General features: G+C 40.0%; 5 protein-coding genes and 2 pseudogenes across 5 annotated transcripts; 3 read left to right on the forward strand and 4 right to left on the reverse strand.

Annotated features, from left to right (window-relative positions):
* The first annotated feature begins 5,704 nt into the window (after nucleotides 1-5,704).
* LOC140239918 (conserved oligomeric Golgi complex subunit 5-like) lies at nucleotides 5,705-34,094 on the forward strand. Its single transcript, XM_072319737.1, has 20 exons — nucleotides 5,705-5,828; nucleotides 14,510-14,649; nucleotides 15,427-15,539; nucleotides 16,128-16,197; nucleotides 17,261-17,381; nucleotides 18,668-18,798; nucleotides 19,626-19,791; nucleotides 20,244-20,353; nucleotides 21,330-21,407; nucleotides 21,971-22,052; nucleotides 22,460-22,649; nucleotides 23,442-23,603; nucleotides 26,318-26,417; nucleotides 27,071-27,244; nucleotides 29,131-29,234; nucleotides 29,802-29,930; nucleotides 30,968-31,076; nucleotides 31,796-31,999; nucleotides 32,611-32,690; nucleotides 33,853-34,094. The coding sequence occupies exons 1-20, from the start codon at nucleotides 5,792-5,794 to the stop codon at nucleotides 33,974-33,976; spliced, it is 2,424 nt and encodes an 807-aa protein (XP_072175838.1). The 5' UTR covers nucleotides 5,705-5,791; the 3' UTR covers nucleotides 33,977-34,094.
* Nucleotides 34,095-37,556: 3,462 nt separating this feature from the next.
* LOC140238411 (uncharacterized metal-dependent hydrolase HI_0454-like) lies at nucleotides 37,557-38,676 on the reverse strand. The gene is made up of 2 exons (XM_072318320.1): nucleotides 37,917-38,676; nucleotides 37,557-37,657 (listed from the first exon to the last, which is right to left on the reverse strand). Exons 1-2 carry the CDS (start codon nucleotides 38,674-38,676, stop codon nucleotides 37,557-37,559), a joined length of 861 nt encoding a protein of 286 aa, XP_072174421.1.
* Nucleotides 38,677-41,739: 3,063 nt separating this feature from the next.
* Nucleotides 41,740-42,345, reverse strand: LOC140238421 (uncharacterized; annotated as a pseudogene).
* Nucleotides 42,346-43,101: 756 nt separating this feature from the next.
* Nucleotides 43,102-44,143, reverse strand: LOC140238431 (uncharacterized; annotated as a pseudogene).
* Nucleotides 44,144-49,981: 5,838 nt separating this feature from the next.
* Nucleotides 49,982-86,280, reverse strand: LOC140238444 (RNA helicase Mov10l1-like). Its single transcript, XM_072318350.1, has 19 exons — nucleotides 85,385-86,280; nucleotides 84,544-84,687; nucleotides 83,515-83,700; nucleotides 80,488-80,694; nucleotides 79,822-79,942; nucleotides 76,960-77,058; nucleotides 76,298-76,447; nucleotides 63,767-63,858; nucleotides 62,783-62,841; nucleotides 60,666-61,103; nucleotides 60,272-60,381; nucleotides 58,820-58,897; nucleotides 56,350-56,571; nucleotides 55,608-55,772; nucleotides 54,878-55,054; nucleotides 54,232-54,381; nucleotides 53,673-53,780; nucleotides 53,070-53,210; nucleotides 49,982-52,327 (listed from the first exon to the last, which is right to left on the reverse strand). Exons 1-19 carry the CDS (start codon nucleotides 86,278-86,280, stop codon nucleotides 49,982-49,984), a joined length of 5,889 nt encoding a protein of 1,962 aa, XP_072174451.1.
* Nucleotides 64,578-66,329, forward strand: LOC140246325 (uncharacterized). The gene is made up of 2 exons (XM_072325798.1): nucleotides 64,578-64,661; nucleotides 65,154-66,329. Exons 1-2 carry the CDS (start codon nucleotides 64,578-64,580, stop codon nucleotides 66,327-66,329), a joined length of 1,260 nt encoding a protein of 419 aa, XP_072181899.1.
* A 17,835-nt stretch (nucleotides 86,281-104,115) lies between the features above and the next one.
* LOC140238455 (origin recognition complex subunit 5-like) lies at nucleotides 104,116-110,746 on the forward strand. The gene is made up of 9 exons (XM_072318360.1): nucleotides 104,116-104,230; nucleotides 104,530-104,823; nucleotides 105,344-105,530; nucleotides 106,380-106,510; nucleotides 107,555-107,694; nucleotides 108,217-108,433; nucleotides 109,608-109,718; nucleotides 110,314-110,426; nucleotides 110,701-110,746. The coding sequence occupies exons 1-9, from the start codon at nucleotides 104,207-104,209 to the stop codon at nucleotides 110,744-110,746; spliced, it is 1,263 nt and encodes a 420-aa protein (XP_072174461.1). The 5' UTR covers nucleotides 104,116-104,206.
* Nucleotides 110,747-144,179: the final 33,433 nt, after the last annotated feature.

Raw genomic sequence — 144,179 nt, forward strand, 5'->3', positions numbered from 1 at the left:
AGTTGCGACGGAACGAAATGTCTCTGCACATCAATGGAAGGTGCGACGGGACGGAATTTTGACATAATGGGCTATAGAAGTAGGGCTTTCCTAACTTGGGACAGAATAAAAATCATGTAAGGCTGTTTTGCTCACTTGTGAAAAGAGTATTAATTTTGGAAGTGGTCAAGGGGTATAATAGATTTTTCATCCTCCCTTCAGTTCTCCTTCCACCCCCATCAATTTTCAAATTACCAATATGATACTATGAACTTGGTTTAATTATAACATTGTATATGAAACTGCCTTCTATACTGCATAATTGACTGCTAAATTAATAGAATAAAGTCTGTCTGATTAATAACAAGACTTTAAATGTTACTCGATGTTTGTTGAGTGCAAACACACTACATCATAAGTCTGCACATTATAATGTCTCATATAATTTCTTGAAGTAATGGGACTTTTATGGTGAATAAAGGCATTATTTTGCCTTATACATTATAATCTAACATCTAAAAGATGACATATGACTAAGAATTCACATATGTTTGATTCTTGTGATGCATTTCATCGAATGTACATGGATTGAATTCATGTATTTTGACACAACGTGCACAGGGGCCGTCATTACTTGCAGTTCATCTGCTCAAAACAAAATAATATTTATGTATATCAGAAATGTGAAATTGTTGATGTTTCACTTGAGTTTCCGATTCAGTCTTAAAGGGCTATAAGAATTGAAATTACACTTTGACGTTCTGCCGATTTGTACTTGCATTCATTTTACTTTATAAGCTTTCATTGTTTGGAGTAATGGTACGTACTATAATGTTATCAACAGTTTACTATTTGTTTCCGATTTGTGCAAACTGTAAGTCACCAACTAGTTGAAAGCAAGGCAATTTCCATTTGTATCTTATTGCAAATTATAGATACAATCTACTCTTATGATTGCATAAATGGATTGGAGACATCATAATACTGCAATTATATCTTGTTCATGTATTTCAATTGTAATTTTTAAATTGAAATTGGTATTTATCAGTATGCAGATTCTAATCCATGTCTGAGGAGTATGAAAGGAAAAGTAAAAAAAAAATGAAAATTTTATTTTTGAGAAAAGAGGGTATCAAAAATTCGTGGAAATTGTTTTCATTTCAATATTGTATTACTTTTGAACATCCCACGTATGCTGGACTGAACAAAGAATTATAAATGTGAAATCTTTCACATGATCTAAAAAAGGGTAATATTTCATTTTTCATATAATTCCTATAAAATATGCAAATCTAAAAACACAAATTATCAAAAAATGTCAATAATATGATTGAAATTCAGTAAAGATGTGAAGTTTTAATGCTGAAACACTACCAAAAAAAAAAATGGTTTTGAAAAATTTGCGATTGTTAAGCCTATGCGTGATGCCCAAATTTTGGCTTGAAATCGAAAAAACAAATCCACATCTGCAAAGATTATCACAGAAAAAAATATTCCACACCTGATATTCCACATTTGATCGCAAATGTTCACCTTATTTAATATACACTCCATAACAACCCCATCATAATTCAAACAGCCGAGTATATGACCCAGCGTCTGTGCAAGTAATGTTCCCGGCGGGGTGACCGGCGTCTGATTCTGCGAGCGCCGTTTTGCAACTTAAAGCAACTTTCTTGTCGCCGAAAAATATTTTGTATACATAACTTAACATGGACATACACCCATTCTGAAATCTTGGAGGCAGGATTCAACCCATGGGCAAATGACATGCAGTTTATGAGTTTCATAAAAAACGTACCAGGGTAATTATACCCTCCGAGGACAATATTACCCCCTGCATAATACTGGTAAGTGATAAGGTTAGAATAAAGATTAGGGTATGGGTTAAGTGTAGGGTTTGAGTTTGGGTCAGAGGGTTATAGGATTAGCGTTAGGGTAAGGGGAAGGGGTGTGGGGTAATTGCCCATGTGGGTAATTGCCCTAGACCCATAAAGATTAGCGTTCCTGGAAAATAAGGAATTGTACGACACCAAAAGTGAAAGGATTCTTGTATGATGAAAATTTTTAGCGTATATCATGTATATATAGGCCTAAAGATAAAGGCGTAGTTATTGGTGAAATTTTCATCATTTCTTAGTGATCTGTAGGCCTATAAATCTTTGTATGAAAACTGGTTCCCATGATAACTCTATACAATCAAAATGTTATCAAATTGTGCTTGCCGCTGAGGTTTAAACACATTTTGATGAGAACTAGTTTTGTTTAGCTCAGAATTCCTCATTTGTTTTGTGGGCCTATAGTTCATATTGTTCCGTCCCGTCGCGCGACTAGACGGAATTCAACAGCTTTTGAGGAAATTGTCTAAAAAATAAAATATATCATCGATCTATAGGTCTGTTTGTGTATAAGTGATGTAGGAAACAGTTACAACAAACATCACAATGACATGGTTAGTCTTGCTTGGAACTTTGATTTAAATCTCCTTTGAATAGTCTTCTCAAAAACCACTTTTTCTTTTTCTTTTATTCCGTCCCGTCGCGAAGAGAAGATTTGTTGGGAACAACAACAACAACAACAACAACAACAACAACAACAACAACAACAACAACAACAACAACAACAACAACAACAACAACAACAACAACAACAACAACAACAACAACAACAACAACAACAACAACAAAAAGTCTGCCTCGTTTATATTGCAGTTTCATGTTTCCACGTTAAGCCTGGTACTTAACCGAAAAATCGGTCTGTACTATTATACTGTTTAAAGTATCTGCATGTCTTCGGGGATATTATGTTCAACGGAGCCCCCAAAAGAACCCAAAACAACAACAACAACAACAACAAATAAAAAAAAGACTCCTCGGAACAAACGGATTTTTCTGTCTGGCTTGGCACAGGCGTCTTTGTAAGGATATAGCCTATGGCTGCTAACTCAGTGTATATCATTTTTTTTTTTTTGAGCCAAAACCCTATCAAATTCCGTCCTGTCGCAGTCCCGTGTGTTTTTATGCCTCCGCCACGAAGTGGTGCCGGAGGCATTATGTTTTCGGGTTGTCCGTCCGTCCGTCCGTCCGTCCGTCCGTCCGTCCGTAATGAATTTTGTGGACAGGGTAACTACCAAAACCTTTTGAGGTATCCTAATGAAACTTGGCATGTATGTGTATTAGGGGATGAAGTTGTGCCTATCTACTTTTGGGTGCACATGCTCAAGATCAAAGGTCAAGCGAAGGTCAAGGTCAAATGCTTAAAATTTTACTATTTCCCCCATATCTATGCCATGCCTGAAGATATTTTCTTGAAACTTAGTGTATACATGTATTACTCAATCAAGATTCTCTAGTGAAAGTTTGGGATCATGCGGTCAAAGGTCAAAGGTCAAAAGGTTAAGTAAAAAATGTGAAATTTAACTTTTTTCTCCGTATCTTGGAAATAGTTCAAGGTATCTTCATGGAACATAGTATATATGCATGTACTGACTGGCAGTGATTAGCTAGGGAATTTGGGGTTCATGGGGTCAAAGGTCAGGGGTCAAAGGTCAAGGGCAACACTTCAAAATTTTACTATTTCCCTCATATTTGTGCAATGCCAGCAGGATTTGTTTTTTTTTTCAAACTTGGTGTATGCATTTTTAACCTGATAGTGATTCTCTAGAAAGTTTTGTTTTTGTTTTTGTTTTTTGTTTTTTGCCAAAAAGGTCAAAAGGTCAAAGATCAAGTGAAAGTGCTGAACTTACTTCTTCCTCCATATCTCGGAAGTGGCTCAAGTTATCATGAAACTTAGTACATATTTATGCATGTTCTGCCTGACAGTAATTCTCTTATGAGTTTTAGGGTCAATGGCCAGATGAAAATGGTAACAATTTACTATTCAATACAGAAATTGCATTTTTTCTCCATACCTTGAAACTTACTCAAGGCATAAACTTATGAGAGGGTCAAAGTCAAGTTAAAGTCCTTCAATCCCCAAATACGTGCTCTCCTATTCGTCCAATTAAACCTATGTCAAGGAAGGTGAACATTCAACACTTTTGTGACAACACTTGCTGTCGGGCGATAGCTCGGTGGTCTAGTGGAGATGACGCCTGTCCAGTGATCAGGAGGTCGTAGGTTCGAATCCTGCTCGAGTATGTACGCCCATGATTTTTTATCATGGCTACTACTAAAACACTGATCAATTTAGTGCTTATTTACGTCGATGTGGGGCAATTTGTCAATCAGTTGCAATGAAAACATCTCGACGGAAGAATTTCATGAATTTGAATAACAAAGCAGTACCCGCTGCATGCTATAAGGATTAGAACCAACACTTGCTGTCGGGCGATAGCTCGGTGGTCTAGTGGAGATGACGCCTGTCCGGTGATCAGGAGGTCGTAGGTTCGAATCCTGCTCGAGTATGTACGCCCATGATTTTTTATCATGGCTACTACTAAAACACTGATCAATTTAGTGCTTATTTACGTCGATGTGGGGCAATTTGTCAATCAGTTGCAATGAAAACATCTCGACGGAAGAATTTCATGAATTTGAATAACAAAGCAGTACCCGCTGCATGCTATAAGGATTAGAACCAACACTTGCTGTCGGGCGATAGCTCGGTGGTCTAGTGGAGATGACGCCTGTCCGGTGATCAGGAGGTCGTAGGTTCGAATCCTGCTCGAGTATGTACGCCCATGATTTTTTATCATGGCTACTACTAAAACACTGATCAATTTAGTGCTTATTTACGTCGATGTGGGGCAATTTGTCAATCAGTTGCGACAAACATGTCATTTTGATATTTTGCCAGTTTTGTGAAAATGTAATCACACATTGTCCACATGTACTATAGACCTATTAGGAGAATCATGCATTATGGCGGAGGCATACCAGTCGCCATAGCGACATTTCTAGTTTGTTTTTGTTTTTGTTGTTGTTGTTGTTGTTTTTTTAAACCAGACCCATGTTTCCTTTTATATATTTGATTTTCTTGCGGTATTTTATCCACTGTATTTCTGCTACTCTCCTCGACATGGGAGATACGGAATCAAATAAATTGTTTTCACAAATTCTATCGCAGATCTCTCTCTCTCTCTGTTCGAAATTAATTCTGTTCGAGTGTCTTCGTTCTTCGAACTCTATTGAAACTCTTCAAATAGCGACTGGTGATACTGAATAACTTAGGCAGGGCTCCGCATCCTCCATCTGATGATTTCCTGTTTATAACTTTGATGTAAAAATGACTGATTAAGCCTAATGCCAATTTCACGGCAACCTGAAATTCTAGAATTTCATTGAGTTGGGGTGGGGGTGGGGGGGGGGGGGACTTACGACGGAACTTTTACCAAAGGTCCGTTTCATGATGCGATCATCACATAAAAGTCTTTATAAAAATCTTAGAATGGCCAAAGTCGCTCTTTTCTTGTACCTCCATGCTCATGTACTGTAGTTGTGTGAAACTTTCAAAGAGAAGTAAAATCAATTTCATGAAGTCTCTCATAAGTCAGTCAGATGAGCGAAAAGTCTCTCATAAAACTTTCATGAAACGGACCCCAGCAGAGCATCTCTGTGTGCTAGATGGTAGCTGGCGCTATGGCCCAGCAGCCCTCTTGCCTTGAGCCTGAGGCTTGATTTTCTGCACGGGGCCTCGACGACGCTTCTTGGGGATCCTCCCGTATGCATTCTTTGCACGTACGCAGCGCGCTAGGTCTCGCTAGCGCTCTATGCACACGTAAAATTAAACGCCTTTTACGTGGCACGATCTCGGCTACGACTTTGATAACTCGCAATTCTAGCTTAAGATCAGCAAGGGTGTCATCTTCAACATGGAGGAAATTTTGCTAAAGCAGCTCACGAATGATGGTAGGTTGGCTAGACTGATGTTGGCACGCGTTTTTCATTTACCAACGTGATATATCAGAGTCGAGTTTTCAGCAATTTAATCAGTCTTGTAGTCCCACACGTAAACATTCATGTCTCGCCCACCGCTGCCGCTAAACCTCAGCTCACTCAGAATCAAAACGTTAAATTTACAGTAGGCCCTAGGCCTAGGCCTAGCGTCAGGCCTATTTTGTAGGCCTAGACTGTTCTAGGTTCTATATATTTCATATTAGACTTACCTACGAAGAACCCTAAAAAGAAATGAACTGAGAATGATGTAATGAAGTAGGTAATGTCTAACGCCATTAACGGTGGCGGTTAGTCTAGCGCCAGTGTGTTATTCTGCCCTCTTACGGGCAGTGTTTGAGATGTATGTTATATTGTTGTTGTACAACCTTCGCCCCTTTCGGCCGGCAGTTTGTGTTGCGTGAGCATAATAAAGATTGCTTAAACCTTAACTATTGTGACTGGTTATCCATCCCCGAACGATGTTCTCTTAATGGCGTGGTGGCAGCTACATGGGATCTAGCCCGACCAGACACTGTTACGCTATGCGAAAACAGCGTCTGACACGCACGGCATGCAGCCTCGAAGTGAGGAACCTCAACACAACTACAAAACTTAGGAACATGTATACTTTTCTCCTTTAAACAGAATACTTTACTCACGTTAAATGCTACAGAAGAATAGTTCGCCACACTGGGTCCATGGAGACCACTTGCGATAAGTCCGTGGAACAAATAAATGACACTTTCTGGCGCAATTCCTGACCGCCGGGCTTCGTCGTTGCAGGATTCAAAATGGCGCCTTGACTTATGCGCATGCGTGACCGGATGTGCTCCAGAGCGAGCGCGTGTGCGTTGAAAGTGTCGAACAAACCTTGGCGTCTGCGACACAATAACCCAGTACAGTTTATAGCTGTATACCTTATACTAGTAACCGTGCGTACGCTGCTTGAAAGGGCATTCACATCACGTGACCACCCGATATCTGAGCTTGGCCTGGCGTGAAAGATTGTGTACGGTGTGGACATGCTGGATATGATGATCAATTTCGGTAAGTTTCATTACGTACATTTGAATATATATAGCATCAGATGTAGAGTAAATATTGAAGAGTATACTCGATGAGTTTGAGGTGACAAAAATGATCGTAAGTATCAAAAGTCAAAGCTATCGTGTACGATTACGTCGCCTCTCCTAGTGATTGGTGGTCGCGCGCGTACAGCCCTGTCGCGACGTACCATGTACAGCGACTGGGCTGTGTATAGTTACATGGGATCAAGTACCCTGCTCTTCCCTCATTACCGATGGATTTTATGCATGATATGGCAGCCAGTCGGTCGGCAAAACGTGTCGTGATAGGTACGTAGTTATGGTTTGCTCGCATCTGCTGTAGTCCCATACATAGCCCTTGAATGGCTGTTCCCTGTCCCCTCTTGAGGCAACGACCTCGCACCCAGGCCCGAGAGAGAGGCCGCCCCTACCAGTACCAGTATTCTAACCAGAAGTACAATGTACCAGGTACCTTACAGTGTTTGCGATTCTGAGCCAATTCAAATCAAAAGAAATGAAAGCAATGAATGGATGACTGAGGATGATTATGTCGGTCTTGATTATGATGATTTCTGTGACGATTATGATGATGAAAGTTATGACAGTTGTGATGAGCCCTTCGGGAACCGTAACCAACCTCGTCCCCATGAGGATCTAGTATTGCATGCTACTCGGTGTGATGGCGTCAATCCAAGTTCATGTAGCATTACTCCTCGTCCTGTCCCTATGTGTATGAGTAGTCTTGGTGAGTCCAGTCGTTCTAATGTTAGACATACAGTTCACAGTTGCCCAATCTGTCTCGTGGCCAATCGCCCGAACCAGCATCACATCAGTGATTGCTCATTCCTACCAGAGCATGAAAGAGATATCATTACATGTGCTCGCCAAGCGGCGTCCGTCCTTGGCTACTCTGATTCCCTGTGTCCATATGACAATTATCTGGATGATTATGATGAGCTAGATTCAGAATGTGATTTCTCAGAAGTTGATGAATGTTTTGATGATCTTCATGACAGTTTTTTGTCTACAGATATCGTCTGCTTGTTTGCTAGGGTATGTGTTGCTGATTCAGACTGTACTAGTCTTGGAGATGCAAAGGATATGTCAGATTTAGACAGGTCAATAGGGTTTCAAGACAATTCTTACTGCTATAATCGTGGCTCATCGGAGTCGGATGAGTTCCACTTCCGGGTTGATCAGTCGCCACAGTCTCCAGTAGCTAGTCCCTCAGTGTTGCCTGAAAAGGCCTGTATGTCTCCCTACATTGATCTTGACCATGGCCAACAGAGTGTCCGGGTTACTCTTGTCAGCGGTTCTCCACAGAACTTGATTGGCTATTCAGTGTTTAAGAGTCTTGGAGGTGTTTTAATGGACTCTTCTGAGGCTTATTCAGTTGACCGTTCTTCACCGTATGCAATCATTGGAGGGACGTGCCTTACACTCACAAGAGATGGGAAGGCATTTCTCTTTGAAGGGTTAGTTGTTGACTCTCCGAATGTTTTAGTTGAGGCAGGCATTCCGTTCATAGTGTTACACGACATTACCATCCGTCCCGCGAAGCGCCGCATCACAATTGGTGATGGACCTTCGTACACCTATGGTCCTGATCCTACACCAGAGGCAGATATTCGGCTGTCCCGTACGCCTTCAATGTCTCTCAGCCTTCCCCGGTACAACCCACCTTCATCCATCCCTGATGATGTGACCGAACCTTCACCAGCCAGCAACTGTCACCACCAAGGCATAGGCCTACGCCCCTGTTCCCAGGACGCTGAACCTGCACGTCAGTGTCTAGCCCAGTCTGAGCTAGCCATCATTCGCACCCCTGAGATGAATGGCACCATCCCTGATGTCACTGATGATGATTCCTGTGATGCCCTAGCCACACCTCGTCATCTCTGTGGCTGGCCAGCATGTCAGCCATCTTCAGATGTCAACCAGTGTTCCTTGGACACCTCACCCCCTGATGAGCTTCCTGTGGATGTTCTAAACATCAGTGTTGGTGGCACTACCACTCCTCATCGACACAGTGGGCCCCCCGACCATCCTCGCATTATCAAGATCAATGACCCTCCTGGGCGCCCCCAGATGCATCCAGTGAACCCCGTGCCTTCACCAATGCCTCCACTCCTGGAGGTACATCTCGCTTTCCACGGGGCGAGAAGATTACTGCCCGTCGTCTTCATCTTACCACACCTGTGATGTCTCCAACCCCAGACATTGTTCCTCACCCTCAACCAGGTCACTACACGTGCTTGCATGTAGGACCCCCTCCTGGTCGTCCTCCAGACATTGACTGTATATTCAGAAGCTCCCTGATAATTGATAACCCCCATTTTTGACCTCAGCTACCAGATGTTCCTGGACTCTGACTTGTGAATTGAATTGTGTGCCACATGCCTGCTTCATTTTTATAAGTTTGTTAAGCCACTATATTTGTGTAAACAGGTAATAGGATAAATGGATTGTTGTTGATTAAATAATGCAGGATTTTTAAGGTTATCGGTTATTTTTTATCATTATGTATAATGTACATGTGAAATTAGTGTTTAGAAGTGAGACAAAAAAAGTGTGCTGTATAAGTTTGTGATCTGTTATGTTTTATTTGCAAGGTAATATTGTAAACTTTAGTTGATAATTATGTTAGTTATATTGGAATTTTTGTTTATAATGGGTGAAGTTTGTGTGAATTGTGTGTAGTTTTGTAACTTTTGATATTTTGGTACCCTGAGATTTAAAACTGGCACTCTGAGATTTAAAATTCAGGTTCATTTTTTGTTTGTTTGTTTTTGTGATTGTATGAAATCTATGCACAGCATGCATTTTCCTTATTGAGCATCTTATATTACAAAGTTGCTAATATTTTTGTTCTGGTCTAAAGTGTTTTGTATTGATTCTGATTCATGTCATGTACGAAGACAGTGCATGTACAGCTGTATATTGTTATTGGATGCAAGTACATGTTGTAGTACATACATCATGTAAGCAGAAAGTTGACTTGCACATAGCAACTTGCGCAAATCTGAATAACATGTACTGTATACCGTTTTATGTGTGCAGCATACACATGATGGTTTTGACAGCAACTCAAGTATAAGTCAGCATTTTTATGTTTGTGTTTTTGCCTTTCAGTTTGCCCAGTGTGTATGATTCTTTGAGTCATTTCCTATGTCTTATGTCAAATACATGTTGCACACATTTAGGAGAGGTGAGATTTTTACATACGTATGTATGATGTTCGTTTGATTTTTTTGTTGTTGTTGCACACGCAAGGGAAGAATATCAGTAACAGGTTTATTGTCCCCGCCGAACGAGTTCGAGCAGGGGACTATGAAACGGGCTCCGTACGTGTGTGTGTCCGTGTGTCCGTCCGTGTGTCCGTCCGTCCGTCCGTGTGTCCGTGTGTGCATCCGTGTGTGATCAAAATCTTCAATTTGCTACTTCTCTGTCATTTATGAGCCAATTTTGATTCTGTTTGCTTTATATGATAGCACTACATGGGAGCTTTGAAACTTCTACACAGAATTTCAGTCGTGACCTTTGACCTTGACCTTTGACCTATATTGTACATTTTGCTACAAAATGCTACTCCTTCGCCATTTCTAACCCGATTTCGATTCCGTTTGCTTTATGTGATGGCACTAGGTGAGGGCTTCAAAACTTCTACACAGAATTTTGACCTTTGACTTCTTTGACCTTTGACCTTGATTTTTTGACCTATATTGTACATTTTGCTACAAAATGCTACTCCTTCGCCATTTCTAACCCGATTTCGATTCCGTTTGCTTTATGTGATGGCACTAGGTGAGGGCTTCAAAACTTCTACACAGAATTTTGACCTTTGACTTCTTTGACCTTTGACCTTGATTTCTGACCTATATTGTACATTTTGCTACGAAATGCTACTCCTTCGCCATTTTTAACCCGATTTCAATTCCGTTTGCTTTATATGATGGCACTAGTTGAGGGCTTCAAAACTTCTACACAGAATTTTGACCTTTGACTTCTTTGACCTTTGACCTTGATTTTTGACCTATATTGTGCATTTTGCTACAGAATGCTACTCCTTCGCCATTTCTAACCCGATTTCGATTCCGTTTGCTTTATGTGATAGCACTAGGTGAGGGCTTCAAAACTTCTACACAGAATTTTGACCTTTGTCTTCTTTGACCTTTGACCTTAATTTTTGACCTATATTGTACATTGGCTACAAAATGCTACTCCTTTGCCATTTCTAACCCAATTTCGATTCCATTTGCTTTATGTGATGGCACTAGGTGAGGGCTTCAAAACTTCTACACAGAATTTTGACCTTTGACTTCTTTGACCTTTGACCTTGATTTTTTACCTATATTGCACATTTTGTTACAAAATGCTACTTCCGGCGGGGACATATGTTACGCACCGCGTAATTTCTACTTTTCCTTGTTGATAAAGAAAAGATAAATGTACGTATGATGATAATTTGTCATTATATGAAGTTTATATGATATGCATGGTAACACATTGTACATGGCATATACAATGTAGTTTTGATGGACCTTATGTAGCTCATTCTCCCCCTTTTGATATGTAAGAATCATGTGTCAGGTCATATTGTATGGAGTGACGTCAATGTTGGAGTCCGTTTTTGATACATTTGAAGGAGAAAATATGTTTCGGAAGTTTGAGTATGTTTTTAAAAGTGTAATACACCGTACAGGTGTATTTGATCTCTGCGTTTTTCTGATACCAATGTATATTGTAATTTGTTTTTATATACATGTACAGTACATCTTTTACTGGATGTATCATCGTCAGTTGTTTCGTTTGGTATATGCCAAAGGGTTGTAGTAATAACTCACATCATAAGTTAATGATGACATTAAGGTTTTGATATTGCTTCATCAGATGGGTGGCTATTTTCAGCGGCTTTCATTCACATGCGTGTCTTATTCATACCGATTTGAATACATGTATCAGGCATTATTATGAACACACCACATTGTTGTTTTCAATGCCATGTTGCTTTCATTTGATTTATCTAGGGATTTTTGTCTTTACGCTTTTACAGCCTATGTTGATGTTTATTTGGTTCTAATGTAACAACATTGTGTGTGGTGTGTATGTGCTTTAAGACTGTAGAGGAAAGACAGCTATAGTGTAGTGTTTATGTACACTCGTTCCAAATCCCAGCATATGTTAGAAGATAATTGATTACAGCTGTATGTGCTGTGTTTATCAGTGTTGTAACAAAAGAGTGAATGAGAGTGGGGAGACCATGGTACTTACATGGTACGTAGGCCTACAGTAGTAGTGTTTCATATTGTGAGAAAAGGTAGAAAGTGAGGTAGCTACATGTGTTTGTATGATATTTGATAGTTGACATTGTGAAATATTTTCTGTTTCATTTACACCGTAAAGTAGTTTGTTTTATTAAGTGTTGTTTTATGATTGGTAGAAGATGTTTGTACAGGGTATGTATGAGGTTGTGCATGTATAGCATAGGTTATTGGTATTTTTGTATGGGCATGATTCTGATTGTTGATCCAGTGAGTAAGTATTGTATGATAGCAGTGCTTATCATAGTGTAATGTTGGTGTTTCATATTAGTTGGGTGTCAGTCAGTTCATACAAGTTTCTAGAGACCGTGTCTATATGGGGATAATGTTTGTATTAATGTTATCAAATCATTGAGTGTTCGTAATGTGGTCTAGCTATCCACATCATTAGTCAGAAGTTTGATTGGTTTAATTCCACACACATTCTTGGCATATTGAATGTGCATGATTATTCCATAGCCAAGGGTTTCCCATTGTGTTATATAGAAGAAGACAGAAAGAAGAAAGTGATCGCGCCAGTGTGTTATTCTGCCCTCTTACGGGCAGTGTTTGAGATGTATGTTATATTGTTGTTGTACAACCTTCGCCCCTTTCGGCCGGCAGTTTGTGTTGCGTGAGCATAATAAAGATTGCTTAAACCTTAACTATTGTGACTGGTTATCCATCCCCGAACGATGTTCTCTTAATGGCGTAGAATCTATTCATAACTTTTCAGTTTAGACAGAAATATCCGTCTGTTCGGAGGAGTCTTTATTTTTTATTTTGTTAATTTTTTAATTTTTTGACGTTATCGCTCTCCTCGTAAAGGAGGGGATCCGTGAAGCCAGACGCATTCTCAGCTCCGCGGAACATATCCCCGACAACCATATACATACAGACCTATCTTTTGGTCAAGTCTAATAGTACAGTACAGACCTTTCAGCTCAGGGTGATTTTAGCACACTGTTTTTGAGTGTTTTAATTTTGAGTCTAAAGTAGAATCTAAGGAAAGAGTTCCTTTTGGGACAGCCACACCCAACAGTGGGTCAGTGCAGATCTATACAACTCTACCTAGCCTAACCTTACTTGCGATATGCACAGATGCACGCACACACTTTTGGGTGGCTGTCCCAAAAGGAACTCTTGCCGAATCGAATAAATTCAGATGAGACCCGTCAAGTGGGAATGAAAATCTAATAATAGAATCTATTCAAATCTGAATCTATTCAAATATTCCATTAGGAAATGGACAAGAAGCTCTTGGTCTAGATTCTATAGATTTAGACCTTCTATCCTGTTTAGTGGACCTTGGCTGTAGCCTGTAGCCTAATCTATACTCTGCCTGTAAAATTAGTCTTTATCCTGAACTGAAGCCAAGGAATTAACAGTAAACTTAACACATTGTATTAACATCCGTGACATGGCACAGCACAGTGTAACCATACACAAGGTAGACGCCGTAGACCTAGATTCTGTAAATTATGTTAGTCTAGAGTGCATACTGCAACTAGTGTAAGTAGACCCTAGTAGAAATCTAGTGAGAGTGCGTAGACAGCATGGTTTGTTTAACGTCGATTTAATAATTTACCATTAAGTCGCGTCGCCACTACCTAAAGTCGCCAGATATTCACATCGCATGTAACGTGCGCCGCGATTGGAGATCAGCTGGAGCAACGGATTTTCATCGCTCTCAAAAGACATTCCTAATTCACCTTTTTCCTACGTAAAACACAAATAATTGTAATTCAAATGTATTTTACCATATTTAACAGGTGACAAAACCATTTTTGATGAGACAATGTTTTTGATTTAGAGTGGATTTCAGGTGGCAGATTAACAAAGTTTTTCAAACGTGATGATGCACAAATGCATCCTACATTGAAGTGTGTGTATAACACATGCGCTAATAATACGTGGCGCGCTATGGGCGGCGAACTAATTCAGTGCCTGTTGTTAGTTTGCCAAAACGGGAGTGCATAGGAAATACACGCAAGTGACGACTATACAGTAAATGACGCTAGAAACCCTATGCCTGTTTTCTATCTGTGTTACAAATAGAACAAGAAGTGCACTAGTTATAAGGAATGCTTTTAAATGTTTTTGATACCTCTTGATATGTGTGCAGAATTTTGAAATACAAATATTGCATCTCGGTCATAAGGAATATAGATATCTAGGCCCCAATTAAAAGAAAGTTTAATCCATTTATTCCATGTCTCATCATACCTGACATTTATTTATTTCTTTTGAATGATTAGCTCCAAACTTGACTATTAAAGCCCTTGTTTCCTCCCCCCCCCCCCCACAGAAACATTTAATGAATTTGTTTCGGAGGACTTTGATGTGCGTGACCACACCAACCGGGTAATGCAGACAATGGCCATCTCAGACCAACTGGCCAAACTCGTGGAGGGTATCAGCTTGCTGGACAAGGAGCTTCACGCACAGGTGAGCTTAATATCAGTTAACCTGCAAAATTTCATCTATGCGAATGTAGCTAATTGCTCATGAAAGCATTGCTGTTGGCTATGAATGGGTTAAACCCAAAACTGTTGGAATAGTGCTGGAACCCAGTGTTGCATGTTGTGGCTACTCCTGAAATTGGTGCATTGTCAAATGCAAAGATCCACAATGTAGTACATAAGAAGAAAATATAATTGAATAATATACAATCACTTTTTTAATCCTATTATCAATCATATAGTTACATGACTTTCAGGAAAAATATGATGCCCTATATAATCGATAGCCAGTGTTTTTTTTTTCTTCTTTTTTTAAGTAACATCACAGAAATCAAATCTACCTCGATACCAGGAAATGATTTTCAGCTTAAATTTTATTAACAATTTCAGCTGATGAATGATGTTTTAAATGGTATACCAATCACTTCTATGAAAGAAAACCTATACACAGTTTGTGTAGCAGTGGTATGAGAAAAGCACTGCAAATTGTGATGCAATACCAGGAAAATTGTTCCCAGCTCCCTCTTCTGCATAAATACACCTTATATCTTGAATGCATGAAAAAAAGAAAAAAAAAGAAGAGTTTTACTTGTAAGTTTATATGGTCAAAGATTCATGCCATAATTTGCTTGTTGTAGAAGGTAATTGGGAAGAAATGGGGATTATGGTATACATGTTTGTATTAAATATAATTGTGACAGCAATACACTGTATGTCACAAGTCTAGATGAAGTATTCTTGCATCTTTACAACTTCATGGCAGGTGGCTGCCCACCACGAGGACTTACTCTCACAGGCGACTGGTATCGAGACTCTAGATGGCGTCCTGCAGATGATGCAGACACGTATACAGTCACTACAAGCAGCTGTCGAAAGGTACTGAAAATATTGGAAAAATAGCATTGCATGTGTCAGTGACCCAAAGATAAAGGCATTAGAATTAATACATCCCATGGTAATTTTTTTTTTTTTTTTTTGCTTAATTTTTTGGGGATATTGAATCAATGTTCTACAGAATATCAGCAGCTTTGTAACATAATGACTAAGAAAGGATTATTCATGATGGTTGAAATGCATTTGATACCATAAAGAATAGGTGACTTCTAAATGTGGACTTGTACTTTTTTCAGATGATAGACTTCAAATTCAATTGGAATTGATTCAAGATAAATTCTGTTTTGCTCAAAACATTTCATCAGAAGAGTGGGTCATGAATAAATGCCAATTGTTGTGTATGATAGAGGAAAGAATTCACAAGTGATTTAGTTTGTTTGGTAGAAGGTGTCTAATCCTGCACTTATATGCTGCATTGGAATATTCATAGAATTATTTAGCACATGTTGTTTTGCAGACAGTGAAGAGTTTTAATTGCATATGCAACATCTTTAGACTAGGATGATAGTGTTGACACAAAATCATTGACAAAGGGTGATTATACATTTGTAATTATTGATGTTTTGACAGAATTCGGACAAAGATTGTGGACCCCTACAACAAAATTGTTGCAAGAACTGCACAGCTCAGAAGGCTTCAGGTATGTTACCATCAATGTTGTCCTCGCTTGTCTTTTATCTAAATGTATTTGTCATTGTTTGTATAGCATATCTATTGGTACAAGAATTAATCTGTGGCAGTATCAATTTTTGTCCCCGCCGAACGAGTTCGAGCAGGGGACTATGAAATGGGCTCCGTACGTGTGTGTGTCTGTGCGTCCTTCTGTCCGTGCGTCCGTCCGTGTGTGCGTCCGTGTGTGATCAAAATGTTAAATTTGCTACTTCTCTGTCATTTATGAGCCAATTTTGATTCTGTTTGCTTTATATGATAGCACTACATGGGAGCTTTGAAACATCTACACAGAATTTCAGTTGTGACCTTTGACCTTGACATTTGACCTATATTGTACATTTTGCTACAAAATGCTACTCCTTCGCCATTTCTAACCCGATTTCGATTTCGTTTGCTTTATGTGATGGCACTAGGTGAGGGCTTCAAAACTTTACACAGAATTTTGACCTTTGCCTTCTTTGACCTTTGACCGTGATTTTTGACCTGTATTGTACATTGGCTACAAAATGCTATTCCTTCGCCATTTCTAACCCGATTTCGATTCCGTTTGCTTTATGTGATGGCACTTGGTGAGGGCTTCAAAACTTTTACACAGAATTTTGACCTTTGACTTCTCTGACCTTTGACCTTGATTTTTTACCTGTATTGCACATTTTGCTACAAAATGCTACATCCGGCGGGGACATATATTACGCACCGCGTAATTTCTACTTTTCCTTGTTCTGTCTTAAAGTTGATAAAGAATAGGTCATGTTGTATTTGTCAATCCGTCAGAAGTGGATTAAATTCTTGACTTGTAGATGATCACCTAATAAAGCAAGCTTTCTTACACTTATGAATATATGCTGATTTGGAGAGGAAGGAGCAGAACTTGATGTCCATTTTTTGGCTACTGTGGAAACAGTAAAGTTGTTGTGATCATGTTTTGCTTTTCAGTCTTTGTGTATGATGTTTAGCACTAACAAATCAATACTGTGTTCTCTTCTTTTCCTGCTGCTTTCACCAATCTCCTGGTCATGTGCCCCACCCAGGAGGCCTGCGATCTGTTGAGACGCATCATCCGCATCCTTTACCTCAGCAAGAGGCTCCACGGTCAGCTCCAAGGCGGAGCCAGGGAAATCACCAAGGCTGCCCAGAGTCTTAACGAGCTTGGTGAGTCATGGGAGATGAGGAGTCATCTTGGTCATGTGATAGTGATGATGATAATGTTAATTACCTCCGCCAAGGGAGGAGGTTATGTTTTCGTTACCGTTGGTTTGTTTGTTAGTTAGTTAGTTAGTTTGTCCATGTGCAAAATAACTCAAAAAGTAGTCAGCGGATTTGAATGAAACTTGCAGGAAAGGTTTAGAATAATACAAGTAACAGTTGATTAAATTTTGGTAGTGATCCGAGAATTTTTTGGGAATTTATGAAGGATTTTTGATATTTCGGCAGGTAGGGTCAATGAACTTGAGAGTTCAGGCTGCATGTGTTTGAGGTTTGCATGCGTGCACTAAAGTGCGTACTCTAGTTTCTACTAGGGCGAGGCGCGCTGTGCAGCTTAGGGTTTATGACGTAACAAAGGCTTCTATATTGGGAAATTGGGGGACTTTCAGCACACAATGCGATAAGTACGTATGGGTGGAAATCACTGATATCTCTATGGAAAAACAAGATTAATGGTGGAAATGAGCTGCATGCTTGGCGGAGGTCTGCGCTCTCAGAGTGCTTTTCTAGTTCATGTTGTGCTGATCAATGATGATGATGATCATAATTATGATGAATGTTCAGAGTCAGCGCTATTCTATCAGCAGAACCCCGTTATTATTGTAACGGCAGAATGCCTTTAACCCATTTTTACGTATGGATCAATAGGAATGTTATAGATTAAGTATCCAGTCCTAGGATGCACGTACCAGTCTGGAATTGAAGTCTGGAGCTTTTTTTTTTCTTCTTAGAGTCGTAAGCCATGTCCACTAAACCACTTTGCTAATATTTGCCAAAGGTGTCTACATGTACATCAGATTGTTGTTGTGATACATTGAATGGAGCAAGATAGAGTACATCAGGTAGCATGACTGTTGTGATGAAAGAATGCTACCATATTTATAACCCATGGTGTAATGTGAACTAATATATTTTTGCTGCTATCAGCAGTCACCTCCAACTGTGTCAGGCCGGGTACACACACATGGATGGCCACATTAGAGAACTCAGGAACATCTTTCGAGCAGTTTTCCTTACCAGATTGCCACCACTTGGTCATCTTTCTCGAGCCTTACTCTCCACTCCTACTCACTCCAAAGGGCTTCCCTGTCATAGCTCTTCACACGACTCCCCAACTTCACTCACCTATCATTCGATTTCTATAGTCGAGTCACAAGATATGACAGCCCCTGTGTAAACCTGCATGATAATGATATTTCTTACATGTATGTTGATATGATGTGGCATCCTAGACTACCTCTACCATGGAGTTGATCTGGCCGGGATTGAGGTGATCGAGCAGGACACCATCTTCATCCGGAAGGCTCGCAAAGATGTGGAGAAGCAGGCACAGAAGATGCTGCAGCAGGGGATGGAGACACAGGTGAGTGCTTGAAAGTTGTGAGTCTGGGTCTGTCTGAATTGTGCTGTTCCGTGGCTTGGTATTGGTGGATCTCAGATCATCCACAGTAAAACAACCATATACAAATGATGTACAGGACAGAGTGGATCGGTGAGAGTTGGGTGTGCGAGTTTAACTTTGAGAGTGTTTAAACCCACAAGCGCAGCGATTTGGTTTTAGGCTGTTCCAAAGTTAAATGAGAGCATCCAATTCTCACTGATCCAGGAAATAGGCCTGCACATCATTTGTGTTATAAAATGGGCCTGTAAATTCATGAAATACACGTGTACAACTGTTTTCGCCATCATGTGTCTGGTACACCTACTAAACCATACAAGGCTTGAGCCATGTGTTCACATTTAACTGGACGCATAGCCGTGCATTCATATTTTATCAGACGCATAGCTCAGTGTGGATCAGTGAAAATCAATGCATGATAATTGACCAGTCAGATTACAGAGATTCTAAAGTCCATTTTATAAGAACAATATAAACAAGAAAACAGTGAAAATGCAGTGAATTGACTTTCAAGTTCACCAATATTCAATTTAGCAGATAACATTCATGTGTATTCAATACAATCCAGTTCTATTTGACAGTAGTTAGTGTTTACATTTTGATCTCTTTCTATATTTTCTACACTTTCAGGTTGGGACTTGAAATGATGAATTTCATTCTGACTGGAATATGCCCAGTCACGCTGTTTTAATTGCTTTACAGCAAAAAAAGAAAGAAAGAAAGGAGAAAAAGCTGTACATGATTTCATGCATCTCACAAATAGGTAATCTTAAATGTCTATTAATTTGCAGAACCAAACTCAAGTGGCCACCTCACTTCAAGTATTCCACAACCTAGGAGGGCTGAAGGACACTGTTCAGGCTGTCGTCAATCAGTATGAGAACGTCCTCAGGCAAAACATAAAGGACGCCCTCGATGTGCAGGTCCTGTCGCAGACTGCTTCGTATGCCAGCAGGGGTGAGCATGGATGTAGAGAGTATGAATTGAGTTTTCAATACTACAACAGAAAGATGCATACAAGATTTCTAGTGTGTTATTTCAACTTTCCCTGTGATAGAAAAAATGGCAACATAAGTCCAAGCTTTGCTTTGCTTGAACTGATTTCCTTCCAGTTTTCATAATTCATATTCAACCTCGTCAGCGGTGTTGGTATCCATGCTGCTTGCTCCATCCGAGCTCCAACATCACTAACTTACCTTCTTTGACTCCAGAACACAAGGGAATATTTTTTCTTGTTCCTGCAGTCCAATCTTGTCTCTTAGCACTCAGCCTTCTGGTATATATAATCTTCCCACATGATAAGTGTGATGTGCTCTGCTTCTATAGAATGTTATGCTATTAAATAATCTCGTAGATGGCATAGGCCCTTTTGAATAATCCAAGTGCATCCTGGGATTATATTCACACAGGTCCTGGAAAGGCAGCGATGCCTGCTCCTGGAAACACGGCTGCCTTTCGAGCGACGCTGTGGACAAACCTGGAGAAGCTCATGGACCAGATCTATGCAGCTTGTGGACAGGTGAGTCTCTGGTGGAAGCATTGAGACAAAGGAGGACGAGCCCCAGGGCTTCCAAGTCTTTATGATGCTGCAAGAAGCTTCCCTCTCTGTGTGGTTTGAGTGCTGATTGGTACAGAAAACCCCATAGCATTTTACACACTCTCCATAGTCAATGGCACAGAAATGGTGAAAGAACTAGCTACATTGTATTTCCCTGCATCCTGGTGAAAGAATATGAAGCCCTTTGCTGATTTGGGAATCATTATCACCTGTTGTGATGTACTGTACGATGTGTGTGTGAATCACAAATATATATCTGACAGCGTCTTGGAACAACCTTTTCGAGTTCAATGTGTGAATGTTACAGCAATGTAGCTTCATTACCTGTTGTTGTGTTTTCAAGGAAGAAGAAAGAGAGAAAAAATAGGGCCCTATACAACAAATAATTTGCCCCATAATTACCTGACATGTGATGCATAATACTGTTTTTACAAGTTTTGAATAGAATTATGTGGTTTTATATGTCTGAATATTGAGGATTTCACTTGTAGAGCCACTGTAATGAGCCACTGCAATGAACTATCTGTATTGCATCTACTATTTGCAAATGCAGGTGGCTATCAGTGTGTTCAGTTCAGCAGATGGGGTGGTGACTTAGGGTGAAATAGCCTAGCGAAGTATTGATTAAGCGATATGCTCACAGAAGGTTCAGTGTGTTCATAGTTACAATGTAGTTGATGATTGTCATTTTTACAATTTTCATAGCTTCTCTCTGTAATGAAACTGCACTGGAGTAAAGTTGAGGTACAAAGAGCTATTTGAATGATACAAAAATGTAGAACTTCTACATTTTTTTATCATTCAAATAGCTCTAAAAAGTGTAATGACTCTCTAATGATGTCATGGAGTAGTTGACTCCATAGTTATTGAAAACTCTGTGTGATGCCTGAAAGTCTGTTGATACTTAAGTTGCAGTTGTCTTCATTCTGTATTTAAGGTCAATCATCTCCAGAAAGTTCTGGCTAAGAAGCGGGATCCAGTAACACATGTCTGTTTCATGGAAGAACTTCAAAAGGTAATCGACATTGTCTGTTCCTTCTCCGGTCCATGCAAGACTGATATGAAAACATTGCTCCATACATTTTGCTTCTTGTCAGTTGCTTTTGTTTTCTCAGGTTGAAATTTGTTGAAGAAGGTGATATGTATGTGCTGGTTATGAAATATCATTATAAAGTTAATCATTTGATCTTCATGCAATGCATTGCACACACCTGCATATTGCAGTTTCTATGAAATACTGATTGTTGTTTTTTTTTGTTGTTGTTGTAAAGAAACTGAAATGTGATGTGATTATGAAATCATACCAAGGAAGGTAAACATTTCTATACCACTCTTCCGGTCTGAATGTGTAATTTGAAAACAGACTCTTTCATGCTGAGATAAATGCAAATGTTTGTGGTGCGTCATACATGTATAACTAGTGGGAAGGGAAAGGTAAGCGGACGTACCACTTCAAAGTGTATCAACAAGTACACAATCTTGTAAGTGTGGATAGTGTCGGGAGCGGCATATCATTTGCCTGAGCTGTTACACTGTACATCATGTCCATTCCTCTTCTCTGATCCAAACTGACCACAGGATGGACATGGCAACATCATGCTCTCCTTCTGGATGTCCGTCACAAGATTGATGAAGGAAGAGTTTGGAGAAACTGCCAATGGTAAGAAAAAAAAAAAATCACCCTCAACATTGTGTGTGCATTCCACATTCTGCAGGTGGTTGCCAGATCTTTCTTTCTTTCTTTTTTTTTTTTCAAAGAATTGTTATGGTATTGTTATGGTATCATTTTATAACAGTGCCATACTCTTTGCCATCATGCAAATCTTTATAATGGCACATTAAATTTGTGCATAAATTCAGCACGTGTTAGTTGCAATACACACATTTCTCAGTCCATCAGGACTGTCTATTAACAGAGGAAGAAGACTTAAAAGATATTTACATTTATAGTTTGATTCCTTTTATGTTTCTGTTGTAAGAAAAGACCCTTGTCTTACAACAAAAGTAATGAGGAAAACAGCAAATACAGATTCTTTTTAATCTCTGTTCCCCTTCTGTAATGTTTAGCATCCACCTTCATCAAGCAAGCCTTTGAAGGGGAATACCCCAAACTCTTGCGGCTCTACAATGACCTGTGGAAGCGGTTGGAGCAGTATAATGTGGTTTCCATGGCAACCGCATCATTGGATGCCCATGGTGTACCCCAGTCTCCCGTGGTTGATGACTATGTTGGCTTCAAATTGGGCGAGGATTACAGGTAAGGAATTTTAAGCTCACACTGTCAATAACATACTTTATGACTACATCGTAAATCTGTGGGCTCAGTGGTATTTAATGAAAAGGACTTCAAGGTCCTGTTTACCTTTTGGTAGCAGTGATTTCAAAAATATTCAAGATATCACATTTGATGCATATGTGTAGGTCTGTTGTGTCACTAAACATCCTACCATATAAATTTTTCACAATTAAGCCTAAAATATAAGGAGATATCAGTGTTTTTTCAATAGACTGTAACTGTAGACGGTTTAGTCTGGAAATATTCTTATTATAACTATTGTTAACATTTTGTGTATTTAAGAACACTTAACATCGATTGTACGAATTCAATTTTTTTTTACAGTGGTTGTTTCTATCCCTGACTCACATTTTAGAACTGATGATGGGTTTTTGTTTCATCTGCAAATGGCAAATTATGACTTTAAGGCTCACAAAATATGCAGGAAAAACAATCGCAGATATGATTATTTGTTTATTTTGTTGTTAAGATGTAGTCTCAGGGAAATTTGAACAAATGTGAAGTTCACTATCGTTCCTCTGTTTTGGAAAGAAGCCCTTGTGCATTACAGTCAAACCTAATTTAATGAACCTTTACAGGAGCAATTTTCACACCATAATCTAGGTCCACTGATTTAGGTCTGTTTTGTTCCGACCTGTACCAAAATGGAATCTTGAGTGTATTATGAACCATTAAAAAAAAAATTTCATTGTAGTGTGTAACTCTTGGTCAAAAAGTTCATTCAAACTTTCCTCTTGCCCTCTCTTTGTCCAGTCCGGAAAAGGCCCTGAAGGAGTCCCTGACCCTGTTTGAGACTGCGTACCTCTCGCGGTCACTCTCGCGCCTCTTTGACCCCATCAACCTGGTCTTTCCCAGTGGAGCGGCCTACCCTCCCTCGGACAGTGAGGTAGAGAACATTGCCAAGACTGTCCAGAGGTAAGTACCACCTCCTGTCGTCCAGTCATGCCTGGAATTAACCCTTTATTTGCCAGGGACTTTGAACAGTGTGTACAATTCAAATTCATGAAATTCTTCCGTCGAGATGTTTTCATTGCAACTGATTGACAAATTGCCCTACATCGACGTAAATAAGCACTGAATTGATCAGTGTTTTAGTAGTAGCCATGATAAAAAATCATGGGCGTACATACTCGAGCAGGATTCGAACCTACAACCTCCTGATCACCGGACAGGCGTCACCTCCACTAGACCACCGAGCTTTCGCCCGACAGCAAGTGTTGGTTCTAATCCTTATAACATGCAGTGGGTACTGCTTTGTTATTCAAATTCATGAAATTCTTCCGTCGAGATGTTTGCATTGCAACTGATTGACAAATTGCCCTACATCGACGTAAATAAGCACTGAATTGATCAGTGTTTTAGTAGTAGCCATGATAAAAAATCATGGGTGTACATACTCGAGCAGGATTCGAACCTACGACCTCCTGATCACCGGACAGGTGTCACCTCCACTAGACCACCGAGCTTTCGCCCGACAGCAAGTGTTGGTTCTAATCCTTATAACATGCAGCGGGTACTGCTTTGTTATTCAAATTCATGAAATTCTTCCGTCGAGATGTTTTCATTGCAACTGATTGACAAATTGCCCTACATCGACGTAAATAAGCACTGAATTGATCAGTGTTTTATTTACGTCGATGTAGGGCAATTTGTCAATCCGTTGCAATGTGTACAATGCTTTTTATGCCTTCGCAACGAAGTGGCCGGAGGCATTATGTTTTCGGGTCGTTCGTCCGTCCGTACGTCCGTACGTCCGTACGTCTGTACGTCCGTCCGTCCCGTTTTGTTTTTGTCGATATCTCAAGAACCGTGTGGTGGTTTTACATCAAACTTGGTATGAGGGTATATCCTTGGGGGATGATACTTTGTGTGGATTTTAGGGTCACAGGGTCAAAGGTCAAAGGTCACAGGTTATTTTGTGAAAAAAACATTGAAATTTCATGTTTTTCTCCATATCTTGCAAATGGTTCAAAGTATTCTCATGGAACTTAGTATATATGCTTGTACCGATGGGCAGTGATTATCTAGGGAAGTTGGGGGTCATGGGTCAAAGGTCAGGGGGTCAAAGGTCAAGGTCAACTCCTCAAAATATCACTACTTTCCTTAAAATGCAATATGCCTGAAGGTTTTTTTTTTTTTTTTTTTAACTTGATGTATGGCATGTATTACCCAATATATATTTTTGGGGAAGTTTCTTGCCAAAAGGTCAAAAGGTAAAAGGTCAAGTGAAAGTGCTAAATTGCACTTTTTCCTCCATATCTCGAAAGTAACTCAAGGTATCATCATGAAACTTACATATTTATGCATGTTTAACCTAACAGTGATTCTCTTTGGAACTGTGAGGTCAAAGGTCAAAGGCCAGGTTTAGATAATGCTATTTTCCCATTTGATACTGAAATTATACTTTTTCTCAATACCTTGAAAATTACTCAATGCATAAACTTATAAAAGGGTCAATAGTCAAGTAAAAATCATCAGTTCCCCAAAAATCTGCACTCTGACATTTTAATCATTCATCCAATTGAACCTAGTTCTAGGAAAGTGAACATTCAGCACATTTGTGTCAAACCTGTCATTTTATTATTTTGCCACTTATGTTAAACTGTTATCACACATTGTCAAGACATTGTACTATAGACCTATTAAAGGAGAACCATGCATTATGGCGGAGGCATATCAGTAGCCGTAGCGATATATCTAGTTTTTTTTTTTGGTACCAATCAACACTCAGAGCACAGAAAGGATTCCAGTGTGACAAGTTCAATTTTTTTATTAGTGAAAATGAGCAAAGAAAATGGGATTGCATCGGGATTTGAACCCGAGACCTCCGGTTTGCTAGCCCGGTGCTCTACCGACTGAGCTTTAGAAAGCCCTAGTTCAGTGTTCGTTCTAGAAACCCTAAATTCTCAATACTCAGGTTGTCAGAAGCTTTAGTAGTGTGTCTGTGTGTAACAAACACGCACACACTTAAACCTGGCATAAACCTGAAGGATAATTCAACTTGGGGAAAATGGAGGAATCACCGAAGTGATGCAGCTTTTTAGAGCAAGTAACAAATGCAAACAGAAGAAAACTGACCAGAAAATAATATGATCTATTAGTGGAAAAATGAGCAAAGAAAATGGATTCCATCGGGATTCAATTTTTGTCATCCCCTTTGCCTTTATGTTGTTCCTGATCTTGTTTGCTGACACCTTCCTATTCATCTTTATCCTTCACAGGTTGCCCATTTATGATCCTTGTGATAATCACTGATCCTGCCTTTCCCTTTTGTTTGCTCACCCCTTTGCTATAATCCTCTCACCTTCACGCCTGTTTGACTCCCTGCCTTTGACACCCAACCTACCCCGTTTTTTTCTTTGTTCTGTATCCCTAGCCCCTCCTTGACAATGCACGTTGTGTGTAGTCTATATAATCTGCTTGCCCTGTAAGTTTGTCATTTTGCCTTTGACATTGATTCTGCTAGGATCAAAAGCTCAGGCCCCTTTTGACTTCATATTTACTCTGCTGGCTCACAGCTTTTGGATAAGTTGTTTTCAGCAGCTTTTTGCTGTTGTTATTACATTTTTATAAGGACTGCTCATTGCATTAACTTGAACTGTATTTCTGTGACCCTCTAAAACCGCCAGTGAGCTGAGTGTTGCCAGCGTGGGGGCTGGTCTGTCTGTGCTTGTCGCCAAGAATGTCTCCAAGACGGTCACTCTGTACGTCAACAAGTGTGAGCAACTGGTGAGTGAAGTTTCCTTCTGTGATTGGCGGTTTGTGATTGCTGATTGACTCTAACTATTTCGTGTGATATCAATAATTGATATGATGTGATTTTAGTTTGTTTTGCTTTCATTTCATATAACATATATTAAGATCAAATATCAAATATCAGTTGTATCAAACACACATTTTCAAGCTATCCATTTACCTGGTGGTTTTCCAGCATGCCAGCACATATTGATATCTAGTTTGTCCCTTTTATCCTGGCCACAAGCCGGGCATCATATTGCTCATAGAAATAAAAGACCAATTGCAGTTAAGGTCTGCAAGAAGAAAAGCTATATCATCATCAAGCTTTGCATCAATACCTGTGTTACAAAGTATACTCCAAATTGTAATCAAAGTGGAGGTCTCTGTCATAGAGTACAGCTTAAAGTTTGGACACTAGAAATTCCATCCAGGCTCATCATCCCCTGTAAATTTGATAGTGTTACTTATCAGCCACATTCTGTTGTTATATGTAGATTAATTGTATACTATATTTCATGTATCATGTATCCAGAGTGTTTCCTACTTTGGCAAAGAAAAGGACTTTACAGAAATCACTTGAATGTTGAATGTGAGTAATGGGTGTTGCAAAAATGTCTTGATGATAATTTACATCTGCCCTTCAGCTGTGCACGGATGGTGAAGCCAGCCAGGTGATAGCGCCCCCTACAGCTGGACAGACCAAGAATGCGGCTGTGGTCAACTCTCTGTACCAATTTCATCAGGCCATTAGCAGAGTCACCCAGGCTCTTGGTAGCTACCCAGAAAATGCCATCAGTGTCATTGAGACTTCTTTGCAGGTGAGAGTTTGTTTAACCATTTATTTGTCCAGATACTTAGCTTATCTTGCCAAGCATTTCCATCAGCATTCAGTACTCCGTCCAAACTTGACCCAGCTGTAGTATGGCAAGCCCACTTAGGTGTAGAGTTTTATGGTGACACAATCAACATTAGGGAGATAGGGTAATCTCTATACATTGACAATTAGTTTCTGGATGTCTGTGCCATTCGGTGAAGAAAACATTTCAGCAGTTGTGCCAATCGATGAACAAAGTACAGTAATGTTTAATACCATTCTTGCCATGCTTAAGTTAAGTTAGCTCAATCAAAGTTCCACAGCATCCCTAGTGTGTGATACTTCTGGGGTTAGTTTTGATTATGTGATTCATTTCGTGTGTACAGCTAGATTAAAGCCAGTGGGAACAGTGGCCACAAATCCCTCAGTGTCTGGTTTAAGACTACGAGCAGACCTGGGAGACATGGGTCGGAATGTTCATATCTGGCCTCGCCCTGGTTCATATCACTGACCAGGCAACCTGGAGAAAGGGCATAAAAGCAAGTGAAATGCCCAACCCCAAAGAGAGGGAAACATTTGCTGTTTTGTGATGATCATTATAATGACCATGAAAAAAAAAAGAAGACTGTTATTGTCTTAAAGGTAGGGAATCCCATTTGCATGCCTTAAATGAAGAGTTGTATAAATACAGTGGTATGTTGAAGAGAGTATCATTTTAGAAACTCCCATAAAGTATTGAAAGTGGAAGGTAACATTTAGTACATTTTTATTGACCGTTAGATTTTGAATTGAATTTTTTTCGGGGCTCACCGTAAATTCCAGTACATTACTAGGCTACCTTTGCAGACCCATGCACTGCATGTGTGTCCATCATGTATATTTTGTAAAGAAAGTTCATCAAAACTTACAAACATTTCTATATACATTCTTGCCACGCACTCTATATGTTATTACATCAGCTTTTATACTTTTAGACTTGTGTTTATAGATAAAAAATGTAGAAGACTACAACAAAAAGGCTTAAGTGTGGCTGACACACAGAACTACTGAGTAGTTGAGTTTTGTGCATTATTCAAATTGTAGATAACTGTTGACTTCCAAATTTCTCAGCAGTGGCCTAAACAAGTCCCCTGAGGTTCATATTTAATGTTTTGCTGCCTTTTGGAAGGTCTGTAAAAGGTATCCCCTACCTTTAAGAAATCATTCATTTTCTTTGGTTGTGTGTTGTTTGTTTACTGTTATGTTCCAGTTAGTACCATGTTCTCCTATCAAGAAAATATGTTTGTTACTGGATTGCAGAATCACATAACAGTTACATAGTACATGTATGTGAATGATGTTAAACAATTCCAACTGTGTTCTGCAAGCATTGGCATACTTGAATACAGTGAGTTTTACATTGTTTGTTTGTTTTGTTTGGTTTTTTTTTGCCCATCAGAGATCTCAAGGGCATGTTAATGCTTCCCGAGTGAAAAAAAAAAAAAAAAGAAAAAAGGAAAAGGGGGGGGGGGGGAGAGGTTTATAACATTACTGAAGAGAATGGAATCGGTTTTTGGACCTGTTAAAGTCAAGTTCATCACATCTCATATCAATTCACTGAAATGAATTGTGTAGTAGTACATTATAAACATGTAAATCATCAAAGTATGTGTATAAAGATTCACTCTGAAGTGACTGGACTGTAAAGTTCATCGATGGTTTCAAATGAGGCACCAGCAGAATTTTGATTGATTTTTTTTTAAATATACTATTATATATACTATTTCCTTTGAGTAAGTTTGAGATTGTTGTATAGGAGTTAGGAGGAGTGATAGGAAAGTGAGCATTCATGGCTTGTGTTGTCATTTACATGTGCTCTCATGATGTGTGATTTTGTTTCCATGACTACAGAATGTGGTTGCCATGATGAGTGCTGCCATCCAGCCTCTCTTGACCTCGATCGGAGACTCTGTGGAGGCCATCATTCTCACCATGCATAACGAGGACTTCAAGACGTGAGTTTTGAGATGGCTTCTGCGTTGGACCTCACACTGACCATCAAATTTTGAATGTAAAACTGCCTGTTTAAAATCAGGAATATACTGCAGCAAACCGATTCATACAATTTTCTGGACTTGATAAGATTTGCATCCCTAGTTTCCTCTACCTTTTCAAAAAATCTGGAATTTTCTGCTTTCTGTCTATCAAATTGTGTATGCATCCTACCACTAGTAGTCTCCTTTGCAATTCACAAACATCGCAAAAGATTTTGCCTGGAGGTGCTAATAGGCATATTCTATACAAAGTCTATACCTAAAAATGCCTGGAAGTTGAGTATAAAAGTACATGTAGCATTGTTCTTAAAACTGTATGTTATCAACTCACAGTTTATGTTTTAATCACCTTAAGGTAGGATCTTACAGATCTTTCAATGACAATGAGTGGATTATTATTTATTCCATGTACCAATATTGTCATCACTTGCATTACTGTGCACCACTAAGCAGACAGCCTTTCCCCTGCAATGGCGGGACAATTTACCCACAGGAGTAATGAATTTCTGTTTGGTTTTTCTCCCTCAGAGCACCTGTTCCAAAGGATTCCCCGGACGCCCCGTGCTCCCTGTACATGAGGGAGTTGCAAGGCTTTTTGGCAAGGGTCCAGGCCTCCTACCTCTCCCAGTTTAACTGCACAGACTTCATCATCGACAGGTGGGTGTAGCTCTGCCTCCTCCTCCTCCTTCCTCCTCCTTTACCACTACCACCACCTCCTCCTCCTTCTCCTCCATCATAAGATGATTTTGATGGAACTTGTTGGCATCAAGCATGCTAAACAAATCTGTTTTAGTAGTCAGAATTGTGTTGTCTTATGTTGAGCAATGTATACTGTTTAGCAGTCATATTTCTTTCACTTACCATGTAGTTCCAGTTCGGATGTAATGTGAAGATGCTTCTGTGCTGTCAGTCTAAGTGGAGGGTAGCCTTGTCAAGGCCCTCTCACTGTGGTCATTGAAAGAGAAATATGCACAGGGTCATGATGGGAACTTCAAACTTTGAACTTTATTTTATGTATCTGAAAACAGTATATTGTAAAAAGCAGAAAGAACACCAAAAACAAATGTACAAACATGTGATGCATAACATATGACAAGGCTTGACATTAGCAGGGACCGGGTGGCCCGGGCCCACTAAAAATTGATGTCGGGCCACCAAATTTCCTATAAGGTTATCTTTTTGTGGCCTGATCGGGCAGCTGAAATTCATGTATTATTAAATTTTGTGTTCTTTTTTATTTTGGGCAGCTACATTTGTCAAATTCAAAGATTTTAGTGGCCCAAATGGACCACCAGAGAAGATGTTAATGTCGAGCCCTGCATATGGTAGGTACTGAAACAGAGAAACTACAAAAGAGCAGAGGTTACAAATCGTGTATGTCAGGGTGGTTTTTCAACAAAGTGAAAGTCAAATGATATTGTTTGACAGTTACAACATAAAACAGAGACAAATACAGTACAAAAATAAAAACAAAGGAATGATGAGGAAGCCTCTGAGTCTTGCATGAGGGACTATGATATAAACCCATAGGAAACAGAGTCATGCCACCAAAAAGAGGTACGTGTATGCCCAGGGTGAGGGCCTTTGGACTTTAAAGAGGTTTTCCTACTAAATCTGTAACTGTAACTAGTATTGGCATATGAGGACCCTACTGTTCACACTTGCTACTCTACTTTCATTTCTGTTGCATACAGTGTGCATGGCATTGGCTGTGAGGCCATAGAGCTGTTTGTCCGACATGCCAGCCTTCTTCGACCCTTAGGGGAAGGGGGCAAGATGAGGCTAGCTGCAGACTTCGCTCAGGTGAGAGGGTTTTCGTCAAACCTTTGGAAAAGAGGGTGACATCTTACATGGTAAATTGAAAAAGCAATGAAGATAGGCTTTCCATCCGGGCTATCTAAAGAACATTTGTGATTTTTGGGCCGTCTTGATGAGTTCTTGGAAAGGCAGAAGGATAGTGCATTAACTCGGGTGCTGCAAATTCTTCTTGTGCTTCCTTTCCTATTAAAAGGAACAAGGTGCAACTTCAGTTCTAGAATCTTTGGAAACTCAAAATCCAATTGTAGCTCACATCCTCATAGCTTTGGCTTCAAAGCTGTGATGCTTTGTACTGCATAACCCTTATTTCTGTAATAAGAGGATAAAACATCAAGAGACTTATAGTGCAAGTCAATAAGAGTGAGATTAATTTCTGCTTCACACAAAAATGCATGCATATCAGCATGAATGTAATGAAATAAGTAATATTTGTCAATTAATTACAACAGTCTATGCTGCATTCATTGAATATCTCTGTTAATTCAAAAACAAACAAAATATTAATCACTGAGTTTAAGGCATGAAGATGCTAAAGAGATGCAGTAAGTAAATGTCATGGACATACTTGAAGAATACTGAGTGAAAGGCATTGCATGCACTTTTCCTTTTCTGACCAGTCAAAAGTGTATCTATGTCGTGATGCTTTACCTGTGGTACCGAAGAATTTCACTATCTCACATACTCTTTACTGTTTCCATCACCAGATGGAGCTAGCAATCACACCGTTGTGCAGGCGACCGTCGGACCTGGGCCGACCCTACAAGCTGCTGAGAGCCTTCCGGCCGATGCTCTTCCAGACACCAGAACACATCTCCAGCAGCTCCGCCCTGGGAGACATCATCCCGTACTCCACCATCCTGCAGTTCCTGTTTGCCAGGGCGCCCTCAGAGCTGATGTCTCCACATGAAGTGAGAATTTGCAACTTGCACTTGTATCTTGGTTGTCTGGCATTGAATAGAGAAGAGGATCATGGTGGATATGCTTACTGAAGAAATGAAAAAGACGAAGCAGCCCCAGTTCATATTTCCTTCATTACCCCTTTGAGGACGGGCTGATTTTGCTACAACACGTATTTCCCATAGACACCTGCCCGAGTATACTCGGGACTCGTCTTTAACGGGTTAAAGCTATTTGAAGAGAGTCTTGATACTTTCCCTATGTTTATCTGTGATGTCTGTTGCATTTACAAGTTTAAAGTAAACAAATGCTGTCAAGTGTCATTCAGATGTTGGCATCAACACAAATGCAATGAAAATGAGCAATTTGAAGGCTTCGGCACATTAAATTGTTGTGTATGACTTCTGTGCGATGTGTAGTTGATTTCATCTCATTAAGTTTCATTACGTGTTTAGTGTTATATACCATCGTCAGATTCATGTGTCAGTATATGTATGCCTATTTTGGGAGAATATGTACATGGCTCTCATATCATTCGTATGTTATGTCGATAATTAAGGCAGATGGGCTTTCTCCATGTCAAAGTCGGTTATTGAGGTTGTGCTTTCTCTGATTTTTGTAGGTTGCTGGTTGGTCCATCTCCCGGTACTCTCAATGGCTAAGTGAGCACAGGGCTGAGAAAGAGAGGCTTGTGTTGATCAAGTAAGTATCACCAGTCATGAATAGGCTATCAATGGCTGTGATGAAGTTACCCTTTATTTATTTTCTGCAGACAAGATTAGAAGGATTCAACTATTTTAAACATCTGTTGCATTATAACCCTCTTGCTACTCATTTGACAATTTTTTTTTTTTTCCATATGCTATGGATGCACTGTGGGGTGTGTGTTTATTTTGTGAAATGGAGGAAAGGCAGGGCATGCAGTTCTACGATATCTTCTTGAATTTAAGCCTGTACAGTATGTCCAAAAAAAAAATTACAATGGGACCCTCTGCAATGATAACTTTAAAAATAATAAATCGATCCAAATACAAATTCAGGGTATGAAACTATAACTCATTGCCCACATCTTACAGAAAACCCCCATTCGATTTGCTTCAGTGGTCAAAGAGAAATGAGGAATTTTGTAGAGCATGTCGGGAATCTCTTCCCTCCAAGTTCTGTCTATTGTGTTCACACACAAGAGCATTCAAGTGCTAAACTTGGAAGAATCAGAGTCCTGACATGCTTTACAGCAATCCACATTTCTCTGTGACCACTTAACCAAATTGAATTTGGTTTTCTGCAAAATAAAGCTAAGATGTTATATTTTAAGACCCTCAAGTAGGATTTCGACAGTTTAATCACGTTGGGTGTTATCAATGTGAAAATCTGATTGTAATTTTTTTTGGGGACATACTGTATTATGTTTCATCAAATTGCTGAGATGTTTTTGTGTATAGACCACTGTTCCAAGTGCTATAGAACCGTCCGAGAGTTGTGTTCTGTACTGGGTGATGGTTTGGGTCACCGTTAAGTATTTACCTGTACTTAATTGATAGCATAAAACCTTCCTGACTTTCAGGAGATAAATAACTTTGTCCAGTCTTTAACCACCCTCAAAGCGGATTTACAGTGTGTCAGAAAGTTAAAAAGTACATTGTATGCTGGATAGCTGCACAGTGTCTGTAGTATTGACAATCTTCTGCTTTCAAGTGACAAAACTTCTTTTTTCCATTCTCCTTTGTGTAAAGTGAAGGTACATGTACACTTGATCCCAGTGCTTGGTATGCTAGTCAGTGAGAAAGGTTGCGGATGTTATGCCCTTCTGCTTCTGAAATAATGTAACGTTTTTGTCCAATTTCATTTTGTTGCTGATTTGCAGAGGTACTCTGGAGGCATATGTGCAGTCCGTGAGGCAGCGCCAGGGGAAGGAGTTTGCCAGCATCTACCCCATCATGGTAGACCTACTGCAGGCCGGACTACAGGCAGTGGACAGCCGCAGTTGATGCTCCAGAGATATGCCGAGGGATTCTTCCTAAAGTGTTGGTCTCTTTTTTTTCTTTTTTTTTTTGTGTGTAGAAGACACCTTGTTCCTGTCGTTGGGAATCTTGGGATGTTCTCAGAACTTTGTGACAGAAATCATTGACTGTTTGCATGTGTAGTTGACATCATGATTGACAATTTCATCAGAAACAAGGAAGCTTGATCTAGTCATACATGTTGTACAGACAACACTGTATAATTCGTATTTATTTATTTAGACTGGAGAATAATCTTACACATATGATAGCATACGACTTGACATGCTTTAATGTACACAATTTTCATTTCTTGTTCTGAAAATTTGTATCTTTTGGTAGATATTAAACTTGGGCGACTTTCACTTGTGTGCACAGTTGACTGTAATTCAAGTTTCAAGTTTCAAGTTTTATTTAACCAATTCATTAAACATTTGACATTTTACAAAAGGATACAGCATTAAGAATAATGAATGGTTTTGGACCCCAAAAGAAGCAGAGCTTGTAAAAAAGGGGTCCCGGATAAACATATAAAACAAAACATACTAAAGTTTTGAGCATATTAACAAGAAGTATAATAGTAACATATTTACATAGGACAGATGCAACACAAGCACACATACACACGCAAACACACACACACACACACACACACACATTCAATCACACAAACACGTGTCACAAAAACGCTCATGCACATACATGTAGTTCACATGAAATTGCAGAAAGATACTTTCTATTTTACTATACTTTTTCATAAGCTTATTCCATTTGCTACCTGCCCAAGTTGAAATCAAGACATTGTTGGGTAGTTTGACAATACCCTTTTTCAATTCCTGCAGGTTTTTATATCGGCAAGGTTGACTGTACATTATGATTCTGTAATAGTACTGGTGTAGTTCTGGTGTAGTACTGGGAAAAAGAGGTAAACTGTGCAGCTTGTTATTAAAGTCGCTAAAACACAAAGTCCAAATCACACCAAATTTGATTTTTACTCACTAAAAGTATAATGTAGTGGACTCCTGTGGATTACATCCACACCACACTGTCATGAAGGGAGTGAAACGGTCCATCCACTGTGCTATTACTGTATAAACTGTAAGATTTTTGCATTATTGTCCATTGTACAGCTGGTACCCCTTCATGTTAAGCCACCTACAGCTGGTAAACATTACCAGCTGTCTCTGTAGTTTGGCTCAATTCCACATACTGATCGTTCAAAATATTTTGTCTTGTATTTTTTGGTTAAACCTGTTTTACAATAATCAAAGGAATGGCAGTGGAGACAGATGTAGTTTGGCTCAATTACACATACTGATCATTAAAAAATTTGTCCTATATTTTTTTTGCTGAACCCGTTTAGTCAAAGACAGATGTAGTTTGGCTCAATTACACATACTGGTCATTAAAAAATTTGTCCTGTATTTTTTTTTGCTGAACCCGTTTAGTCAAAGGAAGAGCAGTGGAGACATTTGTGGCCGGGGGAGGGGCCACAGCACTACTATTTTTCCTTCACTGTTGAGGAAAGAATGCTGATTGTTCCATTTCTTCTTCACATCTTGCACCATTCTCTTCATGGCTGGATTTGCAGCGTTTATCTTTGCAGTGATGTCACTACATGCATTCTCTCTGTCTTTCCATGATATGGAAGAGCCAAGCCGCGGCCTGAGAATATTTTGATGGAGACTAAACTCCTCGATCAGAATTATTTTTCCCCTCTCAGAGAAATTTGCTTTCCTCTTTAACTCCACATTATTATAGAGGTTAACAAAGTATGTGACTGGCTGTTACTTTATTTAGCTGACACACTGAAGGTTGTCATAGAAGTTTTCTTCCTGAATTTATATGATGAACCACAACTACTCCATGTATTTTAAAAGATTTCCTGGGGAAAAAAAACAACAACACAAAACATTTGTGATCTTCCTGATTTAAGCAAAGTATGTAACATTTCTTGTAACAGAGTGTTAGTACATAGTAAGTACAATAATTACATAAAACATGGTTTCCTTATAATCTTTTTTAATTTTCCAATTTATCGCATGTTATGAGATTTTCTACAGGGGTTCATTCTAGTAGTAATTCTAGTCATTACTACAGATTATACAATGTATATCCTTCACAAATTGCTTCTTGTCCCCTGAGTAGTCCAGAGCAGTGAAAATGACAAAACAGAGTGATCCATCAAAACGATGTTGACAATAATGTAGATAGATCTAGGCCTGCTTACTATTTCTAGTGCAGATCTAGGCCTATTTCAACCTGTGTAACTGGTGTTGGATCCTTGCGAATCATACTATGGCACTCAATGCTAATTGTTACTAATGCTAATGCCTAATATAACGTTAGACTTGCCGTTAACGAATTTAGACCAGTCTACCCAAATTTACGATGTACAACACTCACATTTTTAACAGTGAAGGATAGTCCATATTCATGTGTAGACAGCTAGAAGACGCTAGAAAGACAACAGAAAACAATGAAGCGTGAAGAGCATTGCAAGTTTGCAGATGCCGCGCATGTTTACCATTTTACAGAGCAGTGTATGTTAGCGGCTGAGTGCGCAGTTGTCTCTTCATAATTCGCGTATGCACTGCCCTCCAGCTGTTTTTCCCCAAGCATGATTGACCGGTGAATCTTCTCGAAAAGAGTGAAGCAAGGATGCCCTACAAAGGGTAAATTACAGAATACCAGCAATCAGTTAATCTTAAATTCATTGGGAGGGATATAAAACAAATATACTGGGCCATTGTTCCAGGTACCAGTTGAAACCATGTGACTTCAATAGCACTATTTTCTTCGGGCTGCGCCTCTCAGAAAATACAAAAATACAAAAAGTCGCCTCATGCACATAGTTTCAACCAGAGCCTCTCAGGCCTGGTATATTTGTATACTATTCACTGGGCACAATTGCTTATGACTACTTCATGTCTATACTTCAATAAAAGTGACAAACAAATGTATTTTACTTTTACTACATATGGCAGTCTTGTGTCCTTAGCCATAGGATGCATCGATGCACATCCTGCTTCTACAAGGAGTTTTGTTTCTTTGCTCAAACTGTACTGTTCTTGAGGTTAGTCATGAACCAGTCCACCCAACATGAACTCCATCTTTCGCTGGCTGGTTGTAGGCAAACCACTAAGTGACCGTTGCTTTATGAATGGCATCATGAGACCTTTACTGAGCGGCCATCCAAATTCAAGTACTCAAACTTCACGAGGATCCTTCCTCTCATTCCTTGCCAGAATGGTTGATGAGTTTATGCAGTATGTGTTGAGGAGGAAGGCTAATGCTGCCATTGTCCACCCATTGGAATTGGCCTGTAGACGTGGCCAACTCGCTCACAAGTTGGAGAAAGAATATGGCAATAATACATGTACTTACCTGACTAGGAATGCTGTTATTTCCTGGCTCAGGTAGAAATAAGTGTTGCCTAAGGCCCAAAGAATGTATGGTTGTTGACTCTTTGGGCGCATAGTTCTCTCTCTCCGATGAAGAGCATGTGCGCGCCCTCGGAGACCGAAGGCAGTCCATCGGTCATCGAGTCGGTCCGAGTCAGTCCGAGTTAGTCCGATGTTGCTCCCCCACTGCACTCTTCCCCGTCGCATTGTAGCTTCCTGGTGGGGACGTGAATCCCAAAGGTAGGCTCCACCCCCGTAAATGAGACTAAATTGGAAAGAAATAGGGGATAGAAAGTCATGAGGGATATCATCTATATCCCTCAGTCGGAGAGCCTATGATTACCAGACTGAATAAATCTTCAAAAAATATAAATCTTCAAAATATAAATGGGATAACTGACCCCCTGTGATCAACTGCCCAAATGAAATAATCACATCCTCGATGGGGATATAAAGTAACCCAAAATAAATTTGCAAAAATTGATAAATGCATAATAAATGCACTCTATTTTCCCCCACCTCACTCCCCTCCACGATGCGAAGGGAGTACAGCCTAGCAGCATTCTGAGCTGTGGCTGTGCACACCTCCTTCACGGTCTGGCCGCGGATCTTTGCAACCAGATCAGCCGTCTCACCTAAATAGGCAGACGTGCTTGGCTTTCCCTTTGCCAAAGGGGGTGGCATGTATGGGGCATCCGTTTCCAGCAGAAGGCGGTTCAAGGGAACTTCCTGCAGTCCCCGCTTCTGCAGTTCCCCGAAGACTTCTACCATGGCTGTAAAGCCAAAGTAGGTCTGGGGAAAGTGGCGCAACCAGTCCTTCACCACATTTGGACTGGTGGTGGTGCAGTGCAGATGGATCCGCTGCGCCTTCCCACAATGATGCTGGAGGTAGTCCCGGCACAAACTGTGGACAGTCATCCCCATGGGATCATTTCGACTCCCCTGCAAATGTACCGCCAACACCGTCTGAGAGATGTGGGGCAGGGAGAGGATGTTCTGGAGGAGCTCAGTCTGATCCTTGTAGCGGATTGCAGGGACCGAATGATCTAGTCCGACCTCGCTCACTCCGACAACTGCTGGATCTTTTAGCAGTTCCCCGAGTTGACGGACAGTGTTCGGGGACACCTCCGAGGCATGCTTGGGATGGATGCCCTCTGCCACCCGCCAATTTGGATAATCGGGAAAGGCGATGGACTCGAACCGTGAGGGATCACAGTAATTGATGACCCCCCGGCCACCTCCACACTCACCTGGGGTTTCTACCCTGTGATTGTTGTAAGGCATTGTAACCCCCTCTGGCCTAGACTACGCTCAAGGCGGTCAAGATGACCATGAACAGGGGCTTTTCCGGCCAGCCTAGCCCATCTGTGCAAACACAGCTTGAAACTCCGCCGCCAGCTCCTCTGAGACCGATCCGCCTTCTGATCGCCACATCCTGTTGACGAAACGGACCAGCCCATTGATGGTGCCACCCCAATGCTTTCCCAGAACCTGGGCCAAATACTGCAATCCCTCGACCCACCTGTTGGCCAAGTTTTGAGCCAGTCCGTAGGTTGTCGAGTCGGTGCGAGTCAGTCAGAAGTCGCTCCTCACTACAGGCCTTACAGGTTAACGACTGCTCGTTGGTCCACAATGTCCGTTCCACCTTTTGTGAAGTCATACAGCTTATCGATGCCTGGTCTTTTCTTTCCGTCGTCCTTTGTCATCCTGAGCACTGGCTTCATTGTAGCCAACATGATAATGTGTTGGTGATGGTGGGTTTCGTCAGGTGTGTTAGTAAGTTTGAGAGTGCTTAGGTCATCCTTTAGTCAGTCAATTTTGTTCAGTGTGGCAAAGTTTAAGTCCTTAGTGATGGTTTGCTGAGTGTCAAGGAAGAGTTGTGCTTCGGCACCGATGTCGTCGAAGTCTTGTGTTGTGGTCGATGCAAATATAAGAATGGAGGAACGACAATCAGGGTCAATGATACAAGCAGTCTGTCCTTAATTTGAGTTTCCCCCATAGTCGATGTGGGAAGTGGCTTGTCAAAGTCTTTGGAGAAAGGTTTGCACACTTTCCCCCGTGGTCACTGTCATGGTATTAAAGTCAGTTACGCGTGCGTGGGAAAATTTAGTGGAGCTAAAACGTCAAATAAATGTTGTTTTGAGGTCAGTGTCTGTTGTCGGAGTCGTGCTGTTGATCCAAAGTTGTGCCCGTTTGCCGTTAGACTCCTGTCTATAACCTCTGTTACTCTATGGATAGTTGTCGATCTGAGCTTTGGGATTTGAAGACAAGATGATTGTACTAGTCGGAATTAATTAAACATGCTGGACAAGAAAGACTGGAATGATCTCGTTTTGTAAAAATCTATTTAATATTTAGCTATCTAAATACCAACTTATTTCATTTCCTCCATCCCTGTCCATGTTAACTAATTTCATCTCCATGTTAAATTTTTCATCACATCTCTCAATGCCACAAACACCATGCCATCACACACAAACAAATGAGCAAGCACACAACATGCTAAACAGTCTTCTCACTAACATTGTGAGAAAAACACAAATTATTCCTGAACAAACCTTACCTTAGCTTTCCCTGACATGGAGACCCCTCGCTTTGCAACATCATCAATGCCCCGAAACATACTGAAGTTATTGCTGGCCACCTTTCTCATTAAACCATCGATGATATCCCTATTGCTCAAGTCATTCACTTACAGCTCGAAGACATGACTAAAACCCTTCAATCACACAATTCCTTTCAAGAATACAAGCACAAAAAACTGTGATGTAGGCTACCAGCGCTTGCTTGTCTTCCCTTCCTCTTTGTATTATCTGAAGAGACCACATTCTCTGGGAGTAACAGAAGAGTAGAACTCCCACAGCTGTCATTATCCCTCTCTTTGCTGTGTCCTTGGTCTTTTGCCTGTTTCTTTCTAAATTTTTGACATTTGGTCCAAAGGAAGTTATAACTTTTGAAGTTTCTCCCCTTCCTTTTCGTATAACCATTTAAACAAATTTTCTTTTGGTTTCCCTGCAAATGGAGATGTGTCAGATCCATGAGGTTTGCTGTATAATGTCTCTCCCTCTGGAGACAAAATCTTGCAGAGTTCATCGACAACAGCATCCAGAATCTCTTTTGTTGAAACCGATGCATGGGCAACATCTGCAGGTTTGCCCTTCTTAAGTGAAGTGTTGACTTGGCCTGAAAATGGGGATGTAGTAAATACACACACATATTAGAGGAATCTGCCAGTATGGACTTCTTGTGTTTTTTTTTTTCTTTTTTTGTAAACAAACGCTTCACTTGTATAGGTCATTGACAGCTTGCTTTTCACAATGTCAGGTTTTGCAACATTTTCTTCTTCTGGTCATTCAGCCACTTATCCGGTGTGCTTTTTCCTGGCAGAGAAGAAAATGGATTCCTCTTGAATCCCTTAAGTCATTATACTGGCGTTTGGACATAATTTCAAAGACATCTGCACTCTTGAGTTCATGAATTACAATGTCTTCATCCTTGTAGGCATTGATCTCTATGCCTTTGCCCCTTGTTTACTTGGTTTGGATTTTCCTTCACAAGTGATCTGGCCAAATCACAATGAGCAGGATCAATTGATGTGTTTGGTTTTACCAGATCCTGTGGTAACTGTAACAGCAACCTGTCAGAGTTGAAGGAAAACTTCAGAGTAACGTGGTGCCACAAGCATACTAGTACTCTCCTTTCAATTCCAACACATTGTTAACATACTAGTGATACCTCATGGAGGAATTGTCCTTTTTTGTCTGGGTGTTTTCTGAATTTGCCGAGCATCTATCATTCATCAGTTGAATGCGTGGGTCACTGTCTGTGTGATTCTGAGTTTGTGTCCTGTGTGCGTGACATAACTTCTGATAAGTCTGCACTTCTTGGGATTCTCCTTGGCAGCTAGCTGCTGGAGGTCTTCACTATGGTCCATCTCTGAGCTGTTACTCTGAGCCAGATCGGGTTTGAGAGGTTTGAAACTCAGCCTCCTTGAGAAAAACAGGTTTCTTCTTGTTGGTCCAGGGTGACGTGAGAGAAGTCTCTAAAGCTGGCAAGCAGAAAATCTCATGTTTTGTTTTTGATTTTTCTTCTGAGTACTCCCTCATGACTGCAAAGAGATGTTTGCAGGGAAGCTGTGTCCATCTCCAATTCCAGCATGTGCAGCTGGGAGGGCCACAGGTAAATACATTGTACATGTAGCTCTACAACATAAGTTAGATCCAGAACCAGGTCAGGTTGAGACGTTTGATCATTAGCCTCCTGGATGAAATAGGCTTCTTCTTCTTGGTCGAGGGTAACTTGAGGGGACTCTCTGAAGCTGGTAGGCAGAGAATCCCATGTTTTCTCTTAGTATTCCCTCATGACTGCAAATAGATGCTTGCAGGGATTCTAGCTCCATCTCCAATCCCAGCATGTGCACTTTGGAGGGTCCTTAGCCGATAGCTGGACAACATGTATCACTTGGTAGTCTATGGTACTCTTCATCTGATGGCAGAAAGAGCAAAAAGATTATTCAAAAATTGATAGGTTTAATAGGTATTTGATGTCTGGGTGTTAAATGAATTGTTGAGTGTTTGTCATTCATCAGCTGAATATACGCTATGCAGAGTTCATTAATTCCCTCAAAAGATCTTGATGAAATCATTTTGATGTTGTGTCTTGGATAGTGCTTGCTAGCTCCATTTTTCTCATGCAGTGCTGAATGAATGGAGCAGGTATGTTTTTCAGGTAGTGGAGAATTGCAAGGTCATAGTCTCTGCCATATATCTCCTGTAAACATGTATTTGCCTTCACATACAATTCGCATGGCTCATTTCCTGCCAGTGTCAAATCTTGTAATGCATAGTCTTTTTTTTTGCTGCTGGTCTCATTCTTTTCCACTGTGCCTGCAGTTAGGTTAGTAACCGCTTTTCTCCATATTTTGCCTGGAACAGCTCCAAAACACAGCTCCATGCATAATTTTTGTTTTCCCCTCAGTAGGTTGTGGTCTGTGCTTCTGTTTCTGAATATTTCCATGTATTCTCCAATAAGCTTCCAAGGTGTACAGTGTACTTGAGAGTTTGCCTGCAGTCCAAGTAACCCCAAACATCAGCATGCTAACTTGCCGCAGTTGGATCAACTGTGGGTTGAATTTTTCATTTGCAATTTCTAGACCTCTACTCTAGACTCCTTAAGTAACATTAAATTTGTAATTACAACTAAACCTAGCATACCTACAAAGTATAACCTAATTTGATTATAATCAATTCCTATCACTTCACTTAACTCAAACAGGTTAACAAAAAGTCTTTAATCAATATTGATAGCATATCATATCCAAATGTAACAATTCATAAATCTACCCATCCATGTATGGTGCTTGAGTAGGACTGATGAATACTACCAGATACCTCACAATCTTCTTAGCACCCTCAAGTAATGAGTCACATCTAGAGTTTGTGGTCTTCTTGTGTCCCACAAAGTGGAGATTTCATTAGATGGATTATAATTCTGTACAATTTCTGGCACAAAATAAGTCTCATCCAAAATGTTGAATAACAATACAAATGTGACGAGTTTGCTTGATTGTGATAAAATCAGCTTTTACTGAAACATTTAAGAATATTTCAAGAAATCTTCAGAAGAGATCTGAAGTGAAACTTACAAGAGGGGGGGGGGGTGGGTTAGGGGCTTATGGCAGAGTGGATAAGTGGATAAGACTCTTGACTTTCAGTAAAACAGGGGATCAAGGTTACAATGTTGATGAGGACGATTGAGGGGGTAGTGCTCTTTCACCAGTTTGAAGAACGTGTAAACACTTTCTTTGATGCCGACCTGTTCCTCAGCACAATTTTTGCAAGGTGAGCCTCAAATTTGGCCATGCTGGTGCCATTTATCCTCTTGAAATGATCCTTGGCATGCTTCCAGGTCCCCTCAATCCTGTTGGTGTGCACTTTGATAATCTCGCTAGTTTGTACATTCCTGTACTGCTTCTGAAAGGCGTACCTGTACTGTGTACGATCGTAAGATGTTCGTGCCTATGGTCGTTCAGAATGGAGTATGCAGACCAACCGTCACTGTAAATCCTGCTCCCTGACTCGACATACCTCTCAATGAGAGTGGTTAACGTAGCTTCGTCTCGTCGATCTTCCGGATATATGATCAACCTGTTGGTTGATCTTTCTATCATTCTGAAAATCCACACCTTGTGGCCAGGATTGGGGTTCTCCCTGTTAAATTTGCATTTCCTGCCGAAGAAGCTTTTGTGAAGTTCGATCTTACTGCGGAACTTCTCAGTTTCTTTGTAATACAGATCTCAAACAAACTGCTTGCAGAGGTCTCTCCTGTACTAGTAATTTGCCCAGTTCACAGATGAAACAGAGTATCCAACCCCCGACATATTTGACACCTGCCTGAGGCTTGGATTGAACAACCACAACCACATAAAGAGCAGAATGTCCCGCACATCAAAGTGGGTATGTTCAAAGAAGGAATTCTTGGTCACATAGTATGTCTTGTCATGCAGTTGGTCCCCCTTTTTTCTGCACCTTCACACATGGCCTGATCTCCAGTCACTTTTCTTTTGTAAAGTGCAGCTTTGCCTACAAACTTCGCAGATCATGGACTTCGCTTCAAAGCCATTATCCCTCGGCCACTCCCAAATCTGCTCATCTTCCAACAAGTGAATTAATCCAAAGAAATTCCATGGATTCAAAAAATCCAAAGAGCCGGTGGTAGTAGGATCACGCAACCACTTACTACTGAAAGCCATTTTTAAGTGTAAAAATTAGCTCAACTAATTTTGAAAATAAATACATGTAAAGTGCAACACTATTTGTGTCTGATTATGATATAAACCAATACCAACCTTTATATTTGCGTCTGGGAAGATGCAACCAGTTAATACTGAAAGCCATTTTTAAGGTATTGTAAAAATTAGCTCAACTTATTCTAAAAATATAAATGAATGTAAAGTGCAATGCAATTTGTGTCTAATTACGATATAAACCAATACCAACCTTTGTATTTGCGTCTTGGAAGATGCAACAACTTAATACTGAAAGCCATTAAAAGATTAGCTCAACTAATTTGAAAAATGAATAAATGTACAATTGTAAAAGTGCAACACATTTTGTGTTTAATTATGATGTAAACCAAAACCAACTTCTAATTTTGCATCTTGGAAGATGCAACAACTTAGTATTGAAAGCTATTTTCAAGGTAAAGATTAGCTCATTTTGTTTCTCCATGGTCCATCTTCATGGTCAAGTTCATGCTGTGAACAGAAATACATTCCATCATTTTATATAAATTTGGAGTGGAAAAGCAAGAAACTTAAAAACGGTAAATTCACAGGAGGATCTAGGTTCTCTGTAATAGAGCTCCACACATATCAAAATGGGGATGTACTCTTGCACATTGTATGTATTGCAGTTATTAAATACACGACTTGTACTTTAAACATTCTTCATCAGGAATTTTAAAATGACAGTTTTTGTTGATGAATATTAAAGTACACAGATAAAACTGTATAATCCTAGATAGTAGAGGTATAAAAGTAGGAGAATTCCGTTAGAATAAATGTATTGTCCATGATTTTGTACAAGTGTCAAGCCTATAATGGCAACTTCAGACTTGTGAATTCATTATCTTCACCCAGTATCATTTAAAAAACTGTACAAGTTGATCGGTTATTCAACATTGACCAATTTGAATTGAATGTACATCAGATTCATTTGCTTTGTCAAGTCGTTGATTCTCTAATTCTATTTTTCCTTTTTCCTATTTGTTGTGGCTCTTGCCAACAGTCAAGCTCTTTTTGTAAAGTATGTACATAGAAATGACTTTTACAGATAAAGATTTATTTATTCATACATTGTAGTTGCTCATATTCATACAAACACCAAACATTCATATGAAAACCAACTTCTTCATGATGCTGAAATTACGTTTTTTGATGTCTTTGGTTAAACATACACCAGAGCAAGATTAATTAAATCAAATCAGGATACTTGTCTGCTTTCAGCAATGAGTTTTATTTGTCAAATCATACTTACATTGTACGTAGGAACAAAGACAGTGGAAGCCACGGGAATTTCATACAGTATCTGGCTATGCTACAATTGTACATACTCATAGCGACTAGCAGTCGACAGGAGCAAAGGCAGTTGCTGGTCGTTGAAATAGAATCCTGGTATTTATATTTGCCAGCACATCAGGATGAAAACAATTACCCACAATGTGTGAAAATTTCTCAGGCAAGTTCAAATCTCCACTTTACCATAAATACAAATAGAATCACTTCCTTTTTGACACAAAATACTCAAAAGACTCAAGTAAAAAAAAAAATTAGAATATTCATCAATTTTATTGTAAAAATCTAGAGGCAGTCCAATATGACAATTGACAGACAGGCTTATCTTCAGTCACTTATCAACATTCAATTTAAGGAGTGGCCACTACAAAGTTTATTATACAAAGTACATTGTAAGTGACAGTTATGTAATGCAGAATGCTATTTGACAACTGTAAAGCAAGATGTATTCATGCTATAAAATCTTAATGAGTTGGAGTCAACAGCCTCTTTCGCGGCACAAAATTTTCACAAACTGCCACTGGCATCCAATGCATAGAAAGTAGTGGAGACAAGAACTTTTGCATGCATTGTAATTACACGAATCTTGGTTCTCGCAAAATTGGCGAAATCAAAATGCATGCAAACATTTCTGGGTTTACAGTATTACACTACATGCATATAATACTTCAGGAAGCATTGGGGTAAATAAAGCAGCGAAAAGGCTGTGTGCTTCAGTGTGCTATAGAAGACTCAGAACCCAGTTTGAAATCAGTTGGTGTAATGATATAGAACAAATGACAATGATCATAGTGGCAAGAAGGATAATTTAAATTACAGTGTACATGTTTTACTGGATGTCGAATTTCACTTGCTTTCTCATGGAGCAGTGAACAAACATTGCACTGTAGCAAAGAACATTGAGACAGTTTTAGATTGGCCTGTGCTTTTTCAGATTTTTTGTTGCATACATTGTATGATTTGAACTACATCCAGTTTACTGGGTATACAAGTATGTGTACACTACAAGAGGTAAGAACTTATTAAAAGCATTGAAAGACTACTGATTTGCTGAGATGGTATTGGAGACTTTAGTCTTTAATACAGAAAACGTGCCACTTTGTTTTCCAGTTGATTGTCCAAAAATCACATTGATCTCTTAGATAGCCTACCTTAATCTTTTTTTTTTTTTTGTCCAACTTATTATACATCTTCAGACATCTTGACAATAAAGTTGTGTTTCATTGCAACTGATTGACAAATTGCCCTACATACATCGAAGTTAAATTTGTGTTGTTTATATGTTTCTGAATAATGCTGAATGTACAGTATGGTGTGTATATTATGTGAATAAGAACTAAGGAAGACAAATGTATATTGTATGTAGCCTTCTTCAAACCTGAAATCAATCTAATAAAAAATGTCAAAGAAATTTCCTGTCTTGCTGATTGACTCCTTCAATTATTTCTCTTTGAGAGTATTTCTGTCTACAGTGGAGTGTTGTGTGATGTCAAGCACTGTGGATAACAAAGTACATGTAGTTCTTCATGACTTCAGCTTTTCACATACTCCAGTTTGTTATCCAAGGATGCTATCCTTGTGAAGAGCATGGCAGTATTCTCACAGCTGAAATGGTGCATATTCATTTGTTTGTTTGTTTTTGTTTTTTTGCATAACCTTTCCTGCAATAGACATCATTGTGTAATACAGTGCACTCCCGTTATAACGAACACGGTTGTTACAAAATTCCGGTTACAAGGATATAAAAATCCAGGTCGCAAAATTATTGGCTCTTATGTGTTTTTATTGTTTATTTGTTCAATTATTAAAAAAATTTCGATACACGTATAACGAAAGAAAACTGCCGGTCCCAAGGACTTCGTTGTAACGGGAGTCCACTGTATACAATTGGGAAGAGACCCCACCCCTCCCCCCCCCCCAAAAAAAAAAAAAAAAAATCCATGAAGCACACTGTATTTTCGGAAAAAAACAAAGAAAGAATTAAAAAAAAGGTTATAAATATTGTAAAAAGGCAACAATTGGCATCTCTGGTAATCGACAAGGAGTTCTTGGAGATAAGGTGAATAAATGTGATTTACACACAAACAAAAAATGGATTTGGCAGTACCTGCAGGATCTTTACAGGAGTTGTACAATATATTCTAAATTGCTTGCTCATGGTATTTTTTTTTCTCCTTTCTTTTCCTATTCTAATGAAATCCTTGGTCAGGTGAAGATATTGCTGTGTGCATGGATTGTATTTCCACTTCACGATTGGCAGTTCTAACAGAGGCTGAATATGTCTACAGGACAGGCTTGCGAGATAAGACTGAAATACAAAAATTAAAAGAAAAATGGCAAGAAATAATGTAAGTCCTTCATGAGCTATTCAGTAGTATTCAGCATCTATGCTGGAGGCCTACCTACAAAAGAACACCAAAGCATTATGACTTTGATGATTTTGCAGAGATGTGCAGAACATGAAATCTTTGTACAAAGTACAAACTTGCAAATACATGTACATGTAGTTTGTGCACTGCATTTAATTGCCTATGTGAAATTATACTGGTCCCATATTGACACCTAGTGAAATCAAGAACCCCCCAAATGAATCTTCCTCCTACAATTAAACCTGGCATGAAATGTCAATGCAAAAGTTAGTGCTTGTGAAAGCTCAAGTATATGCAATGCATGAGTCATGATTGGGATGCTTTGACAGTAATGTTGATTTTGATAAAGCAAACTTGGTGTTATCCCTTTCAGTGATAAGCACATTTTTCTCACACAAGTTATGCACTTGAAATTTAGGATCAAATCTGTACCTTTTCACATACATGATGTATATCACTTCAATTTTCTAGCAGCTTTTTAAGTAGGAACAGTACCCCCTTTCAACTTGATGCCTACACAAACTACATTTCAGATAATCTTATCTATTGAATACAGCCACACATACCACATCAACACACAGACACATTCATGACAAGTCTGTGCCTCTGAAGAAAGACAATACACATACCAATGTATCTGTATTTGTACAACCCTGCATCATTCTGGAAGCTCTGCACATACGAGGCAAATATGTAGTTATGTTATTGAAATCACTAATCATGGCACTCACATTTTTCTGTATGTTTATCTGTTTGCAATACCCTTTAGAAGAAACATATTAATGTGCACCTTGTAAAGGTACAAAATTAAATTGTACAAAGTGGATTTTTAACCTCCCTCTACTCAAATTTAAAAAGGTTTGATCTAGTACATGTATGTTCTTTTCCACACTAGCATATTTTAATGTTACAATGTCCTGGAGTGTTTTTATTTTCCTTTGAACAAACATTTGCTTAATCACCACACCTACATGTACATACTGTAAGTAGGCACCACCATTTTCTGGGGAAACTTTTAGTGACTAAGTTTTCTTCTACAATGTGTACATCTCTGAACAACGACCTAGAGCTTGGCGTTCCATGCCTGGAACTCGGTGTGCACAGTAAGCTCCAAGTGAAGTGAACTCCCGCTACAAGAACATGGTTATAATGTACCTTTAACAATCATTCTTGGTATAAAATAATTGGCTCTTCATCTAAATATACATGTATCTCTCCATTCAATTCATGGTCATTGTGTAACAAGGGAAAATCATGTTTTTATCTTTAGGGTTCTGGAAAACCTCTTACACAAATTCATGGTCATTGTGTAACAAGGGAAAATCATGTTTTTATCTTTAGGGTTCTGGAAAACCTCTTACACAAAAAAACCCCCAAACAAACATAGCTAAACAAAAAAAAAAAACCAAAAAAAAACCAAAAAAAAAAAAACCAATACAAACAAACATAAGGATTTTGCAAAGAATATTGACTCGCTGTAGATAAAAAAAGGAACAGATTAAACTAATAAGAAAAAAAAATGACACCACATCATTACAACACCATTGCTCTTTAGATAAAGATATTTGTCTTTCAGAGAATGCTGAAGGAGAAACATTTAGTGTCTTTCTACATTGAAATCCTAGGGCCCATTTCACGTGGAGATTTGCAATCATTACTACATTGTAGATGCAATATATATGGTTACCATAGTAACACTTGAAAGCTGATTGGTGGTCAACCAGTTCCTACCATGAACACTACAATTATTATCATGTTTCAATAGTTGAGAAATCTGCAGAGAGAAACAGGCCTCAACTGATGCATAAAGGGATTATATAGTATTGGTGGAGATGAGTATTGGGCTTTTAACTTTTTGTGAGATATCACGAAACCACTTATGAAATAGTATAGAACATACTATTCTAAGAACATACTATTCTATTCTTTCATATTTCATAAGAGGTTTCTCACCATCTCATGGAAAAATGACAGAAACCTGAAGTTAGGTCTTGACAAATATTATACGATCCCTTTAATACCTGATATAACAATGTATGCTTCAAATAATTTAATATACTTGGCACTTGTATATTTTGCACACAGAGACATGTCACATTGTATTGCACAAGCAATTGGATTGCTGGTATATGGTGAGAACTTACACTCATGATTGTCCAAAACTGAACTGAGTTGCCAGCAGTCCCCTGCCTCTACCCCTCCCTCTGCCACGCCCTCCTCCCATGGCACTCCCTCCCTTTCCCCTGGGTCTTCCTGGCACATGGGCCGCAGGCTTTTCTTCTTTCTTTGGCATGAACAGACCTCTCCCTGCAGCTATAAAATGGCCGGGTGAACCAGGTTTTGGACTGGTTCCTACAGCACCAGGGGGAGGCAGGGTCGCATATGAACTCTGAGAATGCGAGGCGCCAACAATCATCTCCTGTGGTACAGATGGGGACAGCTTGAAACCCCTCCCGAAGGCAGAAGGCTTATTCGAGTTCACGTCCGCTCCTGACACCACTGGTGGTGAGCTATTGCATCCTTCGGAAGATTGTTCTGGTGCCAATCTGTTTGGAATGTCTCTGGCATGTGTCACGGTTTTGCTACCATTTGTTCCAACCATTTGCTGTTTATGCTCAACTTCTGAGCTGAGTCTGGCAGATTGGTTTGGCACTGTACTTCTCACTCGGTCCTTGGACTTGGAGCCCCAGGAGTCTGATTTCCTGGAATCCTGCTTAATACGTTGCTCTCTCTGTTTTGCAAACTGGGCGGGATGCCTCTTGGGGGTCTGTTGGGTCCTTGAAGCCTGTGCCTGCACCCAGGTGTTGCTGAACTCTTCCCCAGTGTTCTCATCCCTGTCTAAGCTGCCGTGTTTGGTACCTCCTGACCCTGATGGAATGGTTGGAGGCGCACATGCACCTTCGCCAAAACTGGTAGATACGAAGTTGTGCTTGGCTTCTGATCCAATAGATGGTATTCTTGTCCTGTCAGTGACTGCTGATCCTTCAGAGCTGGAACGAGAAACATGGGGGCGAGTTCTGCTGCCAGAACTCCTAAAATAATTCCCTTGTGAGGCTGCGGATTCCTCAGAATTCACCACTTTCTTATTTCTCACTGCATGTCTGTGCTCGTTATCAGACGGGGTTGGTTTCGCCCTGTTGGTAGACCTCCATGAAGATTGCCTTTGTTCAGCCCTAGGTGAGACAGTTTGTTGATCTACCTTGTCATGAGATGATGTCCTGTAATTGCGTGGATTCATCGAAGAAGACCTCGATGGTGCATTGGTCGATCTCTGTTGCCTAGAAGACGGATTGTAAGAGAATCCTCCTCGGGTACGATTCTTTTCACAGTCATTCTGATACTTGTTGTACATCTCTGGAGAATGCATCAGATCAGGTATGGTCAAATGCATAGGGCTATGATGTCGTGGTAAATGAGGTGATTTTGTATGAGACGGGTACAAGGCTCCAGATACGCAACTGTTTTGACGCGGTGATGAAAGCTCTGCAGTAGGTTCAACATTTTCTGATGGCTGCCCAGTATCAACCTCGTACCAGCCCCTGCTTAGGAATGTTTCTGTGTCCACTGGCTTACAACTGTCCTGAATACCCCAAGAATCAGATGTCGAATTCAGAGATTCTAGATTATCGTAGCTATCCCATACTTCTTCTGTGTCATGTGACATTGTGGACCCAGTCTCAAAACGTGGCGACAATGCAGACGTCTCCACAGCTGAACTAACATCTGATTCTGTTACTGTCCCCTCTGACCGCCAGTCCCCATTCCCCTCCCCAGGACTGGAAGGAGTGTCGTTGCCCCGTTGATGGCCAGCACCGACTGCATCCTCACTGACTTCACCTCGCCTATGTTCAGCACTCAAAACCGGTGTCTCATCCTTCAAAGGCCGCCCATTTTCACTTTGCCTGAATTGAATGCCATCACCTGACTCCACTCTGATTTCTCTTCCTCCATCTTCAGTCTTTGTGTCCTCCAAAGGAATGGAGTCAGATGGGAGACCTTTCTCAAGTTGTGATGGTGGCCTCGCCTCACTCTCACTCTCATCCTCCACATGTACTGTTTTGTGGCTGGTATCTTCTGAGGGAGCTGCATTGTTTTCTAATTCAGATTTTGTCCCACCTTCACTATCTGTCTCACCCTCAATCTTTTCTCTGCTTTGTGCAATGTCTTGCTTATTTTCTAGGATACTCTGTCCCCCTGGCTCACCAGGATATGTCCCTGCAGCAGTTCCTCCTGCACCTAGATCACTATTCTGAGTTTCTCCTTTCTCTTGCACACTCTCTCCGCCATTGCTAGCCTGCACCTCCTCCTCAGTACTTGCTCTGGTTGTGCCCTCTCTTTCTGCATCTTGCCTGTCCAGCACTTCATCATCTAGAATTCCATCTTGATCCTCTGGTCCGTCCAGTCTCTTTATCAGCTCTTTAGTAGGAGGCTCACAGCCAGTGTAAGCTTTGTTCTCCAGGCAATATTTTAGTAGCGCTCTCCAGTGAGAATCCTGGATGAAAGGAAAAGGGGAGTACACCAACACTTTTTCATAACTACAGAAAATGGGTGCATCAGAAAGATAGATATTCTTTTGTGTTTGCTGCTATTACAAACTTTTCTATGAAACAGCAGTTACACCTGTCATGTTTGTAAGGTGAACCTACTGCTGTCATGAACAAATAAATGTGGGATAGTTAAGAAAACGCACTACATAAGATACCTTCATGACTTATTCCTACATGCAATTTTGCACATACAGTGTACATACATGACAATCTTGCCTCAAACATACATACATACAAATCACATAAATTCAATTCAATTTAATTCAATTCAATTCAATTCAATCCAATTCAATTCAATTCAATTCAATTTCATTTTCTTCTTAAACAAAAACATAGAATATTAAACAAAATACAAATGATCTTCAGCACACACCAGCAAACTGTACAATGAAATTACATGTAATTAACAAATTAAAAGCATGTATTCATAGTTTCAAACATCTCTAATCAACATTTTTTTTTTTGGTCTTTGAAAGAATGAGCACTGAGAAAAATGTATCCAAATCATCATCTTATCATCATCATCAAAAAGACTATGGATACACATCTGATGGCGAGTAAGACTTCAAATAGATAATGACGTTTTCTACACAAGAGAAAGAAGCCTGTGCAGCCATCAGCGTTGAAATAAAATCTTGCCATCACACATGCCAATCTCTAAAGCTTCTTGATGCCAGATGGACTTACATTGACCAGCAGATGAGGGTTGCCCACAATAATGAGTAAAGCCTGAGGACGGGTGATGGAGACGTTGAACCGCTTGGGGTTGCTAAGAAAACCAAGCTGATGCCGCACATCAAAGGCCATCAGACTCGTGCTTGATCTCACCTTTGGAGTGAAACACAATATACAAAAAATCTATGAAATATATGTACATTAGATACACTGACATATACATTTGTGTGCCATTACTATTTCCACATCCTATTCAATTTTTTATCTCCACCATATGTCTGGGTTAGAGAGCAGTAGCTGAATCTAGGAGGCAAGAGGGTGGGGCCATTCAAAAGAGACATCCTACTACACAGACATTAGATACACATGTACATCATTAAAAAGCACTACACACAACTTGTATACATCAATGTGTGGATGTCTGAAATGATCAAAGAAGATGCCAAAATTTAATCAGTTGTTACTTGTGTCATTCTCAACCTTTCAGTTTCATCCAAATCCGTTTACTACTTTTTGAGTTATTTTGCACACGGACAAACAAACCAACCAACGGTAACAAAAACATAACCTCCTGCATTGGCGGAGGTAACAACTCTCCCATTCTCTCTGACTCACTGTGGAGATGATGATGACCAGTCTCTCTTGTCCCTGGAACTCCTCCACTGATCCCACCTTGGTATCCAGAATCTCAAATGTGTCCAACAGCTGGTTGATTTTCTCCACCTGCATTGGCAGAACAGAAGCAAACCTTAGTTAGAATCAGAAATCATCACACTGTACAAGTTTTTCAAATCACACATCATGCGTGTATGTGAAGAATCTAAAGCAGAGAATTGCACGCTATCAACTGAAAAAACATTTCTACTATAGACGATTTTTTTAATGTATCGAGATTTTTGGATGTTTCTTTTTCTACAGTCTAGTGACAAGCCATTAAAATCAACGGCTCCCTTCAATAAGATATCTTAGGCTAGAATTCACTTTAGCATTCATCAGTTGTTGCTAGGTTGGGCAAGGTCCTGGCTATCTTCAGTGAACTAAGCATGCATAGAATCTACAAAAAAGTACAGAAACACTCTATTGGGATGTATGTTTATACAGATATAAATGTACATGTAGATACTGCTATACATTGCCTGACGTCAGTGCAAAGGAGGACTTTCGTTTTTGTCACCTGCTTGCGGTAAGGGGTTATGATGCCAATGTCAGTCTCTTTCAGGTGAAGGGTGGGGTCGTTGAGGAGCTGTTGGAGGTAGGTCACTGCCTGGACAGCCTCGGCTGGGTTGCACCATGATGGACTGTTGCCCTCCTTGATATCCATTCCCTATAACATCACATGATTGTAATATTGTTTTACTATTAAGACAAAAGAAAAACACCATTGCTGGTGATATTATTACTTGTGGCATCAATGACTGAAAATTCATGTCTGCATGGCTGCTGCAGAAGTTTTGCTAAGCCAGTGCTATTTTGACATGCTCATGACGAGATGTACATTTTGTACAGTACATGTACAATACGTATATAAGCATACTGTGTTCACAAAAATGCCATCACACACTGTCCCTATGATTTCAGGCTTGATTATCAATATCATAAGGATGTCAGCATTTAATTTTGCTGCACACTTTTTGCACAACGTGCATGTTACCAAAAAATAAGAATAAAAATAAAATGATAATAATAAAAAAAATAAAAAAAATTAAGAGCACACATGTGACTCATTTCAATAATTCTGATTGGCTACATTCTTGAACCACTTTTAGAAATTCCATTCAATCCAGCAGTTTACAGAGGTCAAGCGAGAGGAACTAAATTACCTGGATTCCATGGAAGATGAATGGGCAGCCACCTTGGTTTGGTAACACTGACCACCCACACAACATCTCCCTCATCTCAATGTTGGCACAGGCGTTGAGCTCGTTGTGGTAGAAGCGCTTGGAGGGTAGCGTGAGAAGCATGGGGTGGGAGCGGTAGTTGTTGACCAGCTTGGTGACCTGGTTTCAAGAGCAGGTTGTCGGGATAATCATTTCTTTTCTCCCTATGTCACCAATGTCTTGCACACACAGGTTTTCAGTTTACCTTCACTCTCAATGGTTGCATGTTGGATAAAATCTTGAAAGGTTGCAGGGACTTTAAAAACTTGGACCTCTGAGATACCAATTTTATCAATTAAACTTTTAGTGAACGGTTTCCTATTAATTGGCAATTTCAGCATGTGCGGATGTTTTAAGAATGGTGTATCATTTTCCCTGTAACAAAAAGGCAGAGAGAAAAACAGGCAAATTTGACTGATTTGAGGGTGAATTCTCTCAAAGATCAAGCTAAGGCCCACTTCATACAGCAGTTTGCCATTATTTTGACACATAGCGATTGCAGGTTTCATCTGAGCTGCTGGTTGAAGAAATATTACCTGCACATACACAATGTAATTCAGCAATTCAGTGATTACCATGGCAACTGCATTTAATGCATCTTGCAACAATATTATTGCATGATTCCTTCAAGTGAGATGCTGCTGATCGTTGTTCCAAGGTCCCATTAACTCACCAAGAGGGGGTTGTATCCACCGTGATCCCTGAATTTCTTGGGGTCCCTACGGTACAGGTCTCTCTTCATCAGCCTCTCCAGAAGGGACTGCTCCAGACCCAGTTCCCCTGCCTCACGGTTGGCCAGGACTGGCCCCAGCTGCATGGGATCGCCGGCGAGAACAACCTGTGGGATCACATGACATGGGGAGAACACACCACCTGATACTTACAGTAGCTCAGGATGGCAATGATGCCACATATCCACAGACTTTGGAAGCATGGATGTGTCCTAGACATCACATTCCATGTTTACACAATGTGTAAATCTGTAACTTCACAATACATTGTGCTTGGATCTCTTCCACTGATCATTCATGCTGATAGGGCGAATGAGAGAAAATCAGGTCTGAAGTGACAATCATATTAACAATCTTTTGTTACAGTTCAGATATATATAATAAAACACAACACATTCCAACATTTAAGTTCTTAATGAGAGTAACTTGAAACAACACTACATTCTGTGACAACGTAGCCATGTGGTAAAAAAACAAAGAAAGGAAAGAAATTAGCTTGACATACTGTATGAGCACATTCTGAAAATGATGCTAGTACCAATAATGACACAGTAATGTTGAAATTACTTTTTCCCTTCTTCTATTTCCTATATCTGCACATGCTCAGATAGTTAAAGTGAAATGGCTTATCAGACATGCAGAAATGGTACAAACAGTGACCCACACGGAGTTTATATCCCCTACCTGTCCTTCTGGGCCTACTGCCAGTCCCATGGCAACCACAGCTTCCGGCTCCGTCGCCTGGCCTGCCTCATCCACCAGCACGTGGGTGAAGTGTCCCGCCTTGAGGCCCAGGGAGTAGAACTGGCCCGCCGTGGCACAGGTGCTGATGATGATCCGGCGGTGGGCCAGGGCCTGAAGCTCGTCCCCCACCGTGCAGTATTGGTGAATTGAAGGAGGGATGTTCTGATGCGCCGAGAATTTGAACGAGGGAAAGGAAGGTGCAAAGCAAGAAGATGAAGGAAAAGATGGAATGAAGGATAGAGCATTATTTTTAGAATGTCATTTCACACAGAGGTGGAAAAATGATGTTAAGATGATGGAAAAGGGAGTACGAAATAGAGGAATAGATGTAGAAAAAGAAATATAGAAAGAGATACATAAAGAATGATACATAATTGAAGGTAATATACCATCAGATTACAGGCGGAGAAAAAAGTGTCAGCAGTTTTGATATCCAAAAAATAAAAAAAAACATATATAACTATAACCACTTCATCTCTGAACAAGGAAAAGTAGAAATTACGCGGTGCGTAATATATGCCCCCGCCGGAAGTAGCATTTTGTAGCAAATGTACAATACAGGTCAAAAATCAAGGTCAAAGGTCAAAGAATTCAAAGGTCAAAATTCTGTGTAGCAGTTCTGAAGCCCTCACCTAGTGCCATCACATAAAGCAAACGGAATTGAAATCGGGTTAGAAATGGCGAAGGAGTAGCATTTTGTAGCAAAATGTACAATACAGATCAAAAATCAAGGTCAAAGGTCAAAGAAGTCAAAGGTCAAAATTCTGTGTAGAAGTTTTAAAGCCCTCACCTAATGCATACCTGCCAACATTTCAAGATGAAATATCTTACTCATGGATTGCAAAAATCTTATTTTCTATGCAAATTGAAGTTAAAAATCTTACTTTCGGTCAAATCTTCAGAAAATACACATGAAAGGTATGTCTAAATATTTAAAAAAAATCTGATTTCTCTGACAGAAAATCTGATTTTGCTATTCTTAACGTAAAAAATCTTACTGAATCTGATAAAATCTTACTAGTTGGCAAGTATGCTAATGCCATCACATAAAGCAAACGGAATCAAAATCGGGTTAGAAATGGCGAAGGAGTAGTATTTTGTAGCAAAATGTACAATACAGGTAAAAAATCACGGTCAAAGGTCAAAGAAGTCAAAGGTCAAAATTTTGTGAAGAAGTTTTGAAGCCCTCACCTAGTGCCATCACATAAAGCAAACGGAATTGAAATCGGGTTAGAAATGGCGAAGGAGTAGCATTTTGTAGCAAAATGTACAATACAGGTCAAAAATCAAGGTCAAAGGTCAAAGAAGTCAAAGGTCAAAATTCTGTGTAGAAGTTTTGAAGCCCTCACTTAGTGCCATCACATAAATCAAACGGATTGAAATCGGGTTAGAAATGGAAAAGGAGTAGCATTTTGTAGCAAAATGTACAATACAGGTCAAAAATTAAGGTCAAAGGTCAAAATTCTGTGTAGAAGTTTTGAAGCCCTCACCTAGTGCCATCACATAAAGCAAACGGAATCGAAATCGGGTTAGAAATGGCGAAGGAGTAGCATTTTGTAGCAAAATGTACAATACAGGTAAAAAATCACGGTCAAAGGTCAAAGAAGTCAAAGGTCAAAATTTTGTGAAGAAGTTTTGAAGCCCTCACCTAGTGCCATCACATAAAGCAAACGGAATTGAAATCGGGTTAGAAATGGCGAAGGAGTAGCATTTTGTAGCAAAATGTACAATACAGGTCAAAAATCAAGGTCAAAGGTCAAAGAAGTCAAAGGTCAAAATTCTGTGTAGAAGTTTTGAAGCCCTCACCTAGTGCCATCACATAAATCAAACGGATTGAAATCGGGTTAGAAATGGAAAAGGAGTAGCATTTTGTAGCAAAATGTACAATACAGGTCAAAAATTAAGGTCAAAGGTCAAAATTCTGTGTAGAAGTTTTGAAGCCCTCACCTAGTGCCATCACATAAAGCAAACGGAATCGAAATCGGGTTAGAAATGGCGAAGGAGTAGCATTTTGTAGCCAATGTACAATATAGGTCAAAAATCAAGGTCAAAGGTCAAAGAAGTCAAAGGTCAAAATTCTGTGTAGAAGTTTTGAAGCCCTCACCTAGTGCCATCACATAAAGCAAACGGAATCGAAATCGGGTTAGAAATGGCAAAGGAGAAGCATTTTGAACATTTTGATCACACACGGACGCACAAACGGACGGACGGACGGACGGACAGACGGACGGACACACGGACACACACACGTACGGAGCCCGTTTCATAGTCCCCTGCTCGAACTCGTTCGGCGGGGACAAAAAAAGTCCCTACAAAACCCAACATCTCAAATTCCTCATAAGTTCTGTTCCATTATGTGGATATTGAGTAGGTAATAAAAATCAGCGCTCAAACAGGGACTCATACTAACCTCTTCCACTCTGCGGAAAGAATTCAGTCGGATCATATCGACAATTTTCACTCGTCCACTGAGGTGCAGCCGTTCAGTCTGAAGGAAAATTGCAGAATTTCAAGAAGACAAAATGTGTCAAAATCATGATCGAAGAGCAGGGAGAGAACAAAGCATGTTCTTCCAAAATATCTTCTAAAAGTGTACATAAAAAGTTATTTTCTGAAGATTCAATGAGTGAGTGTGTGTATGTGTTGTTTTGTTTTGTCATTTTTATGATACAAATATATGCAAGCCAGTTCACACAATTTCTCACAAAAATACTTGCGGCTGAATTCTTATCTCAGTTTGAAGGTCTAACATCTAAGAGATTCCAATAACAATGGGTCCTCTTTATTATGTCTTTGAGAGTAATATGTCTATTGATAGATGTCTAGCTTGTAGTTGGTTACTAAGTTATATAAAATAGCTACTTTGTCTTAAAATCTAAGAATTAAAAAAAAAAAATCTCAAAGTTAAAGGGGCTGTACAGTACTGGTTGAGGTGGGGATTCATATTTTGGACATTCGTTAGTGAGATAATGAAAAGCCTCTTATGAAATATGAAAGAGCATATAATTTTAAGAAGGATTCAACGTTTATTTGATGAAAATTGGTTTTCAAATGGCTGAGATATCCAAAAAAGTGCAAATAATAAAAGGCGACATGCCACAACTTTATTAGGATCTCTTTGTTTCACATTGTTTTTGGATATCTCAGCCATTTCAAAACCGATTTTCATCGAATAAACTTTTGATACCCCTTAGAACTGCATGCTCTTTGACATTTCATAGAGTGGTTTCTGAATATCTCGCAAAACGTAAAAAGCTAAATCCTCACCTCGACCAGAACTGTACACACCCTTTAATGTGATAAGGTCTCCAACATTTTGCATCAACTTCACAAACCTGCCACAATCAGAAAGAAACACCGCACTACATACGACACAAAAAGTTTGACGATCAATAAACCATTCATTCATTCATTCAACCATTCATTCATTCATTCATGCATTCATTCAAAAAGGATGCATAGAAAACATCCAAACAAAATAAATCAAAGTAAATTCATTTGCAGAACGTAACAACATCAAGACAAATACTGAATGGCCTAAAAAAAAACACACACACAAACCCCCCCCCCACACACATACATACATATAAACACACACAAAGAGGAAGGTAAGAAAAAGAAACATAACAACTTGAAAACATGGGGACAAGACACTTCTTCAAATTAGTACAACAAAACAATTTAACTTAAACACAGACAAACAAATATGTGAAAGACAGGAAGAAACAAGAAACCTACACACAGATAAACTGACAAACAAACCAACAAACAAAATCCGTACACTCCCCTTCACCCTATGACAAAATGGTATGTCTAACTCAGGAGGACCAAGATGTCAATGGATTGAGACGTGTTGACTCACCAAGAGATCAGCAGCACTGTTGGAGGGGGTGCAGACCAGGAGACGGCTGGACGACAGGTGGTGGTGGATCTGAAGGATGGCCTCAACCAGGGTGACAGTTTTACCGGTCCCTGCAGTGAATAAAAATGATTATCAAGGAGAAAATTGTGTCACAAAAGGGAAGATTTATTTCAAATTCTACCCAATGATCAGAAGTATCCTATCAGAAACAGAAAATGAATCGATGAACAACTTCCACTTAATACGAACACATATACGCACCAGCACAGTTTAAATTTCTATAGCCTGCTATCTACAATTAAAGTTCAGATTTTTACTATAATCTCTCACTACATAGACCCATATAGGTAGCCTGATAAATATTTGGCCATGTTTATCTAGCGATGGCACGTACCTGGCGGTCCGAACAGGACGTAAGGAGTTGGCCGCCCCTCCCCCCTCAGAATCCTGGTAACAGCCGCTCTCTGTCTGACATTCAGCTTCTTGTTGAAGAACTCTGACTTTCCAGCGTCCACCTCCTCACTGGTCCCCATTCCTGGTTCCTCTCCCACTGAGGTCCCCACCCTGTCCACCAGGGCATTGGGGACCACAAAGATGGGCTCCTCGGAGTCCCCACCTCCCCTTAGCATCTCTGGTCTGCTCCTGGTGGAAGGAGGAGGAGGAGGAGGAGGAGAATCGGTACTCCTGGAAGACTCTTGGAATGCCGGTGGCACTGGGAGCCGGATGACATCTATGGGCCTGGTGCGGCCAGGGTACACCACGGACTGCTGGACGGAGACAAACGAGATATCCTCCTGTGGTGGCTTCGGCTGGAGATCAGACGGGAAAAGAGCTGTGGAAAGACAAGAGACCCGCGGGTCTAACACTCACCTGGGTATCGCAAGTTCACATTTCATGCAGTTACTAATCTAAATTTCACACAGCTCTACATGTACCAAAATTCCTTAATTGGGGGGGGGGGGGGGGCAGGAGAATGGTGCACATTTTAACAAATTAAGATCCTAACCTCCCAGTGTGGCTACATTTGTAGCTGCCAAGTTTGGTGAACATCCATCATGAGGTTTTCAAGAAGAAGATGAAAACGTACAATTTGGACCTCCCCCCCTGAGCGCAAAGAGGGGGGGGGGGGGGGGGGGGCACCCCTGGATCTGCTATCAAACAAACTTGAAACTACAGTCATTAATGTACTAACTCATAGTATTAACTTAGCCATATCACTTCTGATTCTTCTGATTTTGGGAGGTTTGGGTCCCTTGGGGCCCCCTCCAGGTGGGACATGGTGCCCACTTGAACAAATTGAGATCCTACTCCCCTAGGGAGGCTAGCTGCCAAGTTTGGTAAAAATGGGTCAAGGGGTTTTCCAGAAGATAAAAATGTAAAATTTAGGCCCTATTAGGACCCCTCCCCACCCTCCTCTCCAGGGTCCCAACGGGGGCATCCCTAATTACGCCACAAACAAACTTGAAACTACAGTCATCAATGTACTAACTCATAGTATTAACTTAGCTCTATCACTTCTGGTTCTAGAGAAGAAGATTTTTAAAGATATCTTATTTTTTTTTTTTTTTTTGGGGGGGGGGGGTTGGGCCCCCTGGGGCCCCCTGGGTGGGGCATGGTGCCCATTTGAATAAATTGAGATCCCAATTCCCTTGGGATGCTACCTGCCAAGTTTGGTGAAAATCCATCATGAGGTTTTCAAGATGATGAAAATGTACAATTTACACCCTGTTTGGACCTCCCCACTCCACCCCCCCCCCCCCACCCCAAGGGTGGCACCCCTGGATCTGACATGGACAAACTTGGAACTACAGTCATTATTGTACTAACTCATAGTATTAACTTAGCTCTTTCTCTTCTGGTTCTAGAGAAGATTTTTAAAGATTCCTTAATTTTGGGGGTTTTGGGCTCCCTGGGGGCCCCTGGGTGGGGCATGGTGCCCATTTTAACAAATTGAAATCCTAACCCCCTAGAGATGCTACTGCCAAGTTTGGTGAAAATTGGTCTTGGGGTTTTCAAGAAGAAGATGAAAATGAAGAGCGATCGCAATAGCTCACCTGAGCCGAAGGCTCAGGTGAGCTAAAAATGGAATAAGTTTAATCTTCAGAAATCAAACCGTGTCTCCGGAGAGGAGAAACTCACAACACAAAATAATTGGATCTTTGATCATGAAATGAACCCTGGCTATACGAAGTACAGTCAGAGGTGTGTATTCCAGTCTGCGCCATCTACATACTGTGAAATATTTTCTGACAGAGACACACATTAGTTTGCTGCTGACCGTGTAAGACAGATGACCTCTCATCATGCACAATCTTGCAGTTTCTGCAGACTCGGATCGTAAACATACGATTTACCTTAGGGAGAGTTTTTAGTGGCATGAAACAGCTGGCCATCATAGACAGGTGGCCACTAAGTAAGGTCAGACTGTATTGTAAAAGACATAGAGGGCGATGTCTGCAGGAGGTCATATCTTGAGGTTCAACTTCAACAGAATCTTTTTTTTCCACTTACCTTGCTCCCCAAGATTGACAGCAAACTCCGCGGCCTGGTGAAATCGCCTCAGTGGAGTTCTGTAGACCGGAGCAAATACAGCTAAAAATGTCTTTTTTATCTCCTTAAATACACAAGATCATATACATTGTAGTACTGGCAATTTATATTCACATAGATTTCACAGGATAATTCTTCCTATTGAATAAGAATGTAATGTCGCCGGTAAATTGAAGTGCATTTCTTCTTTTTAACAAAAGTTTGCATCTCACTCATGCATCACAACAATCTATGACATTAACTACAATAACACACTACATTGTATTTGATAAGTGACCTTCAAAGTACAGTGTATTAATACACTCTGCTATTTGCCACAGACTCGAGTTCAAGTTGTTATGACTGTGAGCCTGTGACCATGAAACACATTGAATTCAAAGTGAACAGATGTCAAGCCATAACATGATGTACAGTATGTCCCCCCCCCCCAAAAAAAAAAAAACAAACAAACTCCAAAACAATCAGATTTTCGAATTGATAACACCCAATATGACTGATCTGTCTAAATGCTACTTCAGGGTCTTAAAATATAACATTTTAGCTCTATTTTGCAGAAAACCCCATTCAATTTGGTTAAGCGGTCACAGAGAAATGTAGATTGTTGTAAAGCATGTCACGAGTCTGATTCTTCCAATTTTAGCACTTTGATGCTCTTGTGTGTGAATACAATAGACAGAACTTGGAGGGAAGAGATTCCCGACATCCTCTACAAAAATTCCTCATTTCTCTTTGACCACTGAAGCAAATCGAACGGGGTTTTCTGTAAGATGTGGGCAATGAGTTATAGTTTCATACCCTGAATTTGTATTTAGATTGATTCACTATTTCTTAAGATATCAATGTGGAGGGTCCCGTTGTAATTTTTTTTTTTGGGACTTAAGGCATATGTGATTTCTCACCATGCATCAACCTTGGAAGTAAATGATCATTCACACGCAGGCCTACCTTGAAAAGGTGAACATGACAGTGAACTCTTCTGCACCGTAGGTCTCATGGAAGCTGGGATGGAACTTCAGGAGAATGTCTTCACTGTGGATCTAGTTAAGGTACAAAGGAGGAAGGGTATCAAGGCTGGTATACAAGGTAACTCAGTGAGCAATCTAGGGACACATTAAATGGTTCCATGATATTTTCTCCCATGAAATATCCACACGCTAAGCCAAACATAACCGCAACCCTAACCCTCATCCTCACATTACACTAAACCTAAAACCCTATCATAATCCTAACCCCAAGTCCTGGAGCATTTGTCCCAGGGGCAAATGTCTTGTCACCTATTAATCACCATCAGAACATACAGGCCCACAGACATGGTGGGATTTGGATTCACATAAACTCTGTAGAACTGACACAGAGATACCTTCAGGAAAAATATTTGTTCATCAATCAATGACTACATTAACCAATTCATCAAATTTGTCTGACCATTAATTTGCATACTCACTTAGACAGTCATATTTCAGTTTACTGATGTACCATTCATTATGTAATGCATCTATCAAGTCATTTTTCTTTGATCAATTGTCATGAATATGCATTTATACAAAGGAGGTGTGTGGCCTGTTCGGCCGATGTGAAAAGTGTTGATGGCTCATTTCGAGCGAGGCTGGGACCATGCTGTCCGCGGAAGCAAGAGGGAGGAATAAAGTTGTCATGACTTTAAGTTTTCGTGTGATGGTGATTTGATTCCGTGTCACGAATTTCCCTCATTCCGTAATAATTGGGGGCTTGTCCAAAGGAACTGGACATTCAAGTCATGTTGTGTTTGGATGTTGAAGTTCGTCGACAGTATCGTCGTTGGGGAGACGTTGGCTTAGTCCCAGCTACGTATTTTGATGCGGTGAGTAGATTGTAGTCACGTGTTGTGGTCACTGGATGATGCATGGCAATCGTTTGATGGGGCGTTTGGTGTAATTTGCCTCCATTTCTAGGGTAAGGAGACCTGGAGTTGATTGTATGCCTCTTTGTTGCAGATGACGTTTTGTGACTAAGTTTACTATTATTTGTTTGGTCTCCCGGACCCATTCGTGGTCGCCTGAACTTGCCATTCGTTTGCTGTGACATGCGTTTGGTGGTGTGTATTTTGGTACGGTCGTATTATGTAGCCATAGCATACGCAGCTGCTAGTTATCACGGCCAATTTTGATGTGGAAGCATTCGTTGGTCAGGATTTGACCGTGACCAGGTCGAAAGGGCTGGTCAAGGCTAATTTGAAGATTGTAGCTGGTAGGCTAAGGTGTAGATTTGACCGGTTGCACACGTAAAGCAGAGATTCTTGATGCTGTAGTTAAGCATGCAAAGTTAAGCACTGTGCCTACTGTCGAATTGTCAGACAGTGAAGGGGAAGGTAGGCCTAAATCACAGTCAGAGAGATGAATTGAGTGAAAAGGAAAAGTTAGAGATGGAAGAACGGAGAGATAGGCTCAGAGCAGCAGAGCATGAGCATGAAATGGAAAGAAAGAGAATGGAGTTGGAAATGATGCGGTTTGAAGCTTTGCAGGCTAGAGACTCTCTGCAGAACAGAGGTCAGAGGTCGATTGGATCTGATTTGGCAAGTAGAGCAAAGTTGATGCCTAAATTTGATGAGAAGGATTTAGATTCATTCTTCTTCACATTTGAAAGGATAGCAATGAGATTAGAGTGGCCGAAGGATGAATGGGCATTGTTGGTTCAGCAAGTGCTGACAGGTAAGGCCCAAGTGGTTTTCTCCTCTCTGAGTTGTGAACATGCGTTCGATTACGAGAAAATGAAAGATGCAATTTTGCAGTCCTACGAGCAGGTGCCAGAGGCATATCGACAACAGTTTCGTAACATGAGACGATCCGAAGGTGAAACTCATGTTGAATTGGCGAGAAGAAAAGAGGTCGCTTTCGATTGTTGGATTAGATCTTTGAAGGTAGATCTTACATACGAGGCACTGAGAGAAATTATGCTCCTAGAAGAGTGCAAACGTGGCATGGTAGTTGACGTGCAGACGCATGTAAATGACACCAAGGAATCCACCGTAAAGTCTGCTGCGATGGTGGTTGACAGTTATGAGCTAACGCATAAGGTGAAGAGGTCACCCCCTGTTAGGCGGAAATTTTCTCTGGGAGAGAAGTCTGGTGAAGCTCATTCAGCAAGTGGTAGTGCTAAGCAGAGTAGTGGTGTTAGGAATGAAAGAAAGCTCATTTGCTACTACTGTAAGTCTGAGGGACATGTAAAAACTCAGTGCCCTAAGCTAAAGCTGAAAAATGCTGGAAAACAAGAGAAATCAGAGCCAAATGGTTTTGTACGTGTGTCAAGTGGAGTGCATGGAATGAGTCAGAGTGTAGCAACTCAAACTCAGTGCATGAAAGATGATGATGAGATTGATGAGAGGTACAAGGATTTTGTGTCCTGTGGTGTGGTCAGATTCAGTAGGGGTGATGAGATTCCTGTCACCATTTTGAGAGATACAGGGGCCACACAAACTCTTGTCGTCGCAGATCAGTCATCATTGGATGAAAGCGATTTCAGTGGCAAATAGGTTCTTATCCAGGATGTCAATATGGGATATAAACCCATCCCGCTGTGCAGTGTTGAGTTGAAGAGTCAACTTGTGTCTGGGTTGGTGACAGTTGGTGTTGTTGACAATTTGCCGATGAGAGGTATTTCTCTTTTGTTGGGAAATGATTTGGCTGGTAGTAAGGTAGTGCCATCACCAGTCGTGTATTCTCAATCTGTTAGTGATTCAGCTACAGAAACCTTGGAGCAGGAAATCCCAGGTATTGTACCATTGTGTGTAGTGTCAAGGGCACAAGCAGTGAGAGAAAAAGAGAACAAGAATGGAGATGATGAAGCTGAAGTTACATTTAGCGGTACAGTCCTCGCCGAAACGAGTGAGAGTATGGATGAAGCTGTTCATTCTGAGCCAAATTTCAGTCAGTCTGCTTCGATTGAAGCACAGGGCGAAACAGATGCAGGTAGTAAGAGCATGATTGACTCCTCTGGTGTTGCTGCGGTCCATGTACAGGATAATGTAACCAGTGATGCAGAGAGTTTGCCTGAAGTAGATTTCAAGTCAGGAATGATTCCCAGGGTAGACAATTCAAAGGTGATGTCTAATCCGGAGATATTGCTTGGTCATTTGCCGGAATCAGAGAGGAAGGATGTAGTTGGAATTTTTCAAGAATTTCCAGAGGTGTGTAAGGATAAGTTAGGTTGCGCAACTAACACCATTCACAAGGTAGACGTAGGTGAGAGCGGACCAGTAAAAAGCACCCATACAGACTTCATCCTGACAAGAAGGCTCTTGTGAACAAAGAAGTAGAGTACATGCTTGAACATGGCATCATAGAAGAAAGCAACAGTAGTTGGAGTTCACCAATAGTTCTGGTTCCAAAGCCAGATGGGTCGACAAGGTTTTGTATTGACTTTCGCAAAGTCAATGCGGTTACGAAGACGGATTCTTTTCCACTTCCTCGTATTGAGGATTGCATAGATCAGCCTATGTGAGTAAGATAGATCTCATGAAGGGATATTGGCAGGTGCCACTATCAGAGGAAGCGAAGGAAATCTCAGCATTTGTGACCCCACAAGGTCTCTTCCAGGGTCGAGTCATGCCTTCTGGCATGAAAAATTCTCCTGCCACATTTCAGAGAATGATGAATGGTGTGTTCTCAGGGCATGAAAATTGTGTAGTCTACCTAGATGATGTCTTGGTATATAGCAGTAGTTGGAAGGAGCATGTAGCCCATCTGAGTGATCTGTTTGGAAGGCTTTCCAAGGCAGGACTAGTCGTGAACTTGGCTAAATGTGAATTTGCCAAAACAACTGTGACCTATTTGGGTCATGAGATAGGTCAAGGTAGTGTGTCTCCACGTAGTGCCAAAGTCCAGGCAATCGTAGATTTCCCCTCCCCCTCCTCCAAGAAAGAGATCCTCCGTTTTCTTGGGATGTGGGGTTTTTACTGTAAATTTGTGCCAAACTTCAGTGATGTGGTATCCCCACTGACGGACCTTCTCAAGAAGGGGGTCAAATTTGACTGGTCAGGAGCCTGTGAGACACCATTCAACAGACTGAAAGCGGTGCTGATGTCGGATCCAGTGCTGGAGGCGCCAAACTTCGAGACACCTTTTCAGCTCGCTGTGGATGTCAGCGATGTAGGGGTTGGAGCTGTACTCCTACAAAAGGATAAATCTGGTCTCCTGAAACCTGTCAGCTACTTCTCCAAGAAGTTGAACAGACATCAGCAGAGATACTCCACCATAGAAAAGGAGTGCTTGGGTCTGGTGTTAGCAGTTCAACATTTCGAGGTGTACCTGAGCAACTCGCCTGAAGTAACTGTATTTACAGACCACAACCCGTTGACTTTCCTGGAGAGATTTCGCAGTAAGAAACAGAGACCCTTTTGATGGAGCCTGTTTCTGCAGCCATATGGACTGAAAGTGACTCACATCAAAGGGAAGGACAACATAATCGCTGATGTGCTTTCCAGAGCATAAATGATATGAATGCAGACTCCTGTAAGAGCGAAAAAATGAATGTTGATAACTGTGACAAACATTGCGACAATGTCCGTCAAAATAATTCAACGCTGGACCCTCAATAGCTGGAAGTCAATATTCAAACTTCCAAAAGACTGGAATGTGTTGGTGTATGATCAGGGTTCATACTCTTTCTCATGAATTAAATTCCATAACTTTCCATGACCTTTTTAGCCAGAATTCCATGACCTTTCCATGACTTTCACACATTTTTTTTTTCTAAACACATTAGACTGAAAATTTGATCTCAAATCAAAGCGAAGCAACTTGGGAATACATACACATCTCACACAAACAACGGATAAACTTCTACAATTTTTGCAATTCCATGACTTTCCATGACCTTATGATGAAAATATCAGTTTTTCATGACTTTCAAGGCCTGGAAAAAGACTAGGTCAAATTCCATGACTTTCCAGGATTTCCATGACCTGTATGAACCCTGATGATACACATTTTTGTTTGTTTGTTTTTGTTGTTGTTTTTTTTTGCATACCAAGTGTATAATTTGTCTGATACATGTCAACATCATTTTTGTGAGGCTACGCATGCAGTCAAAAAGATGAGCATAATGTATAGTCATGTTGTGTAAACAAATTTTAGATCATACAGAAGTAAATGTTTTTCGGTTTGTGATTTCACATTTTGTCATATCAGGTAAAAACCCACAAAAGGAAGGTTGCATTCAGTTATACAGTAGTTCATATCGTTACAACCAAATTCTGTATGAGAAAAGATGCAGATTATGATGCAGAAAGAGGCTTTAACTTCTAAAGTTATTTGTCTGTAAAACCGGAGGATGTGTATACTGTATAGTGCATTTTGTAGCAAAAGTCATCCGTTTTGGAAATTCAAGATTGTAGTTTTCTCTTTATGAAAAAAAAAAAAATAGAAGGGAAATTGTGTCAGAAATATCATTTATTTTTTGAGCTGTCAGAAGTTGATTCAAAGTGTATTTCGTGTATAAGATTTATATACAGAGATGTCAGAACTAGGGTTGGGTATTGGTATAGCAGAGAGTAGATTGGTGGACTGGTAAGAAGATATGCTTTCAAGTTTCCAACAAAGTGCTTTGAGTACACCTCATTAGTTTGCGTCTTGGCTCTTGGCTCAATTGTGGCACAATAATTTTGAGTTGAGTGGGCATTTAAATGACTATGAAATTTCATGAGAATGATTATTGGGCCAAAGGTACAGACAGTTGAATTGCATTAGTGAAGTTCCATCCTGATATTGCTAGAAAGTGAAAGGTAATAATATATCCCTTGTGGAAATGAGTTTTAAATAATCAAATGCCAGTGAGAAATCTCCTGTCTTTGGTGGTCATAGATGCTGTCATTTCTTTATGTTGTCTAAAAAAAAAACATGTATGCTCTGAATGAGCACTTTACATGAGACATGCACAGTTCGTCGGTTGCCCTGCAGAAGGGCCTTAGCTTAGGTAAATGTTCCTGGCAGAAAGGTCTTAGCATAAAAGTGAGTGTAGCGTAGAAACTATCATAAGATTATTGATTCAAATTCTGAAGAACAGTGTACAACAATATTGACTAAATGGAGATAAATTTCTAGCCCAGAAGATTAAGAACTCCATTTTACAGAGACATTCGAACATCAAAAATGTGATTATCTAAAAAAAAAAAAAGTACTTTTTTGTGTGAATAACGCATTAGGCAAGGCCCTTCTCCAGGGCAATTGACGAGTTGTATGCCAGAATCATGCAAAAAAAAGTTATAAAATTGAACAAATTGAATCTAAATTGAGGTATTGGATTCAAATGAATATGTCATGAGTGCACAAGATGAATGTTGCAGTGGACTTTGAGGTAGAGTGAAACTTGCTATGATGTAGTTAAAACTTTCACAGAATGTGGGAATGTTTCTTTTCGACAATATATGAAAATTGGAAACATGGGGATGCCTATGTTCCTGGTTGTTTGGAGGTGAGAGGATGCATTACCTAAGGGAAATGCACCCTCTCACCTATTGACTTCAAATTTGAAATGATTGGATATTTGCAAATGTGTACATGAGCATTGTAAATGCTGCCCAAAGGAAATGCATCCTTTCATCTATTGACTTGAAACTTGATATTATTGGAAACAGTAAAACTGCGATTATAGGCGGATGTGGACACATTGTTCTATAGGGTATTTTTTAAGAGTAACCAGATTCTGGTAAAGAATAATACAGCAACAGCACAGATTCCTTTTGTGGGAGCCGCCCAGATATATTCCTAAGTTCAAAGTGAAATTCTAATGTGGGGATGATTAGAACATAGTGTGGATGAGAGGGATGAGTTTGAAGGGACCTGAATATCCATTTAACATTTTTGAGCAGCAGAGAAGGCTCCCGCATAAAGAACGCATTAAAGAAAAATACCTTTTTCGTATTTATACCTATAATGTTTTTGATTCGAAATGGTGTATTCCTGGACATTTTAAAAAGTTTTTATTATGCCAATGTATAGCCAACAGGGTGGCAGGGAAGCAAAAAGCCAACAGTAGGGAGGCCAATGACTTATTGCTTGGATTCTTTTATAAAAACCAGACAAGTTTGGTATCACTGGATAGCTCCTGCCTAGAGAAAGACAATGGATCAGCTACATCGATAAAAAACTTGGTAAAGTTACAATCTTTTAACTTAAAAATTACATTTAAAAATTCTGCTGCAAAAATCGGACTCTCTAGAACAAGACTAGCATTAAAATAAATGATCAGAAAATGATCCCCATACTTCAAGCTTTCATGTGATACCACTTCCATATGGGTTTTTTAAGGTCCTTCATATCCCATTTCAAATTTGACAAAAACTAGAAAATTGTTCAATAGGACATTTTTGTGTACTGACAGATATGATTTCAAAATAACCAGATTTCACTGTCCTCCCTACCAACAAGCATCTATTTTGGGCCCCCTAATTAAGTATTTTAATTTCTAAATTGACATTTTTTCTGTGAAGTTAAACTTATTTTTTTAACCTGAAGAATATTTGGAACTCGTATCATTTATGCCCCCTAAATAAGCTGGAGATAGTTTGAAGGTACCCAAAAATCCATTTAAAAGTACTATCTGCAGCAATGCTGAAGAAAATACACGTGTACGCAACTCTTTCCCAAGCCTGGCCCTAGCCTTCGCGAGGGAGGTAAACTCTGCAAGTGGTGCAGAGCGGCTACAGCTACGACGTAACACAAATTTTTTCCTTGAATTTTATTGAAGGCCACACCTACATGTAGTCGTTCTTGGCGATATGATATCATCTATAAACACTAAATGTAGCACGGTGTGGCAGGGTTAAGGGGGTCCCATGGGGCCCATGTAAAAACCCAAGTTGGATAGTTGCTTCTTGACGTTAATGAGTGTGGGGGCGTCAACAGTTGATTATGGAAGCTTAATTGTTCCACTCGTTTACTATACTAGGCCTATTCTCTTTGGCTATACAAGTTTTGTTTTTTTCCTGATGTCCAGGCGACTCCTTGCTTTGGCTAGTTTCATGGAATGGCCTCTTGTTCTATGATAACCACGACTCACGAGTGCGAGTGGCAAGTTCAAAATAGTTCTCAATCTCAGGTTTTGAATTGTCAATGACAATGTTTTTGAATATTCTGCCATCTTCTGCATGTTCGGTGTTCTGTATGATTGGAGTAGACTACATGTATGTCTTCATCTTCTCTCTTCTTTTTTGAAAAGTGTTCAGCCTTAGTCTTTCTTCGGCAGGCCTATAACTTTAGAGTGAAGTAGAAATACTATCTAGGCTATCTATAATAATGAACGTGTTGATTTGGCTTAAAATCGTGGTTTAGGCCTTGCTTGGATGGGCCGCCCTCATTCACCTCGCACACATAACACTAACACACTATCGCTATACAATACAGTGTACGCAATGGGGACTTCAATCGGTACCCTTCAATCCACCTCTAATTGACTTTGCGTTAGCCATGCTTCACGAAGAATAGTTGATAATACAATACAGTTAGGTCTAGAACCACCGTGCAGCGGTACGCATGTTGAAAGATTTGAACGCTAACTATAGGCAACACAGATGTTTATGTATGGGACAACAATCCAGTAGTAGAGTACGCGGCACAAATTGTAAATAAAAGGAATGCGTGCGCTCTCACTTTCAGCGAGTGGGGGCCTAAACCACGAAATCGCCGTTGATTTTGTACTGTATGTGCGACAGCGTGACATTACAAATGATAAAAAAACTTTAGCTTACTTACAAACACACCAGACTACTTTCATTTCTCACTTCTCATGAACTTTGTATTTGATGGATGCTGTTGAATACAACACATGTACATGTACATGCGATGATGATCAACACCACAGAAGAGTTCTGTGATCAACACCCGATGCATCGATGGCGTTCAAGTCGTTCGTTTGCGTTATAAATCGCCAAAAAATCGCACAAAAGATAATGGTTTATAAATAGGCAGTGGCTTACAAGTCGCTTATAAATCGCCATTGACGTCATCAAATCACACCAAATGCTTGAGAGAACTATCATTTGGGATATAACTCGCCAAAAAATCGCACACGGATACTGGCTTATAAACAGACAGTGGCTTATACATCGCTTATAAATTGCCGATAACGTTATCAAATCAGGCCAAATCGCAAACAGTCATTTCCTTATGAAAGCATTTGCAGTGTTCCGATAGAGTTTTCGACGAATGGGGGCGCCTTCGGCGTTCCGGGAACTTTGGGTCGAGGTGTGTCACAGAAATTGGTTTTTCTGTTTCCTATTGTCATACTGATACAAGGTCAGTACGCTGAGTCAAAGATTCTATGCAAAAAGTGTTAAAAAAAAATTATCTTTCTTAATTCCATGTGAATGTTGGGAAGATTATGGCATGGAAAAGATTGACTCATCTCGTGTTTAAAGCATTATTTTGTGTACTGTATAACATAGACAGCTATATTTTCATGCATACAGAGAAAGTCATATTTCATAGAAGCAGATTATGTGTGCAAGAAAATGCCAAAGTGAACCAGCTGTTCCAATGTATGTTTAACAATTCTCATGAATAATTATGTACAGTACATGTGTGAAAGTACAAGCTGTACATACAACTGTACATGTACCTTTTTTTGAGCAGTACCTTTTAAGCATGATGCAGGAGGTATAATTATCATGTTTTAGCGCATTACCATTATGTAAGCATGTTTTGTACACATTTAAATTGTGGTATACAGCTACAATATGTTTTATTGTATGTTTTCAAGTTCAATGCAGAATTCTGACACTGTTTTGCATCATAACATACACTTGAGTTTATTTGAGTGAATATTGCCAATATTCAGTGCATTGGAAACCATACAGACGTTTGTCACCCCTGTAAACCACGGACCTGTATTGCTTGTGTTTATGTGTATACGTCGCATGGTGATTCGTTTTCAGAGTGCGAACATATTTAATGAGGTACCCGCATTACGACATAGGTAATGACGTTGTTGCGTAGCAACGTAGTAAGTACTGGGCCGTTCTCATTCGTTTTTATGCATATTTATTAAAGATAATAAAAAGTTTTGGTACCTCAAAAGTTTCCCTGAATTTCCGTGTTTCAGGTTAAAGTACCTTTCAAATAACTAACACTGTGAGACTTACTCGCCCCAAAGTGTTCTCATTTCTTAGTAATCATGCAATTAACTGCGACCAGCAGCCCCATACGCATAGCGTAATGGGGCTTCGCATTGTAGCATTCAGGATCATGACAGATTTAGTATCGCGGGTAAATATCAACTTAAAATCAAAAAAATTCTTCAATTTGAAGACTTACCAATTAAGTTGAAGTCTTGAAAACAGGCTTTGGGCAACGTTTGGTTCTGCCAATAGTCCCTTTCTGTTCGAATTGATGACTGAATGTGACTCTGTTGAGAGGACCTTGGGAGAGCTACATACACTGACTACTACGGCCAGCGCATACGCACACATCACATGCGAACAAATTTCAAATCCACGAACGGATAAGATGTTTGTGTGCGCATGCGCTGGCCGTCAATTCAGTGTAGCTCTCCCAAGGTCCTCTCGACCGAGTCACATTCAGTCATCAATTCGAACAGAAAGGGACTATTGGCAGAACCAAACGTAGTTCGAAGCCTGTTTTCAAGACTTCAACTTAATTGGTAAGTCTTCAAATTGAAGAATTTTTTGGATTTTAAGTTGATATTTACCCGCGATACTAAATCTGTCATGATCCTGTAGGCTACAATGCGAAGCCCCATTTAGCTATGCGTATGGGGCTGCTGGTCGCAGTTAGCTACTCAGTATGCGTATGGGGCTGCACGCTGCTGGTCGCAGTTATCATGCAATAATGGTTTCGTACAATACGTGTACTACCTCGCCGCCGTACGGCGGTGGCTCTGGTACGAAACCATTATTGCATGATTACTAAGACATGAGAGCACTTTGGGGCGAGTAAGTCTCACAGTGTTAGTTATATGAAAGGTACTTTAACCTGAAACACAAACTAAGACAAGGAAATTCCGGGAAACTTTTGAGGTAATACCAAAACTTTATATTATCTTTAAGCGACTTGCGTACAGGTACCGTCGCGCACGTAGCGTGCCATTGCCGTCATGAATATTCATATAGATGTGAATGTCGTTACAATGAGTGTTCGTTTGCACCAACCAGTGCAAGTTTAATGGTGTCATTTGTATAATGGTAAAGGCGGTACTCTACGATGGTAGATTGTGGATTTGTCGAGTAATGATCGATTACGGTAGAATTGGTATAGAGTGGGTGCAGTGGCCAGCAGATGTAAAATCGATGTAAATTATAGATCAATCAACGAAATTATTTGATTTTTATAAAAACGATCGATTCTATGTGTTTAATTGCTCGTTTGAAGCCTGCACAGTTTAGTAGTTTAGCTAACGATTTTATTCGTTTGATAATCTGACTGGAAAGTACCAGTATACACATGCATACGTTGTACGTTGTGTTATAAGTAAGTAAATCAAACACAGTAGCGCATATTCATTTCTAATTTTGTTAGAAAGTGTTGACCATCAAAGATAGGCAAACTTTCTTCTGTGGGGGAGATATGTCACGAATACGCATTTACACAAAGGAGGTGTGGCCTGTTCGGCCCATGTGAAGAGAGTGTAGATGGCTCATTTTCGAGTGACACTGGGACCATGCCGTCTGAAGAATCCAGTGGGAGGAATAAAGTTGTTATGACTTTAAGTTTTTGTGTGATGATGATTTGATTCCGTGTCATGAATTTCCCTCATTCCGTAATACAATGCATTCAATTATTTCCCAATTCACATATCCACTCTGCTTAGGCCAAAGGAATACAATAAAAGTATTTTTTCACCCATACAAATGTACAGTATGAGCATCTGTAGAAAGTAAATTTCATTCACAGGCACAGTAGGAAATATACACTTAACTGACTTCATCTCTGTTGAAAAAACATGCTTGATGACAACAATTCATAATCAAAATTAAGTGATAACCATGTACCTTAACATCACAGAGCACTATGCATAGATTTTCAGTATTCATTTATTGTATTTATACACTGTACCTATTGTCTGAATTACATAAGGTATTCAATATTTTTCTATTACTTTGGATTAAATCTTAATTTTCCGTTAAACCCTGCGCTTAGAAACATCCATATCAAGCACCAAATGAATGTCTTGTTTTATAATTATCATTTCTATGGAGAGTGGAAACTGAATGCAAGCTTCTGGCAACATAAAAGCTGACCACTACAAACCTTCATACACAATGCATTTTAAAGGAACAACAAATGTTGATGAAGACAGAGATATCTAATTCTAACTCTTTGAACAATCTTCATTCAGACATCCCTGAGGAAGAATTAAATTACAGAAGATGTTTGCTTTGATCTTTGAATATAAACACAGGTGTTGTACTAATAAGGCCTCAACGGCACTGATTTTTGCGTGCAGTTATGGCTCTTCAGCCCCAACACCAATGAAATTGTGCCTGACCTCATGGACAAATCCTTCAAAGCGCGAACCGCTTTGGCCACAAAAAGGCTGGGTCAGGATGACCTTGTCCCCAACAAGGACCGATGGCCTCCCCTCCGCCAGACCAGGAACTTCCAGGGACAGGAACTCTCCTCTTGGTCTCATGCTGGCCTAAAGTTGACGAAGAAGTTGAAGAAGAAGAAAAAAAAGATGTAATCATGCAGTAAGTTTGGAATCTAGTCTAAACCCACGAGGTGAAGCTTTGTGGGTTGAACATTCCATTGTTGCATTGTACCTTATGCACACAACTCCTACTGACGCACTCAGACCTGTGCATCATACACAGTATGTATACTGTGACATAATATCAACTGCTGTCTGCCACTGAAAGCCTGCTTAATGTCTGTACTCGGTCCAGACAGTGCCTGTATAAAACAGCAACATTCTACTCAAAAGAAGTGAATGGCATCCTATGAACTCCTTCCCAACAGCTTGAACAGAAAAAACTGTGCAAACCTAAAGTCTGCCCTTTAATACAAAACAGATAATGAAGTGTTAAACATTTGATTGTCACATAGCATTTCTCAAGGAAATTATGTCTCATAAGCATGTTCTCACGCTCCTTTGAAACTTTCAAGAGTGATCTAGGAATTGGAAAACCAATAAATTTGAATATCACTCACCTTTTCCATGTCAAATTCTCTCATATCAATTTCCCTTTGGATTTCCTCAAGATGCAGTAGAGTTGAGAAGAATTTGAAATAGTTCTTCAGACTCAAAGCCTGAAACAGAGCAAAACATAGGAAAATGAAAAGAAAATTTAAATGAAAAGAAGATTCTAATCTGTTACAAACTAGAATTATCACTGAAGGTGATTAATACCCCCACCCCTAGTGTTGCTTTATAGTATGTGATGTCATGAGGGCAATGACGTTAATACCAAGTTTGTGCACTTGTCGAATTGGAAACAGAATAATTTTAGTCTACTGTACAATTACAGAGTTGACACTGAGTATAAAACTTACAGCAAATGGAAACATGCTTTCCCCCAGCATCACTACACTTTAAGACCATCATACACACAAAATTTGACCTTCATAGCTTGAATGGTTTATTTTGATACAAAAATGAGTGGTTACCATGGCAACACATTTTCTTTAAACTAAACACATTGGTGTCTTGCAAAACTACACTTCTAGATCATGATACATACTAAATTTGACTTTAATTGCTTGAATGATGGAAAAGTTATTCGATCTGCAAAGGTTTTGGTAAAATTGTGGTTACCATGGCAACGGTTTGTGTGACAAACACAAAAATTATGTGTTCCACATCTATACCTCAGGGCCATAATGCCTACCAAATTTGGTTTCAATTGCTTGAAAACTGTGGAAGAAGTTCACTCCACAGGATTTAAAAAAAAAAATGCGGTTACCATGGCAACGCATTGTCCGATACAAATACAAAGGACATTTTGCAAAACTACACTTAAAGAGCATCATACACACCAAATTTCACCTTCATAGATTAAATGGTTCAATTTGATACAAAAATGAGTGGTTACCACGTGCGGCAAAATTTTCTTATATTAACACATTGGTGTCTTGCATAACTACACCTCCCGATCATCATACATACTAAATTTCACCTTAATTGCTTGAATGTGGAAGTTATTCAATCCACAAGGTTTTGGTAAAATTATGGTTACCATGGCAATGCTTTGTCCGACAAACACAAAAATTATGTGTTCCACATCTACTGTAAAAGTGGAAATTTTCGCGGTGTTGAAATTTTCGCGCATTTCGCGCAACCAGAAAGTATCGCGAAAATAAAAGCACGCGAATATTTTTGCTTGCCATATGATGCATCACGCGTTACCCCGGGGTACCGTAGTACCGCGGGTAACCGCGTTGTATAGCGCCACCTCACGTCCACTCGAGGACAGCCAGAGAAAAATGCATGCACTGTGTGTGCGTGTACATAGAATTCCCATGCCACTGCATGCTATACTATGCGTGCATGGAAGCTGAGATACCACTAGCGTGTGCTTTAGTGCAGTGCAGTGCAGTGGTTAGCGCGCGCTAGCTCCAGCACCAAAATAATTTCCTCTTTTTGGCACCCAGGGTACAACCTTTTTAAAAAAATAAATAATTCAACAAAATGGCTAATTTTTGTTTGGTACCCCGGGATACCATTTATGTCATCATATGTTCCTGCGCGTGATGTATTGATTCCGCAGAATTATAACCAAGTGAAACCCTTCATACCCGGCCAAGCGTGAAAAATTAGTCCCACGAAAATATCCACTTTTACAGTATGCCTAAAGGCCATAATGCCTACCAAATTTGATTTCAATTGCTTCAAAACTGTGGAAGTTGTTCACTCCACAAGATTTCGAAGAAAACATGCAGTTACCGTGGCAATGCTTTGTCAAGTACAAACACAAAGAGTGTCTTGCATAACTACACCTATAGATCATCACAGATACCAATTTTGAAATTGACTGCGTAAGTACTATGGAAGTTATTCAATCCACAAGGTTTTGGTGAAATTATGGTTACCATGGCAACGCATTGTCTGACAAACACAAAAAGCATGTCTTGCACATCTATACCTCAATATCATCATTTACCCTAAGTTTCATTAAAATTGCTTCAAAACTGTAGGAGGAGTTCGCGCCGCAAGATTTTGCAACAGATCGACCGACCGCCCGACCAACATCACGGTGATTCCTATATACCCCCTTCACACTATGTGTGGCAGGGGTATAATTAGAACAGAATCAAATTTGTCACTTGCTCAACAGTGAAATGAAAGTCTGCATAAATACAAGTTGACACAGAGAAATAAGATATATTCATAAATTCAAAATATATTGTCAAAACAAAGGATTCGTCCATGACAACATTAGAATATCCCCAAGCCAAATATCACATGTACCTGTAGCTTATCGTCACTGGGGCGACAAGACCTCGTATCTGCAAAATGTCAAATGTTCAAGAGAGCCAAAAAACATGGCGGCCAAAGCACTATAGTGAATGGGAAAGCCTTTCCTTTGACATGCTGTGGTGGCTTCATTTTTGAAGTAAGACACTTGGGATTTCGACAGGACATCACTTATCCCATTATTTGACCATTAATTCCAAAAAGTCATTTTCACCAAAATTGCAGATACAAGGTCTTTTCACCCCAGCGACGTTATGTGAGTCATTGATTCATCTGATACCTACGTGTACTAACAAAAGTGATTGTACAGTACATGTCATGACAGCATTATCAATACTGCCTCTATACTGAAAAAGGTCAATGAAAATATCAAAGCAATGCATCTTGCATAATACTCTTGTACAAGGCCTAAAGTGCACAAAGTGATATGTTTATGCATAATTTATATTTATTTTCACAGCAAAAACAGTAATTAAACAGATGGTATCTTTCTGCAATGACAAAAAGGACAGATGAAAAACAAATATTTTGGTCTTAAAGAAGCACATAAAGCATAGAGACTGTGATCAACCAGTTCATATGAGTGTAGAACGACTTGCCTCTTTTAGCTCAGGCACAAGCTCAGTCACATCCCTTCCCTCGGCACAGCACTGTTTCAGCAGCCTGCTGATTGGGTAGTGCTCTAGCTTCACTGGAGGGTTCCTATTTTGTTGAACAGACCTTGGTATTCAACACCAGGTTTGGATAAGAAACACAAAGAGATTGATGAATGTGTGTGTTGTGTGCATAAAAAACAAAGAATAGTGATAAATGGAGGGAAAAATTAATGCGAGATAGAAGACAAAGAGAGAGAGAGGGGGAAGGAGATGTGAGGAAACAACATGAAATGTACAAAGAATGAAACACAAAGGGGAAATACACAAACAATGAAAACTGCCTAAAAGTCACAGCTATACTGGCTACACTACATTACGAATATTGCTTCATGTGTATGTATCTAGTACTAAGAAGCCACAGTGTTTGTGACACAGCTTTGGAATACAATTTGCAGTTGGTGGCAGTAAGGAGACTCCTTGTGTGTGTGTGTGTGTGTGTGTGTGTGAACATGCCCTAATTATTTGCATAAATAGGAATGCATTATCAGAAATATGAGAACAAATAGGTTCTTTGAAGTGTCAAAACCCCTCTCAGACACAAATAAGAGTATTTAAAAACTATTGGAAGCATTACAGGGCAGTTTTTCTCTTCCCCCCGCCGAATCTCACCGGGCAGGCCTGATTCCTGGATACAACTCAGGCTGACAACCGCTGGTCTCTGTGGCATGTTCCCTCAGCCACTTGTCCTTGCCGGTCAGTCGCCACTGGGGCTCGCTGCTGCTGACCGCTCCATCAACAATGGTTAGCGGAATGGGTCGGGTGATGCAGCAGGTGTCAAAGGTCATGACAACCTGACAGGATGAGTTGCCAACATGCCTGGAAGGGTAAGATTGAAGGGGGCCTATTTAGAGTCATCAATCATAAATGTATCAGTATTATATTTGATTTGCACACATGACCAGTCATCATGCAATGATTTCATCAAAATGGCAATTAACCTTGGTCTGCCATCCATGAGTTGTCAACGATATCAAGCCATCTTGTGGGCATGATTGTACAAAAAGAAGAAGGAGAAGAAGCAGAAGAAGAAGCAAAAAAAAAAAACCCCAAACAAACACACACACACACACACACACACACACATATATATATATATATATATATATATACAGTTAAACTCGCATAAATCGATCTTCTCTTCTATCGATCAAAACACATCGACTTAGGCGATTTTCGACTTGTGCGTAAGTCGAAAAAAAAATCGACTTACAGTTACACCACACGTACATAATGTATGATGTACATGTATGTTGTCTACTCTGAAGCCGAGAGTTGGAGCGGTGTGCCGCAGCACGGGTCGCCCGGCAGGGCCCCAGCTAACTTTGTATGGACAGTGCATTAGTATTGGCACAGGTCCGATTACTTTACACCCTTGTTAAACCTTGGGGAAGTGAATATGAAAGACATTTGAGCAGTGATTGATTCCAGTTTACCATACCGTGGCTTGAAATGCGTGTAGAGGTGCAATTCTGATTTACCCGTGCCCGTAACTTTCCCCCTACTTTCCGCTTTGAAAACTCAGCAGCTTCATCCATACCACTCCACTGCACAGCGCTGCAAATGCCAAGCTACACTGCAAAGCTCAATACTATACTGTACATGTAAATGAACGCATGTGTACTGTACGAACGCCTTACTGCGAGTGGAGCAATACACAGCCCAGTCGCTGTACGTACGTACGTAGCGCGACAGCTGACAGGGCTGTACCAGCGGACCTCCAAACACGAAGAGAGTTCAACGATCGCATGCGGTGTGATCGCTTTGAATTTTGATACTTTAGATTTTTTTTTTTTTTGGTCACGTCAAACTCATCTGACAAACAAAATAATAAAGAGTAATAAATAATGAATAATAAATGAAAGTGATTTATTACACGACAAAATCTTATGCGACTTAGGCACAGTGAATTCAATGGTTTTTCCGTGAAAGTGTTCTTGGAATTTCATCGACTTAGGCGAGTATTTGACTTTCAAAATTCGACTTGTGAGTGAATTAATACACGTAAGTCAATGGGGAAAAATCGGGACTTTTTAAAATCATCGACTTACGCGATTATTTGACATATGCGACATCGACTTAGGCGAGTTTAACTGTATATATATATATATATATATATGAAGAGTTTGTTTGCAAAAACCGATAAGTCCATTTTTGAAGATTTTGAAATACGGTCTGTGTCATAAAGTACAAAATAATACCTTTTAAATGATATATTGATCACTACATATAAAGGTATATTTTTGAAGTTATGGTCAAAAGAAGCAAAAATTTTCTTATTATTCTCTTTGTTTTTCTTGACCTTTAATCGCAGATCAATTATCTCCATTTGACAAATATGGACTTATCGGTTTTTGCAAACAAACTCTTCATATATATATATATATATATATATATATATATATATATATATATGTTCATCTTGGAATTTTCCACGTGTTGGACTTCGAATGTTGTAATTATTAGAAGAAAGAGTCTCAAGTACGCCATGGATCCAACGATTACAAAAAAAATTTTATTACAAAATTTTCGGTCTGCCTCAGACCTTCGTCAGTGCAAAGACAATGATGGACAATGATAAACATGAATCATAACAACAATGCTATGCGCGTCATGCGCGTAGTGCGTTGCCCTGGAGCTGCGTTGTCAAGGAGAGCGCTGATACGTATAGGGGTATGGTAGAAAGTGAAATCTCAATGAATACTGAACTCAGACTCAACAAAAGTTTCAAGTGCTTGTTTGAATCATAATATGCTATATATACTCTTTATAAAAATACATTGCTTTATATACGTCCTTGTAATAATAGACTTTAGCGATTCTATTTACTTTCTACCATACCCCTATACGTATCAGCGCTCTCCTTGACAACGCAGCTCCAGGGCAACGCACTACGCGCATGACGCGCATAGCATTGTTGTTATGATTCATGTTTATCATTGTCCATCATTGTCTTTGCACTGACGAAGGTCTGAGGCAGACCGAAAATTTTGTAATAAAATTTTTTTTGTAATCGTTGGATCCATGGCGTACTTGAGACTCTTTCTTCTATATATATATATATATATATATACATACATGCATATGATAATAACAGAACCTGAGCAGTATTTATCATAAATGGAAAAGAACTTAAAAAACAAATATATTTTAACATTACTCTATTGAGGATACAAGTACAGAACATGCATTTTGAAATAATTGCTCACCAAGTGATTTTACTAACTTAAACCAAGTACAAATGGTAACTGCAGCACAGTCCACTCCATCTGCCTGTACCTTCTCATATGTTCATTTTATTCTGCCACAGAAGTACATATGGCCCTTAATTTCCACTCTCAAGAAGTTTATTAATCTTGACTACCAGACCATAAATTTCCCAATTTATTTCTACCCATTACACACATCATATCATATCATATTATAACATATCATTACTGGGCCCCATTTTATCAAAAGATACAAATGATTATAAATTTCCTTACCACACAGGCCGCCATAGACTTACAATAGAAATCAACTATAGATAACCAATTATAACTCTTCATAAAACAGGGTCCTGGACTTTTTAAGCAGATGTTACGACTAGATGGTGAAATGCTATTAGGTAAACTCTTAGAACCACAATGCAAAACAAACCTTCCCATGATGCCAATCTTCACACACACTTTGGAGCCTGGCTCAATGTCAGTAGGACGGCAGACTTTACAGCTTCCTGAATACTGTGGCTGTTCCTCAACAGTACCGTCCAAGACCAACCTGATGTCGGCCAAAAGGCAGACCGCCTCACATTGCAGCAACTTGCATCTCTCTTGACCAGTGTTCCTGGGATACACAGTTATAGCATTTCAGAACAGACAGTCACTGTGGTAATTACAATGTACTTGATTAAGCTTACATAGGTGAACAGAAAGCAGGGTCCCAATTCAGTAACATGTTCACATACTATGTCTGTATGTCTTGTATACCATTCTTTGTCAAGTCAAAAGAAATAATTTATCTCTGTTCAAATTGTCTTCCTAGTTTTTGTGAGACACTATCACTCTACCTGTAAAGCAACGTGGTCTTTGTGAATTTGTTCTCTGCTTCGTTTCAAATTCATAAATCATCAATTCTCTAAATCTATTGCAGTCATTGTTTTCCATCATGAAATGTGGCAAATCTTTTTTTTCTGTGCTACAATGTACATTCAACCTATTGCAATGTGAATGCATATACATGATGTACACATAAAAAAGCCCTCTTTTCCCAGCTCCTACATGTACCTTCATTGTACTCAAACAAGAATTCCTCAAAAATAACATCATGTTGAGAGTTAAGTGTATGACAAGCCTAAAAACTCACATGCCAGGTAATTATCTGAAAGGATAACTTTTCTAAACGTACTGTAAAAGTGGTTATCCATTTTCGCGCTCAGCTATGTAAGATGAATTTTGCGTGTTTTAATTCCACAGAATCAGGATATTAACTACTGGAACATGTGGCATGCAAGAATACTTGCGTGCTTTTATTTTTGCACTTGCTTCTGGTTGCGCAAAATGTGCGAAAATTTCTACACTGTGAAAAATTTCCATTTTTACAGTACTTGTGCCTAGTACCTTCTTTTCTCTTCAAAGTCTTAAAACATAATTGCATGAAAGTGAAAATGCTCTCACAGGACGAGGATACCTGATAGACAGTACTTTTGTTGTCTCCTGCCCAATGGCCATCTTACAGAGACCCTGGTCCACAGTCACCTCAATAAAGCTTTTGTCCCGACTCATTTCATTCTCCTTGAAGCTGTTGGCAGGAAACTGTTGCATTCGGAGTTGCCTGTTAAATCAGATATTAATTTCATGCATTTTAATTAACATTGTTATCAGGAATCATACCAATTCCTGGAAATGGGAAATAGCACTGTAAATTTGAACAAATAAAGTGCGTTGTGCCATATTAGAATAAGAGGAAATGACACAATTGTGCCAGAATTGCAAATCATTGGAGCTCCTACATCTATCATACTCTCAATTTAACCCTAACTACATTGTAGGTGTAGGGGGGGGGGGGGGCGCAGTTTGTCGCTAACGCAAAAAGCTATCAGCATAATGTTTTTATACACTTTTATGTTCGAAGAACACTACAAAGAACACTAAGAATGTACCATGGTGGTACACCTACCATGGTGGTACACCGAAAAAATGCATTTTAGGAGCTTTATTAGTGATTTGTACATGTACTGATTTACTGTCCGATTTCACACATCCATTATGAATAAATTAGTATCGATAGTTTTCAGAAAATCAATTCTACAGTTTTGCAGATTATGTCAAAGGAAAGGCGTGTACCAATTAATTTTCATCCCAATCATGTGCTTGATGGCCGAGATGGGGGGGGGGGGGTGGCTGGGAGGCCTTCCAGATGTATCATCTACCTAAATAGCCCAGCCTAGTTGGTAAATTGTGAATATGGGAAAATGCAAAGTGGTTTAGACTCTCTCAGGAGCACCAATAGGATCAGTATGATAGCCCACCTAAATTGCTTCTTGACAGTGACAAACACTGCCCTCCACTGCCCCTTGCTCTGGTCAGACTCGACTGCCTTTCCCTCCACAAAGTCGTCTTTCTGCGGACGGTAGTTCCGCTCACAGGCCTTGAAGTTGAAGTAGATGGAGCTGTCAATGAAGCCATAGCCGGGGTAGACGTGCGTTATGTAGCCCACAAATCGCTTCTCTCGTAGAGGCCGCAAGGTCCTGACACGGCGCGCCTCACCCTCCTTTCCTACCATCATCTCCATCAGGACCCAATCTCCTCGGTAGGGAGAAAATCCATAAGGGCAGGCATCCTGGTCATACATGATTGACCCATCGATAATCCCCGATGTCTTCTCGGCCCTCGTCACCTTCCCAATGATCCATTCGACTTCCTCTACCACCGCGGTGCTGTCATCCCAGTCCCCGACATATACTGTCACTTCATGAGCTCTTAGACCCACATCTTCGTGTCCGCCGAACCTTACTGCTGCCTCCACCTTTGCGCCCACTTTGGGCCTGTTGCCAGGGCGAACCGCATCAAAACTGAAGTGGATGGTGTTATCGATGAGGCCATAATCCAGATACAGGTGGGTTATCTTTCCATTCACTGTGCGAGTACCATATGCAGGAACAGATATCCCTGTGCCACCATCACCTCCGACCTGAAACTGCACACCGACGGAGTCATTTGACGAGGCATCTTTAAGAGGATCCCTGTGGTAGCCAAATTGAGGCTGTGTACCCCCTTCGTACCCATATGAATAACTATCAGGGCAGTCACCCAGTGGGTAGAGAGGACCTGCTTCTATTTCTGCACCATCTGCGGGGAGTTGATCTTCAACTCTGTCCTTACCGCCCCACAGACGTGCCAAAGATGTTGCAATTGTGGAGAACATCTCTTCACGTCAGCCCTCAGTCCAAGGGATCGAATCCAAGGTAAGGTTGCATCTGTTACTTTCAGCTGCGTTCACCTCAAGCCATCTACCGGTAACTCCTTGATAATCTGCAGTAAGAGTGTATGAATGCAGGACTGATATATATACATTCACTAACTCTCTTCCATAATAGCTTTTTATGGACAATGCCCTTTTTCTAAATCTCTCATAAATTTCTGTCAAATTAACCGCTACCTCTTAAGTCAAGGTTGCACATCAATCAAATGTAAAAATCAGCACTAACGTACATTGTGTCCATTTCAATATCTCTTATTCTGCTCCACCAAATTGAAGTCCACAAAAGTCACAGGGAACACGTAGTACCTTTATTTCCAATCACTCACATGAATTTGAACCAACTCAGATACCAGGAAGCGTTGATACTGATGCTGACTTGGATGTCATTGCTTACAACAAATAGCACTCAGCCCAATGCAGCGAGCACTGTCTGAAACTTAAATTAGCAAGTCTCATTTTGCGTACAGGGTGTGGTGTCTTTAAATAAAACTATTACATTTTGGATCAAAAATTTATCCTCTGGTGATTGGTTGAGAGAGCTTCATGTGATTATAGACCACGATATTCTGCTATTTCAGAAAGTTGACACTCCATAAAGTACTATTTGCAAAATGATGTCACAAAGCAACCCTGAAATTGTGCGCAGGTTTGCACCGTCACTCTGTGAAATGTATCAATTTCTAGCAAAACAATTGTGATGCCACAAAGCAATTTTGACATTGCACACTGCTCGTGCTGTCACTCTGTGAAATGTATCAATTTCTAACAAAACAATGGTGACGTCATAAAAACAATTCGGACATTGCGCATTGCTTCGATCCTTACACCTTGCGTCAAATGTAACATCTTTAACAAACATCACAAAGCAGTTCTGACATCATGCGCAGCGACATGCTTCATATAATGGTACGGTCAATGTAAGATCCCTTCTCAACATCGCACCTAGACAGAAAGATCCGTCTGTCCGGAGGACTCTTTTATATTTTGCCATTAACGCTGTCCTCCGTAGACAGACGGAAGGTATCAGTACCCATTGCTGTGTGAATGTTCTTAACCACTGTCTCTATGGAAAATTGGGTGAGGTACCTCACCCTTCTCAATTGCGTCTAATTCACGGCCCTAGGTCGGCATCTTTAAGCTTGTATTGTGAAATTAGCTTTTTAAGAATACATTACACTCACCAGATTAATGAATAATCCAACATTTTAGTAGAATTTTCAACGTAAAACACAGCCTGTCGCGTCGCCACGTTCAAACTGCAGAAACATACACTATGAATCTATTAGCCAATCACATGTGAGGTAGCTTCTACGTGTTTGTTTTACTAAAAAACGTACCTAGCATGTGATTGGCTTTCAATGGCTTACAGATTCAAAATGGCGACTTACTGCTTGCGAACGGCGATGTTGCGATATCGATAAAATTTCTGCGTTATAACCAAGTTACTGTGAGTATTTTGATTGCACAATGTGAGAAATTAACCCCAAATATTGCTGCATAATGTGTCATGTCATTTCAAACTTGTTTGAATGTAAAATAGCTGCCTGAAATTTTGACGTTTGATCTGTGCGCTACTGCCACACAGGAGCTGGCATCATTGACTTCGGTCTGTATACGGAGGGGATCCGTGAAGCCAGACGTAGTCTCCGCGGAACATTCCCCGACGGACAGATACAGACCGATCTTTCGAAATAATTCGGTTAACATCGCACCCAACATACGACTTCTTGCTTTGCATTTCCCCCCCATTTCTCCTTCTTTTGTTTGAATTATTTATCCAAAATATAAAACTTCAAACCATAAAACAAATATACATTGCCTAATTTCAAGTTTCTTGTTCAAACTATAGGCCTCGGTGCCTCAGAAAGAACAATTCACTTTGGGGCTGCGCCCTTCAGCGCATCAGCGAATAGGTCTAGTCCTTTTGGAGTCACTAGCGTAGGTCTCTGTAGGAAACTTTCTACCCAACTGTAGTGTTGGGGCCTAACTACGTTACGTGTATAAACTGGTTAGACTCGAATTGGCATGGATGAATGATCTGAAAAACAAACAACTCACAAACTCGCCTTCGTGCTGTTACTGTATGCATATAAACGGCATGGCCTCATAGGATCCTGTGAACCTTTTTACTGTAGATCTACCGTAACTATAAACATAAAAAGACGTCGACGTAACCCGCCCGAGCAGTGAAAGCCTGAACGTTTTACAGGTGCCCGATTTGTGTACGGAACTCGGCCCCCGGCGGATCGGAGTCGGGAATCCCCGCGTCGTGAACGTCAATCCAAAGCTCGTCGGACAGCTAGCTAGCTACAGACTGGCTGTGTACGTGCGACTGTTTAGAAACTTGTGCGTTCTTGACCCACGTGCGCAATACGGCACACATACACAGCACAGCTGCGCTACAACACTGTAGAAAATCACATACACAGTCAAGTGATGATGATGGGGTGCTCGCGGCGTATGGGGCGCCAAGTGTTCGCTTGAAAATTCCGTCCAAATAGACACGAAATTACCTTAAAACTACAGAAATCATACACTGAAATCCATTTCGTTACAAAATTAAATTGTACAGACAATTTCGTAACAACACAATTTCATTTTGTAACGAAATCTGGTTTGATTACAAAATTAGGAAGACAGTTATCCACTTTGTTACAAAATGAAACAACAAATTTTATTTTGTAAACAAAATCTCATTTTGTTACAAAAAAGACTTGTGCTTTTTCATTTTGTGACAGAATGACATGGCAAATATAATTTCGTAACAGAATCTTATTTTGTTCCCAAAAAAAAAAATCATTTCGTGTACGGAATGGAACTACAAAACAATTTCGTGCACGGAATGGTTTTACAAACTGCATTTCGTGTAGAGGGTCTAACAGAACTGAACTACACTCCCTTTTGTGTACGGAATTGAACAACAAAAGTAATTTCCCTGTAAAGTGCCATACGAAATGGATTGCGTCGCAGACGAAATGGATTTTGTTGCACACGGAATGCATTTCGTACCATATCAAATGGATTTCGTACCATGCGAAACAGATTTCGTGGTACACAGAAAGGATTTCGTGTACGGAATGGCATTCTGTCAGTGCACACGGAATGCATTTCGTACAATATCAAATGGATTTCGTACCATGCGAAACAGATTTCGTGGTACACAGAAAGGATTTCGTGTACGGAATGGCATTCTGTCAGTGCACACGGAATGCATTTCGTACCATATCAAATGGATTTCGTACCATGCGAAACAGATTTCGTGGTACACAAAAAGGATTTCGTGTACGGAATGGCATTCTGTCAGTGCACACAGAATGCATTTCGTACCATATCAAATGGATTTCGTACCATGCGAAACAGATTTCGTGGTACACAGAAAGGATTTCGTGCACGGAATGGCATTCTGTCAGTGCACACGGAATGCATTTCGTACCATATCAAATGGATTTCGTACCATACGGAATGCATTTCGTACCATATCAAATGGATTTCGTACCACACGGAATGCATTTCGTACCATATCAAATGGATTTCGTACCATGCGAAACAGATTTCGTGGTACACAGAAAGGATTTCGTGCACGGAATGGCATTCTGTCAGTGCACACGGAATGCATTTCGTACCATATCAAATGGATTTCGTACCATACGGAATGCATTTCGTACCATATCAAATGGATTTCGTACCACACGGAATGCATTTCGTACCATATCAAATGGATTTCGTACCATGCGAAACAGATTTCGTGATACACAGAAAGGATTTCGTGTACGGAATGGCATTCTGTCAGTGCACACGGAATGCATTTCGTACCATATCAAATGGATTTCGTACCATGCGAAACAGATTTCGTGGTACACAGAAAGGATTTCGTGTACGGAATGGCATTCTGTCAGTGCACACGGAATGCTACGAAGCTTTAAGGGCCATTTTTGACAACCTAAAAAAAAAATACTACGTACGTACGTAATAATACTGCGTACGTACGCAGAATTATTGCGTACGTACGCAGTATTATTACGTACGTACGTATTATTAGTACGTACGTACGTAGTATTTATTGCGTACGTACGCAGTATTATTACGTACGTACGTAGTATTTATTGCGTACGTACGTATAGTATTTATTAGGTACGTACGCAGTATTTATTACGTACGTACATATTGTTCATTACGTACGTACGTATTGTTTATTACGTACGTACGCAGTATTTGAGCAATGGCGGCAGACAGGGCAGAGAGAGACAGACTCGTACGTTTGTACTTCGATATAGGTTTCAGCCAAAATGAAATATTATACAGTGAAACCCCGTTATAGCGAGGTCCGTGGGACCGGCAATATTACCTCGTTATAACCGGTACCTCGTTATAACCGTACGCATAAAAAACAAAGGAAAACATAAGCACGACGTCATACCCGTCAATCAAACTCAAGAACATCCTTTGCGTTGTTATTACACAATTATGGATCGTTATTATTGAGACAATAAAGGGAAATTGTTTGTGAATTGATACATAAAAAAGACGGAAAACGTAGGTGTTGAAATGCGTTAATTCTTTATTTTTCTTCCAAAAATCTCTTCGCATAATACTAGTTGCACATTATGTTCCTGAGAAGAAGGTCAACTCGGCAGGATCATATTCGTGATTCTTTCTACACCTATCTCTTCCTCTTGTATCGAACCATTCCACAAGATGAATGCTTTTTCGTTTGTGAAATACAGTGTACAGTGTAAACTGACAATGAACAAAATCAGATTGTATAATTAAAAATGCGCTTGTTAAGTTTTTCTAAGCACCAGCGCAAATAGAGTAACATATATGCGTTGTTTATCGTAACTTGCGAGGTATGTTACGCTGTTGGTGCCCAGCGGGAATAGGATGATTCCATGAATCATTTCGGCTGTAATCCTATTAATACAATGTATGATCGTTGCGCCCGAAGGGATTACAAATTATGTAAATGCGTTCTTTATTTTCTTCCGAAAATCTCTTCGCGTTTTGTACACCCGTTCTTGAAAAATATGCGACAATGTTGAATTTGGAAGGTTGTGATCCTTTTTACGCCAGTCTGCAACCTCGTGGACCATTCTGAAAGAAAGAAAAATCTTCATTGTGAAATGCAGTGGTGAATGATAATGAATAAACCCAGATCTATTCAAACTGTTAAATGCGTTTATTTCTTTCTTTGAACACCAACTCATTAAAGTCGATTAACATGCGCTATTCAACTATTTTTATACGCTATACTGTCAGCCGGCGGGATCGCGATGATTTCATTAATTATTTTGGCATTAATCATGCACACTCATATTTATATTATGTTTTGTTACATGATAATGAACAATCCCAGATCTATTCAAACTGTTAATGCGTTTGTTTCTTTTTCTATACACCAATTCAAGTAGATTAACATGCGTTATTCAACTATTTTTACGCTACTGTAACCGGGGAGATCGCTATGATGATTTCATTACTAATTTCGGCTTTAATCATCAACACTCATAGTTACTAGCCAGCAAAGCAACTGGAAGTCGGAACTGAAAATGGAAAGGATAATTATAATGATGAGTTGCACACGCATTCAAATATTATTGTCCATTTTGGCCACGAGTGTCGCTACATGAAAAGTTCTTGAATGCGTTATATATTTTTTTTCTCTCGTTGCGCTGTGGTCTGACCTTACATCACGCACGCGTATCTAGCGAAAAACAAAATCGAATGATTTTATTCAATAACTAAATAGGAACATCGGATGGTATAGGGCCTATTTCTGTGTCTTATCGCGTGGTTTAGAAGAAAACATGAACTACTCTGCAAAACGGGAGGGACATGGATAACGTGAATTTGGTTTTCAGTGTTCCGTTTGTCGCGTGTTTGAAAGCGCCAAGTCAAGAAATGGAACTTCGCGAAATGATGGAATTATGTTATGTGGTTAAGAAGAAACATGGAAGGAACGGTACTCCCGTTATTCGTCACTGATAATGGGCGGTCAAGAAGGATAACGGCGGGACTGAAACACGTTTGTTTCCAAGTCTTCCCGCTTCAGATGGTACGATGTACATGATTTAAGAGATCGAGACAGGACGGGCACTAACCTTGTGCAGTGTGTTACTGCGTTCTACACAGTATTATGTAAAACGGGGATAGCGTGAATTCGCTTTTCAATGTTTCGTTCGTCGCGTGTTTGAAAGCGGCAGGTCAAGAAATGGAATCTCGTTGTATCCGATCAAATTGCTTATGTTTTTCTTTATCCTGATGCACCGATAATGTCCTCGTAATAACCGGAATCTCGTTATAACCGAACTCGTTATAACCGACTCGTTTTGCCATCAGGTTTACACTTGTATGACTCTTTTTACACTTGTGGCTATAGAGGGGGTACCACCACCTCCCCCTCAAAATTGTCGGCAAATGCTTCAACCTCTACTCCCCCCCCCCCAAAAAAAAAAGGGGGGGGGGGAAGGGATAAGAAAAAGAAAAAAAAAAAGGAAGGGAAGGAAAACAAAAACAGAAAAGGAAAGAAATGCATTTTTTTTTGGGGGGGGGGCGGGGACTCACTCGCTTGGCTAGCTCACATTGAAAAGTAACTATTCTGGTTAAAAAAAAAAAACAACAACAACGCAGGATGTGAGTGTATCCATTGGGTCTTCTCCAGGAATAAATAAATACTACGTACGTACGTAATAATACTGCGTACATAATAAATACTATACATACGTACGTAATAAATACCACGTACGTACGTAATAATACTGCGTACGTGCGTAATAAATAATACGTACGTACGTAATAATACTGCGTACGTACACAGTATTATTACGTACGTACGTAGTATTTTTTTTTTAGGTTGTCAAAAATGGCCCTTAGAAAGCTTCGTAGTTTCGCATGGTACGAAATCCATTTGATATGGTACGAAATGCATTCCGTGTGCACTGACAGAATGCCATTCCGTACACGAAATCCTTTCTGTGTACCACGAAATCTGTTTCGCATGGTACGAAATCCATTTGATATGGTACGAAATGCATTCCGTGTGCACTGACAGAATGCCATTCCGTGCACGAAATCCTTTCTGTGTACCACGAAATCTGTTTCGCATGGTACGAAATGCATTCCGTGTGGTACGAAATCCATTTGATATGGTACGAAATGCATTCCGTATGGTACGAAATCCATTTGATATGGTACGAAATGCATTCCGTGTGCACTGACAGAATGCCATTCCGTGCACGAAATCCTTTCTGTGTACCACGAAATCTGTTTCGCATGGTACGAAATCCATTTGATATGGTACGAAATGCATTCCGTGTGGTACGAAATCCATTTGATATGGTACGAAATGCATTCCGTATGGTACGAAATCCATTTGATATGGTACGAAATGCATTCCGTGTGCACTGACAGAATGCCATTCCGTACACGAAATCCTTTCTGTGTACCACGAAATCTGTTTCGCATGGTACGAAATCCATTTGATATGGTACGAAATGCATTCCGTGTGCACTGACAGAATGCCATTCCGTGCACGAAATCCTTTCTGTGTACCACGAAATCTGTTTCGCATGGTACAAAAGGGAGTGTAGTTCAGTTCTGTTAGACCCTCTACACGAAATGCAGTTTGTAAAACCATTCCGTGCACGAAATTGTTTTGTAGTTCAATTCCGTACACGAAATGATTTTTTTGGAACAAAATAAGATTCTGTTACGAAATTATATTTGCCATGTCATTCTGTCACAAAATGAAAAAGCACAAGTCTTTTTTGTAACAAAATGAGATTTTGTTTACAAAATAAAATTTGTTGTTTCATTTTGTAACAAAATGGATAACCGTCTTCCTAATTTTGTAATCAAACCAGATTTCGTTACAAAATGAAATTGTTTTGTTACGAAATTGTCTGTACAATTTCATTTTGTAACGAAATGGATTTCAGTGTATGATTTCTGTAGTTTTAAGGTAATTTCGTGTCTTTTTGGACGGAATTTTCAAGCGAACACTTGGCGCCCCATAGCGGCGCAGTGATCCCAGCCACGTTGATTGAGTGTACAGCATGCGTATTTGCATTCGACAAGCGTCATCTCATTGCACCCGCATTACGCTTTTTGTGTGTAAGGGCTAGCGCGTCATAGATTTCAAAGTAAGCGCGCGGATCAAATTCTCTAACCAGCTACCATTTGTACAACAACTTACCACTACAAAATACCAGGTAAAAGCAACAACAGAGTTAGTTAATTTCTACTCGTTTGAAACGTGCTGTTTGGTTGAAATACATGTAGTGTTTGACATTGATGATTAGCGTTTTGAATATAGAACATCCTCAGCTGAGGGCTGCCCGCTCTCACTCGGATTGATAACTTTGTTAGACACTGTTTAGGAGCCCTAACGACAACGTTAGATCTGTTGTAGTGTTAACTGTTAGTGTTAATTCTAACAGCAGGGGCCCGTTGCATAAAACTCCAACCTGATTTTTTTCCGGTTGAAATCACAAAATTCCGGTTGGAAGCTCCCAACCAGAGTTTTTATGCAACGGATTTTACATTCTTGGGTTAGCAACCTTAAAAAATTCAGGTTGGGCAAATCCCAACCTGAATTAAGGTTGCTAAAAAAGTTTTATGCAACGGGACCCAGATCAGATGTCTAATTTACTACAGCGACTGGGCTGTGTATAGTTAACTCATTGAGAGTGAGACTCACTCATAAAATTTGGTCCTTTCTCACTCTAAAAATTATAACTATACACAGCCCAGTCGCTGTACAGACCAGACGCTGTAATTACGCCGACCATGTACTACATGGTCGGCGTAATTACAGCGTCTGGTCGGGCTATAAAAATTATAGCATTGGCCGGCCTCCTAGAAGCCTCAGAAGGTCTAGACTCTTATTAGGGGAGTCTCACTCTCGACTAGTTTCCAATGACGGTTGGCAGCCCTGCATCCTGGTGGTGGTGCTTTGCATGCAGTGCCCAGTGGTCATTGGTCATGTTGGTGGTGGATCGTGGAGCGACAAACTTAAAGGTGCATGGGCCATGGTCCCGGTGTTTTAGTTAAATGCGTACGCGGGCGCACGGCGCAAGTTTCCTATGACTGATGAGAGACCTATAGCTACGCTATCCCGACTTCTCTTTGGCGCTTACGCTTTGGCCCACTTTCCCGAGTCCGAAGAAGTCCGATTCAGTGTAGTCAGTGGTCCGATCACAGTTCGGCTCATGAGTCGGCTGAGGGGGATGACAGCTTTAGCAAATTTCTTTTGTGATGTCACAATAACAAGTTGACCGAAAGATCGGTCTGTATCTATCTGCCCGTCGGGGAATGTTCCGCGGAGACTGCGTCTGGCTTCACGGATCCCCTCCGTATACCGAGGACAGCGTTAATGGCAAAATATAAAAGAGTCCTCCGGACAGACGGATCTTTCTGTCTAAATAACAAGCACATATGCACGCACCCTGGCATTAATACTAAAGACTGCGCGATGCGCAAAGAAGACAACAAATGCAACGTTACTTAGCAACACCTACGCACTTTACTCTTGATGACAGCTCAACTTCGGTAATCTTCGTATCAATGCTAACGGGGATCGGCAGTATCATCAACAGCGCCATCTACACTACCGGGACTACGGCATGCCCCTTTAAATTTACAAGTTATATTAAGGCCCAAAAACAAGGCAAGGCCAGTAATTTACCGTATGTTTGTAGGTCCTACCTGAGCTGAGTAATGTACGTAAGTTTTATGCACTTGTCAATTGTAGTCCCGGCCCATGGGTACCCGGGGATGGCCGGGACTTGCATCCCATTTACAATTTTGCATGTTACACTACCCGGCCAAGTCCCGGCCAAGTCTCCGACAGGTCGGGCAAAATTTTCACGGAAATCCCCCACTAAGTCCCCGGCAGGCCGGGCAAAATTGAAGTTGAAATCCCCGGCCAATTCCCCGACAGTCCGGGCAATATTTGTGCAGAAATCCCCGGCCAAGTCCCCGACAAGTCGGGCATATTTGTATAGAAATCCCCGGCCAAGTCCCGACCCTCAAGGCCCGGTCACACTACCCAAAAGTCGCATAAGTTTGCGTGAATCACGCAAGAAATTTGGTTTTGCGCGTGCTTGTCCGTTGAGAATTTTCGCTGATTTACGCGATGAAAATCACCGATGAATTGCGCAAGAACTACGGAAATATCACTCAAAAATCACTAATCAGCGCATAGGCACGCAAAGCTAGGCCCCAAATAGGGCGAATTCGTAATTGTGCGCGACGCCTGACGACAGAGGTCCACGGAAAATCACGCATAATCTGCGCTTTATCACAATTAACTGCGTATGAATCGCACATAAACGTGATAGCGGCAACATTTTCGCAAACGATCACTGATATTCCACGCATATTTCGCGCGTTGTTTGCGTAAGAACAACGCAAACTACGCAAAAATTACGTAAAAACTAAAACAGCGCAATACTGCCTAGAAGTGTGTAAACTTTTACGCGAAGCCGAGTTTTGAGCTGCTCAAAAACCTGGCTTTTGAGGACCTGTCACACTGCCCAAAAGTCACGTTAACGCATGAATCACGTAAGAAATTCGAGCCTTATTTTACGCGATACGATGCACGATTTGCGCATTTCATGAGTTTGTCTACAATTTTGAACCTTCGTAGTTGTCAGCCGATTTGCGCCGGATCGGCACTTTACGCAGTTCCATGTTTTGAGGAGCTCAAAACTCGGCTTCGCTTAAAATTTTACGCAGTATTGCGCTGTTTTACGTAATTTTTGCGTATAGTTTGCGTGGTTCTGTAATACGCGAACAATGCGCGAAATATGCGTGGAATATCAGCGATTGTTCGCAAAAATGTTGCCGCTATCGCGTTCACCAACGACTCTCCACTGACAGAAAAGCAGACTATAAATAATGACGCATGTTTCGCGCTTGAAACACCTACGTATCACTGAAAATCACTGAAAAAAAAAATATTGGCGTAGGCCTATGTATCTCTAACAGAACACGGTAAATACTCATGAAATACTGATCGAGGAATCACTAATGTATCACTAACAACTCATGTATGATTGTGGCACTATATTTTTTGCGTGATCTTTCCGTAGTTCTTGCGCAATTCATCGGTGATTTTTCATTGCGTAAATCAGCGAAAATGGTAAAATTCTCGACGGACATGGACAAGGCCAAGCACACAAAACCAAATTTCTTAGTTACCGGTACTTGATTTATGCGATTATGCAACTTTTGGGCAGTGTGACCGAGCCCGCCCGCGTGGAATCGCGTAAAGCGCCGATCCAGCGCACATCCGCGGACAATACGATCGAAGGTTCCACGTCAGAAAAATTCATGAAATGCGCAAATCGCGCATGTTTCGCGCTAGGCTCTTTACGTGATTCATGCGTTTACGCAACTTTTGGGCAACGTTACGGAGTCCTCAATAGCGGGGAATTGCTAGTCAAGCGAAATAATTTATGGTCACATTACCGTACTGGAAATGGTACAAGTTATAATCAACTCTCAAGCAAAATCTGGCTCAATCCCGGCCAAAATTCCCGCCCCAAATGCCTGCCATTTGGTTGGAGCGAATTTCCCCCTACAAACCCCGGTTTATTCCCCACCCACCAAGGCAAAATAAGTGAATCTCCCCCGACAAACCCCGGTCCATTCCCGACCCACCGGGGCAAAATATTGAATTTCCCCCGACAACACCCCGGTACATCCCCGGCCCACCGGGGCAAATTAAGTGAATTTCCCCCTACAAAGCCTGGTCTATTCCCGACCCACCCGGGCGAAAAAAATGCTGAAATCCCTGCCCAACTTGGTTGCAAGTCCCGGCCATCCCCGGGTACCCATGGGCCGGGACTTCAATTGACAAGTGCATTAGTGTTAGTGTTTCTGTTACTAATGCTAGTGTTAACGTTAGAAACTAAAAGTTAGTTGTGAACTTGTAATTAACGGTTAGTCTAGAGTTGACTAGACTCTAGTTGTATGGTACCCTACAAATAGTACTACATATCGACCGCCCATATTGAAACCAAAGACGCTAATAAGACAGGAAAGTGTGCGCTAATCCTGTACAAAACAAATGGACAGCGCGCAGTCCTCAAGCGTATATTAAATACGCACGTCACCTGAGACACGCTGTCTTTGAAGTTAATGGACAGTGCGCAGTCCTCAAACGTATAGGCCCTACTATTATGTATTATGCACATCACCTGAGACGAGCTGTCATTGAAGTTGTTGTTGCTGTTTATCAAGTGTAGTTAATTGTTAGATCATGTTGTTGTCAAATTTTTACCTCCATGAAATAATCCTTATTACTTTAAAGGGGATGGCTAGTAACTGATCAGTGGGAATCAGTGGGAATGCTGGAGGATGATTGTTCCAATCCTTGTGGGATTCATTTAAGAGTACACTTTATTTCTATTCTTGTGTGAAAATTATTTGCTTCAGAATGGTCTCATATTCAAGTAATGTGCAGTTTAATGTTTCTAGGTAAGCGTCCCTGGTCAGTGACGGGGCATTAATCTGTACATTACTTGAATATGAGACCGTTCTGAAGCAAATAATTTTCACACAACAGTAGTTATATAATGTACTCTTAAATAAATCCCACAAGGATTGGAACAATCATCCCTCAGCATTCCCACTGATTCCCACTGATCGGTTACTAGCCATCCCCTTTAAAATCTTGTTCTTCAAAATGATCCCCTTAATTGAAAAAAAGCTACGACTATAATTTTTAAATCTTTTTAAGATAATAAAAATAGTTCTACCACTACCTTTGGAATTGAATGATGTTCCTAGGTGTACTGAGTTTGTACTTAGCTCTCTTTTGTATTGTCATGTAGGGTAGCCATTTTGTGTCCATTTTTATCGCATCGCATATCTTATTATCTCTATTATCTTTGATTGAAACCGACCGCGTAGTATTGGCGCACAGAACGCTAGGTACGCACTTCACTGCGCGCAGAGCACATAAAAATGGATTGGCTTTGACTGTTGATGAGGATGTGTGGGAAAACGTGAAAATTTACTGTTCATTAATGGTTTGAATCAAGGACAAAATTTCGAATGAATATCTTATCCGTATCGTAATGTAATGTCTATGGAAGTTTCTAAAAAGCTTCGTACAAGTACAACACGGTGTTCAATACAGCTCGGTTTGTGTGCATTGTCAATGCAAAATAGTGGTCGCAGGGCTGCCAACTCTCACGCATTGAGCGTGAGACTCGCGCATTTTGGTCCTTTCTCACTCTAAAACTTTATTTCATTTGCATGCATTTCTATTGATCTCACTCATTTTGACTCCTGAATTAGAGCATTAGCCTATGGGAGTCTCACTGTCAACTAGTTTCTAGTGCTGGCAGCCCTGTGGGCTGCGGTCGATCTAAAAAAGGAGCGGCACCGCGGGGAGCTGAAAAGAAGCCACGCAAGTTCGACGGCGATATTTTTGCACTGAAACTTCGAATTGAAAAGGGAACAACGGCATTTGATAGTGCTGGATTTTCTCAATCACCACTTGATCATGTAGGTCAAGTTTTTATGTGAATTTCAGTGTTAAATATTCTTATCGAGCACATAAACATTAGGCGGTCGATGAGTAGTAGGTCCAACTATACACAGTCATACTCCTTGTACATTTAATAGCGTTAGTGATGTTTACAGCTAGTTAGAAGATCTACCCCGGCGGTGGGCCCGGGAACGCTTTGCGTTCGGCGTTCGTTCGGCAATGACATCACGAAATCATCTGAAATAGTCCACCACTCCATTCGCCGCCAATCATTTCGACATGGCCGCGCTGGGGACTTCGATCTTTCAACCTCCATAGACTTTGCACTAGTGGAAATGCACACGCAGAACGAGAGCTCGAGGAGGGGACCGATATATCACGATTTGGCCATATACTATCACACTGGCAACTGGCGACATGAATGTAGAATATCCTGGGAGGTGTTTCATCAACGCTTGTCAGCGCCGAAAACTGTCGGCACTGACCAATTTCAGCAAAATCCTTGGTTTTGATTGGCTGAGATGCTCTGGTCACTGACTGTTACTATGGTGATTCAAGTTGTCAGCGCCGACAAACGTTGATGAAACACCCCCCTGGAGGTAAAGTGGTGAGGGTACATGGCCCATGGGCTGTGTGTGGTAGGCCTACTGGAAGACCAGCGAGATCGTCAGAGGACTTCGATTTTTGACTTGTGACCAGTGAAGTGACTGAAAAACAGAAGTTATATGACACTTTACCCATCAGGATTTCTTAGTATCAAAAAAATACGAGATGAGCTAGACTGTCTACAGAGTTTTGGAGGTGTTGATATAATTATGAAAGCTGTTGTTGGGGAAAGGCAGAGAAGGAGAGAGTTATAAATGTTAAGCAAGAAGAGATGAGGGTGTGGACAAGCTGTGTTCTGTTCAGATAACCATCCATAACTGGATGAAGCTGAGGTTGCAGAGTTGGTACTGTATCTTATTGATCTCTATAGAAGCATGAGCACTGAAGAAATAGGAACCGAATATTATCCCGGAAATGTGAGTTTTGAGGTGGCTGGGAGGATGGGTAGACGATGTTTAATATCGCCAACTTGGATGCAAAATTCCTTCATATCAACTTTGATGAGCATTTGCATTGAGCCTAGAACAATCACCTCCAGCCCTGGATCACTAACTTATGCTGGTTCATTTTCAGACCAGTTGCACTCATCCATTTCACATTTGTCAATGTCTTTGATGCAATAAGCCTCAAAAGAGCTCTCACAGCTGATGACATCGCGGTGAAGGTTGGGGGAAATGACGCATAGAGCTGTATATTATCTGCAGCATAGCAGTGGTATCTGATGCTGTGACTCATGATGATGGGACTAATACCTGGTAGGCTGCAGATACACAGGGAGAGTAGCTATTAGGAGGGGACCTCCTACCCTGGGAGCTAGACGCCATAGATTAGATTACTTGCTTGAGACAAGGAATCATTGATGCTCACACTTTTACAATGATTTGTCAGATATGATGTAAACCAATGCAGGGCTGTCTCACAGACTCCTAAAGAACAAGATTGGTCTAGGAGAATCTGGTGGTCGAGAGTATCAAACGTTGACGATATGTCAAGGAAAATTAGAGCTGTGACATTTCCCCTATTCATCTGCTGCAGTATACTGTGTATTATCGGCTAAGGCTGGGAGTCATCCATGCTGTGGTTGGACTAATATACATGTATGATGCATCACACGTTACTGCGGGGTACCGTTGTACCCTGTGGAACCACGTTGTGTAGGGCCACCTCATGTCCACTTGAGGACAGCCGTAGAGAAATGCATGCACTGTGTGTGCATGTACATAGTTATTCCCATGCCACTGCATGTAATACTATGCATGCATGGTACGCTGTGCTAGCAATAACTTGTGCTTCAGTGCAGTGCAGTGTAGTGCATTGTAGTGGCTAGCGTGCGCTAGCTCCAGCATCAAAATAATTTCCCACTTTTTGGCACCCAGGGTACAACCTTAAAAAAAAAGAAGAAAATAATTCAACAAAATGGCTGATTTTTAGTTGGTACCCCGGGATACCGTTTATGTCATCATATGCAGACTGATGGCTGTCAAGTAGCATGTTCATTGTTGTCTAGCCTTTTGTCAAGGCCCTCTCACTGTATGGTGAAGGGAGCCCAGCGGAGTGGGGTTCCTCATTCACTGAATGACATACAATTAAGTGTAGTTTGGAGCGCTAGTGCTGCTTCTATGTACATATGTGACCCGCGACAACGGTTTCAGGCAAAAGTCGCAAGAGCAAATTCCCTCCCAGGCGGGGTACAAAGATTTTGACCATTATTTTTGTCGATTTAGGTTTTTTGCAGAAATCGAATCCTTGATATGTTTTCTACATCTACACTAAATTTCATAGCATAAGACTAAGTTTTTCCTATCGAAAATGGAATTTTAAGCACCCTATGTTGGATCGCACTCGTCAGTTTCGAGCTTCTTTCGAACGCCGCGCCAATATCCCCAGTGTTGCTACGGCGCAGGGTCTCGCATGCGATTGGCTGGTGCGTCGCATACATTTACATAATTCAGCTTTCGGAGACACCAGCGTTTGGGGAATGCTTTGTCCACGCGTGCACGATTACATGCTCCATTGTTCTTGCTGTAGTGATTTATATACGCTCGCTCTGTAGTGCGTGCTCTTCGTTTGGCTTTCTATCCAAACTATTCTACCGCAATGTTCGACAACGGAAGTGAAAGAAAAATCATGTAGCATGACATTATCGTGTGAAAAGAAAACTAGATATTGTCAAATTTGTCTACTTGTACATGTAGTAAAAATTATGACAGCAGACTGACTCAATGGAAGGTAGATGAGAGGAAAGGAGCGGTCGGTCACATGTGACTATCAAATACTACACGTCAAGATCGCACCAAACTAACGAGTCGTGTTTGTGTGTTTGTTTTAATTTAATTAGCACCACCGAACAAAGCAACATATGCATGTCTTGTAAAAGCAAAACAAACAGGAAGCGTGACCCTTGCCAGCACTAGCAATTTTCTGCCTTCAAAAGCGTCGCCAATGATAAAGACAAATCAACCACAATGAAAACGCGATTTGTAAATGTGTGGATTTGCCACCGCTCCTGTTACATGCACACGGTCATGCGTTAGCGTGTGGATACCATTGCGTAATGCGTGCACCATACACATGTACATGTACACCATACGTGCAGTTATCGTATTCGCCATCTTGAAAGACGTACTGTAAACAAACCCGAGCGAAAAGCATTGTTTTTCGGCTCCATACGCTGAGCTCAGAGGAAGGTGCCCGGGAAATTTGACTCTCTCAGTGAGCCAATCAGAAGGCGATGTGGTTGCTAGAGGCGGAGCTTAACATCGATTGGCACCATCGTACGGATGGGTGATTCTCCCCTCGCATCGCCGCTCGGACATTGTCTTTGAGAAAGAGGTGAATCTTCAAAGCCTGTTTTCTCGCAATTTTGTCAGGCTAACAACTTAAAAATTGCATTTTATTTCTCTTTGTATGCCCACTTATTGTGCCGAAGAATACAAGTGTTTTATATCAATGCAAAGCTTAGGAAATGGGCAATGTGATTCAGTGAAAAAATGAATTTTCAAAATTCCCGACTTTTGCCTGAAACCGTTGTCGCCGGTCACATATGCAGTTATGCGTGCATGTAGCTGCGCTAGAGATCTGATGTGACATGTCAGCCAAGAGCTGCTGAAGACTGATGCCGAGGGAAAGTTGCCAAATTCCTGACTGACAAGCTCCTATTTGTGTGCAGAATTCAAATTATATGTGCTTGACTTTGGTAGAAAATTGTAGAATAAACTGCTCAAAAAAGAACTCAAAAGATTGCGTCTAGATGTAGACATCTAGACGCAATGCCGTTTATGTTGGTCTCTAACATGGAGTGTCATTTGAACTTGAAGTAGAAAAGAAGTTGTGAAATTACCTTCAGATAATGGAGCATTTGGCTTAGATGTCTAGTAAATGTAATAGGTCTGTTTCTAAAAAATATGAGGAAAATTCTTCATGCGGGTGGTCAGGGGATCAGCCAATTCAGAATGAGTGGACTGAAAGAGGAACAGAGGCAAGCACATCTAATTAGTAATAGTGTTAGCATCATGATTTCCCTAATTCTGTTTATTTCCTCCAACATTTGTATATTGTATATAGCATATATTTTGCATTTCTTTCCTTATTGTTCCCCTACGTAGGTCCGTGTGTTGATGAAGTACGACCAACTTTAGTTAATGCAAGGTGGGCTTGTATGCTTCCATCACGATGGCACCACGGAGGAAAGAGAATGTGCTGGATATAGCAGCTCTGACCAGGAAGCTTCAGGGAGACCTGCCGTGCCGAGGAAAGCAGCTTGCCATGATGTTTGCCCTGATGGGACAGGTATAGGCCTACTGTATTTAGATTTATTTATTTTTTTTTAATTTCCTGTATTTACGCTACTGAAAATTTCGCAGCAAAGAAAAGTATGGAGAGCAAGAAGCCCTTATTTAAGTTTATGAACAAGAACAAAGTTGATAGAGGTATAAGATTTATAACAAATTATGAAGGAAACTTTTCATAATGCTTTGATTCATCTGTTACAACAATTATTACAATAAAGTAGGTCTGGACTCTGTGTTTCGAAAGAGCTACTGTTGTATTTCCAGCATCTAATTTTCTGTAAAATCTTATACTTTCAGCCATGTCATGTGACATGCCCAGCTGTGTTCCTGTATGGTCACTCGGCAACGGGCAAGTCCGTTCTTGTTGCAGCCCTACTCGAGGCTGTGGGTGCAGTGCGGGCCGTCATCAACTGTGTCGAGTGGCAGAACCAGAGGCAGCTGTATGAGGAGATCCTCAACCAGTTGAGCGGTCAAGGACCGTGCCCGGAGAATGGCTACTCCCAGTACGCCCGGTGTGACAACGCCAATGACTTCGTTCGTTTGCTGCGAGGGGTCATTGAAGAGAGGAAAATTGAGGAGACTGTCTACATCGTGAGTGGTGTAGGGTCCTAGACCCTCATACAAAGCAACCTCACAACTTCTCAAATTGAAAAAGTGTCAGAAATGTTCTGGCATTGCTTTGGAAAGAGAGGTTGTGAGGTGGTATTGTATGAAGACATGAGAAGCTGTCGTTAGCAAATTGGATATTAGTTGCATCGTTTGCATCCTGTTATGTCACAGGAGGGAACAATTAAATAGCAAAGTAATACACATACACAATATCTTACAACTACAATGCAGTTGCTAATGATACAACTGTATGAAAGCCTATGATGTAATTGTTGGCAATTTGCACCTACTGTACATGTAGTTTATGGTGAGGTGCATGATGTTGTCTTAATATACTTAAGTTATTTTTGCCTCTTGTGGCGTCACCAGAAGTAAGAGAAGATCTGGACATGTATCAATGATATTCAGGAATAAAATGGACGAGTATTATGAAATGAGCTGGAAAAATAGTGAATGAATAAAACTGTACATCAATTCTAACATTTCATCTTCGTTCTCACAGGTGCTTGACAAGGCAGAGAGGCTGAGGTTCATGGACGGCCACATCCTACCAGCCTTCCTCAGACTGTCGGAACTCTCTCGGTGCAACGTGTGTGTCATCCTTCTGAGCCAGATTGTGTGGGAGAAGTTCCGCTGCGGGACGGGCTACCGCGAACCCACGGTCATTCACTTCCCTGACTACACCAAGAGTGAGTTTGGTCATCCATACCTTGCCTCGAGGATTAATACAGTTGTAGGTCTTCATATGAAAATGTTGGTAGGTTTGGTATGGCAGATAAATTTGCTGGTGTGGCAATATTTGATGTGTGTCTTTCGTTGATCTGCAGCAATAAAAATTCACAGTTTCTTTGTATCAGTTGCTCTTTCCTAAATGTTTCATGCAAATTTCTAAGCATATTCCACCATCCGGAATGGAACAGTGTATTCAGTACTGTTTTTAAAATCAGGGTCAAAATTGAATCTGTATGTGTATGTTAGATTTATTTATTTTTATTTGTGTATAAAAGATATTTTCAACTATGGGAGAGTTTTCAAAAAAAATCTTTTTGTGTATGTAGTACAGGTCTGTACATGAGTTTTATGTGATTTCCTCCTTTGCATTGAATTGTATACTGTGGGCAGTACAAAGCTGGTGGTTGCATTAGTGTCCGCATCTTGCCTCCCATTTTACTTAATACTGTCATTGGTAGAACAAACAAAGAGCAAAAAAGGAGATGGAAAAGGCAAGTGAAATGCCCATGTGTCGCAGAAAAATTGCAAAGTTTGTAAGCCAAATGTGTTAAACCCAGGGGCTATGTCTAGATGACAGGTTGATTTGATTGACCGATAGAAGGCAGTATTTAGTGGTCAAGAGACGTGTTTTTGTTTTTGTTTTTTCCTCAAAAGGGGACTAGTCTGGTTTTAATGGTACTAAAGGATGCTAGGGCACCAAGCAGTTTTACCAGCTGTGGTGATTGTGTATATTCAATATTTTCCTTCTAGGAGACTCAAATCAGGAATTTGTCATATTGTCTTTTTGCCCTCGTCTGAATTGGCAGGTGAGATTCTGGAGATCATTGCCTCTGACTGTCCCGAGGGATACGAGCCTGCCTTCTACGCCTCCTACGTAAACCTCCTCCTCAGCATCTTCTACATGGCCTGCAGGGACCTCAATGAGCTGCGGCATTTGGTGAGGATTCTCATTTGTTGATGAGGTGCTGCTTAAAGTTGTAAAGCTAAGCTATCAGACAACTGCAAAATGTTTGAAGGGGAATTACAGGCGATTTTCATTATTTCACATCCTGTAGTACAAGTAACACTGTACTTAAATCACTAGTGCCATAGATTTGTGGAATTTATTGTGGTCCTTGAGCAGATAGACCAATATTGTGAAAGCCCCCAAACAAATTACATCGAACAAGAATGCTGACATAGGAGACTTGTATGTTCCAGGAATGTAGCAATGCAATTCCATTAAAAAAAATACCATTGCTTAACAAGGTCGCCTGTGTAGAATTTATGCATGCTTTCTTTTGTTTTGCTTCCTTGAGCTCCATTTACACATTCTTTTGGTGAAGCCATCATGTCATCGTCATCATCCTTGTTCATTGTGATTTGTTATGAATTTTGAAAACATTCTCATTCCTCCACCCTATCACTACAAATTCTGAAACTCTGCACCCAGTATAACCAATTTGTAGATGTTCAAATGCTAAAAGTCTGAAAATCATGTGGAGTTCAGCTTTAACCCTTGCTGCACTTTGTTCACAGATACATAGGAATGGTGAATATTTTTCTTAGCTGATTGACATAGATGTCTGGAAACTGATCATCAATGAATGGGTTATTACTTACAGCTGTAGTACCAATAATCCTTATTGTGTCACCGTTGCATCTCCTGTGGAGGCTGATGCACATTGCTACAACTGATTGTTGATGAGGCTGAAGCACATTGCTACAACTTAGGTTGATTACTTTGCTAGCATGTCAAGTTGAGCCAGGTGCCTGGACACATATGGTTGAAGTAACTCAGTCTACAAGAGAAAACGGCAAACATTTTAGTTGTTTTGCTGTCAAACTAGAAGGCATGTGGAAGAAGTCACATATTCCACATTGTTCATCAATGTAAACCTTAGGATAAAATGTAAAAGAAATTGCCAATGCGTATAAAAGAGCCATTATAGTAGTAGTAGTAGTAGTAGTAATAGGCATTTTTTTTTTCTTAATTTTGCAGGCAAAACTTAATTTTCCAAAGTATGTTGAGCCCATCAGCAAGGGAGAGGCGACGGAAGGGGACGCACACAAACTGTGGAGGAACATTGAACCTCACCTCAAGAAGGCTCTTCAAACTGTCTACCTGCGGGAGGTATCAAGGTATGATTCAGAGGAAACATAGAATGCAAAGAATTTCTTGTTGCCAGTTAAAGAATTGATTTTACCTACGTCTTATGTACGAAAGTGGTTAATTTGAGCAATGCAGTTATATCATCAATTTGCTGTTTTGAGGTTGACTGGCATAATAATAATGCACATTTACAAATTCCTTTTGGGTATGAGTAACTAAACTTTGTGATGATTAACCAGACATAATTATGACAAACTGATCCAGAAAAATACAAAGTACACTCAATAGAAAAATAATATGGAATAGAAATTAGAGCCAAACAATGCGTTCCATGACAAAGTGTTTAAAAGGAGCATATAGTAGTACTCTGTCATGTTAAATCGTTGAACTGGCAAGTATATCCAGAGCTTTGGAGTAAAAGAAAGAGTGTAACTTCTCGAAGTAGTCATAATTTCAGCTGGAATGTTTTATTAATGCTATATTTGTTAATATTCCTCCATGTGGTCAGATATATCCTAAGATGATGCACAAATCCCCCCTTTTCATTTCAGTGCACAGTGGGAGAAGTACCAGCAGGAAATGACCTCACAGGCCAACCTTCCCACAATGCTTTCTGCAAGGGCCCAAGTGGAGCTGCCGTTTTACTCCAAGTTCCTGCTGATAGCTGCCTACCTGGCATCCTACAACCCGGCCAAGAGTGACAGGCGCTTCTTTGCAAAGCACCATGGGAAGATTAAGAAGTCTGCCAAGGTTTCAAAGAAGAAAGAGGTAAGGCCACTTCTTCCCTCCGTACCTTTTGGACATTAAATAACTTAAAATGTGAAAGGGTCACCAAGTTCATCGAAGTTCACGCATTGGTAATTTCCAATGACCAAATTATTTCTTTATGTGTGTTTATAGCTAAAAACAAAAACAAAAAAACAATCTCACTATTTTCATGAGTTCAGTAAAGTGTGAAATTAATAGTACAGTACTTCGTGGCATCTGTAGGTTTTTGGTCATATCTAGACAAGATGTGAGCTGTCATAACAGCTCTTTAGCTGTCAAAGTGTTGTGCTCACACTAAACATGCCCAGTCAGCTATTCTGAATGCTGAAGTCAAGTTCTAATGTCCATCTTTGGTTCTCCTCTCTATTGACTCAGTGTGCCAACAATAGGTGTACAGTCTCCTTTCTTTCTGTGCTTGTTCCATCTGAGCCTGTTTTCCTTTTTGTCATTGTCAACTTGATGGTACAGTCAGTTGTGAAATCCAATGCAAAGCTCTTCTGGACATTGCTGAAGTTTACCTGACAGAATGTAATTTCTTTTCTGGAGTAAATGATGAAACATCTTGGCAGCATTGGAATGTTAAAACACTGTTTAAACTCTTATAGAAGTAATATATATTTCAGCATCATACAACCGATAATGTAACTGTCTTTGATGCAATCGCCCATTTGGCTCTAAAATCTTTCCTTGATGATACCTGTTGCTGCAAATCTGGTCATAAGAGGAAGGTTGGTTTTCTCACAAAGGTGATTCTATTATAGGCTTGTTATTTATGCCTGGAAAAATGTGAATATTGACATAACTGATGTAATGACAATTTTACAACCATTGTCGCAGAGAAAGATGTCTATGCTGTCTGTTATTTACACTGTATATGCCAATAAAATGTTGTGTATTCCCTTTGTAAATGTCATAAAACTCTGCATGGTTGGAAAATAATGTCTCCCAACATTTTGTATGTACTGAGAATGAAGGTTATAATTTTCAAGGTCCAAATGAATTCACTCAAAATATTGTTTCCCCCTCCATCATAAAGAAGTTCACTTCTGGGTAAAGGTCTGAATTACCTACCTCTACAATATACCAGCCAATGAATGGGATCTAATTATGAAGGTTGCAAAAAGGGACACACAAACTTTAATCATGGCTTGTTCTGTGATTTTGTCCATAACAGACAAGTAACCAACTGCTGGGTCCAAAGGCCTTCCCTCTCGACAGACTCATGGCCATCTTCTACAGCATTGTGGATGCAAGAGTGGCACCCTCAGCCAACATTTTCTCACAGGTGACCTTTAATAGAAGTCCACATCATTGTACACACCAATGTGTGTGTGCGTTTTTAAAAGATATTTTTTATGTGAATATGCTTCTAGATATATCAAAGGTGTTGTCCGTAAAAATATCCTTTGACTCCAAGATATTCTGTGATGTGTGTGTGTGTTAATAATGATATTGGATCAGGCTTTTGTAAAATATGGAAATCAAAGTGTTAGAGATGATACTCTTTAGTATGTATTTGATATACTGATTTACTTTTGTAGCTACTATTTCATATCAGTCTAATGTGTTTTATGCAAGGAAGCTCGAGTAAACCTGCTACTGAATTGAGAGAAAAAGATTCTTCAATTGCAAGCAGTGCAGTTTGCAATTTTCTCAAGTACTTTCCTGTGCTATTTCTGGTGCCAGATATTTGTGGAATAAAGGAAACAATTGTTTTACATGTATGATTTCTCTATCAACCTTGTGAATTTTGTATTTGAAGTGGAGCTGCAAGATGCAATTTTTAACTTTGGAAGATAAAGAAGATAGGGTAGTGCTTGCAATTCTGGGTCTGAGTAACATTTTGAGTTATCTCTTCTTTGTACTCCATCCATTTTCAGATTTCCTCCCTTGTGACTCTCCAACTCCTGTCTCATGTTGGCCATGATGACCAGCTGGACGTCCCGAAGTACAAGTGCACCGTGTCTCTGGACTTCATCCGGTCCATTTCAAGGTATGGCCAATATTCATGTCTGTCATGTTCACATGCATATTCACAATACAGTTGTATCTTGAAATGTTGAAAATTTTCCCCCACAAAAGAACCCTCCTGTTGAAAAAAAATCCATATTAACGCAAAAGTCAGTTGTTATTCGAATAAAAGCATGGTTAAGAATACCCGATATACCATCATTCATAAATGGTGACATTTATTCAAAAGCTTGCTGACAGCAGAAGTCTTAATATGAGGTAAAATTACCCCATTTTTTTTTCACTTCCATTTCCAGAACCGTAAACTTTGACATCATTCGGTATCTGTACGACTTCGTCTGAAGACCATTTCAACCGAAGCTGGACGAGAATGGTGTTTGTGAGTCTGACCTGAAATTACAAAATTCACAGAATTCTTGATATTGTGTGAAAAGATGTAATGATGACTCATGTTGCAACATCCCTGACGTGACTGGTTCAGGGACAACGTACACAATTGTATGCTGCGAAGATGGATTGGTATGCTGGGTACTACCAAATGTGCTCCACACCTATTTGTTCCATTGTGTGCTGATGAAAGGACAAAAGGATTTTTGTTTCCCAAGATGCTTTGGATCCAGGGACACCTGAGACAATTGTTTGATTTTGGAGTGATGGGCTAAACCAACATTATCATCAACAACAACAACAAAACAAAACAAACAAACCAGTGTTAACATACTTTTTGTTACAAGATGTTGTTTGCTCTACTGTGACTGCTGGATAAATTGTGTGGAATGCTGGTATGTGCTCTGGTGCAGTATTCAAGAGTCACACTTATTTTATTTTCAACTCATTGATTTGTGACTCAACCGCATCGTATGTTTCTAATGCCCTGAACTGGATCCGCAGCTTAGATATCAACCTATATGGCTATAACTCCTCACCCACCCTGTTGTGTTGCGATAGTACTGCCTCTATTCTTCAGCCAATCTGAGGTTAACATGAAAAGAGAAATGTGTATTTAACTGATGATTGATATTTGCAGTTTGTTTGTGCATCTGAGTGGATTGGATATTATTGTATTGATATCCAAAATACCTTACAAGTTGAAACAGTCTAAATGAATGTAAAACTGTCTATGTGAAAAATTGCGTTTGCTCAGCTGCATTGTGAAATATTTTGTCACATTATGTTTATTTCCATTGGAACAGATTATTTATCATGTTTGTTAGGGAAGGGGGGAGGGGGTAGGGAAATTGATTCCTCTAGTAGTATGTTAAGCAGGTGTCCAAGAAGTCTGTCGTGGACTGTCGCCTTGACTACAAATGCTTCTTGCGATCAACATCTCTTCTCGGTTGTTAAAACATTCTTGATAACGGGCACAAAGAAAGATGTACGATATGCAGCAGAGGTAGATTGTACAAGACAACTACAAGTATGAATGCAAATTGCAGTAAGGGGAAATAGCCATGTTTATATGCTCACTGTATCATGAGCTTTCATTGACTTTAAGTGAAATGTGCTCCTTAGCTGCAAGTTACATTCACATGGTGCTTATCATTAGTGACAGGATAGTTCAGTTTCAACAGGTCTTATGAGATAAAGTATGGAAGTACATTTTGCTGCATGCAGTGACCCCAGTCCTAAGCAGAGCAAGTCTTTCGCAAAAAGTTAAAGTAAAGTGAGCAGTCGATGGTATAGCTATAAAAGCCTGTAGCAGCCATCTGCTCCAGGTCACACTATTTTCACTGTACATATCTACTGCATTCCTTCTACACTGTTGTGAGCTGTCCGGCTGGACATTTAGGTTGAGCGTAAAACCTACGTGTATGACAGATATGTTGCTCGTGGGACAGCAGCATACATTGTACTTGTGGGCACTAAACCTTTGACCAGCACTATCCGTACTTAGATATTGGGATACAATTGTCACTGATCTACAGTTTTACAAGTGAAAAGATTGATTTACATAAATCAACATAGCATATCTCATTTTGCTAATACTACAGGAAACACTCAAATGGACATGTTGAAAAAAAAATCTGTTTAAAGAAAATTCAGGTAAAAGGTATGTAATTCCAACTTTCAGTCCAAAGATAAACATGTAATGAATAGTTGCAATGCAACAAAAATATGTAAAAGATAAAAATGTAATAAAAATCAACAAATGCATCCAATAAAAAGGGAAAACGTCCATCTGATCAATGGAATTAAAGTGGTAATGAAAATTATTTCATTAATTAAGATGTTTAAATGTTAAAGATTTCTAAACAAATGAGTAATCTTTGATTTATGGTATCTTTTAGTATGGTATTATATGGAGCATCATATTCTATTGATCATCCATGAATAGTGATATTTGAAATACAGTTGAACCTCTATTATCCGGCCTCCCTTTATCCAGATCTCTCTATTATCCGGACGCAATCTCGCCGTGATTTTTTTAAATCTTTTTTTAATAACTACGGGAGGAAAGGGGGATTCCCAACGGATACATTTCTTAATAATTATTTAGGTAAATCATCCCAAGAATTTATAAAAGAAAATGATTTCATTCTTGCAAACACGAACCTCTATTTTTGGGTCTGTTACTGTGTGTAACAATGAAAAGGTTGCAGTATACACATTACTACATGTGGTACTACAATGGGCTACATCAGTACATGTGTATGTAGACTCTACATGTATAAAGCATTGAGTCTCCCGTATCTGGCCAAATCCCTTATCCGGACGAGCCCCGGTCCCGACTTGTCCGGATACGAGAGGTTCAACTGTATAGTAGAAATAGTTGAAATCCCTCAATAGTAAACATGATCATCTGGCAGGTCATCCCTGAGCCTTGTCTCAGTCACCACTGTGATGTCTGTTTTGCTGTTTACCAAGTATGTGCGAGGCTCATCAAACAAATTGTTCTGAGATCACAGGGTTGTCAGAAGAAAATATGGGATGTCAAATGGCTGCCTACTCTCCCTTGCATGTGGATGAGCAACAAAATTTATGAAGTAAGACTTGAGTGGTGGAGAGTGCCCTTCCCACACAGAGAATGTCCAATATCAAGGTCGGTATACGTCTTCTTATGTGGTATTCCGATTGATGTCCTCTGTGTTTACATTTTACAGCGCCTAGCTGATTGATCCATTTCTCTTACGTTATGAGGCAGCTGGCTTAACTGCGTGTTATGTAATCACAACAAGTCTTGGGATGAATAGGTCCACCGCATATTAAGTGCAACTTGCTCAGCGGCAGGAAATATGAGTAAAACGCTAGTAGACCACAATCTTAATTTATGCTGAGACTAGTTTTGGGCAATACGTGTATGTCCATGACTTTTTTTGTTCACTCGTTACAAAAGTTGCAAATTGGAAGGACGTCTTTGAGAAAAAAGAAAAAACTCTTTCCTTTGTGCGCAAAGAATGAAACAAAATCAGACCCAGAGCAAATGTACAGAACCTGGAGACACTTTCTATTAAACATCAATTCTGTTATATTTTTCCATTAAATGTCCAAGATCAGTGTCTTTCGTGCAAGGAGCCTAAAAAAACAGTGGGATACACTGAGATACATGTACCCTTCGTCAGAAGATTTGGCTCCCATCTTGTATAACAAATGTTTTGCTGCCAAAACCCAAGGGGAGCCAATCATCCTGATGTCTTGATCAATGAAATGAATCAAAATGTTATTACAAGGAGTATCAAATGCATGAAGCCAGATTTGATTGTCACTCTCCTCGTGATTGTGTATGATGTAGTGTTTGAAAGCCCTTTGGTCTGTCACCATAGGCCTACTCCATCCATGCTCCCCTGGTTCTCCTACATGAAATCCTTATGTAATCTTCTTCAAGTACAGCTTTATGCAATCTACATTTTGTAGACATATCTGCAAAGTTTATGCTTACTTGGCCGATACTTAAAAGCCTCTTCCCAATTCTTTGGTCATGGTACAGCATCATCTATTGTCTCATACATTGTAGGTTCATCTTTATCTCCACTGTCACAATGTGTTTTCTCCAAGCATTTTGGAGAAATTCTGTGAGTATTGTACTGATCAAAAAAAAAAAAAAAAAAATTAATGTTATTTAATTTCATGGAGTTTTCTATTCAGTCTTAATTTTCTATGCCAAAAATGTTATTTTCTTTGCAGCTGTTGCTGCAATGTAAAAGATGGATATTCACTATTTTCCCTCTATATTACATTCCCCTTTCTATCAGCCATTAACTTGCAGGTGGTTGATCTAGTCCTCATCCAGTTTGTGTTGTATTTTCTGGCCAGCCTGGCTTGGTACGCTGCGCAGGCTTCTCAGCAGGCATTGCCTGGGCTGTTCCAAAGAGGACACATAAAGAATACATTGGTATCTCTCGATAGCCTTTGCCAAACTAGAAACCAAGATATAGTTGAGGTAAAAGTGGACATATTCCTTAAATATCTTGAACAAATGTAAGGGAGATATGCGTGAATCATGTTCATACCTATTAATGTAACACACAGACGATCTTTCATTAAATGACGCATAACTATTAATTTGTAATCAGCTGTGTATTCTTTTCCAAAGTAGTCATATACTTCAGATTTGGCCCCTTTGATTGGCAGACCATCAATAATATCAATTGCATGTGGATTGTTTTTGACACATTGACCCAGCTCTGAAATGGCTTCTCTCTTTCTAATGAAAATGCCATTGCTTTTTTGTAACAGTTGGTTATCATTTGCTTCTCCTCTTCTAAGTCACTTACCTTCATAGCCTGAATGTTTTCTTTTGCTAAAGTTTTCAATTTGAATTCATGCATTTCTGTTTATGATGTGAACAGGACCCAATGGGATAACAGTGCTCAGATCACTGAAGGGGCTACCTTGTATAAATAAGACTAAATTGTAATAATGATAAAAATAGCAATATCGATCATAATACACTGTAGTAATACATGTGATGATAATGAAAATAACCTGTCTCGCTGCCTTAGGCTTGAAACAACTTCTCCAGCTTTCTGTGTAAACTCTACACCACTGAACATATTTCCTCCTTTGAATGACAGTAAACAATTAAGTGCACCATAAAAATAACTGTGTAACACTGTATGCTTACAATTTGAGCAGTTTCATAAAGTTGTGAGAGTGGACTGCTTGTGTGTTAATTTTGCGACATCTTGTAGCCTAGTGTCCCAAAAGGCCTTTGTTAAAGCTTCCTGAAAATTCTTCAGTATGTGCCAGTCACCTATTAATGGGATAACCCAATCTAGAAATTCTCAATTTTCCCCCTTCAGATTAACAAGAAGCCTAATTGTTGCACTGTCCCTAACCATGCTTCATTCATTAAATCATTGATGTCTTTTTCAACAAATCATAATAAAAGGCCAAGTGAACATTTCAGTGTTTCAGAAGAATCTGCTTTTTCATTAAGTATGTTCATGTCAGAAAAACTTGAAATTTTCAACTTCCTTCAAACTTTGTAAGGTTAATTTGCATTTAGAATCTCTCCACAATATGTGAAAATGGATCCTGATAAACTAAGAGTTGAGCATTGATTTCTGCATCAGTCAATGAAAAGTGAGTGTTTTTCACTAAGTTGTGTCCTGTTAGAGGTTTTTAAAACAGGAGCGTCAAAAGTGGCACATAAAGATTATTTAATTCACTTAATTGTATGGTTAACTGTAGGTTTTTAACCGGAGTGGCAGACCGTGTTTAAAGGGACTGTACAGTACTGGTTGAGGTGGGGATTCAGGTTTTGCACATTCTTAAGTGAGATAATGAGAAACCTCTTATGAAATATGAAAGAGCATGTAATTTTAAGAAGGATTCAACAGTTATTTGATGAAATTTGGTTTTCAAATGGCCGAGATATCCAAAAAAGTGATAATAATAAAAGGCGACAGGCCACGCCTTTTTTTAGGATCTCTTTGTTTCACCTTGTTTTTGGAATATCTCAGCCATTTCAAAACCGATTTTCATCAAATAAACTGTTGATACCCATTAGAATTGCATGCTCTTTGACATCTTATAGAGTGGTTTCTGAATATCTCGCAAAATGATAAAAGCTAAATCCTCACTTCGACCAGAACTGCACACACCCTTTAAATATAATATGTTGAATAATGTTGAGAGCTTTCATAATGAGATTGCCTGCACTGGCAGAGTCTTCACATGTTACGTAAGCTTAATGTTTTTTAACATTTCAGATGTGTGGTTTGGTTGCTGCGCCATTATTGATGTCCTATGCCAACTTTTTGATTTGTTAAATGTTGAAATGATCCACCTCAAGAATCCTTGCTACAGGTTCCTGGCTCATTAGAAACCCTTCTGTCTTTTTCCCTGAAATTTTTGAGTTTGCAAATACTCTTGCATCGTGGAATGCTACCTGGCCATCCGGCTGACACATTTACGAACTGCCCAAACCTGTCAGCTGTTCCTTGTGAGATAAACTGAATAACTTTTAGAAGTCATAGTGGTTTTGGGTGTTGGTGATGATGGGATGTGTGACCCATCAATTGCACCTGCTACTTGTAGGAGGCCCTTTCCAGCAAACCACTGCAAATAATTGTGGCAGAACACGAAAGATTGATCTACTTTTCAGGTTACTGAGACCCTTAAAACAAAGTCAGTTATGCCAAAATTTGCGAAAGCCTTCAAATAAATATCCTTAGTTACACTGTGAATATATGCCATCTTGATTTTAATCTATTAAAAGCGTTCTCCTGGATGCGGCAATGTGACTCAAGCTTAATCGTTTGTTAACTTCCACCTGTCTGCCATCGTCACTACATATATGTGATTTCTGGAGGTTGTCCATGAGAGGATTTTCCTTTGGTCACCAAACATTATTGGGGTTTCTCTTCCACTGGTGATTTCTTTTTTTTTCAAAATCTTGGGAAACAGTGCGCCATCTTCCAATTTCTTTCAACTAAATACCCATGCATCATGCACACTTCCTGGCAATCCAACGTCACATAGATCTACAAACTGCTTAGAGCCGTCAACAGTTCCTTGTAAAATAAATGAATAATAAGTTACGGTCATAGAAGTGTGTTGCTGGTGTGTGTTGCTAGGAGTTGGGGGAGGGGAAATCATGAAGGATATTCTGAAGTTCTTGAGAGCAGCGTAGTGGGTTTGACGTACAATGGGTACAGGCTGAATTTGAACACTTAGTGAAAATTAATGTGCCAATCCTCCTGTCCAGGTGCTGTGCATTCTTGCGTAGTTCATTTAGCAGTTCCGGATTATCCCTGTTTAGTTTTGTCTTTGATTTGACAAGATCGACTTTGATTGCCTCATATTTTTAATATTCCATGTGGATGAGGCTCCCTCCCACTTGGTTCAACTTCCACTGACACCTTATTTCCAGCGAATTTGAGCTCTCCCCAGTGTGTTTCTTTGACTTGCTCCATTGCATTGTTGAACACAGTATGTTCCTTTTGTTTGCGTTCTGCTTCACTGAGATGTGTTTGCCTGCATGGGGGGATAGACTCTTCGAGTAGCAAGTTGGGGAGGTACACGGACGTCAGGTCTCGGGTACAAGGGGCCCATAAATGCTCTATGGGGTTGTACGCAGAGTACCCTGGACAGTTCTGGGTAACGACAAGGCTGTCAAGGTTGTGATAAAAAAACAGCCTACCGTAGTGCAGGGTGTTAATTGCAAAATTGGGATTGAAGTCAGGGCCTCCATCTACGAGTAAAAACAAGACAGACTTTCGAGTGGACGAGTCAAGTATGTGCCCAATGTCATTGATGTGAGCGGCAACGTTGCAGGGGGAATGTGGGCTCCGGAGATATATTTGGGCTGCTGCACTCTTGGGTAGGCTGAAATGAAAATTATAAAATTTAATTTTGATTAAGTGAACAGACCGATTTCCTAGAGGATTTTTTTTGTTAAATAAAAATTCATGTAGATTACAAAGTGACGTTCTGGTAAACATGGCCACAGAGGACTAGCTGCTCACCTTTGTATCGTAATTGGTTTGTATGTATACAGAAAATAGGAACTTTGATGAGTAAACTGAGCATTGCTTTATTTTAAACTGTCATTCTTATTCAGCGACTTCTTTGTAATGGGATGAATTTTTGTCTCGATTGTGCTGCTAATGGGTGAGATCTGGGGGGGGGGGGGGGCCTTTAGGCCCCCATCCTCTCAGTTTGAAACTCGCTGATTCTAATGTAAATAAGCTTGAAAAAGTGTCACGAACAAATTTTGGTGAAAAAGCAATAGAAAACAAAAGGTCAAAAAAACAATAAAAAATACATAAAATTAACAAAACAATAAAGAACATAAGAAATTAATTTTGCTTATAAATGGATTTTTTTCGAAGAGAATTGTGCGATTTGTGTTAAAGAATATTGACACAAAAAATTAGCAATTTTTTAGCCTTTCTTATGGAGTTACAGGCAAAATCATAATTTCATGCATAAATTTGCATAATTAATTAAAAATACAAATCAATAATTTTGAAAAATTTAACTACACAATCTTGTAGAGTACAGCCAGCTCTATGTTCAGCCAAAATTTCGCGTCGATCGCGCGATTGGCGGCCGAGTCGAATACTACTGGGCTTACGAGTATTTTGCTGATGTTTTGACTTTGTAGCAGAAGACGCTAGCGTACACAACACACGAAACAAGCAAGCAAGTCTTCCAACAAAATATCGGCAAAAATACTTATATCGATATTTTAGAAGCCCAACAGTATTCAACTTCGATTAAAAACGATTCCTTATATTGCAAACTAGGTAGTCTATGTAAGCTTGTGATAGTTAGAGGTTCAGCTGTTATGAAAAATTAAGATTTTCTAGCGCTCACAACATGTGTGAATGGCAAATTTGTGTTTGTTTTCACCTCGCTAAGATGGCGGCGACCGTGCGAGACCGGAAGTAGCTCGAAATTGCGTCCTCCTATGCAGATTCTTATTATTAAACATCCACAACAATCATATTAAAGCAAAAATTTGGTTTCATAAGTATTTCTTGTTTAAATTATGAATTTGTATGAATTTATCATAAAAAGACAATTTGCATTGGATTTGTACAAAAAAAAATTGGTCTCCAAAATGCGCAATACTTGAAGAGAAAAAAGTCTTGAAATTTTGTGGTGGGAGCAGCTCACGTTGCAGAGTAATCATTGTGATTAGGGTTAACATGGTGTGCTGAATTGTAGTGATGTTCACTTGGATTATCTAGAATCAACCAATGCATATGGCGAGGAAAGGATGGCAATATTAACCCTAAGACTATAACAGAGCCGGGTTATTTGGACCCATCACACAGCCGGGGGTGGTGTAGGGGGGGGGGGGGGGCAGATCTCGCTATCGTGCTGAAAATTGGCATGCCTGAGGCCCGCGATGTATTCTTTGAAAAGGCATGGTTGCTTTCTCGAGAAAAATTTATTTTAAAATATATTCATTCTAATTTATGCGTAAAATAAGTTTTTTGGTTCTTAATCACTAATTGTACACAATATCATGTTTTTGAGCAATTTTGGGGTTGACAAATTTTTTGTCCCCGCCGAACGAGTTCGAGCAGGGGACTATGAAACGGGCTCCGAACGTGTGTTTGTCCGTCAGTCTGTGCGTCCGTGTTTGATCAAAATGTTCAATTTGCTACTTCTCTGTCATTTATGAGCCACTTTTGATTCTGTTTGCTTTATATGATAGCACTACATGGGAGCTTTGAAACTTCTACACAGAATTTCAGTTGTGACCTTTGACCTATATTGTATATTTTGCTTCAAAATGCTACTCCTTCGTCATTTCTAACTGGATTTCGATTCCGTTTGCTTTATGTGATGGCACTAGGTGAGGGCTTCAAAACTTCTACACAGAATTTTGACCTTTGACTTCTTTGACCTTTGACCTTGATTTTTGACCTATATTGTACATTTTGCTACAAAATGCTACTCCTTCGCCATTTCTAACCCGATTTCGATTCCGTTTGCTTTATATGATGGCACTAGGTGAGGGCTTCCAAACTTCTACACAGAATTTTGACCTTTGACTTCTTTGACCTTTGACCTTGATTTTTTACCTATATTGTACATTTTGCTTCAAAATGCTACTCCTTCGCCATTTCTAACTGGATTTCGATTCCGTTTGCTTTATGTGATGGCACTAGGTGAGGGCTTCAAAACTTCTACACAGAATTTTGACCTTTGACTTCTTTGACCTTTGACCTTGATTTTTGACCTATATTGTACATTTTGCTACAAAATGCTACTCCTTCGCCATTTCTAACCCGATTTCGATTCCGTTTCCTTTATATGATGGCACTAGGTGAGGGCTTCCAAACTTCTACACAGAATTTTGACCTTTGACTTCTTTGACCTTTGACCTTGATTTTTTACCTATATTGTACATTTTGCTTCAAAATGCTACTCCTTCGCCATTTCTAACTGGATTTCGATTCCGTTTGCTTTATGTGATGGCACTAGGTGAGGGCTTCAAAACTTCTACACAGAATTTTGACCTTTGACTTCTTTGACCTTTGACCTTGATTTTTGACCTACACTGTATATTGTACATTTTGCTACAAAATGCTACTCCTTCGCCATTTCTAACCCGATTTCGATTCCGTTTGCTTTATGTGATGGCACTAGGTGAGGGCTTCAAAACTTCTACACAGAATTTTGACCTTTGACCTTGATTTTTGACCTGCATTGTACATTTTGCTATAAAATGCTACTCCTTTGCCATTTCTAACCCAATTTCACTTCCGTTTGCTTTATGTGATGGCACTAGGTGAGGGCTTCCAAACTTCTACACAGAATTTTGACCTTTGACCTTGATTTTTTACCGATATTGTACATTTTGCTTCTAAATGCTACTTCCGGCGGGGACATATTTTACGCACCGCGTAATTTCTACTTTTCCTTGTTTTGAACTGGCGTGGCGTCAAAAGGTATGCGCGAGCGCAACAATTTTGGTCTCAAAAGTTGCGCGATACTTGAAAGAAAAAAATAGTGAAACATCGCGGTGGGAGCTCTTCCTGTTGCGAAAATACCGCAGAAAACATTGAGGGGGTGGATTCATCCCCCCCTCCCCGGCCTTTACGGGTTGTGTACTTTTCATCCTGCAGATTATTTGTGGGAAAGGAAGATCACATACCGTACTGACCGGCGTATAGGCCGCCCCATTTTTCAAAGAAAATTTGTTCCAAAGTCTATGTGCAGCCTGTAGTGAAAATTCAGCCTTTCAAATCCAAGAATCATAGGTACTGCCAACACGTAAACCCATACATGGAACAAAACATTGTATACATGACAACATTCAGCATTTTAAGCTATACCTTTGACAGACATTTTATAAACTTGGAACACGTACATTTGAGCTTCAGCAAATATGGAAATAAAAGTGCATTCATTACATCATAGTCGTAATTGAAAGTGATGCATTTTTAGCATTTGCAGCATTGCCGCTACAATACCCATTATTTCTGTGTATTTCTTCTCGCAATTCCTACATTCCTGCTGCGATTCCCGACCGTACTTGGATTTTTTTTTCTAAATCAGACTCTCAAAGTCGGGGTGCGGCCTATCTGTGAGGGCGGCCTATAAGCCGATCAATACGGTATTTCAAATTAATAATTAATTGTTATCAAAAGTTAAAAAAGATTTAATGCCAAATTTGATTAAAAAAACATAATTTGCTAATGATAGAAATTAGAAAAGGATCATTGTGCAACTTAACATTTCTTTTCCTTTGGCATTGGAGTAATGCAATTATGTGAAAGTGAAAGTATATTTATATACACAATAAATATTTTTCACCTTGTTCTTATTATCGGCACTATAAATAAGGACCTCATGCTTGTGCTTGCTGGCACACTCCAGGAAGTAGCGTACTCGAGAGAAGTAAAAATGGCTGTTTTCATTGTCTGCCCTGGAAGAGTTGTTCTTGGTAGCAACCTTTGCATCGATCAGACTTTGGTACGTTCCAGCAGCCCTGATAGCTTTATTAGGTGGATTCATCCAGCGTCCTATTGTTCGAATACCTTTCATGTGAACAAAAAGTGCAAGAAAGGAAATTATAATTTTATAATAATGTTAAAATATAACATAATACATGTATTGGATTTGAATGGAATAAAAAAATATTGCACTCCTTACGGCCAAATAGTGTCAAGATCTGTAACTACATTGATTCAAGCACGATTGTAACTACAGTGTAGATCTAAATCTACCTGTATAGAGTAAGCGTACCGGTTTGTGGCCGCTTAACTCATTTCTCCAGACTCCATTCTGTAATTAAGCAAGACACTATTTTCAACAGTTTTATAAACATAGAAAGAACTATTGATAATGATAATCATTATTGTTGACACAAAAATACGTAACCAATGTCAAACTCAGCGCCGGCAGTGGTCACGACTGTTCATGGCCGTAAACCGGCCCCCCATGCCTCGGTGTGCTGGTTTGCGCAGCAGGCGTGTGCCGGTTCGCGGCCCGATGTACAAATCTATGCGAACCGCACGATCGCGATCACTGCTGTGTATTACCGAATTGGCTGTGAAGTGGTGCACTTACTCTAAAGACTAAACCTTGTCTCTATTAACAAAGATACTAAATTACTGTTAACATAAGATGTCCAACTCTCTGTCAAAAAGTGAAATGCTGCCACACGGAATTGTGGGAGTTTGGAGAAGGGCGCCACCCAGCGACGAGTGGGATGGGGTGCACGCTTGTAATAAAGCACCATGGGGACTGAAAAAATTCTTTAAAAATTCTCACTGCTTAGAAATGAGTCCACAGAATTTTTTTTAAATTGCAGGAGCAGCTAGATAGGTCTAATTTTAAAGAGATTCATAACTTCTAGATCAATAAATAATAAAAATTTGGGTGTTAAACGACTGATTTTTTACCAGTGGCCATGGAAAATGGTCACTTTTCGGCCATAGAGTTAGATCTGCATGCTATCGCAGGGAATTGTGGGAGTTAAACCCTAATCAAGCTGGAGTGGGGGGCGGAATCCGCCCCCCCCTCGACGTTTCGCGCAATATCTTCGCAACGCGACAAGTTCTCGCCGCGTTCTCGCCGGAATCTGCCCACCCCCCCCCCCGATCCTCTGGATCCTCTGGATCTCCGCAACGCGCTGCTTATCCATCCTTGCAAGGCACGAGTCTATTCGCTCCTCCTCGTTGAAGACCTCTTTCGCAAGTTGCACTGCCACTGGACGAACATTCTCGGGGCTCAAACGCAAGTCATTCATCACTTGGGGAGGAACAACATCACCTGCCTCGCGCTCCACATTGCCGTCCTCCTCTCCTCTTGGTCCTCCATGTTGCACCTCCTCTCTCCGTCCTCGCTCTTGCGTGGCTTCGAGCACGCACACCTTCCTCTCCAGCATGGTCGTTCTTGCTTCGAGTGTTGTGAACACTGCCCTATTGTCTCTGGCCTCCTCCCGAAGCCGGGCGTTCCCCGCTATCAGGTCCATGTTCTGTTGGAGTAGAGTTGCCTGGGCCATGTCCGGAGGTAGAGCAGAGCTTGGTGTGTCCATCGTCTCAAGTTGCCGCTCAAGGGTGACGTGTCCCTCTGTCAATTCCTCTGGGGTGAGCGGAAGAAGCTGGCTGGCTGGAATTTCGTCTCGAAGGTTGGCCGGATCTGCCTCGGCGATGATAACTGCAGCCTACATAGATATACACAAGAAACGAAGGGAAAGGTATACACTCAAGACATGCAAGAGGATGGGTTAAACATTTTACATTTTACTAGCACTCGACGTTTCGCGCAATATCTTCGCAACGCGACAAGTTCTCGCCGCGTTCTCGCCGGAATCCCCCCCCCCCCCCAGATATAGCATAGCCAAAAAAGCCCAGCCTGATTAGGGTTAAATGAGGGCGCCACCATGCGGTGAGCCGGTGAGCGGGTCAAATTTGAAGATAAGCGCTTCCACTTCCGTCTCACTAACTTTAATAGCGAATGTGTAAAATTGGGAGAGTTTGACATCTTATGTAATGCAGTAGATTTTAATAATTACCCTCCTCCGACTAACTTTAATAGATCTAAAAAGTTAGATAGACTCTATTTTGTGCGCTTGTGTTGAGTGGGTTCGCGCTGGGGTTAGCGGGAGTTGACAGTCGGTCTCTTTAAATTTTAAATATTATAACTTGTTCGAATCATCATAATTTTGATAGTTTCTCAGCCTTCAATTTTTCTTCACTGTTGAATAATTGTCCATTTTAGAGTTCACAATATTTCGTTACTGCCAAAGCAATAATTGTGTTTCATGTGGTTCTTTCGATCGTCAATAAAGAAGCATGCAAAAAGTATAATGAATTCATCACCAATTCAACTTGTTTTGACATGGAGTGCAAAATATCAAATCATATCTTATTTTTGTCTCACACAGTGATATTGGCTTACAAGCCTTACATAATGATTTCGCTTCTGAATAAAAAAAGAAGATCAACGTATAGAAAGTGTCTTGTTTATAAATTTCTATTCGAGTACTATACTTTGCATTGCGAATTTTCTTTGACAAAATTTGATGCATGCAACTCAAGTGTGCTCACACTCCATGCACTTATGCGCACAATCTTTGAAAAAAAATGCATTCATTATTTGCTAGCTATATAGAGTTAAAATACACACACACATCACGCCCAGTAGTACAGCCATAATTTCAGTCAATAAAGTACATGCCATAATCATGCACGTTGTACTCGATGGTTATTGATAAAATGTATTATAAATCGAAGGCTAGGTCTATAGGCAGACAAACAATGTTAAGCTGAAAAATGACATCCGGGGTCATTTTATTAAACTTCTGGAAAAATACGGCGCACAAGCACCGCACACGTGTGCGAACATACTTGGGTGGGTCCGGGCCCAGTTGGCCGCGCCTGGGCGCACGCTGCAAGGCCCGAGTCAAGGATGGGACAATAAAAACGTGGGGCTATCATTGCGTGAATATCGGGAGCGCAAAATATTGAAGTTGCGTCGGGTTGAAACACCGCTTGCGTGCTGGATTGAGCGATAATCGGGAAGCTGTGGCTCCCCGCTGAGGATGATTTTACGCACAAGCTCTTGACAGCTTGCGCGTAAAAATCGGCGCGACCGGGAGGCTGCAGCGTCCCGACTAAAATAATTTGAGCCGCGTCCCTTATTGAGTATCAGTTGGGGGAGGGGCAGTCTCTACTCTCAATACAGGAGGGTGATATGAGCTATGTCACTCATGCGAAAATGAGAAAGGGATATACGCCGTGGCAGAAAATACTTTCATATCACACCGTGATGCGTTAATTACCATTAGGGACTTTGTATTGATCATAAGAAATGGTACTTCTGATCAAAGATTCGGAGCTTGTGAAGTCGGAGAAATGCAATTATATCTAAATAAAAAAAAGGAATATAGTAAACAAAAATCTTATAATACATATTATTGTATGTATCTGTTTCTTGTATATGAATTATGATAGTGATTTAAAAGATGTCCATTATATCAGTTTTGATGCCTATGTGTAAGTGTGTAAGTCAATAATGTATCAGAAAACATCCTAAGTCCTATCATATCTTGTTCTTTCAATAAAGCCTAAACTATAAGGAAATATCGCTATTTTTCTCATTTAACCATTTTACTTTGGTTGTTTCTAACACTAACCTCCACCCCCATATTGCTCATGCAAATCATACATATTTCTACGTATTATCTCTCGTATACTTTTCCTCAAATGCGGTCATAAGTCTGCAAGCTTTTGTAACTCCCGCGTAATCCCTCATGCTTTATACTCTTACCTCCCTGCGTTAAAGGAAGGGGACTGTGCAAGCTTTGTAACTCCCGCGTTTCCCGCACGCCCTGCTCTCAATACGGGAGGGGTGCGAGCTTTGTAACTCCCGCGTTTCCTGCAACGCCCTGCTCTCAATACGGGAGGGATGCGAGCAGGGAGGTGGGAGCTTTGAACTCCCGCGTTTCACGCACGAAGTGCTCTCAATACGGGAGGGGTTCAAGCTTTGTAACTCCCGCGTATTCCCTCTTCGTATGAAAACGGGAGGGTGCGAGCTTCTGTAACTCTCGTGTATTACAATAGACCAGTTCGTAATTCCACTTTGCGCATGAGCAGAAAAAGGTCATTTGTACCAACAGGCATTTTGGTTTGTAAATTTGCTGAGATAAGCATCTGTGATGCGATCATCATTCATGTGATCCTTATCTAAATGGTGCTTGCCAGCACATCCACCTGACAGCAAGAATGGTATTTCACAATGTAAAAGGAAATAGGCTGTTATTGCATTCAATACAAGACAATGAAATGGATGCCTGCTAAATTGTCAACTGATGGAGTATTCTAATCATCCGATGTAAACGAAAGTTTATTCTCTGTTTTAACATAAATTCCATAAATTGCTACGTCGGGCAAGCCTATGCATTATGCCGCTTTGAAAACGAGTGAAGTGCCTATCCAACTGAGAAACAAGAAAGGTCATTTGTACCAATATGTACATGAGCTAATTACAAACTGGCTTATACCTCTCTACTTGTCTTTTAATCGTTAAATGGGTGGGGGCATAACACAGTTTTAATTTTAGTCGAACATGGCATGTTATTGCAAAGTAATATAAAGTCACAATCGCATGCAGATTAGACGGTTATGATGTCATTGTCTACCAAGGCCATATTTGGCAAGTTTTTAATGCATGAATTACCAACCAGAAGACTCATTCGTAAGGAATCAAATTTGCATGGTATTATATTAGCAAGGAATAAAAAACAAAAACAACAAAACATTCAGATATTATATTTTTCTGTATATCAATACAGTGTTCTCTTGGGAAAAGGCCATCTTGACATACAAGTGTCATCTACCGTGGCATGCGATTGTGACTCAGTCTGTTTTATGAATGCGTTTGAAAATGTTCAATTCCAATTTAATCAGCTGCGACCAACGAAGATGGAAATGTAACATATTTCAACATTTCAAAAACTATCTTGTCTCTATCACAAGATGTGAATCTGCGTGAAGTCATGAAGTTTGATATTTTGGGGGTTTTGGTGATATGTATCAGATCTTGTACATTCACTTTCCAATGGCATTTGCAATGCACTTTGTCTACACACACACACACACACACACACACTCATATTCTTAACCCAAACAAGTACACACAGATAAACTTTCAAGACAACCACGTGCACCACACATTATTTGTCATGCATTGCTATAGGAGCAATTATATTTATTCAAATACATGTTTGCTTACTGTGAATTCTGTATTCATGACAATTCAAAAGTATGCGGTTCAAAGTATTTCTGTATGCAGAGGCTTATGATAACAATATATTTATACACTATGTACAGACACATTATATACAGACATAACCAATACGTGTCTACACATCTTCATCTCTTCGTCAAGCTGTCAGTGTATATATTGACACATGCATAAATATCAATATTCAGTTTGTATATTAAGGAGAAGAATAGACGCTACAGAAGAGGCAGGAATAAGAAGATATAGAGATGTTGGGCAAGATAATGTGAAAGATATACACAATAGGAAGCATAAAAAAGACGGTAACTGAAAAGGCGCATGTAGGCAATTCATAATCTGTACATTGATACATACAAATACATATCAACAATCTGCATATACATACAATGTATTTACCATCTGTACATGGAGAAGAAGAAGAAGAGACGATCAATTATTATGTGGAAGATCAAAATCACAGAAAGGTAACAGAGAAAGGAAAGGTTCGTCTACACCCGCGCCAGCTGCCGCCGGTTCGCCGCTCGCTCCCTCTGCAGGCGCCTGTGTTCAGCTCGTTCAGCCACACCCAGTCTGTTGATCCTCCTACATTTCCTGAGATATCTAGTGTTCATGTCTATGGCTTTCCGCGCCATGCTCCACACCTGTTTCCTCCTCCTCGCTGGCGTTGGGCATATTTCCCACAAGCTCCTCTGGATCTCCGCAACGCGCTGCTTATCCATCCTTGCAAGGCACAAGTCTATTTGCTCCTCCTCGTTGAAGACCTCTTTCGCAACATCTTTTGAACATTCTCGGGGCTCAAACGCAAATCATTCATCACTTGGGTAGGAACAACATCACCTGCCTCGCGCTCCACATTGCCGTCCTCCTCTCCTCTTGGTCCTCCGTGTTGCACCTCCTCTCTCCGTCCTCGCTCTTGTGTGGCTTCGAGCACGCACACCTTCCTCTCCAGCATGGTCATTCTCGCTTCGAGTGTTGTGATCACTGCCCTAGTGTCTGTGGCCTCCACCCGAAGCTGGGCGTTCTCCGCTATCAGGTCCATGTTCTGTTGGAGTAGAGTTGCCTGGGCCCCATGCCTGTAGTAGAGCGAAGCTTGGTGTGTCCATCGTCTCAGGTTGCCGCTGAACGGTGATATGTCCCTCTGTCAATTCCTCCGGGGTGAGCGGAGCTGGCTGGTTGGAATTTCGTCTCAAAGGTTGGCCGGATCTGCCTCGGCGATGATAACTGCAGCCTACATAGATATACACAAGAAACGAAGGGAAAGGTACACTCAAGACACGCAAAAGGATAAACAAAAGGTTAAACATTTTACATTTTGCTAGCACTCTTCTTGCATGCTTCAATGAATTCAAAACCAATTTCTTATTACTGCCAAAGTTTTTTTTTCTAATTATTTTGTAATATAAGCTTCTTGTAGAATAGAATGTAAATAGTTAAATGTGGAGTTTTCTTCTTTTCTTTTCTTTCATAATAAATCTACACGTATCCATCTTTAAAATTGATTTTGAAGATGTGAATCTTATCGCATTTTGTATTTATGTTTGGTTCAATTCAATAATACTACAAATGATTATGAATGATTATACATATTTACGTCACGATATTTCTTAAGGGATCATTGCAATAAGCCTACTTTGTGCTTCTCATGATTCCGCTACTATCATATTTGACACCATGTATTTTTGTTTGTTTGTCTCTTTGTTTTTATTGCAAAGTTTGTAAACCAATTACTCAGTATGAAAGTGGAAATAAATAAAATGAAATGCAATGAAACACTATATTCACAATCATTCATTACATTAAATTCAGAGTCTCTTTGTTATGTGAAAAACAAGAAAGAGCATATCCCTTATACAAATCTGTAAAGTATGTCTCGCAAGCTTGCCACAAGCTTGCTGCCCAGCTCGGAGAAAGCTTGCAGGCAAGCTTGCGGCATGCTTGCAGCAAGCTTACAGGGTTCCAAATATTTAAATGAGCTGCCGCAACCTTGCATGCTAGCTTGCTACAACCTTGCAGGGCTAGCTGACCTGCAAGCTTGCACAAAGTTTGAAACCTTGCAGATAAGCTTGCCGGGTTCCAAATATTTAAATGAGCTGCCGCAACCTTGCATGCTAGCTTGCTGCAACCTTGCAGGACTAGCTGACCTGCAAGCTTGCAAATTTGGGTATTAGCTTGCCACAACCTTGCAGGGCTAGCTGACCTGCAAGCTAGTTCGCAGCATTGTGTATCAGCTTGCTGCAACCTTGCAGGACTAGCTGACCTGCAAGCTTGCAAACTTGCATATTAGCTTGCCACAACCTTGCAGGGCTAGCTGACCTGCAAGCTAGTTTGCAGCCTTGTGAATTAGCTTGCTGCAACCTTGCAGGGCTAGCTGACATATTGTGTACAAGCAACCTTGCAGGGCTAGCTGACCTGCAACCTTGCAGGGCTAGCTTACCTGCAAGCTTGCAGGGAGTTTGCAAACTTGTGTATTAGCTTGCTGCAACCTTGCAGGGCTGGCTGACCTGCAAGCTTGTAAACTTGCGTAGTAGCTTGCCACAACCTTGCAGAGCTAGCTGACCTGCAAGCTAGTTCGCAGCCTTGTGTATTAGCTTGCTGCAACCTTGCAGGGCTGGCTGACGTATTGTGTACAGACAACCTTGCAGGGCTAGCTGACCTGCAACCTTGCAGGGCTAGCTTACCTGCAAGCTTGCAGGGAGTTTGCAAACTTGTGTATTAGCTTGCTGCAACCTTGCAGGGCTAGCTGATCTGCAAGCTTGGAGGGGTGTGCAACATTGCGTATTAGCATGCTTACAGACTTGCAGGGCTACATGCTATTTAGCTCGCAGGAAGTTTGAAAGGTTGCGATTAAGCTTGCAGCAAAGGTATATTTAGGACACTTTTGAAGCTTGCTGCAGTCTTGCCCCTACTTCTGGTCAGCTTGCCAAGTTATTGCAAAAAATATATGTAGGCTGCAAGTTGATAGCCACAACAATGTCATAGAATTCCCCGCAGTTTAATTACGACCTTTAATTGTCTGCATGGAAGGTTGCTGCAATAATAATTAACATTTGGCAAGGTTGTAAATAAGCTTCCATATAAGGTTACATCTGGCAAGCTTACAGATGACAGGTCCCTAGCTAGCTCCTTGATTCACACGGTATTACATCACGTGGGAGTTCAGCTTACATATATATATATATATATATATATGTTTGAGTGTACATTATGCAAGCTTCCTAATAGCCAAACATCCCTGATTTTGCTGGAAAATTCCTAGGTTGCAATAATATTAGCTGGCCAGCTAGGAAGATTTATGAGGGTGAGCTATTGTCATAAATTAGCTGGAAAGGAGTAAACTTTGTACGTTCAAACTTATAACTAATGAAGAATATTCCAAATATTAACTAATTTTTACATCAGTCACTTATATCATGGTAATCACCAGCATGCGTATCAGTATTCATCATTTAAGTTCTTGTAATGTAAAAGTACACAGCAAAACTGTACAAAAGCCTACGTGTATATCAATACACAATGAATTCATATTAAGTAATGAAAAATTTGACATTTATATCAAACCTTCCCTTTGCTTCTTTGTATACAGTTTCAAAGATGCTGAATAAAGAAACACATGGTAAAAAATTAAATGAATAACATAATTTCATATTTGAATACATTTGCTTGTGAGGCAATATGTTCCTTTATGCTTTATGGCAAGAACAAGTAGTGCAAAAACAAATTTATGATATCTAGAAATCAAATGAGTTGCATTGATCATTAACGATTTTGATACCTGAATACATTTGTGAGGTAGTTTCTTTATGCTTCACAGCAAGAACAAACAAGTGTTTTAAAAAGAAATAGATGGATTATCAACTGTGTGCAAGGGAAATTTATGCCTCTGCCTTTGCCAAACCAGAAAAAAGAATACACACAGGGTGCTACATTACTTTTTTTTAAAAATCACTTGCCCGGTCGGGCAAGCATTATTGTCAAATTATTGTAAAACACTTGCCAGAACAGGAATTTCACTTGCCCGAAAAAAAAAAAAAATCAGAAAATATATGTATAATGATGCAAAAAATCACTTGCATGTCAAGGTTTTAATGAAAAAAGAAAGAAAGTGAAGTTGATAAACAGTTGATATTAAAAAAGGGAGAAATAGCCTATTTGAGGCCGATTATCAGGGCTTCCTTTTTGAGAACTAGTACCGCGCTCTTCAGCCCTCCTTATTCCCCACCACCTCCCCCCCCACCCTCCAAGACCAAGTTAGAGTAGCCTAGTACATAAACCACCTGCATCTCAGTAGCAAGTTTTGTGGAAGCCCAGCCTGAGCCTCCGCCTGCACCTGGAGAAATTATCTAATTAATCATAGAGCCTCTACCTGAGACCAAGATTTTAATTTTTTTTTTTCACATAATGGTACTTTAGTATTCCAATGCTTCTAATTGGTTATTCCACCTCCCCTCTACGTGACTCCTTTCATCATGTGCTAGTACTCATTTCACTCTGATCTTTCCCCATCCTGGTCTCGATCCCATAAAAAAAAACACACACAAAAAAACAAAAACAAAAACAAAAACAAAAACAAAACAAGAAGAAACGAGATATGAAACTCGTCAGACTGACGAGTTAGGTGATACGCTTGGGGTTATCAGATGTCGGTCATCTGTGATCGACAAAGAAAAGAATGTGATATAGACACCTTGAAGTTATAATTGAGTTTGCATGCAAAACCGTTTCCCTAACCTCTCGGCCACGGGACATCCACGGAAATGGTAAGGCAAAAAAGAAATGTATAGATATTACAGGGAGAAAAGTCAATGCCCACTCAACCAACGTGGCCGCGTGAACATGTATTGCATTGCTAGACGGAAATGCGGCCTTGTAACTACTGATGTCGCTATGCCATTTCTGGCAACTTGGGAAAAATACGTGCCGTAAACATAAAACCTATAATCGGCTGGTTTTGATACCTTGCCTTTAATCACAATTTTCAGTGTGATGACGTCATCAAAGTACAAAACAATGATGTGGTCTTGAAAGACAATTGTTCAAAGTACAACACCTTCGTCGTCGTCATTACATATTATGATCAGTTTGACAAAGTCAGCCTGCAAAATTTTGCAGCAGTCGAAGCAATATGGTCTCCAACACAAAAAAGAGGGATGTGGTGTGTGTGTGTGTCTGTGTGTGTGTATAGGTGCGTTTATATACGAATGTGACTTATACATGGACGATATATGTAATACAAAATTGAAGAAAAAAAAAGTAAAATAGCTAAGTAATTTGTTTCGTGATCTTGTGGGGTTCGAACCCGCACGTGTGCAACCTCACGTCTCTGAGACGTCGCCTTTAACCACTCGGCCATACGTCTCGACGAGAAAAAAAAGAGGAACGTAAACTTATGTATGTGAAAGATGAATCAGGAATCGTTTTGTCCACATTCCATTCTCATTTTCAGTTTTAAACTGCAAAATTGTCAAACTAATAAGGAGATTTCAAAGAATAACATGCATGATTACTGCAGCTTATTGTCTCAGTTACCACACACTTAAGTTACAGAGGAAATGGAGCAAAATCATCTGAGATAAAGGTGCTTAAACGTTGTCAAGTTAATGCACATAAAAAAAAAATCACCTCCCATAGAGATAACACGTAAACTTGTCTGATTTTGAGTCTTTACCTTTAATAACAATTTGAAGTATGATGGTAAGTCTTCTTGAACCAAGAGTGTGGAACGCAAGCTTCTACGTGAAAGATGAATCATGACGATCACCCGTGACCGACACATCTTCAAAGGGATCAGTTATTAGAAGTGGAAGCCCTCGTGCCAAGCATATTGTCTCAGCAATTCCAAAGCAATGATACCCTTACATTTATGCATACCATAATTTCCCTCTGAAATCAATGGTAGGTATATTCATGTACAATTGCTTGCCTTGTCCATAAACTTTGCTTTACAAACTTTCAGTGAAACGTGTCATAACATAATTCTGTAACTCCATTAGCAGGGATTGACTTCATAAAGAAAGATATATCAAATTGAACGCTTAGCGCGTATAACTAAGGGGGATTTTAGCCTGATGCTCTGTTCTTCACTGCTCAGATACCAACAACACTCATTACCTACGGCTACTTATAGAGAAACAGCCATGACGAAAATAAGTTATTCCTTTTCTTTGGCAGATAGACACACAACCCCTTTAAACCACACTATAATTGACATGGAGGGACATGAAAAAGTTCATTACTACTACTGAACAGTGATGCCTTCTACTCATGTGGCACAAGATACCTCTATAGCAACATAAAACCTGTCTACAACTCCGTTATTGTGTCAAACAATAACATCCTGGAATTTCAAAGAGATGAGCGAGACGCCATACACCTGGCCTAGAGTTAATTCATTCAGTTGCCATTCCTGCTCCAGTTGAGTTATGCAAATTATTTTCCGACCTGTCTTGTGATAATATAACAGGAACAAACGTAGAGAAAAGGAAAGGGAAAAGGAAAGATGGCAAGCGGGGCACTGTACCAAGGGCAATTTAAACAATACGTATGATAAATGAAGCAAATCCAACCTAGAGCCTCCGACAAAAAAAAAGAGGAACTTGAGCGACTGTGTGTCGTGGGGTAGTATAATTGATAAGATAATACGATAAATGACATCGATCGGAATAAAGCTGAACTGCCAAAAGAAACACAAAGAAAGAGAGAGAAAAAAATGATAGCGTCCTGCGGGTCTCGAACATCTCGTCCTAAGGTAGTGCATAATGACCATGCAGCGCGCTAAGTGACTATAAAGCCACACGGCTGTACCGAAGATTGGATGTGAAATTTATCTTTAATCTTTTTTTATTTATATATATATATATATTTATCTTAAATATTTATACCATATACAATATGAAAAAGTTCATTACTACTACTAAACAGTGATGCTTTCCATTCATGTGGCACAAGATACCTCTATAACAACATATAACCTGTCTACAACTTCGTTATTGGGTCAAACAATAACAACCTGGAATTTCAAAGAGATGAGCGAGACGCCATACACCTGGACTAGAGTTAATCAATTCAGCTCCCATTCCTGCAAGTTATTTAAACATACATGTTCCTACCTATCCTGTTACAGTATAACAATAACCAATGAAGAGAAAAGGAAAGAGCAAACGAAAGGTGGCAAGCGGGACACTGTAACAAGGGGCAATTTACAACATTAAGTGTGACAAAATTAATGAAGCAAACCCAATCTCCAAACTCCAATACAAAACAAGGGAAATAGAGCAGCCGTGTTCACGGGTTACGTACACTTGATAAAGTAATACGATAAATGACATCGGAGTAAAGCTGAACTGCCGAAAAAAAAAAGAGAAAAAAAAGAAAGAACGGATAAAAGTCCTGCGGGAGTCGAACCTCTCGCCTTCCGGTAAGGCGTTATGAACAACCAGCGCGCTAACCGATTATGCCACATGGCTGTCCTGAAGATCGAGTGCGAAACTTAAATCTAAATACTATCGTGACAGTGTTGACTTGTGATGGCGCTATTCAACTTCCCACAAGTGGCAGCGTGGATTCGATCAATATACAGTTGCAAAGAAAAATTGGGAATCGTTCCGTACAGATTGCATTCTCATTTTCAGTTTTAAATTGCAAAATTGTCAACCTGATGAGGAGATTTGAAAACATAAAATGCATGATTACTAAAGCTTGTTGTCTCAGCTACAACATATTTATGTTTCAGAGGAAATGGAGTAAAATCAGATGAGGTAAAGGTGCTTAAACGTTGTCAAGTCAATGCATGGTTTAAAAAAAAATCACCTCCCATAGACATAACACGTAAACTTGTCTGATTTTGAGTCTTTACATTTAATCACAATTTCTAGTATGATGACGTCATCATATTTCAAAACCATCACATGGCCTTGAAAGGCAAATGTTCAAAGTGCAACATATCTGAATTTGGGGTAATATTGAGCTTAAACAACAGAGATACGAGCAAATGAATGTCAGAAACAGTACCTCAAAAAAATCAATTCCACTTTTTTGATTTAAAATGACGATATGATGACGTCATCGCGTATTCCTGGCAATACTGATACTTGGAATGTTACTTACAATTCATATACTTTTGTAATATGCAATAGAAATATAGGGTCAACGGACGATTTAAAGAGCTATGGCGAAATAAACAAAGACATGTTTTTTCACTATATTTGCAGAAAGACGCGCACGCGGAATTTCAACTTTGACGCCAGTGCATTCCTTTGTTATAGGTCGTAATCGATCGGAAATCAATGGATATTATTACTCAAAGTATCAGGAATCCAAATCAGTCAAAAAAATTGCATTTTCATGTTGCGTACGGGCTCTGCGCGCGAAATTGCGCGGACGGACGCGCACGCGAGAAAATGTTTGAAACGCTTAAAATTGTCTGAAACTTCGAGATTTCCCATTGGGAAGTCGTTTTGAGCCTTTTAAAATTTTGACGCGCGCTTACGCGCGCGTAATGATGACCTGTGTAACTAGCGTTAAAAAGTAAGATAGAGCGTGACCTGAACTTCATGTCCACCGAAAATGATATAGAAATGACATCTAGTTATGAAGTTATGATCGATCATGTGACAAGGTCCGAAAATCACAAAATGGCGCCTAGATGACGTCATAGATATGTAACTGTCATGAAAACCTTATTGTGGCTAGATTTTGTCATGAGACATGTTGACTGAAAATGTCATGTTATTTCGTAATGTCATTCTTGAGATATTGACGACACAAAATTGTCCAGAAAGAAAGAAGAATAAAAAAAAATAAAGAGAGATTTTGACAATCACAATAGGTGATACGCTGATAGCGTATCACCTAATTACACAAACACACAAGTTGCTACAAACAACAAAAACCTCTTCCCTGCACCTTCATGATTTCCATGTTTCTGTCAGGTGAAACAACAATAGTTACGTTCAGACGGGAGCCCTTACCCTCGAGGTTAGAGCTTGTAGTTAGGGACCGTGAAGACGCACTCGTAGTTAGCAAACCTCGAGGTTTGCTCGATGTTTCGAGCCACAAGAAATCTTATGGTTAGCACTCTAACCACGAGCCGCGGGGGGTCCCCACTCGTAGTTAAGCACCGTGTGGACACAAAAAACAACGAACTCAAAGTTAAGAGTGACCTCGCCGTGAACTCCAGCCCCCACAATTTCCCTCTGCTTCCAGGTCAACCTCCCACACGTAAATACACCACAAATACACTACACGTGCGCGCGAGGTGAAAAACCTATGACGCACATCACAACAACATCATCTTTTCTTCCCATGCGCTTGATCTCTGAAACTGAACACGTCGAACTCACTACTGTATTCTGTTTTCTTCTCCGACGCTAAAAAATTGTTTTCGACGAATATCTTCATAAAGGCATAAAGTCATCAGTGCAGTGCTATCTCTGCATACCATGACAGAGGAAGCTGGTGCCGCCGGTGGGAAAAAGAGTACCGGTAAGTGAGTCCGTAAGGGTTGGACTAAAGAAGAAATAGACACCTTGTTAGCAGTGTGGGCTGAAACTTCCTGTTTTTGTGGTTTTAACATTGAGTGTTAGGGGGGGGGGGGGCAGAAGCTTAACCTCGAGGTTTTGTAACCTCGAGGTTAAGATTCGTCGTGTGGACACACGTCGTAGTTAGGGGGCAAGAGCTAAACCTCAAGGTTTCCTAACCTCGAGATTATGGCCTGCCGTCTGAACGTAACTAATAGTTACCTTCAGACGATAGGCCCTAACCTCGAGGTTAGGAAACCTTGAGGTTAGAGCTTGTAGTTAGGGACCGTGAAGACGCATTCGTAGTTAGCTAACCTCGAGGTTAGCTCAATGTTAAGAGCCACGAGAAATCTGATGGTTAGTGCTCTAACCATGAGCCACTGGGGGTCCCACTTGTAGTATAGGCACCGTGTGGACACAAAAATTAACGTACACAAAGCGGCAGGAGCGTAACCTTGAGGTTAAGATTTGCCGTGTGGATGCATGTCGTAGTTAGGGGGCAAGAGCTTAACCTCGAGGTTAGGGCTTGTCGTCTGAACGTAACTATTATCAAATACAAGAATAAAACAACAGTAGATATTGATTGAAACTCGACACCCATTCATGCCAGCCAGGCCAGGCTGCCATGTACAGTTCAGCCAGCGATCAAGTTCCCCCTAGATCGCGATCACGGGCGATCAGTGATCGCATACGCGATCATTGATTGTATGCAATTCGTCATACAATCAATTGATTGCGACATATCGCGTATGCGATCACTGATCACCCGTGATCGCGATCTAGGGGGAACTTGATCGCTGGCTGAACTGAACACCATGCTCCAGTCTTTGACAGATGGGCCTTAGAACCAAACAACATAAATTCAGACTTCGCATTGTTGACTTTGAGTGAGTGTGAGCGCATCCATGCTATAACATCCTCAATACATACTTCAAGCTTCTTTACAGCAGATACAGTGTTTTCTTGACCAGGTGCGAAAGATGTATGACTGCACATCATCAGCATGACTGCACATCATCAGCATAACAGTGGTACTTAACAGAGTGCTTAATATGTAACACATGTCTGAGTTGACTGAGGTATACAGAAAAAAGCAGGGGCCCTCCTACGGATCCTTGGGGAACTCTGCTTTTTAGGTGAACTTGATCAGATTTTGCTTCATTGACACACACCAGTTGGTAGCGATCACTTAAATAAGACTCAAACCAGCTTAGGACCTTTCCCCTTAGAGACCAAGAGATGACAGTATTTTCAAAAGCATACCATGGTGAACAGTATCAAATGCAGAAGACAAGTCTAAACAAACAACAGCTGTTACCCGCCCAACATCCATCCCTAACAATATATCATTCGATAAGTTCACCAGGAGTGTCTCGACATTGTGACTTGGGCGATATGCGGACTGTCTTCTGTCAATCAGATCATTGGTAAGAAGATAGTCTTACAATGCTTTTACAGCAGTACAATACAAATACAGGCATGAATGATTGGATCACTTTTATTTATGCAAAGAACTTTAATACAGGTACACATGTATCTCTTGTTCTAAATAAATAAAATAATAAAATTTTAATTTTTTCCCCTTATAGAATTACAAATGCTCACTTTCTTTGTGCTGCATGACACAAAGCTGGTCAACTCCTCCATCAGCTTTATCTTCTTTGGAGTGATGGCTATCAGTTCAAAGAGTAAAAGTAGAGGAGAAAAGCAAATATGAATTTCTCAAATCACTATATTCTAGTAAAGGGTTCTTGATTAGTCATTAATGTTCACCACATCAATGATCAAGTGCAAAATACAGCATTTGAAAGCACAGGCCATTCTGAGTCCTGAACGAGGCATAAACACAATACTGTATGACTACTAGCTGATAATGATTTCATAATATTAATAATAAAAATGTCTTACCAATGCTGAATGGATTGTCTTTCTCCTTCATCAGCTTCATTTCCATCTTTTTTCCCTTCCTTTCCTGCTCTTTCTTCACGCTGTCCAGCTCCTCCTCTATGTACATCCGGAGTTTCAACTCCTGGTCCCTCTCCTCTTTCACTCTCATCAATTTCTTCTCCACCTCCATCTTGGCTTCAAATGCTTTGTCTTTCTCCATCCTCAGTGTTCTGATCACTTCTTCCTTCTTCCTTGACCTGTTTTTCCAAAGCTTCAATTTTGTGTTTGTTTTCTTCTGCTTCCTGAAAATTTAAGAGGGGGAAAAATACATGCCAAGGTAAATAGTGAGAATACATGTACATGTACTGTGCAGCAGAGAATTAACATGTAGGTAGATTCCACATGGGGAAAAAAAAATAACGCGGATGAAAAAGTGTATTAAAAAAGCACTACCATATAAGGATAGTGGAAATGTGAAAAACACTTTCAGCTGATTTTTCCTTTTCAAAAATGGCATAACAGTACAGTATGTATTTACTTAGTTTACACCCTGATATAATAACAGTTTTAAAACTGCAGCATAATTAAAGTGAAAATTGGTCATGGGCCATACAGTTCACAAAAAATCAAATATCGTTGAATTTTCTTATATCTCATCTCAATTATGCCTTATTCAGCACATGTGGAGTTGCATCAACTTAAACAGAAGGTACAATATGCAAGAACTACAGTTTCAAAGTGTGATACATTCTGACAAGGCATGAATTTTAGGATTTGACCTTGATCTTTTACCTTTGACTTCTGTCCGATTTCACTCAAAAATTAAATCAAGTAATTGTCCCACCATACATCATCCTTGAACAAAGTTTGGTGAAATTTGTTTGATCCAGTCTTGAGTTATCGCGTAAACATATACAATTTCATGATTTGACCTTGACCTTTGACCTTAGGCCTTTGGCCGATTTCACCCAAAATCTAATCAAGTAATTGCCTTATCATACTTTATACTTGTACCAAGTTTGGTAAAATTCCAGTCTATATTACCCAAGTTATCGCATAAACGAATGTGGACGGACGGACGTAAGGATGTACGGACAACCCGAAAACATAATGCCTCGGGCACCACTTCGTGGTGGAGGCATAAAAACCTTGTAACCATCGAAAACAGTATTCATTAGTTAGCAGAAATACAGTCTATATAATTTTGTCATTTTCTGAAGTAAAAATGAATGTTTTGGAAAAATTTGAAAAAAAAATTGATGATTGCCATTCCAAGTGCAAGGCATTTTTGTATGAAAATTTGTCATGCACAGTGATCGATGGATCCAGGAATGTATAAAGGAGGGTGTAGGACCTCAGGATGGGGGGGGGGGGGGGGGGTTCGGTATCCTTCTTACAAAGTAAAGGGATTTTTCACACAAACAAAAAAGTTATGTTTGAAATTCCAATTACCGTAAAGTTCTGTGTATAAAACGCACCCCTACTTTCGGACCTAAAATAAACTAGAAATGTCGCTATGGCGACTGGTATGCCTCCGCCATAATACATGGTTCTCTTCATAGGTCTATAGTACAATGTCTTGAACAATGTGTGATGACAGTTTCACATAACTGGCAAAATATTAAACATGACAGGTTTGGCACAAATGTGTTGAATGTTCACTTTCCTTGAGCTAGGTTTAATTGGATGAACAGCTATACTGTCTATGAGTGCAGGTATTTGGGGATTTCAGGATTTCTACCCGACTTTTGACCCTATTATAAGTTTAAGGAAGAAGTGAAATTTAGCACTTCACTTGACCTTTGACCTTTTGGCAAGAAACTTCAAAGAGAATCTCAATCGGGTAATACAAGCATACACAAAAGTTTCGAGAAAAATCCTGCAGGCATTGCATAAATAAGAGGGAAATAGTGACATTTTAATGAGTTGACCTTGACCTGTGACCCCTGACCCCCAAATTCCCTAGATGATCACTGCCAGTTCATATGTAGGCCTACGTTCCTTAAAGATACATTTAGATATTTGTGAGATATGGAGAAAGGTAGTGAAATTGTAAAATTTTCTCCTGACCTTTGACCTTTAACCTCATGACCCAAAACTCTCTCGACCTGGACCCCATTTCATAAAGAGTTGATTTGATGACAACTCTTTGCTGGAATGACAGTTGTCATGGTAACAACAAGAATACAGCTTCCTGATCAGCTGATTGCTCTGGGAAGTTGTCATTCCAGCAAGAGTTGTCATCCTAACATCTTTTATGAAATGGGGCCCTGGTGAATCTTTATTTGGCAGTTTTGAATTGAATTGAAAAGATGTTTTATTGATCAATATCTTTCGCAGCCCGGAGGCTGAATTACAGACATTGTTAACAAATGGCCATGTATACATTAAAAATACTCAGTACAAATTACAGTGTAGCAATGAAAAAAAAAAATACATAAAACAACAAAGGGTCAATCTTATTCATCTTAACCATTGCACAATTAGATTAACCTATAATACAAAACAAAACAGATATTACAAATACAATATATCACTGTTCTCAATGATTATAAAAAAAAAAAGAAAGTTTATATTAATTATGTACAATATATGCCGGTCATTCATACTTATTAATTAATGCAGATGTTGTGTTGTCATACGGCTCAAATCAACACATTTTACACAACAAAGATAATCAGTTTGATTTAAAAAAAAATATATTTCTTCACAATCTTCTCTTCCTAATATACATAAACCCCCATATCAGAATACATTCAATCTATACACAGCGCATTACATCAAATCAATTAATCAATAAATACTATATTCGCATTATTATAATACATGTTCATTGTATATACGAAAATAGCATCTGATAATTGCACATCTCTCCCTCTCTTTCTCCCCTTTTCTCTCTTTCTCCCCTTTTCTCTTTCTCCCCTTCTCTCTCTTTCTTTCTCTCTCTCTCTTCTAACTCTCATTCCACTAATACACACACTCTCACATATATATCTAACAAGCAAATATATACTATTGTTTCTATAACCAACACTCTGTGTTATATTATTGCACATTTTACACCAAAATTCAATCTCACGAATAAACAACACCAAAACGCTGAAACGTAACATTATAAAAAAAAAAATTAAACCGTTTCTGAGGATAATAATATAAAAAGATACAATTATACTTTTTCAACTTGTCGTTAAACCTTTGATCCTGTGATCCACAACCTTTTTTATATTAATGATAAACTCTCTGACGACGCATACCATGCACATCATAATTCCAAAAAAAAAAAAAACTTTCCGAAATTACATCTTCACATAATGAGGAAAATAATGAATGCTCTGTGGCACTTTATGAAGGAGCATAAAACAAAACAAACAAACAAAAAACTGTTCTATTGATTAATAAGTGTATGAGGTAGGGAATGGCACTATTTCAAAACCATTTTGGTTGAAACCGTTTTAAGAAAGTCTGATATTTGCACATCTCTCTCCATCTCCGTCGAATGGATCCATTGCACAAAATACTATGAACCACTCTTAGAGTTTTCATAACTTTTTTAATATTGAGGGAATTGAAGTCATTTAAAAAGAGATAGATACAGAATTTCCTGCTCTTTAAGACTATATAAGTTATATTTTCTACAAAAATGCATTCTCTTTGGGTTTTTTTAGAAAAAGTGCAATTGGACTTATATGTTTACCATAAACAGTTATAGTGAAAATTTGCGTTATGTGCCAATTCAAGAGATTGTGATTTCTCTTGATAGGAGCTTTGGAAATGCATCAAATAATCCTATTCACTAAAAATATGTACCATTGCACACTTTTCATGCTTTTTTCACACTTTTTCATTTATTTTGTAATTTTAAACATTATTTTTTGAATTTGAGTTATTTTTTGTCGGAGAGACACTTTTGGGTTTTTTGAATCCGTTGCCCAAATTTACTTTTTTTCAAATCCGTTTTAGAAACTTATTTTTCATTGTGCAGACTGAAAATACATTGGAATCCACTTGGATTTTTATGATGTATCGAAATTTTTGAAAAAATAGAAAAACTAACTTGAATTTTTCGAAAAATGCGGTTTTCTTTTTTTAGCATCTCTAGGATTTTGTGTACAAAGCCTATGGGAGTCTGATTTTTAAGGGTGTAATTGAATGCTTTTGTTCGTGAATTTCTTTCATGATTTCACCATGTTGTTGATACCTAACTACGATTTAAGAGTTGAATTTTGGAATTAGTGTAGTTCGTTTTGATTTTCTTAAAATTTAAATGTGTAATCTTCATTTTAACTATGGTTAGGGTTAGGGTTAGGGTTAGGGCTAGATGACTCTCGACTGATTTTATATATTATATGCACATATTATTGTTATTACGTGTATACAAAAAGTGTTACTTTTCGGCTGAGCTGTGTTTGTGTCATGCCGACGTGTCCATTTTATTGCGTAAAATTAGCTTGAACTGAACTTTTCCAGAGCATGAATTCAATCTGACGATTTTGAGAGCAATCAGTGAATTTCGTGTCCGAAGGAGGAACTTCAGAAACTCTTCCATAACGAGAAATTTCTACAACGAAAATGGGACTTCGCTTCCAACCCGATGCCACTGCTGCAGTGCCTCTAAGCCGACGGCGCTGGCGAAGGCACCAATCGCGGCCCGCTCAAATCATGGTGACAACATTCCGCTGCAACTGCACGCATTCTTGAACTTGAACTTAAGCTGCAATGCCAATGGCATTGACTGTTGTTATGTATCAAGATATGGCTCAACTTCACGTTCAAGTCAAGACTTCAAATTCAAGTCCAGGAACGATTTTGGCCTTCTATCATCTTGACTTGAGTTGAATTTCGTGAGGCGGAATACCACAGTAGACTGTCATGATGACTCTTTACTGTAGTGTAGAGTGTATCGAGCTAGGGAATTACGTTGAGCTCAGTGTTGATTTCTTCACACTTATGACAGCTCAGCATTGACGACAGTAAGTATTTTTGGGAGTAGGCCCTAGCTCTTATTCTTGAAAGGCAGTAACTATTATGCCGAGGCATAAGAAATTTCCAGTCTATTCTTATGCCATCCCTCAGTTTCCGCATGTAAAATTTACAACCCTAACAATACAGTTATGGTCTACACCTTTTATTTTTTAGGCTGTGGTAGTGTGGATACCGACACACACGTGTGTCTTTATCTTTCAGCCACACGCCTATGTAGCTCCATGCTAATA

Source organism: Diadema setosum, chromosome 2 (genome assembly GCF_964275005.1).
Source record: "Diadema setosum chromosome 2, eeDiaSeto1, whole genome shotgun sequence".
In the NCBI taxonomy this organism is placed as follows: Eukaryota; Metazoa; Echinodermata; class Echinoidea; order Diadematoida; family Diadematidae; genus Diadema; species Diadema setosum.

Bases quoted from the DNA above. Each gene is read 5' to 3' on its own strand.
- LOC140239918 (XM_072319737.1), top strand. From the start codon at position 5,792: ATGGAGGAAATTTTGCTAAAGCAGCTCACGAATGATG. The intron at 18,799-19,625 runs GTGAGTGCTTGA...ATTAATTTGCAG, and splicing joins AGCAGGGGATGGAGACACAG to AACCAAACTCAAGTGGCCAC. The intron at 27,245-29,130 runs GTGAGAGTTTGT...CCATGACTACAG, and splicing joins TCATTGAGACTTCTTTGCAG to AATGTGGTTGCCATGATGAG.
- LOC140238455 (XM_072318360.1), top strand. From the start codon at position 104,207: ATGATGTTTGCCCTGATGGGACAG. The intron at 104,824-105,343 runs GTGAGTGGTGTA...TCGTTCTCACAG, and splicing joins TTGAGGAGACTGTCTACATC to GTGCTTGACAAGGCAGAGAG. The intron at 110,427-110,700 runs GTATGGCCAATA...TTCCATTTCCAG, and splicing joins TTCATCCGGTCCATTTCAAG to AACCGTAAACTTTGACATCA.
- LOC140238411 (XM_072318320.1), bottom strand. From the start codon at position 38,676: ATGCCTTACAACAATCACAGGGTAGAAACCCCAGGTGAGTGTGGAGGT. The intron at 37,658-37,916 runs GTGAGGTGGGGG...TTTCCAATTTAG, and splicing joins CCTTCGCATCGTGGAGGGGA to TCTCATTTACGGGGGTGGAG.
- LOC140246325 (XM_072325798.1), top strand. From the start codon at position 64,578: ATGTTGTGTTTGGATGTTGAAGTTCGTCGACAGTATCGTCGTTGGGGA. The intron at 64,662-65,153 runs GTGAGTAGATTG...TCGAATTGTCAG, and splicing joins CAGCTACGTATTTTGATGCG to ACAGTGAAGGGGAAGGTAGG.
- LOC140238444 (XM_072318350.1), bottom strand. From the start codon at position 86,280: ATGTTCTCCACAATTGCAACATCTTTGGCACGTCTGTGGGGCGGTAAG. The intron at 76,448-76,959 runs GTGAGTGATATT...CGTCAACTTTAG, and splicing joins GAGAATTTGACATGGAAAAG to GCCAGCATGAGACCAAGAGG. The intron at 63,859-76,297 runs GTCAGGCACAAT...TACCTTAACTAG, and splicing joins TTGAAGGATTTGTCCATGAG to ATCCACAGTGAAGACATTCT.